The 144,179-nt window shown below is 36.6% G+C and overlaps 1 protein-coding gene across 1 annotated transcript; it reads right to left on the reverse strand.

Moving 5' to 3' along the window:
• Positions 1–30,649: 30,649 nt before the first annotated feature.
• LOC131156982 (26S proteasome regulatory subunit 4 homolog A-like) lies at positions 30,650–95,759 on the reverse strand. The gene is made up of 6 exons (XM_058110777.1): positions 95,145–95,759; positions 82,474–82,719; positions 58,274–58,443; positions 57,959–58,175; positions 57,707–57,847; positions 30,650–30,889 (listed from the first exon to the last, which is right to left on the reverse strand). The coding sequence occupies exons 1-6, from the start codon at positions 95,616–95,618 to the stop codon at positions 30,806–30,808; spliced, it is 1,332 nt and encodes a 443-aa protein (XP_057966760.1). The 5' UTR covers positions 95,619–95,759; the 3' UTR covers positions 30,650–30,805.
• Positions 95,760–144,179: the final 48,420 nt, after the last annotated feature.

Raw genomic sequence — 144,179 nt, forward strand, 5'->3', positions numbered from 1 at the left:
GGGATTAGGGTTTAGGGATTTAGGGTTTAGGTTTTAGAGTTTAGGGTTTAGGGTTTAGGTTTTAGGGTTTAATGTTTAGGGTTTAGGGTTTAGTTTTAGGGTTTAGAGTTTAGGTTTAGGGTTTAGTGTCTTGGGTTTAGGGTTTCAAGGTGTAAGGTTTAGGGTTTAGTGTTTAGGGTTTATGGTTTTGGGTTAAGGTGTAGGATTTAGGGTTTTGGGTTTAGAGTTTAGGCTTTAGGGTGTGAGGGTTTAGGGTTTAGGGTGTAGGGTTCAGGGTTTAGGGTGTTGTGTTTAGGGTTTAGGATTTTGGGTTAAGGTTTAGGGCTGAGGGTTTAGGGTTTAGGGTTTAAGATTTAGGGTTCAGGGTTTAGGGTCAGTCAAACTTTAAAGACTATAGGAAAATTAAGAGGGCATAACATCTTCGTTTGAACTCCGATTTGGACGACTTTTTTTTTAATTTTGGGGGTCGCAAAGAATATCTAAAGCGATGGTATGATTTGATTCTGGTTTTGGAATCGATTCGAGGTTATGGTTTAAGGTTTACCTTTTAGGGTTTTGGGTTTACGGTTTATGGTTTACGATTTAGGGTCTACGGTTTTACGGTTTAGCGTTTAGGGTACACAGTATAGGGTTTTGCATTTATGATTTAGGGTTTAAGGTTTAGGGTTTAGAGTTTAGGGTTTAAGGTTTAGGGTCTAGGGTTTAGTGTTTAGGGTTAATTGTTTAGGGTCGAGGGTTTAGGGCTGAGGGGTTAAGGTTTAGGAGTTAAAGTTTAGTGTTTAAGGTTTAGGGTCTAGGGTTTAGGGTTTGTTGTTTGGGATTTAGGGTTTAGGGTTTTGCGTTTAGGGTTAAGGGTTAAGGGTTTAGAGTTTGGGGTTTAGGGTTTATGGTTTAGGGTAACGGTCTAGGGTTTAGGGTTTAGGGTTTACGGTTTAGAGTTTAGCGTTTAGAGTTTAGGATTTAGCGTTTAGGGTATAGTCTTTGGGGTTAAGGTTTAGGCTTTAGGCTTTAGGGTTTAGGCTTTAGGGTTTAGGGTTTAGGATTTGGGATTAGGGCTTAGGGTTTAGGGCTTAGGGTTTAGGGTTTAGGGTTTAGGGTTTAGGGTTTAGCGTTTACGGTTTAGGGTTTGGGGTTGAGGGTTTAGGGTTTGGGGTTTAGGGTTTAGGGTTTAGGGTTTAGGGTTTAGGGTTTAGTGTTTAGTGTTTAGGTTTAGGGTTTAGGGTTTAGAGTTTAGTGTTTTAGGTTTAGGGTCTAGGGCTTAGGGTTTAGGGTTTTGGGATTAGGGCTTAGGGTTTAAGGTTTTGGGATTAGGGTTTAGGGTTTAGGGGTTTAGGGTTTACGGTTTAGGGTTTAGGGTTTAGGGTTTAGGTTTTATGATTTAGGGTTTAGGGTTTAGGGTAAGGGTTTAGGGTTTAGGGATTAGGGTTAGGGTTTAGGGTTTAGGGTTTAGTCTTTAGGGTTTAGGGCTTAGGGTTTGGGGTCTAGGGTTTAGGGTTTAGGGTTTAGGGTTTAGGGCAAGGGTTTAGGGTTTAGGGTTTAGGGTTTAGGGTTTAGGGCAAGGGTTTAGGGTTTAGGGTTTAGGGTTTAGGGTTTAGGGTTTAGGGTTTAGGGTTTAGGGTTTAGGGTTTTCGGTTTAGGGTTTAGGTTTTTGGGTTTAGGGTTTAGGGTTTAGGGTTTTGGGTTTAGTGTTTAAGGTTTAGGGCTTAGGGTTTATGGTTTAGGGTTTAGGGTTTAGGGTTTACGACTTAGTGTTTTGGGTTTAGGGTTTCAAGTTTTAGGGTTTAGGGTTTAGGGTTTAGGGTTTAGGGTTTATGGTTTATGATTAAGGTTTAGGGTTTAGGGTTTAGGGTTTAGGGTGTCAGGGTTTAGGGTTTAGGGTGTAGGGTTTAGTTTTTAGGGTGTAGGGTTTAGCGTTTAGGGTTTAGGGTTAAGGTTTAGGGTTGAGGGTTTAGGGTTTAGGGTTTAAGGTTAACGGTTTTGGGTTCACCATGTACGGTTTAGGATTTAGGGTTTATGGTGTAGTCTTTAGGGTTAAGGTTTAGGCTTTAGGCTTTAGGCTTTAGGATTTAGGGTTTAGGCTTTAGGGTTTAGGATTTAGGGTTTAGGATTTGGGGTTAGGGCTTAGGGTTTAGGGTTTTGTGTTTGCGGTTTAGGGTTTCGGGTTGAGGGTTAATGGTTTGGGGTTTAGGGTTTAGGGTTTAGGGTTTAGTGTTTAGTGTTTAGGTTTAGGGTCTAGGGTTTAGAGTTTAGTGTCTTAGGTTTTTGGTCTGGGTTTACGGTTTTGGGTTTATTGTTTTGTATTTAGGGTCTAGGGCTTAGGGTTTAGGGTTTAGAGATTAGGGTTTAGGGTTTTAGGGTTTACGGTTTAGGGTTTACGGTTTACGGTTTTGGGTTTACAGTTTAGGGTTTAGGTTTAATGATTTAGGATTTAGTGTTTGGGGTTTAGGGTTTAGGACAAGGGTTTAGGGTTTGGGGATTAGGGTTTAGGGTTTAGGGTTTAGGGCTTAGAATTTTGGGTCTAGGGTTTAGGGCAAGGGTTTAGGGTTTAGGGTTTAGGGTTAAGGGTTTAGGGCTTAGGGTTTTGGGTTTTGGGTTTTGGGTTTTTGGTTTAGGGTTTAGGGTTTTAGGTTTTGGGTTTAGGGTTTAGGGTTTAGTGTTTCGGTTTTAGGGTTAGGGTTTAGGGTTTAGAGTTTACAGTTTAGGGTTTAGGGTTTAGGGTTTAGGGTTTAGTGTTTTGGGTTTAGGGTTTCAAATATAGGGTTTAAGGTTTAGGGTTAAGGTTTAGGGTTTAGGGTTTAGGGTTTAGGGTTTAGGGTTTCGGGTTTAGGGTTTAGGGTTTGGGGTTTAGGGTTTAGGGTTTAGGGTTTAGGGTTTAGGGTTTAGGGTTTAAGGTTTAGGGTTTAGGGTTTAGGGTCCGTCAAAGTTTGAAGACAATGGGAAAATGAAGAGGGCATAACAACTTCGTTTGAACTCCGATTTAGACGATTTTTTTTTAATTTTGGGGTAGCAAAGAATATTTGAAGCGATGGTACGATTAGAGTCTTGTTTTGGAGTCTATTTGGGGTTATGGTTTAAGGTTTAGCTTTTAGGGTTTTAGGTTTAGGGTTTATGGTTTACGGTTTAGGGTCTACTGTTTTAGGGTTTAACGTGTAGGGTTTAGGGTTTAGAGTTTACAGTTTAGGGTTTAGGGTGTAGGGTTTAGTGTTTAGTGTTTAGGTTTAGGCTCTAGGGTTTAGAGTTTAGTGTTTTAGGTGTAGGGTCTAGGGTTTACGGTTTTTGCTTTATTGTTTTGTATTTAGGGTCTAGGGTTTAGGGCTTAGGGTTTAGGGTTTAGGGATTAGGGTTTAGGGGTTTAGGGTTTACGATTTAGGGTTTACGGTTTAGGGTTGACAATTTAGGGTTTAGGTTTTATGGTTTGAGGTTTTGGGTTTTGGGTTTAGGGCAATGGTTTAGGGTTTAGGGTTTAAGGTTTAGGGTTTAGGGTTTTGTGTTTAGGGTTTAGTGCTTAGGGTTTAGGGTTTAGGGTTTAGGGTTTAGGGCAAGGGTTTAGGGTTTAGGGTTTATGGTTTAGGGTTTAGGGTTTAGGGTTTAGGGTTTAGGGTTTAGGGTTTAGGGCTTAGGGTTTTGGGTTTTGGGTTTGGGGTTTTGGGTTTAGGGTTTAGGATTTTGGGTTTAGTGATTCGGGGTTTAGTGTTTAGGGTTTAGTGTTTAGGGTTTAGGGTTTAGTGTTTAGGGTTTATGGTTTAGGGTTTTGGGTTTAGGGTTTAGGTTTTGAGTTTAGGGTTTAGGGTCCGTCAAACTTTAAAGATTATAGGAAAATGAAGAGGGCATAACTTCTTCGTTTGAACTCCGATTTGGACGATTTTTTATTTTATTTTGGGGTAGCAGAAAATTTATGAAGTGATGGTACGATTGGTTTTTGGTTTTGGAGTCAGTTTGGGGTTATGGTTTAAGGTTTAGCTTTTAGGGTTTTAGTTTAGGGTTTATGGCTTATGGTTTAGGGTTTACGGTTTTAGGGTTTAGTGTTTAGGGTTCACAGTATAGGGTTTTGGATTTACGGTTTAGGCTTTAAGGTTTAGGGTTTAGAGTTTAGGTTTTAAGGTTTAGGGTTTCAGGTTTATTGTTTAGTGTCTAGGGTTTAGGGCTGAGGGTTTAAGGTTTAGGGTTTAAAGTTTAGGGTTTAAGGTTTAGGGTCTAGGATTTAGGGTTTGTTGTTTGGTATTTAGAGTTTACGGTTTAGGGTAAAGGGTTTAGGGTTTAGGGTTTAGGGATTATGGTTTAGGGTAAGCGTTTAGGGTTTAGGGTTTACGGTTTACAGTTTACCAGTTTAGGGTATATGATTTAGGGTTTAGGGTTTAGGATTTAGGATTTAAGGTATAGTCTTTAGGGTTAGGCTTTAGGCTTTAGTGCTTAGGCTTTTGGGTTTAGGGTTTAGGATTTAGGATTTAGGGTTAGGGTTTAGGGTTTATGGCTTAAGGTTTAGGATTTAGGGTTTAGTGATTAGCGTTTAGGGTTTCGAGTTAAGGGTTAAGGGTTTGGGGTTTGGGGTTTGGGGTTTAGTGTTTTGTATTTAGGGTTTAGAGTTTAGTGTTTAGGTTTAGGGTCCAGGGTTTAGAGTTTAGTGTTTTGGGTCTAGGGTCTAGGGTTTTGGGTTTTGGATTTATTGTTTTGTATTTAGGGTGTAGGGTTTAGGGCTTAGGGTTTAAGGTTTAAGGATTAGGGTTTAGGGGTTTACGGTTTACGGTTTAGGGTTTAGGTTTTAGGGTTAAGGGTTGGTTTAGGGCAAGGGTTTAGGGTTTAGTGTCTAGGGTTTTGGGTATAGGGTTTCAGGGTTTAAGGTTTAGGGTACCCCGAAATAAAAATAAAAAATCGTCCAAATCGGAGTTCAAAGGAAGACGTTATGCCCTCTTCATTTTCCTATAATCTTTAAAGTTTGACGGACCCTAAACCCTAAACCCTACCACCTAAACCTTAAACCCAAAGCCCTTACCCTAAACCCTAAACCCGAAACCCTTAACCCTAAACCCTAAACCCTAAACCGTGAACCTTAAATCCTAGACCCTAAATACTAAACAGTAAACCCTAAATCCTAAACCCTAGACCCTATAGCTTAGACACTAAACTCTAAACCCTAAACCTTAAACCCTAAACCCTAAACCCTAAATGCTAAGCCCTATACCGTGAACCCTGAACACTAAACCCAAAAACCATAAATCCTAAACCATAAACCTTAAACCCTAAACTTAAAACCCTAAAAGTTAAACTTTAAACTATAACCCTGAACCGCCTCCAAAACCAGAAACCAATTGTACCATCGTTGGAGATATTTTTTGCTACCCAAAAATAAAAAAAGCGCCCAAATCTGAGTTCAAACGATGACGTTATGCCCTCTTCATTTTTCTATAATCTTTACTGTTTGACAGGCCCTAAACCCTAAACCCTAGGCCTAAACCCTAAACCCTAAACCCTAAACCCTAAACCCTAAAACCTAAAGCCTAAAGCCTAAACCCTAAATCGTAAACCCTAAACCCTAAATCCCTAAACCCTAAACCCTAAACCCTAAACACTAAACCCTAGCCCTAAACCCTAAACCCTAAACCCTAGCCCTAAACCCTAAACCCTAAACCCTAAACCTAAACCCTAAACCCTAGCCCTAAATCGTAAACCCTAAACCCTAAACCCTAAACCCTAAACCCTAAACCCTAAACCCTAAACCCTAAACCTAAACCCTAAACCCTAAACCCTAAACCCAAAACCCCAAACCCTTAACCCTTAACCCAAAACCCTAAACCCTAAACCCTAAACCCTAAACCCTAAACCCTAAACAATAAAGCCAAAACCCAAAACTCGAGACCCTAAACCATAAACCCTAACTCTAAACCCTAAACCTTAAACCCTAAACCCTAAATGCTAAACCCTATACTATGAACCCTAAACACTAAACCATAACCCCGAACCGACTCCAAAATCGAAAACCAATCGTACCATCGCTTTAGATATTTTCTGCTAAACCAAAAAAAAAAAAAACGTCCAAATCGGAGTTCAAACGAAGACGTTTTGCCCTCTTTATTTTCCTGAAATCTTTAAAGTTTGATAGGCCCTAAACCCTAAACCCTATACCCTCAACCCTAAGCATAAGATCCGAAACCCTAAACCCTAAACCCTAAACTCTAAAACCCTAAACCCTAAACCCTAACCCTAAACCCTAAACCCTAAACCCGAAACTCTAAACCCTTAACCCCAAACCCTTAACCCTAAACCCTAAACTGTAAACCCAAAACCCTAGATCCTAAATACAAAACAATAAACCCAACACCCTAAACCATAGACCCTAAACCCTAAACCCTAAACCCTAAACCCCAAAACCTAAACACTAAACCCTAAACCCTAAACCCTAAAGCCTACACCCCAAAACCTTAACCCTTAACCCCAAACCCTAAACCCTAAACCCTAAACCCTAAACCCTAAACCCTAAACCCTAAACCCTAACCCTAAACCCTAAACCCTAAACCTTAAATCCTAAGCCCTAAAACCTAAGCCCTAAACGTTAACCCTAAAGAATATACCCTAAACCCTAAATCCTAAACCCTAAACCCTAAACCCTAAAACCTTAAACCCTAAACCCTAAACCCTAAACCCTAAACCCTAAACCTTAAACCCGAACCCTAAACCCTAAACCCTAAACCCTAAACCCTAAATCGTAAATCCAAAAACCTAAACCCTAAACCCTAATCCCTAAACCCTAAACCCTAAACCCTTACCCTAAACCATAAATCCTAACCCCTAAACCCTAAACCCTTAACCCTAAACCCTAAACCCTAAATACCAAACAACAAACCCTAAACCCTAGACCCTAAATCTTAAACCCTAAACTTTAAAACCTAAACCTTAAACCCTCAGCCCTAAACCCTAGACCCTAAACAATAAACCCTAAACCCTAGACCCTAAACCTTAAACCCTAAACCTTAAACCCTAAACCGTAAATGCTAAACCCTATTCTGTGAACCCTAAATGCTAAACCCTAAAATCGTAAACACTAAACCGTAAACCATAAACCTTAAACCCTAAACCTAAAACCCTAAAAACTAAACCTTAAACCATAACCCCGAACCGACTCCAAAAATCGGAAACCAATCGTACCATCGCTTCAGAAATTTTTTGCTACCCCAAAATATAAAAAAAAAATCGTCCAAATCGGAGTTCAAACGAAGACGTTATGCCCTCTTCATTTTCCTAAAATATTTATAGTTAGACGGACCATAAACCCTAAACCCTAAACCCTAAACCCTAAACCTTAACCCTAAACCCTAAACCATAAACCCTAAACCCTAAACCCTAAACCGTGACACCCTAAACCCTAAACCCTCCATCCATCATAAAATATGTTCATTTAGCACACATGGATATTTGCATTAAGCTCATACAAAGCATCCAATATATATGCAATAATAAGCACAATACAACAAAATGCATACTGGATGAGTTTTGAAAATATGTTGCTCCCCCTCAATTATGTAGCCAAAGAATTATATGTTCAATTAATTGTATTTGGAAAAACAAATATTTACAAGTATGAGGATGAGCTTATGAATTCCTTGAGTTTAATTCATCAATTGAAAATGATTTATCGTTTAAGTTCAACTATTTGTTTAGGATTATACATTACATAGCTTAAGATCAATTTCCTAAAACACAGTATTGTGTGATGGACAAAACATGCTATATTTAATATTTTTCATATTACAGCACACATATATGTTATATATAGCATTACGAATATAATGGCATTTTAAAAAAAAAAATTTCCATTTAAATGGGATTTTATTTAGACATGCTTATGACATTTGAATTAAGAATTAATAGGTCTATATAAGCATGCACTAGCCAGTATTATCACATATTAGACAATCATAATTATATGTATATATGTTAAGCTTAGATTGGATGTGATCACTAAAACTCAATATTGGCTAGATTTCCTTAGGGTTCTCAAAATGATAATAGTGTATATTAAGGTTTTGAATTTTAAGCATTATACACTATTTAGGCATTTAAACTATTTTAACCCTATGTATAACAATTTCTAAAATCTTATTAGTATATGAAATTTCCTTTGAGATGTACCTCATAAGACATCATGCTATTATCATAAAGGATTTATCGTGATTATACAAAGATTTAATACAATATATATATATATATATATATATCATACAAATCATGACATGAAATTAACACAAATGTCATATGATTCACAACAACAAATAAATCAATCACAAGATATATCATGTGAATCATACTATGAGTTATTTAATATATTAGAAGGAGAATAGATATACCTTTAATTTTTACTTTTTAATTGTTTAAGCTCGGAGTGGTGTCATCTTTCTTTCGATTGCTTATACCTCTTATGATTCCCAAAGGACCTTAGCACTCAAAGAATGAGCCTTACAAAGGCATTAGTGACTAAGGCACACAAAAAAAATATGCATGGCACATATATGATATGCATTAAAACACATGTCATGCAGATTGAATTCATTTTCAAATTTTGGGAAATTATGCATTTTTAAAATCATTTTTCAATGGGATATGATAACATTCACAAATACTTTCCAAATCCTCCGATCAATTGATTTTACAAAAATTATTTTCTAAATTTCAAACCATAAAATCTACACAATAAAATCAGGGAAGGATTTGCAAAACGCTGACCCTCAAAATTGGGATACACCGAAAAGTTGAGTTGTTGTGATCTTTAGCATAAGCTGTTAAGCCTTTTGCAATAAGGCTCTGATACCAATTGTTGGAATTGGTGTGATCCCAAAAGGAGGGGGGGTGAATTGGGTTTTAAAATTTTTTTGGCTAATTTAAACAATTCACCGATTCAGCACTGTATCATATCCCATTCAACATGTATACGTGTATGTAAAGCGAGTTTAACAATAAAAGCCAACATACACGTGTGCAGTATCTTATTTAAATTAAATGTGTGCATGAGAATAATTTTGACATTAAATAAACATTCATACACATGCTAAAATTAAAGTACAGGAATTTAAATAAGATAGAAAGAGTGACACCAGATTTTTTATCGAGGTTCGAGCAAACCAGCCTACATCCCCACGTTGGGCTTACCCCCAAGGATTCCACTATACTTGCTCACTTAACCGGTGAAGTAGAAGCCTTTTACATCCTCTCTTTACGGGGTGAGGAAAACTCCAGCTCAATTACAAGGCTGAGCTGAACTATTCTCACTTATGGGGCTGAGACTCCCCAGTTCAATTCCGGGCTGAACCAAACCGGTCTCATTTACGGGGCTGAGACTCCCTAGTTCAATTCACAGGCCGAACCCAACCGTTACATGAAAACCATTTTTGTACATGAAAATTCTTCGGGAATACAAGCAGAGATGTACACACTAAGCTCATACAAATACACACTCCAATGATGTGAAATAATGCTCAGGGGAGTAAAGGTGCTTGACTATATTTAAACCCTAATAAAAAAATTTTCTCCAAAAAGGTATTTCAATAATAATATAAAGGAACCTAGGGTTTTTCTCTTTTAATGATTTTGCACAAATGCAATGTGCATGAAAAATGTGTATTATGTTCTCCTACAAAGATTTATGCAAGTTAGAAATATTTGGAGAATCTAGGAGTTAAGCTCAATAAAATGTTTGTGCAATAAATAACTTTTCCCAAAATATATTTATCAAGGAAATAATCCGGGAGAACACCTAAGCAATATTCTCAGAAATGTTTTCAAATATTTGATGCCTAGTGAGAATATGTGCAAATGAAGTGCCCTAAATAAAATACTCTCCTCAAAGAAGATTTTGAAATAAATACATGAAAGAGAGTTGGAGACATTTGAATAAAAAATATTTGACCCCAAAAGAGTGATTTAAATAATAAAAAGCATTTTGGGAGAACTTTGATTAACCAAGGATTAGAGAGAAATTTAGAATTAATCAAAGTTGCTAATTTGGAGTAATGAAGGGGTATTTATAGAGTTTGTAAGAAATATGACCGTTGGGGACACAGAGGTCATTTTAGAAAAAGAGTAATGACGTTTAATTAAAATTAACCTCGTTTTAAAAAGTTAACCGCGGTAAAAATTCAGACCAACCCGAGAGCACCGGTCGGCCAGAAAACTTTTGGTCAATCGAAGTTCATATGGCTTGGTCGACCGGGCCAATTTTGAACTTCAGGGTTAGTCGACGAGGAAGGACGATTTTTCCAAATTAGCGCGGTTCGGCCGACCAAGGTGAAAACGAACTAACAGGTCGGTTGACCGGAAGAGGCGATTTTTCAAAACAGCAAGGTTTGGTCGACCGGGACATTTTGAACTGAGATGTTCGGTCGACTAGGTTGTTGGGGCATGTCCCGAGGACCCTCGGTCGACAAGAGCGTTTGAGTACATTTTGAGCTTGATCGACCAGGTAGTCAAACAGTTGACTCCCTAGGAGGTTCGATCGACCGGGGTCAAATGAACTACATAAGCTTGGTCGATCGAACTATGGTCAAACTGTTGACCTAGTCCGGTTCGGTCGACTGGGGAATTTTGTACATGGTAGTTTGGTCAATTGAATGTGCACATTTTGTGCATTTCGGTTCTATTTGAGCCAATGATCACCCTATTTCAAATGGCCAAGAATGGGTATGCATGAGTGAGTGTCCTAAGGTCATTTCTAGGTCCTTTTTGAAGACACCGAAAAAATCCGGTGTTGGTCGACTTTTTGTAAACTTCATTTTAGGCCCGATTTTGACCCTAAAGCTATTCCAAAAACTTTGTATGATTTTGGTCTATTTGGGAAAAAGGTTTTTGGTGAGATGTGTTGGTCCCTAGGGTCTATCAACGGTCGTTCTGAGCATTCAAACACATCATGCAGATGCATGCGATATTACAGACCAAAGATAAAAAATAAATGCATGTACAAATTAAAAATAAATGTCGTCTTTGTCTCTTCGCTCTTTTGACTTCATGGAATGCTTGATTGTATAGTCTTTAAGTCTTGCAAGCTTCCATTGTCGTTTCCTTATGTGTGTGTTAAATTAATGGACTTATTCACATGCTAAATACACACATAAGACACATGTGCTTTGTCAGCACCAAAACAGGGATCGAACTCAAAAAGTCAACAGAAGAGAACTTGGTCTATTACACAATAGGGAAGTGGTTTAGAAAGAATACAAGAGGAGAAAAGAAGAAAAATTAAAATTCTTGGGAAGTCAACTGAATCAGTTTTCCCAGTCGACTGACATGCCTCTGTGTGCTGAATTTCAATTTTCTTGGTCAATCAAGCGACTGACTTCTGAGATCCAGTCAACTAGATCATCGGGGTTTATAAATTATTTTTAATGTGAAACCCTAATTTTTGTCTTTCTAGTCAACTGGACTCTGCTCCTCCACTTACCCAAAACCTCCTTCTTCCATTCTATTGACTTTTTGGGTCATATCTCATTTTGATTATGACAAATACACAGTATCTTACCAGTGCATTGAGTATGTGAGCAGGTTCATCACTTAGCATGCACGGATAGTAAGGATAAAATGAAGTCATGAGGAGATGAACTTCAACATCACTTAGCATATGGCTAGGCAATACGAAGTGTAAAAGGAATGAAGACAAAGTTTGTCAATTGTAATTGCATTTAATTTTATTTGGTTTGTAATTTATTATGGCCTGTAATAATTACATCATGTATGATAGGTTTAAATGTGCAAAGACCATAGATTGACCATAGGGAGCCGAATGACATTAGGGAACCCTTCAGTCGACCGATGCCGGATTTTTTTGGTAGGCTAAAAAGACCTTAGATAGACCCTAGGTCCTTGCACTTACACTTAGGATAATCCTCATTATCACATATACTATCAAGAGAATAAATTGAATTAAAACAGGACTTAAGGTACAAAATGAATAGGGTTTCGGGCGATCGAATCTTGGTGTTCAAAAAACCTCAGTCGACTGAACCATTAACTAGTTAGTGTGTTGACCTGACTTTGGGCGACCGAACCAAAAGGACTCAACCGTCCTCAGTTAACCGAACATTTGCCCTTACTTTTTCCAACATCTCGGGTGCCCAAACTACACATTCAAAATACCCCTGGGCGACCGAATGTTCAAGTTCGGCAGATCAAACTTGAGACTGGGTGACCGAACCTCAAATAGAATGGAAAATTGCCTAGGTCAGCAAACCAAACCCTAATTCAGCCACACCGAACTTGAAAATGTCACTTTTTCTATTGTGTATGTTTGGGCGACCGAACCCAAGGTCGAAGCAATGGAACCTCTTGGGTAACTTAATTTAACCATGATAATTAGGGTTAAATTTTCAATTAAACTTTTTTTAAAATCCCTAATTTGTCCCCCAACAGTTACTTTTGGCCAAAAATTATATATAGCCCCTCATTTTTTTGATTAGTAAGGGATTAGCATATAAGATTAACAAAAATCCTCTCAAATTTTTTATACTTCCATTTGCCCATACTACACATTTTTAAGCCAAATTTCTTATACTCTCTCTTAAATTATTTGCTAAAATATTTTTAAGAGTGGAGATATTTATTTGCTTGTACTTCTCACTTGCAAATTAATTGCAAGTTGAAGGGGAGTTTGAGCTTTATTGTTGTGAGGAAAATCCTACACAAATTTTTATATACTCTCAAATTTCTATACTCATTTGAAAAATCTCCCTTGAGAGTTTGCTTGGTAATTTTCCCATATTTTTTTTTTTGATTGATTAGCATTGTTGGGGAAAATTATTTTAGCTTGTGAGTTTCTTGTATACAAATTGCAAGAACTGAAAGTTTGCATTCTTCCTTGATAAATCTTTTTGCAAACTATATCAATAACCTCTAGTGTGCTTTATCTGAAAAATATTATTAAGGTACTAGCTTAAGGTTGTTTAGATTTTGTGATTACTTATATTGTGAACAACATATTTTAGAATCAAAGACACTCACACGTATACACATTGATATATATCTTACTGTGAGTAGATACCCTATTTAGAAAAAATCTCACTTAAGCATTAATTCTCTATCATATGTAAGTGCATTGATTTTACTGTGCTTATTATTGGTACAATTCTATTTGTTGGAGAAGCATATATTTTGTACACAAATTGTATTGTGAATTGGTCGTATTCCAGGCGTGGCCCAAGGGGGCATTAATCCAGACGGAAGGATTGGTTGTAAAAGTTGAGGTCAGCTCTGCTTTAATTTGACCTAGCTGTAAACGGTACTGCTCCACCCGTTAAGTGAGCCTTAGTCGAATCCTCAGGCTTGCGAGCTGAGGTGGGGATGTAGGTAGTATTGGTCAAACCACGATAACATATCGTGTGTGCCCTATTTTATATTTCCAAAATTTATATTCCTACACATGTAAGTTATTGTGTGAATGTTGCCCATGATTTAATTTCTACATCTTATATTTATCTGCACATTTGGGTTTATGAGTATATAGACAGACCCTAGATTGAGTATTACTACTGTTGATTTGGACATACCTAGGAATAAATTTTAAATACCTAATTCACCCCTCCTTTTGGGAATACACCAATTCCAATGCATTCCTCTTGCTTCTAAAACCTAAAATCCTTCCATCAAATGAGTAAATATCATCTTCCCACATTCTCTCCTTTGAATTTATAAGGTTTTTGCCGAGATTCATTCATCAATATGCCACGAACCAAATGACCTGCAAATCGAGGTTCTACCTTCAGCCAACAAAAAGATGATAACCTTGATCAATGGCTTGTTACTCCTTAAGCAAGATTATTGGCACAGCTTTATTTGAGGATGATTTTCCAAATATTCTACCTATGTTTAGGGCAATTGGATGGAAAGACCTTGTGGTCTTTCAAGCAAAGGATCTATACCCTAATCTTGTTAATATTTTCTATGCCAACATGACTCAAAATCAAACGGGACTCACCACCAAAGTACGAGGCCATTGAATTTCGTTAACCCCTCAAACCTTGGCCCCCATTCTTCATATTAATCAAGGTGAGTTTGAGTGTCTTGCATTTTCACGCACTTGGATCATGGATCAAGGATTCACCCCAGAAGAATTTTTACCTTTAATTATGGTAGAAGCACTAGAAGAATTTAGTTCTCCTCCTAAGTATACTCAGCTGACCCTTTAAGCACAAATCCTTTAGAAAATCATTACATATAACATCACACCTCAGGTCAGATCGCATGATTATTTGTCATATGTGGACTGCTTCATCATGTGGTGTCTTTTGAAAGGAAAGAAGCTTGACATGTCCCGCCTGGTTTTGAAATGGATGTAGACAAGGTTGGAAGCACGAAGGGTTACTCTTCCATATGGAGGCATTCTCAATGCTTTGTTTTCTCATCTAAATATCATTAGTCCAATTGAGTTGTTCATCAAAAGAACTCGATATGATCTTTTCAACTCTACAACTCTAAAACAGATGGGCTATGCAAAGTATTAACAAGGTTGGTTTCTAAGAGGAAGAAGACCACCTAGACCAGCTCCTGAACAAGCTCCACCTCTTGAACAGGGGCCCGACCCACAGCTTGATGCATCTGCATGGTTTATGCCATTCCATCATCAGTTCACCACTTTCAGTAGTGATGTACGCTTAGGTTTTCAATCTCTCAAGGAAAGCCATTCCTCCCTTCAAACTAGTATTTCCTCCATTGATCAGAGACTTAGCCATTTGGAGCAATATTAGGCTATTTCCTCATGTTATCCTAGTGATAATGCTTCTGAAGAGGAATCTAAGGAAGAGAAAGATGAAGGAGATGATGAAGGATCTGATGATGATGATGCAGCTGCTGCTGATGCTTGATTGATTTTATTATTATGCTATGTATTTCAGTGCTCCATTAGTTGTTTTTTTTTTTTTTTTTTTGTCTCTCTTTCTATATGTATTCAATTTATCTATGTTTCAGATTGAATTTTAGTTTATTTTTTATATGTATCTCAAGTTGCACTATGTACACCTATGCTTTTCTATAAATATCATCTTGTGTATATGACTTTGTGTCTACCTTAGACTTTGATTGCTATTTATTTTCTCTTTTTGATTGATGTCAAAAGGGGGAGAAAAAATTGAGCAAAATAAGCATAAAGTTGCAATGTAACATTGAGATGATTAAAAGTGATATATGCTCAAATATGATGAAATTTTGATATATGAAATATGATGAATATAAGCTCTCGCAATATGAACTTACATAAAACTAAAAAAAATGATATTATTGAATGATTATTGTACTTTCAAAAAAATGTTAAAAATATGCTTATTGTAAGGGGGAGGCTTTTCAAGGTTCACTCATATTTTGCTCCTTATTTGTCATCATCAAAAAGGGCGAGATTGTTGGCCTAACATGGCTTACTAATCTTGTTTTGATGATAACAAATCAAAGGTTATTTAACATGTTTTTTTGTGAGTAAAAGTACTTCAAGAAACAGGTGTTTCAAGCTCAAGTTCAAGTATAATCAAAGCTTATTGCAAGACTTCATGTGAAAAGGAATATGAAAGCTCAATGAATATGAGAGCATGAATACCAAAAAGGAATTGATGAAAGCTTAGAGATTTGAAGCTCAAATACAAAAATGACTCAACAAATAATAAGCATGAAGACTCCAAAGCCTATAATGTGTTTAAAGTCTTAAAAGAGTCTCTATGTAAGTACTTCATTCAAATGATGATTTGATTGGGTTTGAAGCACATTAGGAAATTTATTGGCTTAGAAACCATGTTTTGAAAAATCCTGAAAAATTCTTTTCAAAAGTCTTAAAATATTTTGGGTAAAGAAAAAGAGCAAAATAAATTTGGAAATAAGTTTAAAAATCAGTTGTTGGTCTTTCCAGGCGATTGACAAGAACTTCCCAGGCGACTAACAAATAAAATACCTGATTTTGAAACAACCTGAGAGGACCTAGGTGACTAACTCGTGATTTTCTAGTCGACTGACTCCTATATTTAGAAATCTCTGTGTTTTAATGTTTCCAGGCGGCTGACTCCAACTTTCTCAGTCGACTCACTCTTCGAGATTTTAAATTTTAAACATAACAGGAACTTTCCAAATTTGACTTTTTGAATTCTAAACATTATGTAAACTTGGGAAAAACAAAATACTCTTGAATAAACATATATAAATATCTCCCCAAGGCTAAGAATTCAAAAACACCAAGCAAATATAGCATTTAAGCTCTCTTGTTCTCAAAACTCTCAAAGCTTTCTTGTGCAATCAAATTCTGAATTTCTTTACTAAGGTTTCCTGGGAATCTCTCACAAAATATCGAGCATACTCTGAATTCTTTCAATCAAGAAAGAAAGCTTACGGTGATATACATCTAAAGGCTTCAAACTCTTTAAATTATTATTTTGAATTGAAGTATATTTTAGTGCTGAATTATTGTACTAGTCTGCTCTTGTTGAGAGTGTCTCTGTACACCAAAACTTGTTCTTGTTTTGTAGACGGTTCAGGTTCTGGAATCGTTGTTGGACCAAGCATAGGGTATCATTTGGAGAGGTGTACTCTAGCCTATTGAAGGATAGATTGTAAGGTTGATCCTGCCCGTAAAGGAGTGGTTATAGTGGAATCCTTAGGTGGTGTTGCCTAAGGCAAGGACGTAGGCGGGAATAGCCAAACCTCATAAAAACTCTCGTCTCACTCTCTTTCCTAATCTCATTTAAATTTATGTTCATATTAATTGCGTGGTTGGATTTTAATTTTTTAGTTATACTAAGTGGACTGGATTATAAATAAACTAAAAATTAATTTGGCTTTGGGATTGCGGAAACCAAAAAGGGAGTACATTGGTTAATCAATACTAATTTCAGAAACCATAAGGGAGTACGTTGGTTGGTTAACACCCAAAACTCATTAATTGAAAGTTTAATTAAAATCTGAGTTTTTGGAAAAGTGTTGGAAGTTTGAATTATATTTCATATTGAGAAAATAGGTTCACCAATACAGGGCTCTTTATCAACGACATACATAAACTCTACCTTGAGTTACTAAAGTGCTAAAACTTTGAAAGCATTGCTGGGATTATTACTTATTGTGGATTATGTTATGATTGTGTTGGTTGGATTGTATTAAATTTTTTAAAGGAATATTCAACTTGATATATTCATTTATAAAGGTTTTAACTAAGTTAACTTTCCACTACACTAGTAATTGAAAAATAACTTTGCTTGTGTAGTGGCTGAACTTAAAATAAGTTAAAAAAGAATCAATCAAAGAAATTTTAAAATCCCAATTCACACCCCCTCTTGGGAATACACCTTTGTTTGCCTAACAAGGCTTTCACATCTTGTTTTTATGGTAACAAATAAAGGATGGTTTAACTAATTTGTGTTCAAGTGTGAGATTTCAGAAACTCTAAAATGACAAGTTCAAAAAGATCAAGAAAGAATGACCAAAGATTTCCAAGTGCTTAAAGTCATACTACAAAGTGATCAAGTGGAAGTTCAAGGAGACTCAAGATGTTTAAAGCAAATGAAGCTCAAAGAATGTTCAAGCTAAAGGAAAAAGAAAGGAAATTCATGAAGACTTCAAAGATCAAAAGAGTTTTAAAGTTTTAGTAAGCTTCATGTAAATACTTCAACTCTAAATATCATTTTGGATGAGATGAAGCTCATTAGTGTTTATCTTAGACTTAGATACCTTATTTTAAAATCCTGAAAAATGATTTTGTAAAGTAACAAAGAAAGAGAGTTAAGTATTTTTGAAAATTTATAGAAAAACAGGAAATTTGTCTGTTCAGGCGACTAAAGTCAAAGCTTAGGCTCCTGAAGAATTTCCTCAGGCGATTGAAGAATAAATTCAGGCGTCTGGAGATTTTCTCAAAAGATTCTGAAGAGGTAGTGTAGCCTTAGGTGACTGAAGTTGGACTTTAGGAGTCTTACCCTATTTTCAATGAGAAAAATAAAACAGTGCGATGAAGGCTCAAGTGACCAAACTTACAGTTCAGGCGACCGAATCTCAACAATGGCTATATTTTTTTTAATGTTTTAATTTCAAATTTAAATTTTTTGAACCCCAAAATTTCTAAAAACTTGGAAGACACACCAACTAATCTTGGGCAACACAAATAAGACTCTTTATAAGCCTATAAATCCATGGTCTATCAAATCAAATTAAAAAAAGACCAAGAATATAAAATCATATCTCAAAGCTCTCTTGCTCTTAAAGCTTTCTTGCCTACTTAATTTCTGCTAATCAACTAAGATTATTCTGAGTTTCTGATTTCTTCTTTGGGCAAAAGTTCTAAGTTCTTGAATCTTATCAAGAGAAGAATACCGGTGAAATAATTATTGAACTTCATACTTCATTCTTTTTTATATTTTTATTGAAGTATATTAGTGATTTCAAATTGTACTAACCAGCTCTATCTGAGAGCATTCTTTGTACACGCATATTTGATCTTCTTCTTGTAGTTTTCGATGGTTCAAGGTTGATTGGATCGTTGGACCAAGCGTGGGGTATCGCTTGGAGAGGGGGCTCTACCCTTAAGGAGGTTTGTAACGGTTTGTTCCGCCCGGACGTAGGCTGGGGATAAGCCGAACCTCATAAAAAATATCAGTCTCACTCTTAACCTTTCTCCTTATTTTCTGCATATATAAATTGTGTGGTGTGTATTCAAAGTACAGGAAGCCAAAACCGAGATTGAGAAGAATTTTGACTTAAGAAAGTATGTCAATCTTTTGCGGAAACCTTAAAGGGAGTACATTGATCATTTGCGGAAATCTTAGTTGAAAGAAAGCAAAAAAATTTCATTCATAACAGAACTTGAATCAAATTCACTCACACAGGGCTACAACCAAACTTTACTTTGAGTATTTGAAATCAACAAAGTGTCACAGCTTGTTTATTGTGTTGATTAGATTATTTGTTTGTTGTTTGCTTGTGTTGAGATTGAGTGTGGTTTGTGGATTGGTTAAATATCTAAGTATTATTGTGTGATTACTAAAAAGGTTGTGAATTCATAAAAAGTTTATAAAGAAAATTTTAATAGCCCAATTCACCACCCTCTTGGGACTACACCTTAACTTTCAATTGGTATTAGAGACGTGTTATAAAAAATCTTTAAAAGAAGTTATATAAAGATCAAGATGGCACATGTAGGAGTTGCTCCCTTTGGAGAGGGTTAATCCTCAATCAGACCACCAATCTTCCGTGGACTCAGTTCTTCATTTTGGAAACAATGAATGAGAATTTATCTTCAAACCATGGATTGGAATGCTTGGAAGGTTGTCACACATGGTGAATTAATTCCTACAAAACTAGTAGATGGAAAATAAGTTCCTAAGGAAGAAAAAGACATGACCAAAATTGACCATAAAATGTTACAAGTCAACTCTAGTGCTATAAATGCCTTATATTGAACTCTTGATATAAATGAGTTTAATCAGTTGATGGCTTGCAAAACGGAAAAGCAAATATGGGATAAACTTGAGGTAACCTATGAAGGTACTATTGATGTTAGAGACAATAGAATTGATATGTTGATTAGTGAATATGAAGCTTTTAGGATGAATCCGTACGAAACCATCACAAACATGTATACTAGGTTTACGCATATCATAAACTCCTTAAATGCTTTAGGGAAAACTTATTCCACTTATGAAATGATACGTAAAATCCTTAGAGGAATTCCACCCGTTTAGGAACCAAAAGCCATAGCCTTAACGGAAGGAAGAAATCTTAAAAACACCTCACTAGATGAACTCATAGGATCACTTCTCACTTATGTAATGGCTATGAAAGAAAGGAACCCTGAAAAAAAAAATAAGAAATCTATAGTTCTTAAAGCATATAAAGAAAGCTCAAGTGAAGAAGATGATGATACAAGTCAATTAGATGATGAAAAACTTGCATTTATCACTAAAAGACTTGGAAATTTCTTTAAAAGAAACAAGAAGTTCACTAGAAAGTTTAGAGGTGCAAAAATTGAGAAAGGAAAAACAGGTAAAAAGGAAAACAAGAATAAAAATGATCCTCCTACTTGTTATCATTGTAAAAAGGTTGGACATATTAAGCATGACTGTCCACAACTCAAGAAAGAAAATAAGAAGAAGAAGACCGCAATGAAAGTTACATGGGACGATACAAGCTCAAGAGAGTCGGAGAACAAATCAAGCAAACAAGAGATGGCTAACATGTGCTTCATGGCACACAATGCTGAGGTAAATTCTTACTACAACTCAGCTAAGGAATCAAGTGATGAATCATGTAATGATTCTTGTGAAAGTATGTCGTCATACAAAGAACTATAAGCTGAATTATTTGCTCTCCATAAAAGATTTATTAAAGTAACTAAAAGGAATATAGTTTTAAAAGAATAAAATGAAAATCTTAAAAATCAACTTGAAAGTTCTAAATCGGCTAAAAAAGAAAAAGATTCTCATATTGATGATCTAATGAAGAAATTAACAATATGTCTCAAGAGTTAGTAAAACTACAAGTAAATGATGAATGCAAGAAAGACCAAGAAATAAGTGAACCTAAAAGAAAAATTGAAGATAAAGATAAAATCATTTACAACTTTACTAGAGGTAAAGAGAATTTTGAAAAGATGGTTGGTCAATAAAGGATGATAAGTAATAAAGAAGGAATAGGCTACAATGGAATAAATAAATAAAAAAATTTATATTTAGGATATTTTGTAAAAGAGGCTAAATACTATGCAAGCACATCTTCTACAAATATACATGAAAATACCACTTGCCACTTGCGTAGAAATAAGGGACACATAAAGTTCAATTGTCCACTTAAAAAGAAATATGTCAAAATCAAGAATGAATGGAAAGTAAACACTAAAACTAGACATGACTTAAAAAGAATTAAGAAGGTTTGGGTTCCAAAAGTAACACCACAAATCCTTCCTTGTAGGTATGATTTAGGACTACTCCGTCAAAAGAAAAATGGTACTTGGACAGGGGGTGTTCAAGACACATGACAGGAGATAGAACAAAGTTCACGTCCCTAGTTCAAAAAGATGGAGGATATGTGACCTTCGGTGACAATGCCAAAGGTAAAATCGTCGATATATGTAAAATTGGTAAAGAACCCTCACTTACTATTGATGATGTTTTTCTAGTTGATGGACTAAAGCGTAATTTTTTAAGTATAAGTCAACTTAGTGACAAAGGTCATGACATAATCTTTAAGTAAGATAAATGTATAGTTCAAAATCCTAGAAATCATGAAATTATATTCACGGCCTATAGAGTAAACAATGTATATTGTATAAACCTTGAAAACTTAGTCTCTCAAGATGTAACATGTTTGGTTACCATAAATGAAATTAGTTGGCTTTGGCATAGAAGGCTAGGACATGCAAGCATGGACCTATATCAAACCTATCTAGAAACAACTTAGTTAAAGGTTTACCAAATAAAAAGTTCATTAAAGATAAAATTTGTGATGCTTGTAACCTTGGAAAACAAATCAAGACAAGTTTTAAAAAGAAGAAACATATATCAACTAGTAGACCCTTAGAATTTATACATTTGGATTTGTTTGGTCCTACTAGAACTCAAAGCTTAGGAGGTAAGCAATATGCCTTTGTAATAGTTGATGACTATTCTAGGTTTACTTAGGTATTGTTTTTAGCCTCCAAGGATGAATCTTGTAATGTGTCGATAAATCTATGCAAGAAACTTCAAAATGAAAAAGGATATAATGTTTCAAACATAAGAAGTGATCAAGGAAGAGAATTCAACAATAAATATGTTGATAAATTTTGTACTGAACATGGAATTAGTCATAATTTTTCAGCACCTAGAACTCCATAGAAAAATGGTGAAAGAAAGAATAGAACACTTCAAGAAATGGCAAGAACAATGTTAAATGAACATAAATTGCCAAAATATTTCTGGGCCGAAGCGATAAACACCGCATGATATGTAATAAACAAAGTTTCTATAAGGTCTAATTTGAATAAAACTCCCTATGAACTTTGGAAAGGAAGAAATCCTAACATCTCTTATTTTCATGTTTTTGGATATAATTGCTATGTATTGAATGATAAAGATGACTTACGCATATTTGATGCAAAAGCTGATGAAGGGATATTCCTACGATATTCATTAAAAAGTAAAGCCTATAGGATATACAATAAAATAACTCTTACAATCTTGGAATCAATTCATGTAACCTTTGATGAAGAGAGCCCATTCAATAAACCAATAAAAATTGAAGAAGTACAAGCTACTCAAAAACACGATGAGTTTATAGAAATAAAAGAAGAAGAAAATGAAGAAAAACCAAATTATGTTGTTGAAAATATTGAACTACCAAAAGAATGGAAATATATAAGAAATCACCCAAAAGATCAAATAATAAGAGAACCATCAAGAGGAATAACTACAGGATCCTATTTGAAAAATTTATGCAATCACTATGCCTTCTTATCTCAAGATGAACCAAAGAATGTAGAAGAAGCTTTAAGTGATGATTCATGGATAATTGACATGCAAGAAGAGTCGAATCAATTTGAAAGAAGCAAAGTATGTACATTAGTCCCCAAATGGGAAAATCATTCAATTATAGGAACTAAATGGGTATTTAGAAATAAAAATGATGAAAATGGAATTATAGTTACAAATAAAGTTAGACTTGTAGCTAAAGGATATAACCAAGAAGAAGGGATAGACTATGATGAAACATTTGCTCCCGTAGCTAGACTGGAAGCAATTAGGATGCTCTTAGCTTATGCATCTCATAAAGAATTTAAATTATATCAAATGGATATAAAGAGTGCATTTTTAAATGGTTATATTAATGAAGAAGTATATGTAGAACAAACACCGGGATTTGAAGATATACAAAAACCTAAATATGTGTACAAACTAAGGCCTTATATGGTTTGAAGCAAGCCCCAAGGGCTTGGTATGAAAGACTTAGTGGATTCCTACTAGATAAAGGGTTTTCTAGAGGTAAGGTTGATAGTACTTTGTTTATCAAATCTAAGAAAGATGACATGCTCATAATCCAAATTAATGTAAATGATATTATTTTTGGTGCAACAAATGATAATCTATATAAATAATTTGCTAAATGTGTGCAAGAAGAATTGAAATGAGCATGATGGGTGAGTTGAACTACTTCCTAGGATTACAAATCAAATTAGCTAAAAATGGAACCTTCATAAGTCAATCCAAATATATAAAAGATATGCTTAAGAAATTTGATATGGAAAGTAGTAAGCCCATAAGGACCCCCATGAGTACTTCAATAAGCCTCAATAAAGATGAAAAGGGGAAACTGGTAGATATGAAATTCTATAGAGGTGTGATAGGAAGTTTTCTATATTTAATAGCTATTAGGCCCGATATAATGTTTAGTGTTTGCATGTGTGCACGTTTTCAATCAGCACCCAAAGAATCACATCAAATAGCTGTAAAAAAGAATCCTAAGGTACTTGATAGGAACAATTGATTTAGGACATTAGTATTCTAAGGAAACCAGATTCGAAATGATTAGTTATTCGGATGTCAATTATGCAGGGTGTAAGATAGATAGAAAAAGTACAAGTGGGACTTGTCACTTTCTAGGACAATCTCTAGTGTCTTGATTTTCTAAGAAACTAAACTCCATAGCCTTATCCACAGCTGAAGCTGAGTATGTAGCAGTTGGGAGTTGTTGTGCACAAATATTATACATGAAAAAACAATTAAAGGATTATAATTTAGAATACTCTTCCATTCCAATTAAATGGGATAACACTAGTGCTATAAACATCTCTAAAAATCCTATATCACACTCAAGAACAAAACACATTGGCATAAGACACCACTTTCTAAGAGATTATGTTCAAAAATAAGATATCATACTTGAATTTATAAACACAAATGATCAATGGGCGAATATCTATACAAAACCTCTCTCTGAAGAAAGATTTATATCCATTAGAAGAGAACTTGGGTTGTTACATAGTAGAGAAGTGAGTTAGGAAGGCTTCAGGTTAAGAATAAAGAAAATTTCAGAAGTTTGAGGGCTTTAGGCGACTGAACTTGAAAGTTCAAGCACCTACACAGAGGCTCAGGAGCCTGACCCTCAGACCTCAGGTGACTAAGGTGCTACTACCTGTTGATATTCACCTTCAGAAAATCTTCAGGCAACTGAGCTTATTCTTCAAGCGCCTGAAGTCGCAGGTACTATATATATATATGATTACGCGCTTAAATTGCGTAATTAGGTGCTTTAATTCATGTATTGGGAATCCTATTTTTGTATTTAAATGCCTAATTACTCTCAATATTTTAACATTATGTTCTATTTATAATATTTGATTTTTATTAAGTAATTTATGAAATTTTGGTATTTTTTCTTGTAGGGCAACTATCGGAAGCCAAAAACCAACGTCACTTTTTAATCTGTGTGTAACTCTCTCATTCAACCTTCGATTCAGATGATTCAGGATGCCATAGAAAGATAAGAAAATTTTATACAATTTTCATGTTTTGCATTTTGTTAAATAATGGATGCATCAAGATCGAAATCAAACGTGAAATTAGCATACGCCGTTTTATGGATTATTTCGACAATTCTTCGTAATCTTGGCGTAACTTTCTCATCTGAGCTCCGATCGAACTGATTCAAAATTCCAGGAAAATCTAAAGAAATAGTTCTACATCTTTTATGTTTTAATCTTTAAGATTTACGAGCTATAAGAGGGTCGAAAGTGGGCTTGAAAGAGGAGGGCAGTTCGTGTACCTTTGCAAAAAAGAAAAAAAGAAAAAAAAGAATATGATGTGACTCGGCCATGTAGCCGAGTCATCTCAGAAGGGTGAGGCACTGGGTACATAGAAAGGAAAGACAAAAGAATGGAAAGACAAAAGAAAGGAAAGAAAAGCAAAGAAAGGAAAGGAATGAAAAAAGTCAAAGGGGAGGGTTTCTTGGGAGAGAGCCGTGTGCAACAAGAGAGGAGGGGGGGCAGTGTGCACTGGGACAGAGAGGGAGGCCGCATCTTACAGAAAAAAAAAAAAAAAAAATTTTTGATTTTTCTTAGGGAGACACACATGGGGAGGCCCAACACACAGAAAGTTTCTTGGGAGAAATTATTTTTTTGGGAGCTTTCTTGTGGTTTTCTTTTGGGGGTGCTGCGAAGATACACACACAGCCAGCAAAGGAGAGTTGGAAGCACATAACAATAATATCTTTTCAGAATCAGAAGGCGGCGAACAACGGCGGTGTTTGGGGTGTTCGTGACACGCGACAGCGGTGCGATGAGTGTTGATCTTTCCTGTACACTCCAAATGTTGATGCTGCATCTGGGGGAACTTTGATGTCAAAGACACCTGAGGGTGCTACTGCTCTTTTGGAAGAAATGGCCTCAAATAACTATCAATGGCCAACTGAAAGAACTATGGCTAAGAAAGTTGCTAGAATTCATGAATGGGAGCCATTTGCTGCACTTTCAGCTCAAGTCGCTTCTCTATCCCATCAAATTTCAGCTTTGACAACTCAGAGGATACCACAAGGTGCAGAATATGTGGCAGCTACAAGTAGGACAGATTCGAGTATTGGAGCGAGTCAAGAACAGGTTCAATACATCAATAATCGGAACTACAATTATCGTGGTGATCCTTTGCCACAATATTACCATTCAGGGCTTCAAAATCATGAGAATTTGTCTTATGGAAATACAAGGAATGTGCTGCAACCTCCTGTAGGATTTGAGAGTCATCAAGGTGAGAAGAATATGTCACTTGAGGATGCCATGATATCTTTTGTTGAGGATACAAAAGCAAGGTTTAAAAAGACAGATGCACGACTAGACAACATTGAGACTCATTGCAACAATATGGGAGCCACTATGAAGAACCTTGAAATGAAAATTGGGCAACTGGCCACGACTATAAATACCCAACAGAGAGGAACTTTTCCTAGCAACACAGAAGTGAATCCTAAGGAACAATGCAATGTCATCAAACATAGGAGTGGAAGAGAAATTGAGAAATCACCAGCAAAGGAAACCATGTCCACACCTACACCTGAAAAGAATGGCCGAAGCAAGAATAAAGGGGAAGAAGAGGAGATTGTGGATGACACACCAAGAGAGACGGACACGCTTCCAGTAACTTCACTTCCTGACAATCCTCCTATTCTCTTTACTCCACTTCCTTATCCTCAACGCTTTCAAAAGCAAAAATTAGATAAGCAATTTTCTAAATTTTTGGATATTTTTAAGAAAATTCACATAAATATTCCTTTTGCAGATGCCTTGGAACAAACGCCAAACTATGTCAAATTCCTGAAGGAGATCATTTCAAAGAAAAGAAGGTTGGAGGAGTTCGAAATAGTGAAGCTTACCGACGAGTGTAGTGCTATTCTTCAAAAGAAATTGCCTCAAATATTAAAAGATCCAGGGAGTTTTACTTTGCCTTGCACTATTGGAAATTTATTTTTTGATAAAGTTTTATGTGATCTTGGTGCTAGTATTAATCTTATGCCACTTTCTGTTTGCAGGAAATTGGGACTTGGAGAGATGAAACAAACAACCATTTCGTTGCAGCTAGCAGACCAATCCATCAAGTATCCACATGGAATCATAGAAGATGTATTGGTAAAAGTGGATAAATTTCTTTTTCCTGCTGATTTTGTGGTGTTAGATATGGAGGAAGACCAAGAAGTCCCGCTAATTCTTGGCCGACCATTCTTGGCCACTGGAAGGGCTTTAATTGATGTTCAAAAGGGTGAGTTAACATTGAGAGTGGATAAGGAAGAGGTTATGTTCAACATCTACCAAGACATGAGATTCTCAGAAGATCCAAGCACTTGTTTTCGAGTAGATGTCATTCAGCAAGGTGTAGAAAAAGTCTTTCAAAAAGATGTACAAGCTGATCACCTAGAACGATCCTTGCAGCAAATTACAACACAGCAGCGTCTAGGGAGGCTAGAACCTATGGTAGCAAAAATGGATTTTGTAATCTCTAAAGAAAAGATACAACAACCTATATCTCTAAAGTTGAAACAATTCCCTGAGCATCTTTGCTATGCATTCTCGGGTGATGCGTATGAAAATGCAAAAATCTACAAAGAGCAGAAGAAGAAGTGGCATGAATTATCAGGCAAGAACTCAGTAAGCTTTGTGCAAGTTGAGAGCAAATAAAATCTTTGAGAATTTAAGAACAATTGAGAGAGATTTTTAATGATGAATTGAATTCTTGGTAATTAAATCAATTTAACTTGGGTGTATTTATAGATGTAGAAAGGTATCTAGCTTGTTCCTATTGTTTACTTAGAGTAGGGTCCAAGATTTAAATAAGTTTGAGCCTCAAATAATTGAATATTTCAAAATATGTCCGTTATGTATTTTAAATTTTGCCGCGTGACAGTTGACTGTGAGGTCTCTGGTAGTCGCCTGTCAGTGTATTTTACATATAAAATGCACAAGCAATAAGGTGGCAGTCGCCTGTCAACAGGAGAGTCAGGCGCCTCTCACTAAACAACTGGGTTTTTAAATATGACCAGAAGGGTGACAGAAGACTGTTAAAACACAGTTAGTCGTCTCAAGTTTCACTGGCAGTCGCCTGTCAAGTTCTAGACAGTTGATTATCATGCTTCTGTCTGTTTATTTATAACCTTTTAACATGACAGTTGATTGTCCACGTGCAGTCAGTCGCCTATCAAGCAATTGTTTCTTGTTTTAAAATATTTTTGTTCTCTCTTTTCTTTGCTTATTTAATATTGGAATATCAATTTGTTTTTCTCTGAAAAATAAGTTCCAAGACTTAAAAACAAGGTTTCTAGGTCCCTTTGCCTAATGAGCTTCAAGATGAATAAACAACCAACCACAATAACTTTACCTCAGCTAACCAACAACTGAATTCAAAGTTTCAGCACTTGTCTGAATTTCAACTAAAAACTTAAACCATACAAATCATTAACAACCCAATAGACTTATTCAAAGTAATCCAAATTCGAACTCAATGTTCAACAGAATTTCCCAATAAATTTAGAGCATACACAGCAGTTTATAATTGTAGTATTTAAAATGATAAGAAAAGAAGATTGAACACCAAATTTTTTACAAGGTTGGGCTTACCGCCTACGTCCTTGCCCCAAACAACTTGCTGTGAGGATTTCCTTTACCCACTACATTCAATAGGTGGAGTATGCCTCTCTCCATTGAAAGGTGGAAACCCCTCTCTAACGAGAACACCCTTTCGCTAGGCAACAACTCTATCCCCGAGTCATCGAATTGCAAAATCGGTAATAACAATTTATTTGTACAAGGATAGCACTCTCACAACAGAGCATAATTGTACAATAAGAAGCACTATATACTCAAAATAACAATATGTAATTGAAGCTCACAGAGAATTCAAAGGGATTCTGATTGTAGTATAAGAATTTCAAAGAATCGAAATCAATATTCGTCTAGGGCTTTGAGAAAAACGCACAGTAGTTTTTTCAAAGTTTGAAGCAAGAGTACAGAATGTGTATGCGTGAGTATTAGTTGCCTTAATGCGAAAATAATGATCCTTATATAAATTAGGAAGAAATCTTACCGTTTTCCCAAGTTTGGAAATCATATCTTTCAATTTTTGAAAGAAATCAATGTTGTTAGAAAGTTTAAAACAAAGACTTTAATCGCCTGAACCATACGTTCAGTCACCTGAACTATTTAAAATTAGTGCTCCAGAACTAACAGTAGTCATTCAATCGTCTCAACTAAAGTTCTGATTTCTTCTACATTGGCAGTAGCAATTCAGTCGCATGAGCTTTAAACCTTAGTCGAAAGAACACCATGAAATTTTGTGTTTTTCATATTTTGTGTCTAAAACTTGTTTGTTCTTACTTTGAAAAGTATTTTGGACTTTATGAAAATATTTTTCAGATTCTTAATCAGGTCTATAAGTCTAGAATTAAATCCTAAGAGTTTCAGTCATAGAATTGAAGTTTAAATGTACTTGCATGAGACTTTAAGAAAAATTAAATACATTTAAATTCTAAGTCTTCATTATAACTTTAGCATCTTGCAAGCTCGATCAATGCTTCAGTAAACTTGTATTCTTCATGACTTGTAACTTTAAGTTTTACTTCATTCAGTCTTTATCAGGTTCAACCATTGTGCTTGTGAAAACTATGATTCCTAAAATTTATCTTGAACGCACAATTAATAACCTTAATTTGTTATCATCAAATTGAGATTAAGCTTTGTTAAGCCAAAAACTAACTCGAATGATGTCCAAATTAGTTGTCCTACTTATAGTATCAAGGAACAAAATTGTTATAAAAGCATGTTTTAAGAAGATTTTAGATAATGACAATTTGTTTGGCGATGAGTAAATTACACAGGAAATAATAATTTCCTTACACCATACATCATACTTCAATGTATTTATAACTTGTATCAGTCACTAAGGAATAAATCTTTAATTAATTTTTTTCATGAATTTTGTTGTTCATCACAATATATATACTGCAAGAAATTTTCATAAGAGATGTAAAATCTCATAATTTTTTGAAATTGGGTGACCTTCCACAATAAATTTCAACAAATAATGGGATTTCACATCATTTGCAAAAAATAGATTTAAGTTAGGTTTACCATAATGAATAAATTTTCCCTCCCCACTTCATTTTAAGGCATCCTATACTATCTATAAAAGTAAAGTATGAATAATATTGTGGATGAAAACACCCCTATCTTAATTATAAGACCAAACTTTTTTTCCCTAATTAGATTAAAGCTTTTGTTAAATATTTCTTTTAAATTGGTTTAGATTTGAACTTCAATTTTTTGTGCATGAATTTAATTAATTATTATTATATTATACCAGTTAAAAATTGAAAAGGTTAATCTGATAAATAAAAGATAGACTTTTTTTTTTTTCAAAATGAGTTGCAACATATTTTTATATATAATATAAATATAAATGAGTTCAATGGAATACTTTGAAATTATGAATTTCTCATAAATCAAGCAAATTATTTCAATACCCTAAGTTAAACAAGCGAAAATCCCTAACAAACTCACCCAACTTAATTTTATTTTTGGTGGGGGAGGGGAGGGGTGGGGGAAAAGATAAGAAAAAAATATATCTAGTAATGAATTTAAGTCCGAATGAAAAAAAGAACCTCATTTGGTGTGCTGCTTGGGTGGGTTTCAACGAGAATGCCACATCGGCAGGTGCAAAGTTGACTAAAAAGATCCTACTGCAAAGAAGATACAATGAAGAGATGCATCAAACATTTGTTATCTTTTTCTTTTTGAAGTCCTTTCACAGCTTTAGACGTCGTCATCAAAACAAACTAAAAATCACACAATTTATTTCTACTTGGATTTTTATAGATGTTCGACAAATGAAAAGGGTGCAAGTGTCATCCAAAGAAAATAGGCATTTTCACAAAAGTCAAGAGACATCAAATGTACTCTGCCCAGTATAATATCATATTCATATAATTCGTGTGCACATTCTTGCTGAATACATTAAATCCTCATCGCTCCTTTCCCCTCACTCAAAAAGCCTCTCCCTTGGAATACCTGTTCTCTTTCAACTTTTTGAGGTGTCCTGCTTATTTTAGAAAAAATACTTTCCATGAGCTCTTCGAATCCAAACCAATTCAATCCTCATTCCAGGTAATATATTTTGAATTCATGTTGCCTGGGCAAAAATAAAAAACTAGGGGAAAGAAAACCATGCAACATTTGTACTAAAAGAATGATCGGATTCCACCATCAGAGTTTAAACACAAACTAATCCATTTATGTTCAAAGAAAGTAATGCTAAGAGGAAAAATAGATGCATTTCAACCAAATACTAGGCAAAGCAAAACCAGCTGTTTTTTACATATAGAGTCCTTCTGGAACCCCTTCTTTCTTTTTAAACATCACCTTCTCCTTTGCTTTCTTGAAATCAGCATGTGTTACCTGAAGCATAATGCACTGCATTATTAAAAATAAAATAAAAAATAATAATGATTTTGTCAACCAATCTAGAAAATCCTATGAAATGACACAAATCAAGAAATGCCCTCCAATTGCGTACGTTAGCTAGAAGCACTCACCTAAAGCCAAAACAAAGAAAGCAGAACACTAGAATGAGGGTTAAAAGACAACCCTACAACAAATCAAACCAAAAAACATCATCCACCCATTAATGATTCTAGAATTCAACTTCAACCAAATACACCAAACCAGAGCAAATATAGCACATCTCTGAAGTATCTTCTTTCCCTCCTTCCTCACACCCAAAGCCTTTAAATTCAGAAGAAAAAAAAAATCATCTGAATTAGGGAATTTGCAATATTAGTTTGTTTCATTGGGTGTCTGGTGAATATGGCAAAGCTGATCGCTCTGAAAGTACTCAGTTTCTTCAGGAGTTGCTGAGGATTGTCAAGTTCCAGTGGAAGGTCTAGATTGGTCTTCTATTTCTTTGGGTTAAAGAGACCTTTTGAGGAGGAAAAGGTGAGGAAAGCAATGTTTGGGATGGATTGAAAAAAAAAAAAGCTCGAGGTTCTGATGAAACAAAAATTCCAGGGTTTTCCAATTGTGTTAGAATATTATTAAGGATGATTTATTGAGGATTTTTTTTTTTTTTTGGGTATTAATGGTTTGGTGGCAAGTATTGATTCAGCTTGTATAACCTTGGCATCTAAGAAAGCTATAATGAGGCAATTGATGTCCAGCCTGACAAGCATTTACACGATCTTTAGCAAGGCATTGGCCAATTGAATGAGTCAGGGTCTTGGGCAATACAAAAATTCTGAGATTGTTTTATGAGGGCAATCAGAGTTTAGATGCTGCCTTAGTAGCCAATGAAATTGTGGATAATGTTGAAAGTACTCAGGAAAGGGTTGTTTAAACCCCTGATTTTGAGATGGCTTATGATCAAGTTTCCTCAGATTTCTTGGTAAGGAGCTACCATGAAAAGGTTTGGGTATTGACGGAGAAGTGGATTTGAGGGCTTTCTCCTCAGCTGCTTTTGCAGTAATAACTGAGCTTTAATCTTGGTTTTTAGAGCATGTAGATGTGTTCGTCAAGGTGATCCATTATCTTTCTTTTTCACAATTGTGGCTCTTGTTTTGCGGAGGACGATCAGTTGTGGTGTAGATAGAAACACAGTGGAGGTTGTTAGGGTGAGGCCTATATCCAACAATGTTGTGCATCTTACTTAAAGCTTGCTAATGACACTTCCACTTTTATCCAATGATTTTTTGAATGTGCTTTCAAGTTTAGCATGTGCATATATGAGAATAGTAAAAATGATATTCTGATGGCTTCTATTATTCTCTTTTCAATTTTTTTGAAATTTAATAGATATTTCTTTTAATTATATATTTAAATTCACATGTTAATTTTTTCAATTTTCCAAGTTTTTATTGAAACTAACAACATAAAAAAAAATAAAAAATTCATCAGCAACCGCATTGTCATAACCTATTTCTTCAATGTACAGTAACAAAAACAACAGAAAACAAACAAAAACGATATCAAACAGCCTTTTAGGATTTTATAATAGGCTTTTTTATTCCCCAAGGATTGAAAGCCTATAAAAAGCTTGTATATACTAGTTTTAGCATTGAAATTAAGTTGCACAGGGCATTGGTTTTCCACCAAGTGGTAGTAGAACATACTCTAGTCTAGCATAGTTAAACAAGTGTTCTTTGACAAGGATTGTAACTCCAACTCAACGAATTTCAAACTTAAAACTTGTAGGTTTGGGTTTTTTATTTCAACTTAAGTCACCTTGTGCCACTGCAAATCTCCTAGCCCTAGATATCCTATCTCTGACATCCCCAAAAGTTCTTTTTAAAACATCATCGGAGTTCATAAGGGAATTCTCAAAAACAAATGAGTTTCTGGATTTCCTGACATGGTAGCTACAGGGCTGTTCCATGCAGGTCAGCGTACTTATCTCCTCTTCCCAGCTAAAGAAAAGACTAGGGACCTGCCTTCTCATAAATATCAGTGGACGAACACTCAAAAAATAACTGATCCCTGCTCTCCAAGTACGGATGGCGGAGCTGACAGTGAATTATGAGACCTCCACCAGGTTGCAATTCAGTCCAAAGTCCGCAATATGTTCCACATAGCAAGCCAGGAGATAAAAGCATGTCTTGGAAATTTTTTAACCACATAGCTTGGGACCATGAAACTTCAGGATTCTTAGTTCCAAGTAAATCCAAAGCACACTATGAAGTGAAATAGCCAGATGAAGTACAAGACCAAGTTATAATGTCCTCCTTTGCAGGAATTGGAACAAACTCAAACCAGACCGGAGTCAAACAATTACATGAAATTCTAGGAAGCACCAATACCAATACGCGACACGGATACAGCACGATATTAACAGAGATATGGAAATTTTGAAAAAGTAAAAATAAAAGATGGCAGGGATTCCTTAATTAATTAATAATATATATTCCATAATTAATTAACATTATATATATATTAGGCATGTTTTTCCTTAAGATGACAAAGATTGTAGTGATATTGAGTTAAAATGAAATATAAGCAACATTCATGCAAAATTATCAATTACACGTTTTACAAGTTAACACTTACACAATCATCAACCACATCCATATTATATAGTATTAGTCCAACAACTAAAAAAACCAACTCAAGGGCATGGCTGATGTTTGGCAATGAGCATGCCTCATCAAGGGGGAGTGGAAACCTACAATGGCTTTAGAGGGGAAGGGTGAATTTTGACGCCTGGTAGGTCCAACAGTGCTTGACAAGGATGGCACAGTGGTGCTAGGGCTCCAAAGTCCAACAACTCAATGTAAAGACCTTCTCGACTCTTAGTCTCTGGACTTTTTTTTTTTTTTAGGATTTTATTAATTGAATTAAAGTGGATGACAAAATGCAGCGTTTTGGTGCAAGAAGTGTCTTCGCTGTGTCAGAAAGTGTCTCAGCCTTACCCAAAAATAAAAAAACTAATTAAGTAATTTCCAACACATATCAGATACATGCCAAGGAGTGTCAGGCAGGTGTCAGCATCCGATCCATGTCAGACATGACATTTCAGGCTTCCAGAAGTGTCATTGTTTCCTAGATGAAATTCTTCTTGGCCAAGACCATAACCCACCTTTTATAAGAGCTGCAACCTCAGCATTTGAATGAAGGAAAAGTTTCAACGTAAATTTGGCCCACGATGCTCCATAAGATAGCAAAAAGGAGGCCGATTGTTCAAAAACAAGAGGATAAATCTATCATTCCCAATATTGTACGTGAATTTGAGGGAAGAAATCAAGCCCTAATTGCGACCTCTGCTTGAAGGCCAGAGATTCTGATCATCAATCCTCTAGAAGCAATGTCAGTTTCTACTTCGTTAACAACACGGTCCCATCATCACAGGTCTTCACACCATCTTTGACAGCATTACTAGAGTCCAATCTTATAAAAATTACTCCATTATGTCCATGCTTGCAGTTTTTTTTCTCCATCGTTAGGAATTCAAAATTCGAGGTCGAATTCTTTCTAATTGGGGGACAGTGATGCAGCAAGCAAGAGCTATTCTTATATAAATTTTATTGTACTATTTTTGGTGTATAATATTAGGATCATATCCTAAAGATTCTAGCATATTTTTATTTGGGAAATTAGTAAATTTAGTTTATTTAAGTCTCTAAAATTTGTTTGCTTATTCCTTGGTATTTGGTTCATGGAATAGTTACTCCTTGGAATAAGGAAGAATAGAGTGAAAATTTTGAGAATGTAGGTAATAGTTATTCCTTGTATGTTCCTTATTATTTCATTCAACATGTAATAAGGATGGAACAAACACTCCCATTAAGAAAAAATTGGGAATGGTTATTCCTTGTTTATTCCTTGCTATGTACCCATAAAAATCACATTGTTATTTGTTTTATGGTATCAACATAATTTTTTTTGTATAACTAGTTGTAAATAACCTAAGAATACACATTCAGCGAACCAAATGTAGGGTAAGCATTTAAAGCTGATGAAAGACTATGTACTAGTTTTACTAAGAGTGAATTGATTTAAGGGGCATTGGATACTGATCCTGTGTCACTGTTTTAGTTGTTCCCCTTTGTTATCTCCTGTACAAGATTTTCACTATAAAGCTGCCCCCCATTGCCAGTTTCCATTTTTTCCTGTCTTACCTTCAACTGCCAACCTTTTTCCCAGACCAGCCACTTAAAAAACAAAGAATTACTCTATTTCACAGCCTTATACCTTTTTTTGAAAACTAATTTCCCAAACCTAGTTACAAATGACTACAACTGATGTGGCAGTAATTTCTCATTCCCAAATCCCAAGGAATGATTGATTCTCGCAAAGCGTTCCCATGGACAATCTATTTTCTGGGACTAAATTGTCCCCCTCTATTCTGGCCTGTCAACCATAAATATGCCCTACTATATTACAGTATTACTGCACCCTATCATGGTGTTTTTAACATAAATTATTACAACTTGAGAATATGAAGTAGTAACAATAAAAAATGGTATCACTACTACTACTATTTGAATAATAATGTTATAATAATATTGCATCATATTAACTAAGTATTATATTGTACTGTATTATTAATTATATTTTGTTGGCTATTATTCTATAAAATGATATAATAATGTAATTTACCTTATAACATAATATTATCATGTACCATTATAATATCTGTAATAATATAAAAAATATATAAGCAATAATATTTTATGATATAATAATACAATATTGTAATACTAAAATAAATATCTTCATATATTATGAAAATAAGTTATTTAAGGTACGGTGTCAAATATGCGAGGGATCCTGCATCATTTTGGACGTAGGCTGGTAAAGACGTTAGTTCAGGAAACTAGGATTAGATTAGCAACTTGGAATAAAGGGACTAAGTGGATACAATGATTAGAAGAAAAATTAATATAATTTGCCTTCAAGAAACTAAGTGGGTGGGGGAGAAAGCTAAAGAAATCGATAAATCAGGATTTAAACTTTGGTACACTGGAAAAGAAAAACATAATAATGGAGTAGGCATTATTATAGAAAAAAACTTAAAAGATAGCATTGTGGATGTAACTAGAGTAAGGGATAGAATTATAAAAATTGAAATGGTATTAGGACAAGAGATAATAAATATCATTAGTGCTTATGCTCCTCAAGTTGGCTTAGCAGAAAATTTTAAGAGACAATTTTGGGAAGATATGGATAGTATTATACAAGACATACTAGGGACTGAGAAAATATTTATAAGAGGAGATCTGAATGGACACGTTGGAAGAGATAAAAAAAATTATGAGAGGATACATAGAGGATATGGATATGGAGACAAAAATGAGTCTGGGAAGATAATCTTAGACTCTACTATGTCATATGATTTTAGTATAATGAATACTTACTTTAAGAAAAGAGAATAACACTTAATAACCTTTAAAAGTGGACAAAATAGAAGTCAAATAGATTTTTTTTTTTAACTAGGAGGGTAGATCGTTTATCATGCAAGGATTGTAAAGTTATTCCAGGTGAAAGCATAACCACACAACATAGAGTCTTAGTGTTAGATATATATATATTAAAAAATGGAAGAAAAAGGAAAAACTAAACCAGTGTAGGCGAACTAGATGGTGGAACCTAAAAGGAGAAAATATAATAAAATTTAAAGATAAAATGATCAAAGATGGAGATTGGACCTTAGAGGATTGGATAGATACAAATACTCTTTTGAATAGATTAGCTAGCTCTACTAAAAAGATAGCAAAAGAGATTTTAGGTGAATCAAGGGGATGATTTTCGAATAGCAAAGAGAGTTGGTGGTGGGATAAAGATGTACAAAAAATCACAAAGACAAAGAATTTGGTATAAAACGTGGCAAAAATGTAGAAACAAAGATAACTTTGAAAAATATAAAGAGACAAGAAAAGATGCAAAAAGGATCGTTAGTGAAGCTAAATATAGATCATTTAATAGTTTGTATGATAAATTAGGTACAAAAGAAAGGGAAATAGATATATTTAAACTTGCTAAAGCTAGAGAAAGGAAGAGCAAGGATTTAGGAAATGTAAAATGTATAAAAAGTGAGGATGATATTGTCTTGGTTAAGGACGAAGATATTAAAGAAAGATGGCGAAGTTACTTTAGTAAGTTGTTTAACGAAAACCAAATAGAAGGCTTAAACTTAGAATTTTCAAATGAGGAAAAAACTAAAAATATAAGATTTATTCGCAAAAATTAGAGTTAACAAAGTTAAGTTTACACTAAAAAAGATGAAAAATGGGAAAGTTATGGGGTCAGATAACATCCCAATTGAAGTTTGGAAATGCTTGGGTGATAACGAAATTATATGGTTAACTAATTTATTTAATACAATTGTAAAAACTAAGAAAATGTCAGATGAATGGAGGAAAAGCACTTTAATACCTATATACAAAAATAAAGGAGATATTCAAAATTGTAATAACTATCGTGGAATTAAACTTATGAGTCATACGATGAAACTATGGGAAAGGGTAGTTGAACAAAGATTAAGGTTAGAAACGAAGATCTCAGAAAATCAATTTGGTTTTATACCTGGTAGATCTACCACAGTAGTTATTTATCTTTTAAGAAGATTAATGGAAAAGTTTAGGGAAAAGAAGAGGGACTTGCATATGATATTTATTGACCTTGAGAAAGCATATGATATATGATACCTAGGGAAGTTCTATGATGGGTTTTAGAAAAAAAGGGTGTATGTTGTAAGTATACCGATGTCATTAAGGATATGTACGATAGAGAAATGACTAGTGTAAGGACTATAGATGAAGAAACTAGAGAATTTCCAATTGCCATAGGTGTACATCAAGGATCTGCTTTGAGTCCTTATCCTTTTTCCTTTAGTGATGGACCAATTGACTAAGAGTATTCAAAAGGAGGTTCCCTGGTGTATGTTGTTTGCAAATGATATTGTATTAATTGACGAAACTAAGGACAAAATAGAGACTAAGTTAGAATTATGGAGAGAAGCTTTGGAATCTATAGGCTTTAGGATAAGTAGAAATAAAACAAAATATATGAAATGTAATTTTAGTAATGATAGGAGGAATATTGGAGACAAAGTTAAACTTGATGATGAAAAAATAAATAGCACTTGTAGATTTCGATACCTTGGATCTATTATGCAAGCTGAAGGAGAAATTGAAGATGATGTAATGCATAGAGTTAAAGCAGGTTGGTTAAAATGGAGAAGTGCTTCAAGTGTGCTATGTGATCGTAGAATACCCTTAAAATTGAAAGGGAAGTTTTATAGGACAGCTATAAGACCAGCTATGCTATATGGATCGGAATGTGGGGCGACAAAGAAACATAATATCCAAAAAGTAAAAGTTGCCGAGTTGAGAATGCTTAAATAGATGAGTAATATAACATTGAAAGATAAATTAAGGAATGAACATATTCGTGGTAAGTTAGGTGTAGCTCCTATAGAAGATAAGATAAGGGAGGGATGACTCAGATGGTATGGACACTTGCAACGTAGGCCTTATAGTGCACCTGTGAGGAAAAGTGACTTAATTACTGTGGGGGCAGTAGAAGGGGTAGAGGTAGACCTAAAATAACTTGGAAGGAGATAGTGAGTAAGGATTTAATATCCTTGAATCTATCAAAAGAAATGGTCCATGATCGCATAAATTGGCGAAAAAGGATTCATATAGCTGACCCCACTTAGTGGGACTAAAGCTTGGTTTTTTTATTGTTGTTGTTGTTGTTGTTGGTATTTTGGTAATGATATTGAAAAGCCTAGCAGAATTCCATATTGAACCAAACACAAACATGAGCATCCTGTGTACACATACAAAAGAATAGGCTTTTAGGAGGGGCATCTTAGATCCTACAAACCAAACAACACCTAACAGGCTTCTCCCTGCACCAATACTCAGTGCCAAAAGAGAATCAGTATCCCCTTTTCCTACAAGGAAAAATACGCACTGCCAAAAATCTTCCAGCCTTTCAGAATCCGTCACCACACTCCCATAATAAACGCCTCCCCAACTTCCTTATTGGTCTACACATTCCTCAAGACACCAAGCCTCACTATAGTATATCAACTGGTATTATTATTTTTCCATGCACATATTCTCTCTAAAAGATGTTCTGCCCTCAGCACGGTGTCAGCTTTCTGGTAGGTCATAGTGGAGACAGGTGCACTTCTCCCGAGTACCGACTAACCAAACTATCACCAAGTGTTTAGGAGCATGGAATTAGGATCTTAAATTTGGAATTGTATGGATTTGGACAAAATGTAATACAAAATTTTATTAAGTTGTATTCAAAATGACAAAAATCTAAATCCAACCCATGCGCCCAAACACAAGCTTGAGAAATTTGGGGATTTTATCTTTCTAGGGCAATCAATTTCTGGCTTTCAAGGGCTACATCTTCACTGCTAAATTTTAATACCAAATTATATGGTGCTTCTTCACTACAATAAGACCTCTTATTGTGGTCGGATGGAGTGAACAAATCCCAGCAATGTCTAGCTTGATTCAACAGAGAATGCTACAAGTAACCTCTACACATCACATGGGATGGAAGTTCAACCAAAAATTCCATTAATAAAGTGATAGAGCCATAGCATGAGAACATACGTTCTCAAAGTTTCCATGGAAAATTAATACCAATAGGATCGCAATTGTATTCCTTTGATGTCTAGTAAAAAGGCAGCAGAGCAATGCCCATAATTTGGACAGAAAATATAGGGCAAAAGCCTCAAGGCTTACATAATGTAGTAAAGCAAAATGGAAACATCCTAAACACTCCTTGCATGGTTACTTTTTAAGGGAAAATTGAACTGTTGAAATGCTCTAAAACTAGCCAAACAATGCAATAATTAAGCTAAAAAAATCTATTAATATGCAGGGAAAAAAATTATGAATCTACAAAAAAGAAAATGTCGTGAATGAACTCAGAATTGTACAGTAGAAATTAAACGCAACAATAATGAAGAACAAATATGGAATACACACGTAGTATATATGAAAGCAAGAACAACAACGCAAAGATTTACATGGTTCAGCAATGCCTACATCCACGGGAGCAATCGAAAAGGTTTTCACTATCAAAATGTCAAAGAATACAATACAATACAATTCACAATGATCTTCCACTCTCAGAATATATCCAAAAAAGGTATATTTATAAATACTTCGAAGGTTTCCCTCCAAACACCCAACCACATTAACGTTCACATTCTGCCCCGAGCCAAACTATCGTCTGTTTAGGCCAAATAGTCAACTGTTTCAGACAGAATGTAATTGTTTGAATTCTGGAGCCAAATAGTCGACTGTTTAGGCCAAATAGCCAACTTTTTTCCTGTTGCTCCTCAGCACATGTGATTTTCCACTATGTCTTCTTCCTTGTTTATGCAATCCATTAAGTATATGAGCAACAAAAACACATCAATCTCCACCTTGGCGAGTATACACCCCTTAGGAGAACATAAGAAACATAGCTCGTTGCACCACCTTGACCTTGAAACATTAGTTTGGGTCCGTCTCCCTTCTAGAACTTGGAGACATGAAGTAAGTCCAAGCAATGCTTGAACTTTTCAGTAATAACCGGTTTTGTAAAAATGTCTGCCGAGTTTTTAAAAATATGAACCTTATCCAGTACAAGTTCACCTGAAGTAATCAATTCCCAAACCCTGTGGAACCTTACATCAATATGCTTGGTTCAGGCATGGTACACTTGGTTCTTCACCAAGTAGATAGCGCTTTGACTGTCACAACGTAACACAATCCCACTTTGATGTATACCCAACTTCTTGACTAAATCGATAAGTCATAAGGCTTCCTTTGCAGCTTCAACAACTACCATGTATTCAAATTCAGTTGTAAACAATGCCACCAAGGATTGTACTATGGATCTCCAACATATAGGTCCTCCAATGAGGGTAAAGACATAACCCGTTGTAGACCTTTTGTCATCCATATCCCCTGCATAATCAGCATCAACAAACCCCACAACTGATGAACTATCATGTTGCTTGCCGAACAGTATGTCATAACAAGGAGTACTCCATAAGTATCTGAAAATCCATCTGACGACTTCCCGGTGTTGTCTACCCAGATTAGAGAGAAACTTACTCACCACTCACTACATGTGTCATGTTTGGTCTTGTACACACCATGATGTATATTAAACTCCCCTCGGCGCTAGCATAGGAGACCTTTGATATGTCCCCGATATCATCATCCGTACTTGAGCATTCAGCAATAGACAATTTAAAGTGACTCACTAGAGGTGTACATACCGGTTTAGCATCAGCCATGCTAAAACTTTCCAACACCTTTTCCACATAACCGCCCTAAGATAGCCACAACCTCCTTACAGTTCTACCTTGGCGAATCTCCATCCCAATTATCTTCTTGGCTGGACCAAGATCCTTCATGTCAAACTGTTTATGCAACAGTTGCTTTAACTGATTTACCTTAGTTAAATCCTTCGCAACTATTAACATATCATCGACATACAGCAATAAGAAAATAAGAGAACCATCATCAAGCTTATTCACATACACACAGCAATCATACTCACATCTTCTATAGCCTATCCTAATCATATAAGAATCAAATCTTTTGTACATTGCCTTGGAGACTGTTTCAGCTCGTAAAAAGACTTCTTTAACTTGCAAACTAAGTGATCTTGTCCTGGTTTGTTGAATCCCTCCCATTGTACCATATAAATCTGTTCCTCCAAGTCACCATGGAGAAATGTCATCTTCACATCCATTTGTTCCAAATACATATCATAATGAGCTACTAACCCCAACACTAACCTGATGGAAGTGTGTTGAACCACATATGAAAAGATTTCATCATAATCTATTCTCTTTTTCTGTGAGTACCCCTTTGCCACTAACCATGTCTTGAATTTCTCTCATTCCTTTTTAGAAATTGTTTCCTTCTTCCTATATACTCATTTGCAACCTATCGCTCTCTTCCCATTTGTAAGCTCCACCAACACCCAAGTTTGATTCTTATGCAGCGATTCCATTTTCTCAATCATAGCACCCATCCACCTACTTTTCTCCTGGCTGTACACTATCTCTTGAAAAGTAGTTGGATCATTGCAACTAATAATGAAAGCATAAGTTACTAACTCTTCAAATCCATACCTTGCATTGGTCTAATAGTGCGTCTGGATCTCCTTATAGGAATATTGTCGACTTGCTGGTTTCCTGAGCTAGAACTCCCTGCAATGCTTCACCATAGCTTTCTCATCGAAAAGTACATCCCTAATGATCACCACCTTGTTTGCCATTGGATCCACAACTTGAATCCCTTCATACCCTTTTGATATCCCAAAAAGATGCAGCGTCTAGACTTTGCGTCAAACTTCGATCTCTCCTCACTAGACACGTGAACATAGGTTGGACAATCGAATACCTTCAACCCGAAATAATCTACTACATTTCTCGTCTATACCTCTTTTGCCACTTTTCTCTTTAGTGATGCCCTTGGTGATCGATTTACTAAGAAACAAGTCATACTAACTGCCTCTACCCAGAAGTTCTTTGGTAGCCTTGCATTAAGCCTGAGACACCGAACTCTTTCAGCTAGAGTTCGGTTCATCCTTTCAGCCACACCATTTTGCTGAGGTGTTCGGCAAACAGTGAAATGTCTGTTAATGCCCTGCTGCTCACAAAACTCCATGAACCTAGAATCAGCGTACTCGGTCCCATTGTTTGACCTGAGGCATTTGATTCTCCTCCCAATCTGGTTTTCCACTTTAGCTTTCCACAACTTAAACTTGGAAAACATACCAGACTTGTGTCGCATGAAGCCCAGACTTTTCGTGAGTATTCGTTAACAAAACTCACAAAGTAAACATGTCCACTTCTTGATGCTACTCTAACTGGCCCCCAAACATCAGAATGTATATAATCAAGAATACCTTCCGTTTTGTGAACAGCTTATTTGAATTGTGCCCTATTTTGTTTCCTAAGAGCACAAAACTTGCAAAAATTCAACTTACAAGTTTTCATACCCTTCAAAAGTTTCCTCTTGCGAAGTTCTTTCATACCGTGTTCACCCATATGCCCAAGCCACATATGCCACAAAACGATTTCATCAAATTCAGAATCTATGGCTGCAGCTCCACCTACAAAAGTATAAATATTTCCATCTAACTTTTACCCTTTCATCACCGTCAGATTACCTTTACACACCTTCATAATCTCACTTTAGAATTTGTAATTGACTTCGTTACAATCCAAAGTGCCAAGTGAAATGAGACTCTTTCATAGGTCCGGTATGCGTCTTACATTACTCAAGGTTCACGATCAAACATTTTAATTCTAACACTTCTTATGCCAATGATTTTACAAGAGACGTCATTGCCTATAAAAACTGAACCTGAATTTACCAACCTGTAAGTGCTAAACCACTCTTTATTTAGAGTCATATGATAAGAACATGCTGAGTCTAGGATCCTGTTCCGTGCGGCGATCCAACCTCAACGAAACTGAAAGTAAATCACCATCACTGCAAACTGAATTTTCTTCTTAAACTACATTTGCTGATTTTGAAGTCCCTTCATGTTTTTTGGCATTTCCTTTCTTCCAATCCGGACACTCCGGTTTAATATGCTCCTTTTACCGCACTTATAACACCAAAGATCCTTTTTCTTCTTGGATTGAATTCTAGATTTTTGACTCAATCCATTTATGAATTTTCCTCTCCCACGATCATGGTTATCTTTCACCACAAGTCCTTCTCCGTGAGAATTTTCATCTCACACTTTCCTCCTTTGATGAAACCCTAACAATGCAATTGTCACCTCTTCCAAGTTTAGGGTCTCTTTTCCCCATGTAAAAGCGGTAACTAGGTTCTCATGTGTGCGAGTCGCTGGCAAGGAATTCAATAGCATCAACGCCTTATCATCCTCTTCAAATTTCATATCAACCCGCATTAAATCATTTATGATTTGATTAAATGCGTTGATGTGTTGGTTCAAGTTTGAACCATCCACCATCTTAAGCCAATAAAGACGCTCCTTAAGAAATAGTTTGTTAGTAAGAGATTTGAACATGTACCGGCTTTCAAGCTTTTGCCAAACAGCCGTAGGAGAATCTTCCTCCATGACATGATAAAGAACTTCATCAGCCAAACACAATCGTATTGTAGCAACAGCCCTTGCCTCTAATTCTTTCCAATTAGCCTCATCCATACCTTCCAGTTGAACACCATACAAGGCCTTCACCATCCCTTGCTACACAAGCAAATCTTTCACTTCCTCTACCACAAACTGAAGTTTCCGGTTCCATCAAATTTGACATTAAATTTCACAGATGAAGTGTCCGGTGCCATAACAACAACGCTCTGATACCAATTGTTGTGAATGAACTCGGAATTACACAACGGAAATTAAACGCAGCAATAATGAAGAACAAATATGGAACACACACAGTATATATGAAAGCAAGAACAACAACGCAAAGATTTACGTGGCTCGGCAATGCCTACATCCACGGGAGCAATCGGCAAAGGTTTTCACTATGAGAATGTCAAAGAACACAATACAATACAATTCATAATGATCTTCCACTCTCAGAATATACCTAGAATGGTATATTTATAAATACTTCGGAGGTTTCCCTCCAAACACCCAACCACAATAACGTTCACATTCAAAATTTGAAATCGGCCTCGCAGCCCCGAGCCAAACCGTCAACTGTTTGTTCCAAAATGTCGATTGTTTCATACAGAATGTAATTGTCTGAATTCTAGAGCCAAATAGTCGTCTGTTTGGGTCAAATAGTCGACTGTTTGCCTATTGCTCCTCGGCACATGTGATTTTCCACTATGCCTCCTTCCTTGTTTATGCAATCCATCAAGTATATGAGCCACAAAAACGCAATAAAAAATCTACAGCACAAATTGAAGTTTGGTACCCAGATAGGAGAATTTACACCAAAAACATTAGCAAATTCTTTATGACGCCAATGATAGAAAAAGAAGAAATTTCATCAATTGATTAAGAATTTACAAAAAGGAGAATAAGACATATCACTATAGAAAATCTGGGACAAACCAGAATCAAAATATAAAAACAGCAAAAGAAAGAAAAAGGAAGCAAACAAAAACCACATCCCATAATCAAGCCATCAAATGGCCCCAATCTTGCTGAACATCCAAAAAGCTCATTGATATAGGGGTAGCATCAAGAATCTGCAGCCATGGGGGAGATAAGAAGAAATTGAAGAGAGGATTAAGGGGGAAGAGGAGATACAATGGAGAAACTCACATACACTTCAATTCAAATTCAACATCAACTACCTACGACATGGCTTTCACACACTATTTATAAGAAGGCCTCTAAGACATGAAATTACACATATACCCTTAACATTACATGAAACTACAAACAAACCCCTAATTGCACAAATATTATAAACAATCCCCAAATACACATAATCATATACGAATTAATACTAAACACACAACAAACTACTAACTAAACCCAACAATCATCGATCCAATTTCTTAAGTATTTTCCAACAGGGATCTTCCCAAGGCCAAAGACCTATTTATTCTAACAACTGATTGCAGAGTTGATCATTCGGACCTTTCAATTCATAAATGTGGATCTCGGACCTATGAATGGGGATATTCCCGAAACTCACAAAGAAAAAAGGAAGTGAGTTAGACAAGAAGAGAATCAACTTGGACCAAAAAAAAGTGACTTGGAATGCTAGAGGATTAGAAAAAATTCGGCCTCAAATTTTGGAATGCTAGAGGATCAAAATTAAGAAGCAAACTTGGACTCTTTAAAAGTCAGTGCTTGAGTGATACAAGAAACCATGTTCCATTGCCAGCATCATAAACCTGAACTGAGAATTGGCATCAATGAACTCATTACGGTTGCCAAACTCTACAATAAGAATGTTTGAAAGCCTTTGGATATCTACAAACATATTCACTGCCTTGCTCATAGTGTATTCAAGTTAAGTAACTTTGACATGATCAATAATCTCATTTCTTTGTTCTGGTGGGTTGGTAGAGCAGGCTTCACTATGATTTCTTTCCATTATAGTGGAAGACATATGTGTTCTCATGTCCTTGAGTCACACCCAAATCATCCAACCAAGAAGAACCAAGGAGTACATGGTCAATATTTATCACACCAAACATTATCAAAGTAAGCACCTATTTGGATAGGAACCAAACATCTTTCACAGACATATAAGGTAGTGTTATCAACAAAAGATATGTCATAAGGCTTTGGATGGGGTTCCATATGAAGTTGCATACGAATGAATCCATTTCTAGAAATCACATTCATAGGACATTTTCGATCAAAAATGAATTTGCATACTTTTTCCCCAAACTTAAGAAAGGTGTGGAATGGCTTAATAATATGCTCAGAGTATAAAAAAGCCATTCATTTTTCAAATAAACTGTCACCCTATTGCTGGATTAATTCATTTATACTGCAACTATATATCAACAAAAACCTTAAAACAATTTTCCTACAAGTCTTATTCCCAGTTTCTCAAAAACTATCTTCACTACACCTTTGATATTGATTGTCGAGCTAAAATGGAACAAATTCACAAGGTAAACTCACAAACACAGCGATGCAAACTGATTTGCTATTACTGGCAGTGACAAATCCACATTCCAAACGGCTGATGGTACACTAATTCTTCAATTTCTGGAATTTCTGTAAGTTATTGCGCTTACTTGCACAATATCAAGCCTGGAACCAAAATATCATGCTGCAAATCAAAATCTCAGGAGAAAACACCAATTTCTCATGGATGGAACCAATTTCTCATGATCTGAAAGTTGCAATAGATTCCAGTAAGTATTCTTACACGCATTGCTGGCGCGTGTTCAGCGATCATATTTGGGCAAAGGGAGATCAATGGAAGGGGGGAACAGTGGTGGTGGTGGTGTGATGAGAAAATTACAGGATGTTGGGGATTTTGAATGGCCGTCAATTGGTCAACCTACTGCCAGAAAATGGGGATTTTCTGGTGAGTGGACAGCACTGAAATTGTAGAGGAAGGGGCGTCGTGGTGTTTTGATGGTGTGGGTGGTGTTGCAGGATGGTCGCTGAAAAGTGATGTCCGAGATTTGGGCACACGACTGCAATTTTGAAATTTGTTCAGAAACTGTTTTTCGATTTATTTTTTTTTCAAAAAAAATCCGAAATTTCAAAACAGAGATGATGAGTTGAGAGACTAACAGAGAGGGAGAGATTAACGGAGAGAATGGAAGGGGGAAAGACAGGAGGATCAAATACAAAACAGAGTGAGAGAACAGAACAAGGGCAGAACAGAAAGTTAAAGGATAAGAAAAGAAAGAAACAGCAGCAGCAGAGTGGGTGAGAAGTTACAGAACAGAGGAGAGAAGGAAAGAAGAAGAGACAGAGTAGAAGAGTATGGTAGAAGAGAAGCAGGAAGGGGAAATGGGGTGATTGAAATGGAAGAACAGAGATCAATATTGAGCTCTGATAACAAATGATGCAGGGCAGCATCAATGGTCTGAAGCGATGGGAGAAATAAGAAGAAATTGAAGAGAGGAGTGTTGACTTTTTGAGTCCGATCCCTATTTTGATGCTGACAATGCACTAGTATCTTATGTGTGTACTTAACATGTGAACAGGTTTATATTTCATCACACACATGAAGGACTGAAAATGGAAGCCAATGAAGAACTTAAAGCTCATGCACACTTGGCGTATTCCATGGAGAAGTGAAGAGCAAAAAGAAAAGAAGACGTATGTTTTTACTTGTAATGCATTTAGTTTAGGTTTTAATTTGTAATAATGCATATCATGCATGATGGGATGAATGCTCAAACACAAGACCATAGTCTGACCTTAGGGAACCATAAATTTTCATGGAAAACCCTTCACTCAAAATGTCATACTCATACATATAGGGTTGAAAGTTTTAAGGTCAAAATTTAGGCAAAATATTAGGTTTTCAATGTCCCCGGTCAACCGACCCACACACGTTATAATCACCTCAGTCGACCGACCATAGTCTTTTGGCTTGTTCTATAAAAGCCTCGGTCGACCAGCCACTTTAGCCTTAGAATTCCTCAGTAGACCAAACCCACGAAGGATTGGAAATTGCCTATGGCCAGCCAACCGGCTCGCTCCTCAGTCGACCGAGCCCCTAAAGTAATTTGAATTTTTGCTCTAGGTCAGTCGACCGGCCTCTTGCTCAATCGGCCGATCCTATAGAAAATTCAAATTCTGACCTAGGCCAGTCGACCAACGCATTGCTCAGTCGATCGACCCTCTCAGGTTGCCCAATATTTTCAACACTAATCGTCATTAATTTTTTTCTAAAATGATGAGCGTGTCCGCAAACGGTCATATTTTTTAGAAGTCTATATATAGCCCATTCTAAAGCATAATTAGTAAGAGATTAGCTTAGAAATTCCCTAAAAATATTTTGAGCAATTATTTTTTGTACTCCCACGTATACAAGCATATCTTTCATTCTCTTTCATATACTTATTTGCAAAATCATCGTAGAAAGAGAGCATTAATTCTCATTCTTCATTTGCAAATTTATTGCACTTGAAGATTGATTGAATATACATTATTGTGGGTATTTCTCATATCATTCAAAAGCTTAATACTCTCACCCATTCTTTTATTGTTGAAAATCAATTTTTGAGAGTAAGCTTGAGTTCTTCCTATTATTTGATTGATAAATACTTTTTGGGAAAACTCTTTTACAGCTTGTGAATCTTTGCACATTCTATTGCAAGATTCAAAAAGCTTATTTTGTGCTTTATTGCAAAAATATTCTTGTGAAGCTAACCTCCATTATCTCCTACACTTTATTGCAGAAAAATATTTTTGGGGATACTATTTGAGTCTTTGATCCTTGAAATACATTTAGTGAACATTACATATTTAAATCAAAGATCATTTTCATTATCATCTCTCACATTATTTCATAAAATAATTTTTGAGAGATATCACATAAACTCTACCGAGCTTAAACTCCCATCATACAGAGTGCATTGGTTTTATTGTTGTACACATCTGCTTAGTTAAGAAGCATATGTTTGTACGAAAAATATTATCGTTTGTAACCACTTTGGCTCAACTTGGTAATTGAGCTAGGGAAACTCCGCCCTGTAAGGAGAAACCAGTTTGACTCAGTCTAGTAATTGAGCTGAGGAGACTCCGCCTCATAAGGAGAACTAGTTTGGTTCCGCTCAGAAAGTGAACTGAGGAGACTCCGTCTCATAAGGAGAACTAGTTGTGGCTCAGCCCTGTAATTAAGGCCCCATAAGGAAAACTGGTTGTGGCTCAGTCCTGTAATTGAGCAGGGGAGTCTCCGTAAGGAGAATTGTAAAAGGCATCACTCCGCCTGGTTAAGTGGGCAAATAGTGGAATCCTCTTGCTGATTAGCTTGAGACGGGGATGTAGGCTGGTTTGGCCGAACCTAAATAAAAATATTATGTCTCTCTTTCTCTTGGCTATTTATCTTTCCTACACATGTATGTTTATATTTGACTAAATGTGAATGATGTGCATGACTAACATATTTCCATATATTGTCATTTGAATTGGTAAGTGATTAGAGAGACCCTTGGTTGAATTATATTGGTTGTGGATGTTAAAATAGAGAAAATTTGACCTAGGAAGTTTAAAATTTCCAATTCAACCCCCCCCCCCCTTTTTTTTTTCTCTTGGGAATACACCATTCCTGTCAAGGAGAGGGAAGGGAGGAAAGAGGAGATACTAGGGGGAACTCACGTTCAAAACTCAATTCAAATTCAACATCAACTGCCTAACACATGGACACCCTTCTATTAAAAAGCCTCTAAGAAATGAAATTACACATATACCCTTAACACTAAATAAAACTACAAACAAACTCCAAAATTACACAAATATTACAAACAACCCCAAATGCACATAATCATATACTAATTAATACTACACACATAATAAACTACTAACTAAACCCAATAATCATCAATCCAATTCTTCTCAAGTACTCTCCAATAAAATTCTTCCCAAGGACTTGTTTTTCGTCCAACATCACTCACTCCTTTCAAATGCCCATAACCAACATGCCACAATGATGCCATGTGGTGAATCTTTTCCCAAATCAGCATACCATTCAACTTCTTCCCCAAAAAATAGATGCATTATATTCCAACCATGACCCCCACAACACTGCAAAAAACCAAATTTCCATGACCCAGCCACAGCCTTTCTCCTTTCAAAACTCACAAATGAAATAGCCAAAAAGTGCTCATTTGGTGCTTCCACCCAAAACACCAAATAACTTCTCCAAGCAAAATCACAATGCAGAAAGAGATGAGATGCTGTTTCCGAATCATTATAACAAAGCACACAAACATCTGGAGAAAGTGCCTTCAATGATCCCTAATCTGCAACATGTTTTTGGTATTGAATCTAGTAAGCATGACCAATCAGATAAAAGCCTTCATTTTTTTTTGGGGGGGGGGGGGGGGGAGGCTTTCACCTTCCAAATAATAGAAAAAAGAGGAAAAGAAGAAATAGAACAGACCAAGAACTCATAAATGAAAAACATGAACACTCCCTCAAAGGATCCAAGCACCAAGAACAAAAATCCATTCCCAAAGAACTATGACAATTATGCAACAAAATCAACAAGGAAGAAAGCTCATCCAACTCCCTATCAATAAGAGATCTCCTAAAATGAATATCCTAAGAAGCCAAAGGACTACCTGTATCAACAGCAAAATAAGAAATAACACTATTTTGCCCTAAATTCAAATGGAAGAGACGAGGAAAAGAGGTGGACAAAACAACACTCCCTAACCAAAGACCTTTCCAAAAATGGATCCAAGAACCCCTAACCATCACGAATTTAGTATGGGGAATAAGTCCGATGAGCATTTTTAATAAATGTGAGGACACCAAAACTAAGAACTTCCTCTTGTAAAGTCAACAAGCAAGGCCTTAAAATCCATGCAAAATGAGAAAATAGAATTGGATTGGTGGCAGCATACCACAGTTGGGATTTTATATATATGTGTGTGTGTGTATATTTTCAAGCTTTAAAAACAAGCAAAGTCATTGTTGGTGGCAGCATGACTTGTAATCCAGAAGCAAATGCTAGGTTAATAAACACACTCATCTTGCTGTCAAAAAAAATAAATAAACACTCATCAGATAGCAACACAAAAACCCATGCAGAAGAAAATGAAAATTAGGGGAAAAAGCAATAAAATCAAAGAAATTGAGAAGAGGAAGAAGGATGAACCAAAGCAATCCCGCTGGTGGTGAGAATGGGAAGATTAACAAATCATCCAAGAAAAAGAATGAAGAAGAGGCAGTAAATAATAATCAATTGGGGAATAAACTCAGATCAAAATAGCAATAAATTGACACAAACTACAGCCCCTCCTTGTTTCCAGAGTGTTGTCAGAATCCCAAATGGTTTTTGCTTTTAGAAGTGCGATGGGAGTCTGTGGGAAAGCTATGGATGTGCGCAGGAAAGGTTTTGACTTTCTAGGATGCCATGGTGGTTAATTTTGGAATTAAGGAAAAAGTTCAGGGAGTAGGTGTTTTTTTTTTTTTCATTAGTTTTCAGATGGAATAGCCACTCCATTCCAAACTTTCAGGCTGGAATCAAAGAAATACTCAAAAGGGGAATCCCGTTCCTGTACAAAATCAGACTCTGAACATTAGGATTGAGAATCACTCATGTCAATTACAATTCCTGTGGTTGATTCCAGGTATCCAAACACAACGCATATTTCTGATGACCTCTAGCTGCTTGGTCTCCCTCTGCACTGGGATCTATACATCTGATATAAACGACAGGGAACTGGCTGTTTTTTCAAGGATTGTTAGATTCTTGGTCTCCACAGATTGGAAAGAACAATTTCCAAAACATATTTCAATGTGTCCCTCAAGACTGCTCTCTGATCATACCCCCTTGATGGCAGATTGTGGGAGTTTTGCAAGGGGGAAATGTCCATTCACATTCAAGAACATGTGGCTCAAGGAAGAAGGGATGGACAAATTAATCCAAAGTCGATGGAACAGTTACAGGGGCGAGGCATTATGCAGCACCAAAAAATTGAAGCTGCTGAAGGAGGACATCATAAAATGGAACAGGGAGCTTGGTCGAGCAGAGATCAAGATAGCTGGCCAGTCAGAGGAAATAAAGGAGCTCAACTTGAAAGATGAGGCAGGAAACATAGATCTGGAAAGCAAAGAGCGAAAAGATGATCTCAAAGGAAAAGCAGAAGTGAATCTCATTGTACAGGATTGACATGACCCAAAGGAGCAAGTTTCATCCGCAGAATTTGCAACAATGGGGCAAGCTACAGTGAAGAAGAGTATGTCTCGACTTTCCAATGGAATAGTACATTTTTTTCAAAAGTCTTCATACAGAGGTTGTTCACGGGAAACATTCACTGGATGAATTGGCTTTTACCACTCTGAAGTGAGAGGATAAATCCTGACTGAAAATACCTTTCAAGAAAAGAGGGGCTCTGTATAGCAGGTACTGTCAGCTATCAACCAACTAGGAAGTTTCTACAAGTTGCTTTCAAAGGTGCTTGCCCTCAAATTAAGGAAAACTGAGAAATTTGTGTCAGAATCTCAGAATGGTTTTGTTCCTTGAGGAGAGATTCTGGATGCTGTTCTTCTGGCCAGTAAGTGCCTTGACTCCAAGATTAGGAGCACAGACCCAGGCTTAATCTGCAAGATGCTTTGAAAGAGGTTTGACCATGTAAATTGGGCTTTCATCCTGTACATGTTAAAAGAAGTTTGGCCTCAGATGCAAATGGAAATAGTGGATCAAATTTGGTATTTCAACCTTCCACTTGGCTATCATGATTAATGGCTCTCCCAAAGGTTTCTTTGCAAGTTTGACACATCTTACACAGGATATCCACTCCGACCTCGCCTTTTTATCCTTGTTATTTGGATGTCTCATTTGATGAGGTGAACAATGAAGGGAGGCTTTATCAGGGGTTTTTGAGGTGGGGGTCAGCAGAGGGCTAGATATGCAGGTGCTGCATCTTCTTTATGCTGATGAAAAAATTAATTTGGTGAAGACAAGGAGCAGTTGAGACTTCCTAGGTGTGTTTTCTTCCAGTTTGAATTCACCTCATAACTTAAAGTTAGAAAATGGAAAAGAAGTAGGCGGAAGATGTAAGGAAGCTAGATAGGTTGACCATTAACTCAGGCAGTAAGGCAGGCTGCCCCCCAATAATTTGTCTCTAGCTTCCTCTTGGTGCTCTTTTTTCAAACCAAGGGATCTTGAGAAAGCTTCTGTGGAGAGGTTTGAGAGAAGACTCAGGCAGTGGAACTGTAGAAGAAACAATATTTATTCGAGGGGAAAGACTCGACGCATAGAAAGCACTCTTTCCAGCCTTACCACTTATTTCATGACCCTTTTATTATCCCAGCAAGATTGGTAGAAGACTTTGACAGGACTCGAGATTTTTTATATGGAAACTGTCAATGCCAGATTTTGTCTGGTATGTCGACAAGGGTGGCCTAGTGCTCCCAAACAAGTAGAATAGGAGAAGGGTTGAATACGAAGTAAAACAAAATAACAAGAAGCCACCACTTTTTTTTTAACAACTGAAAGAGCAACAAATAAAAGGAGAAGAAAACCTATAAAAAACAGAGAGTGGATTTGAAAATTCTTTTTTGCATAGAGAAGGTATTTTTTTTTTATTAGAAAAAGAAGATATATTAAAGAAAAAAATTAATTACACTGAAAGGAGGATAAGAAAGCCTCCTAAGTAAAGCAAACAGGCACAAAAAATATTAAAATTACGCCAAAGCCCCTCTCTAACCTCTTTGTATATGTGAATAAAGCATTCCATGGAAAAAAAAACAAAAAATAAAAAACAAAAAACAAAGAATGAACGCAAAAAGAAGCCCTGAAAGCAACTCCATCCCAAAGGAAATGCGCAGAACTTAATTTACCATTGACAATCCTTGCATTCCTTTCAATCCACAATGTCCAGAAAATACCAAATGCTGCACATCACAAAATTTTTCCTTTCTTACTCCTCCCAAAGCCAGCCATTGTACCATAACATTTGGAAAATCTGGGCCATTGCAGGAATCACGAAAGTCTCCTCAAAGACCAAGAAAATAAAAACACAAAGTCGCCTACTTTGCAATATAGAAACAAAATGATCACTGGTCTCGCTGGCTTCCAAACACATAACACAACGGTACTAAATTTCAGCTTCAACTCAAATTTTGAGCTCCAGGAGTACAGAAATTTCGATTTCAATGTCAATTTCAATTTTGAATTGAGTCCACAAAAGAGCCTTGATCTTATAAGAAAACTTAGCCTTCCAAATAAATTTGTACAAGGGATAAGGAGATAGATTTGGCATTTTCAATAACTGAGCAAGAAAAGATTTATTGGAAAACGAACTAGAAGAGTCCCAATCCAAATCCTCAAATCACCATCCATTCTAGAACAAAAGAATTCAGCATATTCAACAACACCACCATATTCTCAAACTCTCTCTCATTAAGATTCCTAAAGAAATGAAAATCCTAAGAAAGGCACCCCCCCTCCAACACATAAAAAGCATTGATCAAAGCATTATGCAAGAAATACAATCTAGAAAGATAAGAAAACAAATATTCCAAAGGTGTCTCACCCACCTAAACATCTTCCCATAAATGAATATGATTCCCGTTTCCAATACGGTAATGGGTAAGAGGTAAGAAAAATTGAGCTATCTACGAAATAAATTTCCAAGGACTAGCATAAGAAACCATATCACCACCCCTAATATCTCACCCATTCCTATGCATACCATACTTGCTTTTTATAACCATATGCCATAAAGAGTCAACCCCAAGAGGAAATCTTCAAAGCCATTTAGCCACTAAGGAGATGTTTTTAGACACCAAATTCCCAACACCCAAACCCCCTTTTGACTTAGTCTTTGACTAACTATTCTAAGGGACCTTAGCCAATTAGCACTCCTATCGACACCTATTAAAGAACAATTATTTGTCTATGAGCCTTGTGCAATAAAGATGAATTATTTGTCTCAATTTTTTAGGCTTATTTAATATTTATTTATATTTTATTTAAAGTTTTGTTAATGAAATAAGCAATAGCAAAATTTTAAAAAAATTAAATTAGTTGATAATAATAAAAAATAAATATTAGCAATTTAAGAATAATAATGTTAATAGTAATAATAAATGAATTAATAATATTAATGTAATAATAATGATAATAATTAGTTAAAATCAATATTAAGAGATAAGGTAATAAATACTAACCAATAATAAAATGATAAAAACAGTAATATATATAATTCTTGGATAATAATCAAACAATTACAACAGTAGTAACCAATATTTACAAAATTTTAATAGTGCTAATAATAACAATAATATATTTATAATAATCATAAGGTAATAATAATATATTTACAACTGGCAATAATAATAGATTGGTGGTGATGATGATAGATACAACTTAATAAAAACAATAATTTTAATAATACTAATTATAATCAGCTAATTATACTAAAAATAATAATAATTTATAGTTGGACAGAATGGTAAATGTAACTATATAAAATAATATATATATATATATATATATATATATAATAAATATAGTCCTAATGTTGTTGTTGCTGTAGTAGTAGTAGTAGTAGTAGTAGTAGTAGTAGCAACAGCAGTCGCAGTAGAAGTAATAATAATATGATATACTTATGACAATAACAATGTCAGTTAAATACTAAATAAAATAGTAATATTTGCTCCTATAAGAAACATAAATTCAGTGCAAAAAGTTAACTTTCACCTAACTCATATGAACATTATTATATTTTTCATTTCTATACAACAGGAGCTCATCTCCCAGCCAATAACCCTTCCCAACCCTCCCAAGATTTGAACCTAAGAAACAACATGAAAGTTCCAAGCTTTAACCACTGGGATGTTCACTAGGGAGCAATATGAAAATTAATTATTAAGAGTTGACTATTGAAAAAAAATAATAATTATTAAACTTCATTCATCTCCATCCAACCTATAAAACAATAAAAATAATTCAATTCTAAAAAAATTCTTATTATATTGCATAAAATATTTTGCATACTTCCTTTTTTTTTTTTTTTAGGATTTTACTGTATACTTATATAGAGGGTGGGCCTTGGAAATATGGTAAGGGTGTCTGTTTGTGACTCAAGTCCAAGGAAACAGCATCTCTGCATAAAAGCAAGGGTAAGGACACATGCACTGATGACCCTCCCCTACCCCCACAAAGCGGGAAGCCTTGCGGCCCTGGGATGCTTTTTTTGTTTTTGTATATAAAGTATCTACTTGAACTGTACTTGCCTCTTTTGCCATCAATTTTTTCATGAAATTTAAAATTTTAGCATACGATAAGCTTGCATTTTGACTAGTTATTTTTTTAAAAGTTTTTGATAGAAAATGCATCTTGATATATTCAATAGAGTTCTTAATTCTACGATCACCTCAACTTACATTAGAGAGATTTGAGGCTCAGCAAGAATTTGTGTAACTCCTCAGCATAACACTCTCTGGGATATAAATTGAATATTTTTTATGTAATTTATTTGATTTAAACTCAGAAAATCCATATAAAATAATTGAAAACTCAATTTGAGTTTATTCCATGGTTTTAAATAAAGGCCGTGACCATTACGTAATGGCCGCTATGGCCGTTACGTAATCGCTACAGGACTGTTACACCAAAAAATTATTTTAACTTTTACTTTTTCTTCTCACTTTTTCCCTCTCTTTCATATATCATTCTTAATATACCTAGTGGCAAGAGGGGTAAAAGATTATAATGAGGATGACAATGATACAAAATTTAATATTTCTTTAAATACAAACAATAGATGCATTAATTAACAATTTGAAAATACTAACTTGTTAGGAAAATATTTTATTTTGATAATATTAGTAATGTGAGATTTATGTTCTATATTTCTCAACTTCAACCTTCTTTCTTTTCTAGCTATTTTATATTTGTATTATTCGTATGTCTTATGTTTCTAATAGATTAATGGTGTGTATAATGTATTTTGTTTTATGAATTAATATAGCACCCATAAGAATTTATCACAGATAAGAACAATGAGAAGTATAAATATGCAAACACACATAATGTTTCTATCAATGGTGGTTTAAAACAAATGCAAACTTATTGCCCTTACCAAATAACTTAGTTACTCGAACTAAAGGATCCAAAATACACTAAAACTCTTTCTAAGAAGGGCTAAAAGCTTAAAACATGCAAGTATGCTAATATGCACAGGTTGTGCGTGCTTCAAAAAAATTCACGGCCGTTACACCCGCTTCCCATTATGTAACATCCGCTACTCCCGCTTCCCATTACACCCGTTACCGTTATGTTACACTACCCACTACCGCGATTTAAAACCATGGTTTATTCTTAAGCCAGTTTTTCTGTTCAAATTTTGTACACTACCAATACATTTGAGTTATTCAAGATCTAGATCATTTTAATTTTATGCTTATATTTTATTATTTTGATGGAATTATAATAAATAAAATTTTACAATCTTGTATAAATTTTGGAAAATGCATAATGTTTAACTTCAGCATATCTTATTTCATGTGTTATTGTTATCATGTGTAAAATATTAAAATTTTAAATGAAGTTTTCAGCTATAGAAGCATATTTTATGCATGAGCAAGTGATGAGCACTATATTTCAATTTTTTTTTTCCAATGATATGTATGTCAAAGTGTGACCTTCATACGGCGCTCTCTCAATGCAAGCAACCCAGCCTCAGTGCAAATTGCTTTAATATCAGCTCCAGAAAACTCATCCTTTGTCATTACAAACTCTTCTAAGTTGACATCATCTGCCAGTGTCATCCTTGAAGTGTGTATCTACATTCCCAAATAGATGTGTCACGTCCTAATAGCATCTTTTATATGAATAAGATAAATGTATTCGAAATTAGACAACCGTGCACCCTTGCACATATTTTGCACAAGCACCTGGAAAATGCGCCTCCTTGTTTTAATGTCTGGAAGAGGAAATTCAATCTTCCTGTCTATTCGTCCAGGCCGAAGCAATGCAGGGTCAAGACTTTCAATTTTATTTGTTGCTAGAATCACTTTGACATCTCCTCTGGAATCAAAACCATCCAACTGGTTAAGCAATTCCAACATCGTCCTCTGAATCTCACGTTCACCACCTGAATGGGCATCATATCTGGGAAACACATTAAAAACAAAAATCACACCAGCAGAAAACCTATCTGGCAAAAAAACAAGTTGCAACAATCATAAATATTCAATAAAAACAAAAACCTTTTTGTTCCAACTGCATCAATCTCGTCGATAAAAACAATTGATGGTGAAAGATCATCTGCAACTCTAAAGAGTTCCCTGACTAATTTTGGGCCATCTCCCAAGTATTTCTGGATCAACTCACTTCCAACCACACGCAAAAAAGTTGCTGATGTCGAATTTGCCACAGCCTGTGGTAAAACATAAGACTGCATTTATGGAACTGACACAACACATTTATAACCCGAGCTCGTGCAAAATATGAAAAATATTACCAAATCAAGTCAACACACAGCAAAATTCAAGCATGATAGACTGTTTTGTTTAAAGAGTGCAGGAGTAAGTAAGCAATATATGTTGGATATTGTCAAACCGACACTAAAAATATCTAGCTAAGCAAAAATTATTAACCTACAACAGATATTTTCTAATCTTACACAACTGAAAAAAAACAAATAAAAACAAATAAAAACAAACTCAATTACACTCATAAAATGTTGATTAGATAATATGAGAGCGGAACACTATGTATCTAAGGATTTCAATATTATAAAGTCAACAATCAAAGCCACCATCAATTCAAGTCAGTCAACATAACTTGCACTTATAAAATTTTGATCAAATGGTATGAGGAAAAACAGAGTACATGAATCATTTCAAAATGTTCATCACCAAAGTCCAAATTTGACACAAAATATTGGAATTTCATCTCATTTGTATCAAAATTAATTATTAAACTTTAGTTGATATCAACCCAATAAAATAATAAAAATTACTAAAATTCAAACAAAATTTATTATCTTGTCTTTTGACAACTTTGTTAATTCTAGTGCCTACCTATGAAGGACTTCCTCTATTTGAACTCAACTTGCCCCACCAGAATGTTACCTTATTTGAACTCTTTTGTTAATTCTGCATTATGTACACAGCCAAGCCTCCACATTTAGAGATCTGTTTTGGTCATTTGAACCAGCAACTTACATGTTTGGATGTGGCATACTCACATTCAGTCAAAGCTCACACACATTTCATTTTTTGAAGAAGAAGATAAGAATCAATATGCGAAGGGGATACAGTTAAATGGAACAACGTAAAACAAGAGGATAATTAAAGGACATAATCAGACTTCTTCACACCCTCTAGCCTAGACCTAACATCTGCCACAATCTTATGAAAGATAGCCTCATAACCAGCAGTGGATGCTCAAAATTAGAGCTAACCACTGAAGCAGAGCCAACCAGTCCCACTGCACGTCTTCCAAAGAAACATGACGAAAAATGTCATTAGCCAACACCCAGAGTGACGCAAGGTAAATCACTCTACTGCAAAGCAAGTTTTTTTTTCCTTTTTTATAACAAAAGAAAGTATATTAGATAGAAATAATAGAAGGTACAAAGTGGGGACAAGGAGTTCACTGGACAAAAAAAGAAGAAAAAGAATATTAAAAGACTAGATCCCCAAATAAAACTAAACAAAATTAACCAAGAAACCCCCTTTTCAAACCCTTTCCATCATAATTTACTGAACTTTTCAAATTACCTGATTCCCTTTGACCCTTCACCTTTTGACTCTTGCCACCATCCAAATACACTTCATTTCCTCTAATATCACTCACCTTTAAATCTATTTTATCAAAAAGAATTTGAGCCTCTACATCCTCCTTTGAAACCACCTCCACTGGTATGGGCAATCCATCCCTACGCTCTAACTGATTCGTGAAGCCATCATTATCAAAAATAGAAACACCCTCAAGACCTTCCAACGGGGGCAGGTGAACATAGATAAATTCCCTAACTCATCGCATGAGTCAAACACGTACCCATATTGTTCCTGAATCTCATCCAACGACAACCCCCCAGCATAGTCAAAATCGCTATTATCATCAATATCTGAATCTGAAAAATCCCCCCAATTCTTCATCTCCTTACCTTTTCTAATCTCATTAGAACCTCCGACATTCTTCTCAACTTGAGGAACTTCCACAAAATATTGAACTCGCCCTTCGAGTCTCTCCACAGTACCTTTGCAGTTGACTCACCAGAATTTTCTCTCTTATCTTCGAATATCTCCTTCATTTCAGCACCCCCAACAAGCTGCCTTTCGACAAGCATAAACATTTCTAACTTCAAATTTACTAGTATAAGAATGACAATCAACATATTTCTCCCCCAACCCCGCTTCATTTTTACTCTTGTTGGCCTAACTAGGTTTTTCAATCTTGTTTTGATGATAACAAATGTAGATGGTTTAACATGTGTTGTTGAGTGATTCTATTTTAGGTAAATATATCTCGTCACTCACATTTGTCATGGATACAAGCTTGGAAATTAAAGACAAGTCAAGTGAAAGTTTCTTCGAGACATCAAGCATCAAAGGTAAAGCTTGAAGATAAAGAAGAACTCAATGAAAAGCTTGAAGTATCTTAAAGCTTAAAGATGAAAAGACCAAAGCATGGAGACTCAAAGTTTTCAAGAATAACAAAAAGTTTAGAAGTCCTCATGTAAGTACTTTAATATTTAAATATCTTTTGAAATATTGTTGGAGCTCTTTAGAGGATGTTATATGGACTTAGAGACCTTTTAAAAACCCTGGAAAATGGTTTTATGAAAGATCACAACATATGAGCGAAACTAAATTTGAAAAACCAAAAAGGAAAGAAAAAAACAGTTAATGGTCTGCCCAGCTGACTGACCAAAAAGACCTTGGTTCAGTCAACCGACTGACAGAAAAGAACAGAAATAATATTTGTCTAGCCGACTGACTCAGCAAAGGTAAAATCACCCAGTCGACTGACCAAAAATGAACTCTGTCTCGCCAGCCGACTGACCATTTCTTGAATTAATTTCTAAGAGACAGTAGGGTGTCAGCCTCCTGTCCAGCCGACTGACCCTGTGAATTTGTACTACCCAGTCACCTGTCCAGCCAACTAACTCCACGGGTTTTGAATTTTTAAACTCCAACGGGAAAATTTCAAAAATTGATTTTTCAAATAAGAACGTTGTAAAAACTTGGAGGACACTCCAAGTCACTTGGGGAACAAGGAAACTAAGCCTAGAATGCCTATAAAAACTTCCTTAATCTCAAGATTTCAAAGAGACAAGCAATTACACAGCACACTTGTATCAAATCTCTCAACCTCTTTCAAAGCTTTGAATTGCTCAAACTCTTGCTGAAGAGAGATCATCTGAATTGCTGTTGAAATACCAACCCAAGGTTCTCATATTCAATTTTCTCAAATCACAAAGGAACCCTTGGTGAATTCTACTCTTGAGCTTCAATTCTATTTCTTTGTGGTATTTAAAATATTGAAGTACCTAGAGCTGAAATTGTACTAATCTACTCTGTTTTGAGAGTGCTTTGTATGCAGTATTTTCTTTATATTTTGTGTAGTTCTTGAACGGTTCGAGGTGTTCAGATCGTTGGCTAGACCAGGGGATATTGCTTAGAGAGGCAGGCACTGGCCTAGTTAAGGAGTGACCGAACGAGGGGATATTGTTTGGAGAAGGCGGACTCTAGCCTTAACCAAGGAGTGTTGTAAAGGTTTGTTCCACCCGTCAAAGGAATAGGTTTAGTGAATACTTTAGTGGTTTTCCAAAGGCGAGGACGTAGACTGGGTATAAGCCGAACCTCGTAAAAATCTCCGTCTTACTCTCTCTTTCGCTTACTCTTTAAATTTCAATACACATTTAAATTGCGTGGATAGTTTAAATTTGAAAATCATATATACTACGTATATTTGGGAAACAAGTAAACTTAAAGTTTAATTTTGATTCGGGTTGCAGAAATCGAAAGAGAGTACGTTGGTTAAACCATATCTTGCGAAAACCATACGGGAGTACGTTGGTTAAACCATATCTTGCGAGTTTATTTGAATTTTGAATATTGGGAAGAGTGTGAATATTGTGTTGGATTTTATATTACATATCATATTAAGCAAATCAATTAATACAAGGCTTTACATCAGCAAACACAAATTATCATTCACTACAGGGCTTAATTCAAATTTATATCCAGGGCTAACAACAAAAGCTATATTATGATTGAATGGTTTAAAATTTGATATTTAGTAGTTTGTGTTTATATTTCAAAGAGCATTGAATCTTGCAAATTTCCATCAATCTAAATTGTGTTGCACGTAACTTGTGCTTGGCAAATCATTTGATTGCTTGTTTTTCAAATTGTGGATGATTGGCTTGGTTACTTGAATGATTGGTTTGGTTGCTTGGTTGTTTACATAGTTGTGTTGATTGATTGAATTAAAAGAACTAAGTTCTTGAGTGATTAAAGAATTAACAAACAAGTCAAGAATTAGTTCAAAGAAATAAAAGAATGCTAAGGATTCCCAAAAGGAATTAAAAGAATTTTTTATAATCCAATTCACCCCCCCCCCCCCTCTCTTGGGACTACACCTTACTTTTCAACTCTTTTTCATATCGCTTTCTAAAACATCTACAGGACTAAACGCAGTTCTATTGCTACATTCTTGAAATGAATCTGGTCTTCTAACATCCTGAAATTCCTCCAACCCATGGACAATTCAATACCCCTCCCTCCTCAGTCACTAGAGACTGAATAATCTTTTTATTAATTAGAGGCTAAACCACATTTCCATTGCCAGAAGATAAATTATTCTCCTTCCCAATACGTCTCTTATGGGAAGTCAGAGCACTCATTTGGTCTTGTCCATTATCCAGACAGACCAGACTCAAACAGTACATATCTTGGGCCCTTAATTTCTAAATTATGGATCTGTTTATCACTGAGACTTTTTTGTGGGAAGTACATAATAGGAAAGCCTTCCTTAGGATCCAATCTGCAGCCCATTTCTTTCTTTGGGCCCTTTCAAATAGTTGGCCTAATTTAGTTAAAAATGAGATACCACCTTTTTCAATTACCTAGGCCAAGCCTAAAATGAGAAGCATGCAACCCGGCCTAAAACTCTTCACTGCCTCCTCCCCAAAGCAATCCTAGCCGCCTCTCTAATCAACCCACCTCCATTGGAAACCCTAGCCGCCTCTCTGATTTTCACTTCTCCTTCAAAAACCCTATCTGCCTTCTTGCACCTGCCGATTGAAACCGGTTGATCTGCGATGGCCCTCGATTCATTCAGATGAAACTCATCTCCAAATTGATGAGACAGCTCTTGCTTCCTAACCTTCGGATCCTGCTTCACAAAATGTACATGGATGCCACAACCTTCCCCTACACGGATTTTACCTTCAAAACCACGTGACTCCACAATCTGTGTTGTGAAGAATCATCGTACACTCCCAGGTTTCTCACAAAAATCCTTTGCTAACTCGCAGAAAAAACTCGTGAAGTTTTGCCAACCATCGCCTCTCTCACCCTAAGTAATAAAGACTGAAAACCTCTTCCCTTTCCATCCCAACACTAACTCTAGAAACTTCCCTACATACATCCATTTAATCAACATCCAAACCTTCGAAATACCCAACTGAACAGATCGAAACCCATTTGCAATCGACTGAATGTGAAATATTGATCTCAACCACAAGCAAAGACGCGATTGCACCGACCTTATCTAGTCACAGATCAAAGGATTTACCTTCGATCTAGAGTGATTGCTTCAGCATCGGCTACCGCAAGAATTCCCATGGCATTGAACGCACAAAAGTGGGAGACAAGAAAGTTGCATGAGATAGAGAGAGAAACATCGCCTAAGGAAAAAAAAAAGATTGTTTGTGTTCCTCACAATGTGCTTGGCATACATTACAGATTGCAAGGGACAGTGGTGGATGCAAGGGAGTGCTGGAGGGGGCACCCCTCCCCTAATTACTGCATGATGCCTAAATCCCTTTCAATTAAAGGCACATCCACTGCCCACCCCCACACACACACACATATATATCTTCCATCATACATCTTCCTAGAAAAAAATAAAAGGAAAAAATTACTTAAATGATATGAAAGATATTAAATCTTTTAAATATGACCACTTGTTTTGTTTTGTTTTATTTTATATAAAAATATTTTTTTTATTTTAAAACTAAATGGCATGCATCTAAATTTCTTGTATCATAATTTTAAAATTGGTCACTGTATTTATTTTTATTATTGTATTTGAATTTTTTTGTATAAAAAAATAGATTATAGTAAGAACAGACTAACAATATCAAGTTAAAAGTAAATTCACAATTCGAAAATTCTTAAAATAAAAATTTTAGAGAATAAAAAGTGAGAAAAACATTTATTATAAAAATTTGTTAATTTTATTTCAAGTATTTCACTGGAAGGAGAAGCTTTGAGACATTAATTACAACATTAATAGCTTAATAGTTGTTAGTGTCTAGAGTTTTTAAAATGTGTCAGACATTTTTAAAATATGTTAAGGATTGGCAAAAGCAATAAAATTAGTAATATATCCTCTTCTTGCTACATTGACTCAATTTATTTTAATTATTCCTATTCCAAAAATAGTAATTGAGCGTGTTTTTTAAAATTAAAAAAAAAAAAAGTTAAGAATTTTATTAAAATTAAAATTACAATAATATAGAAGATGACTATCTTGTGAATTAATTTAGTATTGTCGAATTTCTAGGGAATAAATTAGGAAATTCTATTTTTTGAATAAAATCTGAAATTACTATTTCAGATTCTAGTAGTTTCAATTTCTTGTTTTCTAGCCCAGAGATCTACTGATTTTGTGGTGATTTGATTTTCTGATTTTGTGGTGATTTAATTTGCTGATTTTGTGGTGATCTGATTTGTTGATTTTGTGGCCTTCCTAATTTGGTGGTCTTCCTCTACTATTTATCTTGTAATTGTGTCTCTTGAAATTTAATAAGAATGGTTATTCTTCTTCTAAAAAATCCTTCATGGTATCAGAGCCTCGTGCTCTTTTTCTATTTTGTTCTTTCTTCTGATGCCATCATATAAGTTGGTGATGACCGGCGCCCAAAGAAATCCTACCGGCTCTTCCGGTACTTCTGAAACCATTCTGCCCAATCCCACTATTCCTCCCAAGCCTACATCTGCTGATTACTATTCCCAGAATTCAGCCATTTATCTCACGGTTACAAAACTCAATGGGCGTAAGAAACCATGGTGCGAGCATTGCAAAAAACCGTGGCATACGAAGGAGACGTGTTGGAAGCTTCATGGTAAACTAGAAAATTGGAAGCCAAAATCCAAACGAGACAGTGACGCCTACCAAGCCACTACTGAAGAGACTCGGGAGCCTTCTACCAACTCAAATGCAGTCCCTTTAACCAATGAACAATTAGAGCACCTGTACAAATTGTTTCAGTCTCCAAAACTGTCCTTAACTTCGTCTTGTTCTTTGGCACAGAAGGGTAACTCTCTTGCTACTGCGTTTTCAGGTATTATTCCTAATTTTGTTCATTCTTGGATAATTGATTCTAGCGCAACTGATGATATGACTGGTTGCTCCAAATTGTTCTCATCCAATAGTCCATGTGCAGGCAATAAAAAGGTCAAAATTGCAGATGTTTCATTCTCGGTAATTGCCGGGATAGGAACTATCAAACTCACTTTGTTGTTAACTCTCCATGATGTGCTCCACGTTCCAAATTTGTCTTGCAATTTGTTGTCCACCAGTAAATTTACCTCTAATCATCAATGTCAAGATAATGTCTACTTTTCTTATTGTGAGTTTCAGGAATTGACCACGGGGAGGATGATTGGCAGTGTTAAGGAAAAAGATGGACTCTATTATTTTGACGATGGACCTAACTCGAGTAGACAATGTTTACTTGCTTAAATTCTGTTTCTGTTTTCAAAGATAATGATATCATGTTATGGCATTATAGGTAAGGCCATCCTAGTTTTCAATATTTAAAATACTTGTTTCCCAATTTATTTCGAAATAAAAGTCCATCTTCTTTTCAATGTGAAGTTCGTCAGTTTGCTAAACATCATCGTGCATCCTTTTCTACCCAACCCTACAAACCAACTACACCATTTACTATGATTCATAGTGATATATGGGGCCCATGTAGAACGTCTACGTATTCTGGCAAAAAATGGTTTGTGACCTTTATTGATGATCACATGAGATTAAGTTGGGTTTATTTGATAAAGGTAAAATATGAAATGGAAACAATTTTCAAAAACTTTACACCATGGTACAAACACAATTTCAAAAAAATATTCAAATATTGCGGAGTGATAATGGTCGAGAATATTTCAAAAACATTTTGGGCCAATTTTTTCTTGAAAAAGGAATTGTTCATCAAAGCTCGTCTCAACACTCCGCAACAAAATGGTTTGGTTGAAAGAAAAAACAAACACTTATTGGAAGTAGCTCGGGCATTGCTTTTTACCAATTGGGTACCTAAATATCTTTGGGTTGAAGTCGTTCTTACTACTACATATCTCATAAATAAAACCCCTAATAAGGTTTTAAGCTTTGAAACACCTTTTAATGTTTTTCATAAGTTTTATCCAACAAATCAGTTGTCTTCTTCTTTACCACTAAAGATATTTGGTTGTACCGCTTTTGTTCATATTCATAGTCATAATCGAGGAAAACTTGAACCCCGAGCCACAAAATGTGTGTTTGTTGGTTATGCTCCCACTCAAAAGGGGTATAAATGTTTTGAACCCATTTCCAAAAAATGTTTGTTACCATGGATGTTACCTTCTTTGACTTACATCCCTTCTTTGCGCCTCATCTTCAGGGGGAGGAACCAAAACAAAGATTCGGCTGTGTTTCATGATTTTTCCCAAACTGAAGACTCGCAAAATGATCCTTCTCCAACTTTCATTATTTAACCTGAAAACCCAAGCTTTATTATACCAGGAGAAAGTGAGTTGAGCTTTTTAGATACATAAAAAGCAGGTCTTCCTACAATGTCATCTCATGATGTTCATGATCCTATAATGACTAACAAAGGAGAAATAGAAAAAAAAAAATAAAAAAAAAAAAACACCACAGCATTGGTACCATTTGACACTGTCTACTCACGACAGAGGACAACTCAAAAGAAAGGGTCTTCCAATCCTTTACACTTACACTATCCAGAATCTGTAAAGCCTCCAGGTAATGTCCTCATCGAGCCTTTACCTCATGTTCAGTCCATTTCATCTTCGAGTTCTGAGTACTCTAGTTCTGAACCCGAGTCTAGTTCCAATTCTAAGTTCGATGATTCTGAACTTCCCATTGTTGCCTGGAAGAGTGTAAGGTCTTGCACCCAACATCCATTGTCCAATTATGTGTCATATGAAAATCTCTCACCTGTTTTTCATGCTTTTACCTCACAATTATCTTGTATGGAGATTCCTAATACCGTGCAGGATGCTCTGAAAGTTCCGAGGTGGAAGGAGGCTGTCTTCAAGGAGATGAAAGCTCTTGAAAAAAATGGCATGTGGGAGTTAGTTGATACTAAGAGGAAAGACAACTGTAAGGTGCAAATGGTTGTTTACAGTCAAGTACAAATTTGATGGTTCTCTAGAACGGTATAAAGCTCGATTGGTCGCCAAGAGATACACTTAGACCTATGGCATTGATTACTTGGAGACATTTGCCCCAGTTGCAAAGCTAAACTCTGTAAGAGTTCTTTCATCACTTGCAACTAATCATGACTGGCCTCTGCAACAGTTGGGCGTAAAAAATGCATTTCTTACTGGAGACCTAGAGGAAGAAGTGTACATGGATGCACCTCCAAGATTTGGTGAAAAGTTTGGCACAAAGGTGTGTAAACTGAAGAAGTCCTTATATAGGTTAAAATAGTCACCAAGAGCCTAGTTTGAGAAATTCACTCAGTTTGTTAAAAGTCAAGGGTATACTCAAGGGCAAGGTGATCATACGATGTTTATAAGACATTCACAGGATGAAAAGATAGCGATACTGATTGTGTATTTAGACGATATAATTCTCACTGGTGATGACGTGCTTGAGATGAACCGTTGAAGACTTCCCCCTCATCAACATTTGAGATCAAGGACTTAGGATCTCTGAGGTATTTCCTTGGAATGGAGGTTGCTCGGTTGAAGAAAGGGATTGTTGTCTCTCAACGGAAGTATGCCCTTGACCTCCTTAAGGAGACTGGGATGAGTGGTTGTAGCCTTGTAGGCCAGCAGACACTCCAATAGATCCCACTTAGAAACTTGGAGATGACAAGGAAGGTGATCCAGTGAATACAACTTGGTATCAAAAGTTGGTGGGAGAGTTAATTTACTTATCACATACATAGCTCAATATTGCTTTTGTTGTGAGTTTGGTAAGCCAGTTTATGCATTCACCCAACGAGAAACATCTTGAAGCAATTTATTAGATTCTCAGATACTTGAAAATTACACCAAGGGTTCTAGAAAACCACACAACAGAACATAGAGGCATACACTAATGCAGATTGGGCAGGCTCAGTTATTGACAGGAGATCCACGTTAGGATGCTGTACTTATGTCTAGGGAAATATGGTCACAAGGCGAAGCAAGAAAAAGAATGTGGTTACAAGGAGCAGTGCCGAGGCAGAATATAGGGCTATGGCTAACTGAGTTTGTGAGATGCTATGGCTGAAGAGAATTCTTGAAGAGCTGCAGATGCCAGTGAACATGCCAATGAAGTTGTATTGTGACAACAAAGCTGCCAAAATCCAATACAACATGATCGCACGAAGCATGTAGAGATTGACAGACACTTCATAAAAGAGAAGATTGATAGTGGAGTTGTTTGCATGCCTTTTTTTCTTACTACTCAAAAAATAGCCAATATCTTCACCAAAGGACTTTTCAGACCTAGTTTTGAACTCTTTGTAAGCAAGTTGGGCATGATAGATATCTATGCTCCAACTTGAGAGGGGGGGGGTGTCAGATTTCTAGGGAATAAATTAGGAAATTCTATTTTTTGAATAAAATCTGAAATTACTATTTCAGATTTTAGTAGTTTCAGTTTCCTATTTTCTAGCCTAGAGATCTGCTGATTTGATTTGCTGATTTTGTGGTGATTTGATTTGCTGATTTTGTGGTGATTTGATATGCTGATTTTGTGGCCTTCCTAATTTGGTGGTCTTCATCTACTATTTATCTTGTAATCGTGCCTCTTGAAATTTAATAAGAATGGTTATTCTTCATCTAAAAAATCCTTCAAGTGTATATAGTAAGAAAGAAATTGTACAAAAGTTCGATATCGAGTCAATAATTGATGACTTTTGTATTACGAAAGAAGCTGCAAGTACAATTATAGGATCATTATTGAGTTAAATTATTTGTTTATATTTGATCTTTTGAATTTTTTTTGTATATGTCATGTTCATAGTGAAATTTTTTTTTTTTTTACCATTATTGAGATGTATTTACTCACAATTCTAATTAACAATTTTTGAAATTCTTGTATATGTAGATAATTTCGTTAAAAATTAATAAAGTCATAATAATTACAAGCATGTTAAAACAGTTCCTATAAGTTTTTTATACATATATTTTGCCCCCCCCCCCCCCCTAAATATAATTTCTGGATTCGCCACTAGCGAGGGAGACATATTGCTGTGATTATGTTTTCCAACACACAGTACCATGAACAACTACATATATAAAGACTTTCTCTAGAAGGATTTGATGAAAAATGTATCTTTACTTAGGTTGTGATATTAGTCCAAAAAATTTGATTGTAATCTAGTGCACTTACAAAGCTGTAGTCAAGTTACTGGTAAGGAATCACTTAGCCCAGAGGGAAACTCCAACTACTCCAAAGCAAGGTATTAGCACTAGCCACCCCTGAGAAAATTCTGCAGTTCCTGTCCAACCAGACACCAAATAACAGACATAATAGTGTATCACAACAAGGCTTCCTATCCTTCCCTTTTCCAAAGCCTCTAAATGTGATAATGCCAAAAACCTTCAAGGTGGAGGGACAAATTCAGTCTTCACCACATATACCAAACAATTTATTCCAGATCACCCAAGTAAAAGGGCAATGAAGAAAAAGATATGAGCAAGTCCCTCCACTTCTCAAACAAAGACCACAAAAATCTGGTGACACAGCCTTACAGACCTTCCCTTCTGAAGCACAGTATTAGTATTAATTCTATCAAGAACTGTAGTCCAAATAAAAGCTTTTATTTTTAAGGGATCTTCAGCTTTTTAGATCAAAGAATACAAACCAAAAGGATCTGCATTAGGGTTGCGAGTCAAATAGAAGAAAAAGATTCAAGAGAATCTTTTAAGGGCGTGCTGATTTTCTTTTGCTGTCTTTTATTTTTAGCGTTTTTCTTTTTTGTTTTTCGAGGGATTCCCAGTGTTCATTAAGGAGATGTCTTCTCTCCTAATTGTACATTCTTTCTCTATCTAATGAATTTCTTTTTCTATTAAAAGAAAAAAGATTAACAAGAGAATTCCCCATAGGGATCTAAACTCCACACCCCTTTATCACTACCCAAATGAGCATGAAAAGAATCAACCAAACTGGTTAAAAGAGCCAACTCATCAATCTTTTTTTCTTTAAGATTTCTCCCGAAATGGAAATTCCAATAGAAACAATCCCCTTGCAAAAGGGGGAAAAAGATAGGGGTATCATGAAGGACAGAGACTCGATAAAGACAAGTAAAGCAATGGCCAACGACATCTCCTCAACCCAAAAGTCCTCCCAAAAACAAATTCCATCCCTATTGCCCATCATATACTGGATTTTTGGTAAGAAATAATCATAAATCTGAGCTATAAAATTCCAAGGACTTGCATGAGTAATATTAATGGCAACTTTAGCATCCTACACATTCTGTAGTAGACCAAATTTATTGCAAATTACCTTATGCCAAAATAATTAGGTTCTAAAGGACAGCACCATAACCATTTCCCCCACCAAAGAAATGTTTTTGGACACCAAATTACCAAGACCCAAACCTCCCTCCCTTTTAGATCTACACACAGTCTCCCAACCTACAAGGTGATCTCTTTGACTCTCTTCCCCTCTCAACCATAAGAAATCCCTCATTTAATTTATCATGCCTTTGCTCCAATCTCACAGCAATTCTAAAAAGATAGAGATAATACAACAGAATGGACGATAGACATGCATGGATAATAGTACTCTGACCCCCTAAGGTGAAGAAAGCTCATTTCCACCCATCTAGTCTCCTAGCCACCCTCTAAAAAACAAGATCCCGGAAAGAATCGGGCATTAGGATTACCACCTAAGGGAACACCTAAAATAATCAGTTCAGTCAAAAAAGCACAACCCACAAGCCTAACAATAGGGTCAACATTAATGCCAAAGCCCACCAATCCACTCTTAGAAAAGTTAATCTTCAAACTGGAAGCTTTCTCAAACACCTGTAGGATAGCAAATTGGAGAAGCAACCCATGTTATCTGTGAGGAAGAGAAAAGTATCATCTGTGAACTAAAGATGTGAAACGATACAATCCTCATACCCTACCTTGATCACCTCTACCAACCCACTATCAACTTCTCTCTCAATCATCAACTCAAACCATCAACCGCAATAGTAAAAAGAAAAGGGGAAAGAGGATACCCCTGTTTTAGACCCCTGGATGCATAAAACCAAGACCTAGCTTCACCATTAACTAAGACAAAGAAGACCACAGAAGATAAGCATCCTCTAATCCATTTCGTCCACCTCTGACCGAAACCTTTTTTATCCACAACCTTGTCCGAGAAATTCCAGTTCACCCTATCATAAATGTTTTCAAAATCCAGTTTCAGCACTAAATCCTGCTTTTTCCTACGAACAGTATTCGACCACCTCATTAGCTATCAAGGCACTGAAAGCAGCATCAAGGATCTGTCCATCACCTATAAAAGCATCCTCCAGAACAGTAGTGAATATCTTAGATAACACCTTAGTGAAAATCTTATAAACACTCATGGCTAAGCTAATTGGTCTAAAGTCCTTGATTTTAACCACACAATCTTTTTTGGGCACTAGGGTAATAAAAGTAGAATTCATCCTCCTTCCTACCACTCCAATATCAAAAAATTCGAGAAAAAACTTGAGGAGGTCTCCCTTCAAAATATCCCAACAATCCTAAAAAACAAAGTCATAGTAAAGTCATCCAGCCCGAGGGCTTCTCTCTATCCATCTCAAAAATCGAGCTTTTAATCTCTTCTTCCTCAAAGGGTCTCTCTGGCCAGGTTGGATTATCAGCTGATATGGGACACGAATCCAGCCCCACGACCATAACTATCCTCTTTTCATCCTTTAAAAGAGATTACTATAAAAATCAGTAATCAGCCCCACAATACGAGCACGGTCTCTAATAACCTCCCCTCTATCATCCTCAAGCTCTTTAATAAAATTCTTTCTTCCCCTACCATTTGGCACCCTATGTAAGAGTTTGGAATTAGAATCCTCACTCCTGACCCAATTCATCCTTAATTTTTTCCTGCAGTTCATCTCTTCCCTTAAACAACTTGCTCAAACTCATTGAACAACTAGATACATCCTTTCACAATGTCTTCCAAGATGAGACCCTCCTCTACTAGTCTATCAATCACCCCTAATTACTCAAGAATATCCTTTTTTTTTCTAGAGCTAACTTCACCAAAGATCCCAATATTCCAAGTTTTCAACTTCTCTTTCAAACACTTTAATTTTTTCATAAAGCAAAAACCTTCCTAGCATATGGGTGCACTCCTCCCACCAACACTCCTAATCAAACTCCAAAAATCAGGATGAGAAAGCCACATGTTTTCAAATCAAAACGGAGTCGGGCCCCATTTAACAAGACTAGATTCAAGAATCAAGAGGGTCAACTCTAGGGAGCACTTCCTGAGTAAGAGTAGGAAAAGCATCTTCCCAATTAGTGGTAAACATATCAATCCTAGTAACTGGTGATCTAATGCCATTAGTGAACCAAGTAAAATGAGCATTTGAAAGAGAAATATCCTTTAATTCACAATCCCTAATAAAATGTCAAAACCCCTCATGCTTGAGGTAAATTTGGAGCCTCCCAATTTTTGATTCGCAAATCTAATGACATTAAAATCACCCCCAAACACCAATGAGGGGAACACATGCCACGAACTGCAGCTAGTTCATCCCACAAAATGCCTCTCAACCGTGGATCATTGGGACCATAAACTGAGGTAAACCACCACTCATCCATCTTAGCATTCTCATCTCGGCAACTTCTACTTTTTGAAAATGTTGTTTTTTTAGTCACCCAAGATTCTAATCTATATAGCATAGCTACTCATACAATCGTCCTATAGAACTTCCCTTTTAATTTTAAGGGTATTCTACGATCACACAGCACATTCGAAGAACTTCTCCATTTTACCCAACTTGCTTTAATTCTATGCATTATATCTTCTTTAATTTCTCCTTCAGCTTGCATGACCCAAGGTATCGAAATTTAGTAGTGCGATTGATTTCGTCACCATCAAGTTCAACCTTTTCTCCAAGATACCCCTACTATGACTAAAATTACATTTCAAAAATTCTATCTTATTTCTACTTATCCTAAAGCCTTTAGATTCTAAAGCTTCTCTCCATAATTCTAATTTAGATTCTACTCCACCCCTAGTTTCGTCAATCAAGACTATATCATTTGCAAATAACATATACCATGAAACCTCATTTTGGATACTCCTAGTAAGTTCGTCCATCACTAGAGCAAAAAGATAAGGGTTCAAAGCATATCCTTGATGTACACCTATTGTGATTGAAAATTCCCTAGTCTCTCCACCTATAGTCTTAACGCTAGTCATTACTCCATCATGCATATCATTAATGACATCAATGTACATACACCCTTTTTTTTCTAAAGCCACCATAGAACTTCCCTAGGTGTCCTATCATACATTTTCTAAAAGTCCATAAATACCATGAGCAAGTCCCTCTTCTTTTTCTTAAACTTTTCCATTAATCTTCTTAAAAGATATATAGCTTTTGTAGTAGATCTCCTAAAACCAAATTAATTTTTTGGGACCTTCATTTCTAGCTTTAATCTTCGTTCAACTACCCATCCATTGTATGACTTATACGTTTAATTCCACGAGAGTCATTACAATTTTGAAGATCTCCTTTATTTTTTTATATAGGTATGATTTTTTTCCCCTCCATTCATCTAGCATTTTCCTAATTTTTATAATTTTGTTAAATAAATCAATTAACTATATAATTTTGTTATCGCCTATGCACTTCCAAACTTAAATTGGGGTGTTATCCAGTCCTATAGCTTTTCCATTTTTCATCTTTTTTAATGCAAACTTAACTTCATTAAATCTAACTTTGTGAATAAATCTCATATTTTTGGCCTTTGCCTCATTCTAAATTTAAGTCTTCTACTTGGTTTTTATTAAATATCTTAGTCAAGTAACTTCATTTTTGTTTTATGTCTTCTTCCATAACCAAGACAATATCATCATCACTTTTTATACATTTTACATTACCTAAGTCTTTACTCTTTCTTTCTCTAACTTTAGCAAGTTTAAATATGTCTCTTTCCCCTTCTTTTGTATCTAATCTAGCATATAAATTATTAAATGGTCTATGTTTTTCTTCACTAATGGCCTCTTTTGCCTCTTTTCTTACCTCTTTTTACTTTCCAAAATTTTCCATGTTTCTACATTTTTGTCATGTTTATACCAAATTCTTTTTGTTTTTACAGATTGTTTGACATCTTGATCCCACAACCAACTTTCTTTACTATCCAGGAATCTTCCTCTTGATTCACCTAAAATCTCTTTTGCTATTTTTTTAATAAAGCTAGCTATCCTACTCCAATGAGTGTCTGTGTCTACACCATCCTCTATTGTCCAATCACATCTTTCATCATTTTATCTTAAAATTTTTATTATATTTTCTCACTTTAGGTTCCACCACCTAGTTCTCTTGCACTGATTTATATTTATCCTTTCACTTCAATTTTTTAATACATATTACATATATATAACACTAAAACTCTATGTTGTGTAGTTAAGCTTTCACTTGGGATACTTTTACAATCCTTATATCATAAACAATCGACCTTCCTAGTTAAGAAAAAAGATATTTAACTTTTATTTTGTCCACTTTTGAAGGTTATTAAGAGTTCTTTCCTTTTCTTAAAGCAAGCATTTATTGTAATAAAATCATATGACATGGCAAAGTCAAAAATCATATTCCAAGACTCATTTTTAACTCCAAATCCACATCCTCCATGTATCCTCTCATAACCTTTATTATCCCTTTCAATGTCCAATCAAATTTGCTCCTATGAGTAATTTCTCAATCCCTGATATCCCTAGTATAATACTGTCCATATCTTCCCAAAATTGTCTTTTAATGTTTTCTACTAAGCCTAGTTGAGAACATCCAATTTGCTAGCAAATTTGGTATCCAAAATAATTACAAAACCACCAAAGAAGCAATAGAAGCTAACACCACCCAGTTTTTGAATATAGGATCCCATATGCTCCTAACAAAAAAACCATCGAAAATCTCCAAATTGGATTCTTGAATCATAACAATATTTGGGACAGCCTTGACTATATGATGTAGGACAGGATTGGCGGACCTATGTCTTACGGCTTCAACCTTCACACAAACACATACACTCAAAACACTTTAATTTAAGAACTCAATTAACTAATCATAAACACAATAAATCAAGCTTCATTTCACATGTTGTTGAATTTTTAAATGGTGTATGATGATGTTCAGAAATAAGTCCCAAGAGTTCTTTCACAAAGGAATCAAGTTATAGGAAACAAAGATGATATTCAAAATTTCAAGAATTTAAGTTCTATTGTTAGCAAGCAATATTCCCACAATTCATTTTAAACTAGCAAGTATCAATATTGCAATCAATGGATTCAAATGTGGTATTCAAGTATAGAATTTCAAGCTTTCAAGCAAAGGCTTCAATATAAGCAAGGGTTTACAATATATAACAAGGATTCAAACACAAGTATTAAAATTACCAAGAGAATTGTTTGGATGACTTGACATTGTTCAACACAAGTCTTAGACCACGCCAGAAAATTCCTTGGAACAAGTTTTGAAACACCGAGACGAACACAGCAATGTAATGGAGGGGAAGTGGCCGTGTGGGGGGTATTTTGGGGTGGCTGTGTGGATGCATTGGAGGATATGGAGATGGAGTCGCTAGATAGAATAGTTGCCTCTCACCACCTGATCTCTGGGGAGAACGATGTAGCCTCACACTACACAATCACAAGGATTAGACAAAGCCAACAAGCTTCACAAAGGAAATTCCTTCAATATTTAATATATCAAAACTTGACTTCTTTACTTCTTACAATGAAGGGTGTATATATAGCTAGCATGGAAGGACAAGATTAGCTAGCATGGGAAACAATACATTAACTTCTCACATAAGCATGGGGAACAAGGCATGGGAAACTAAACATAATAAAAACTCACTAAATCCTAACACATTAAAGACTCACAACTTACTAAACATGCACATGCAAGCAAGTTGGCTTGCATGTTTACAAATTAAATACAAACACAAGTCAAAAGGAGGCCTAATCCATGTAGGGCCCAATGAAGCTATGTGGGGCCCACAAGACCGTGTGGGGCGCACATAGGTCTTGAATTGCATCTTGTTTCCATACTTCATGTGGGGTCTTCAAACACTAAAAAATATTCAAGCACCTAATAGTCTTGTAATAACATATCTAAGCAAATAATATAATATCCAAGTAATTACAAATCCAAAAAAAAGTCTTCCATCAAAAGTCTTCAAATCAAAGAATCTTCAAGATAATCCATGTGTTCCTGCAAAAGAGTTATGAACAATGGGGGACATCCAGAGGTTGTCCATGTGTCATCGCATCTGCAAAGGAGTGGACATCTGGAGGTCGTCCATGTGTCACAACATCTAAAAAAGAGATAGGGAAGGCATGCCGATCCCCATCATATCTCCTAGGCCCAAAAGAATTCTTCTCCGAAGAATTAAAAGCGGTGTATTGGAATACAACTCCAGGTTAAGACAAAGGAGGTCTTCTTTAAAATTCCAGCTCCTCTCGGGAAGTGGCTTACCTCTCCACTTGACCAAGAACTTCCGGCATGATCCTACTTGTGTGAACTTTAGCTTGTCATCCAAGATTGCATCAAGGTTCTTGGGCATGGGTAAGGGTAGAGGCAAAGGCAATTTCAGGTTCTTAAGTTCAAGAGTAGTTGGAAATGGAGTATGTCACCTACAAGGTTAGTTTTGGATAGCTCCACAAAAGATGATGCTTCAAGAAATGGGATTAGTTCCTCAGCACAAAAAACATTACTTATGCTAAAATCAACGGGAATATTAAGAATGTAAACATCAGAACCAGTTTTCTTTAAAATTTTGAAATATCCATCTTGTTAGCATGTAACTTTCTTACCTTTCCTACAGGAATCTGCTCGGGACAAATATGGATTATAACCATATCACCCTTTGAAAATTCTTTCAACCTACAATGTATGTCAGCAATAGATTTATAATGGTCATGATTCAAAATAATATTCATTCTTATTTTAGAGTGTAGATTGTGTATATGCTTTGCAAAAGCATCAGTCGTCTAGACTTAAGTGGTAGTGGAATAAGATCTATTTGCTTTCTAGGACTATATTCGGCAACAACCTTAAAAGGGCTAAGTATTGCGGTCCTATCCACTGAACTACTGAATGAAAAATTGATCACAGGAATGCATAAATCCCTAGCTACGATGTTTTCAACTACCAAACATCTCAATAGGTCCCTAAGGCTCCTATTCACTACTTCAACTTGCCAATCAGTCTACGGATGATAGGCACAAAAATACGAGCCTAACATAGTCCACAAGGCTTTCAAAAAGTAACCTATGAGCTATACATCTCTATTTGAAACAATGGTTTTGAGAAACCTATTCTCGATGACAATCTTGTTGGCTGCTCTATTATTGATGCATGTGATCAAAGTGTTATCTTTCTTGGGATTAGGGAAAGTAGGGCAGGCAAGTGGACCTAAACTCTTCTAAACAAAATCATGTTCCTTCAATTCATTCACTTGTTTCAGCTCCTCATGTTCTATCGGGTTCACTATATGATGTGGTAAATGAGGCAAAGATGAATAAGCAATAAGGGAGGTGACATGTTGATTGTCTCTCATGGGAGTTGACTCACTGGTGGCTCAGATAGGACATCCTTAAACTCAGAAGGTTGGGATGATACTTCTAGGGCTGTTTCTTTCTCAAGAAGGGGTATTTCAGTCTCTTTAGTAACAACCACATTCACTTCCTAGGTATCTTGACTTTCCTGCTCACACAGCTTTTTACTTATGGTGTTCAAGGATTCACCACTAGTTTCATTATTTTCCTTCTTCTTTTTCTAACATTTTGGCCCTAATGGATTCAAAATAATTCTTTTTCCATTACACCTAAATGAATAAGTGTTGGACCATCCATTATGTGAAACATCTAAATCATACAACCACGATTTGTCTAACAAAATATGGGCAACGTCCATGGGAAGGACATCACACCAAATCTTGTCCTCATAATCACCAATCTTAATGGGGACTAAACATCTGTGGTTAATGGGCATAGTGGTGGCATCAACCCAAGCTAACTTATATGGTTGTGGGTGTGGCTCAATTTTTAATCCTAACTTTTCTGACACTGATTTAAACACGACATTTATACAACTTTCATCATCTATGATCATCTTGCAACTTTAATTTATACACTTGATGTAAGTATGAAAAATAGAAGTGCGGCGCCAATCCTCCTAACTATTGGGACTGATCATAGTTTGTCTCAGCAAACTCAACCTGGCACTCTCATTTAGCTCACTTGACAACTCATCTATTGAGGTATCTTTCTTAGCATCAATCCTACGACCTAGATAAGGATTCCAAACTTGAGTAGACATCCTAGGGGTTCGGGAAGGATTCGGACAACACAAGGGAAGCCCTAGGAATGGTGTTTGGTCACACAAAGTAGGGTCAAGCCTAAACCTAACCTAAGTAGGTTCCAAATATCCAAAACTCAAAAGATAGGTGGGTTGTTCTAGTCAAAATCTTTGACTGTTTGGGCCAAATCGTCGACTGTTTTAGTCTGAAACTGAAATCCCGCGAGCTGTTAATGGATTTTCACCCATGAACACCCTTCGGTATTTGGGGCATAACTTTTTCTAGAGAACTCCAAATAGGGCGATCTTGGTATCAAAAAAAAGCTAAGAGAATTTCCCACAACTTGTGTGTTCAAACTTGTTGAAGATGGGAAGGTTTTGACGGTGAAAATTGCACATCAATGTTGCAGCAGAAAATTGAAGATGTTGGGACTTAGAGGGTTCACCTAATTCGACCTAAGCTCTAATACCAAGATGATGTAGGATGGGATTGGCCAACCTATGTCCTACGGTTTCAACCCTCACACAAGCATATGCACTCAAAACACTTTAATTTAAGAACTCAATTAACTAAACATAAACACAATAAATCAAGCTTCATTTCACATGTTGTTGAATTTTTAAATGGTGTATGATGCTATTCAGAAATAAGTCCCAAGAGTTCTTTCACAAAGGAATCAAGTTATATGCAACAAAGATGTTATTCAAAATTTCAAGAATTTAAGTTTAACTGTTAGCAAGCAATATTTCCATAATTGATTTTAAACTTCAAAGTATCAATATTGCAATCAATGGATTCAAATGTGGTATTCAAGTATGGAATTTCAGGCTTTCAAGCAAAGGCTTCAATATAAGCAAGGGTTTACAATATATAGCAAGGATTCAAACACAAGTACTGAAATTACCAAGAGAATTGTTTGGATGACTTGACGTTATTCAACACAAGTCTTAGACCATGCTAGAAAATTCCTTGGAACAAGCTTTGAAACACTGAGACAAACACAGCAATGTAAAGGAGGGGAAGTGGCCGTGTGGGGGGTATTTTGGTGTGGTCGTGTGGATGCGTTGGAGGATATGGAGATGGAGTTGCTGGATAGAATAGTGGTCTCCCACCACTTGATCTTTGGAGAGAACGGCGTAGCCTCACACTACACAATCACAAGGATTGGACAAAGCTAACAAGTTTCACAAAGGAAATTCCTTCAGTATTTAATATATCAAAACTTGACTTCTATACTTCTTACAATGAAGGGGGTATATATAGCTAGCATGGGGGGACAAGATTAGTTAGCATGGGAGACAATACATTAACTTCTTACATAAGCATGGGGAACAAGGCATGGGAAACTAAACATAATAAATACTTACTAAATCCTAACACATTAAAGACTCACAATTTACTAAACACACAACTTACTAAGCATGCACATGCAAATACAAACACAAGTCAAAAGGAGGCCTAATCCGTGTGGGATCCAATGGAGCTGTGGGCCCCACATGGGTCTTGAATTGCATCTTGCTTCCATACTTCACTTGGGGTCTTCAAATACTGAAAAGTCTTCAGGCACCTAATAGTCTTGTAATAACATATCCAAGCAAATAATATAATATCCAAGTAATTACAAATCCAAAATAAAAAGTCTTCCATCAAAAGTCTTCAAATCAAAGAGTCTTCAAATCAAAGAGTCTTCAAGATAATCCATGTGTTCCTGCAAAAGAGTTATGAACAATAGGGGACATCCGGAGGTCATCCATGTGTCATCGCATCTGTAAAGGAGTAGACATCTGGAGGTCGTCCATGTGTCACAACATATGAAAAAGAGATAGGTAAGGCATGCCAATCCCCATCACTATAATATCTTCAATCTGACAATGTTTATAAAGGCAGCCCAAACCCCAAACATTCCAGCTCAGAATCTTCATTTTACCACCTTACTACCCCTAACTTTCTTACCCTCCCCCCACTCCAAACCCATAATTTATATTTAAGGCTAATTTTTTATTCCTTTCCACTCTTTTTTTTTCCTTTTCTTTTTTCACTTTCATAGTATCGAGGGGAAGCAGCCGCCTCGACAGCCTGGCCTAATGGATCAGAGCACCCCCATTCATCTAAAAGGTCCTATGGGTCCCGGCTGTCCCTTTGACCCCCCAATGGATCAAGGATTAAAGACCCGTCCCTCCAACAGAATCTACACCTTTTTGGCATGGAAGATAATTTGTTTCAATAAGGTCAACCCCAAACATAGGTAAGAAACCTGTGCCAAAATTAATTAACTCATTATGAACTTTGAAAGCTATAGACCCAAAAATTAAGATCAGCAAAAGGATTGAAAGAAGAAAAACAGCAGAAAGAGTTTCCCAAAGGGATACCAACAACCAAAGCTTCATCAGAAAGATGAGGCAAGCCAGTGAAACATTGCCTGGATATTAGAGAAATTGATGAAATTGTTTATGGTTAAGTGATATGGGAATAGGGGATATGGGAATGATCACAAAACCTAACAAGGCCCTATATCCTAATGTTTTGTCCTCCATTTTAGGAATGGGGATTTTTTTTTTCACTTGTTATTACATTGCCTCTTCTCTCAAGTTCTTTGGTATAATTTGTTTAAGAGCGAAAATCTGGTGTGCCCTTCTTCTTTGGAGCATTTTTTGTTCTATTTATTTGGAGGTTTTGGTATGAGCAAAGAGGGGAAAGTTTTGTGGCAACGTACCATTTAGGCTATTATTTCGTGCATTTGGTAGGAAAAAAAAATGCTAAAAGAAATGTTTGTGGGACAAGCAACAAAAATTTTTACTGAAAGAATACAGTATAATCTGCAAACTACAATACCAAATTGTGCATTTAAATACAACAAAAGATTTAACTAACTTGATAAAATTACCATGGAACATCCAAACAACCACCCAAAAGAAAAGGTCACTATCGGGGACTAGTATGCCAAGCAAGGCCCCAACGAGACTAAGCTAGATCTAGTCCTAACCTCAACTAATATCCAACACTAAGTTGTAAAAATAAATAAATAAATAAACTAAAATGTACAATACATATAATGAACTCGACAAAATTATTGCACAAAAAGGAAAGAGCCCGTACATATAGAACAGAAGTTTCTGGGTACATTAGAAAAAATGGATACTTAAAAGTGCACTAAAAGCACAAAAAGGGGGGTGGAGCAAGGAGCAATCCATGCACTTGGGGAGTATGCATAAGCTAAAAAATTAATTGATGTCATATTTCACAAGGTCAGATATTGCCCATGGAAAATTTGTAGATATACGGTCAAAATATGCAGACATATGCATGAGTTCGCAACACTAAGCCCTCAGAGCAACATACACTTAAATCAATAAACTCACTAGACTACTGGGGCATGATCAAATTATAACCATCAACTAAATTTTACCATGGCATAGCAATGAACTGTGATATATAATTAACAACAGGGTAAGGACACAAATATTCACCTTGGCAAGCAAAGTCTTCCCTGTCCCAGGCTCCCCATAAAGTATGACTCCTTTAGGAGGTTTGATGCCAATATCTTCATATAATTCTGGATGAGTAAGAGGAAGCTCCACTGCTTCCTTAATTTCTTGGATCTGGGCATCCAACCCACCAATATCGGCATATGACTCAAGTGGAGCCTTCTCAACCTTCATCACCGATACCATTGGATCAACCTCATCTTGAAGAATCCCAACAACTGAAAGAACCTGAAGAAAGCATAAATAAGTAAATAACCAGTCAGATTCTCAACAGCACATAGCATATACATAAACAGGAAAAGACAAAAAAGAGGACATTTTTTAATGTATAACAAAAAATGACTACTTCACAAACCAAAATCATCTTCATCATCGTTGAGTCCTATGTAAACTATGAAGCAATCAAACTTGCCCTAAAGGTCAAAAAAAGATGACAAACTATAACTTGTAAGAAAAAAATACAAAACTCTTATCAAATGTAGTGAGTAGCAGATATAAATTTTTATTTGTTTTTCTGTAGCAGATGTGAATTTATAGAAATTGTCAGATTTTAGGGACTACATTTTTTGTCTGAATGTCTTACCCTTCTATAGGGTTTGCTATCATTATATAGAGGAAGTTTACATAGTGGGTTTACATGGTGGGTGCCGTATTTTCAGGCATATTTTCAGCACCTAAATGTTGCCAGGAATTCTGGAACATGCTGCCAGAATTTCTGGAACATGTTGCCAGAATTTCAGGCACATGTTCAATGCCAGCAGGCTGCCTAATTGCAGCATTATTTACAGCTACACTATAAATATAAAATAAACATAATAGAATACAAATTATTAACCATGTTTTCTCACACTCCCCCTAAAGCTGGCGAAAGGGTATTTTCCATTCCCAGCTTGGATACAATACTCTGGGACTACTTAACCCCTGCCTGGATATTTTGCAATTTGTTGGGATCGAACAATCTCCTCCGATTGTGTTGTAGCGGTTGTCTCTGCAACCTCCTACATCTTTCACGAACAATGATCTCATGGCAATTAAGGCCGATCACTTGAAACCACCAGCAATGAAGGCTGGTAAGAAATAAATTTCAGCAATGAAGGCTGATCTGAAAAATGACCGAAATCACTAGATAATATGATCCAAGATTGATAACTGAACCAATTTTCTGCCAACCGCATCCTCTTGCAGCCCCGGAAAGTTCACCCTGTATCCCATCTAGGAAGTTGGATGACGCAACAAAAGGCAACTTGATTGCTACATATCTGGCACATGATGTTGCAACTGCAGTGGTAGCTGCAGTGGCTGAAGATGCTGCAGTTGCAGCTGTTGAAGCTGCGGCGAATGCAGATGTTGCTGCTGCTGCTGCATTTTGGATACAGATGCTGGATAACTCCCAAATGCTGCAGGATATTTAGCCAGCAAGATTGAAGAATCAGGCAAAGCTGAAAACCCAGTTTGAATTCTATTCCCATCCCAAAATCCATAACTCCTCATGGGAATATTCTCAAGGCATAGATAATTGTTCCGGTCAATTCTTGAGGGAATGTAACTTCCCTCCACATTGTGATGGCCATTGAACTTAGAGTTAAAAGACTTGCCGATTGCCTTAGGCTGATGATGAACCACCTTATCATCAGTATCTTGGGAGCTAGCATTCGTTTTCTGCAAAGATGATGGGTGACTGAGAATCTGGCCAAACAGTTTTACATCACCATTCCGGCTTGGTTTCTCTGCATCAGACGAACTCTCTGCATTTGCCCTTGAATGGTCACCACTATGTTCTATGTTTTGGGACAGCAGCTGCAGCTCAGCTGCTGAACTCTGATCTTTCACACTGCTACACCTTTGAAGATAACCACAATCCTGTCCCAAATAACCAGATTGGAAATTCCCATCATCCTTCAGGGAGCCCTGAAATGCAGAAGACCCTGTGGCACCAAGGTCCTCCGTCACCTATTTCTTCACTGGCAAAGGGAATGGATAGCCCCCAAGAATATGCGAAGATTCAACATGGCTCACGGAAGGATGTTCTGATGTATGATGCTGATGGCTGTCTGCACTCGCAAATGGCATTTTACGCAGCTTTCCCCCCATCTCCTCAAAATCAAAAGTTGATGATGATGATGCTAAATCTTGGTTAATTCTCTCACAGTGAACAGTCACAGGATCATGTGACACTAAATTTTCAGTTAAAAGAGAATTGCCCTGCCGCAATGAGACAACAGGAGGCTTGTGGGTATGATCCAACACTGAAGAAACTATCAGCTGGCACTCTGGGTCAAAATTGAACCCACTAGAGCTTGATTTCACAGCCAGGTGAGAAGCATCTTCAGCTGCAACAAAATTTTGCAAGGGGCAATATAGGCCACTTTGGCCACTTGGGTCAGCATCACATTTTTTATTTTCATCTTGTCCATCATCCAAACTATTTTTCAGCAACAAAAATTTCTCACCCTTGGATTCATTTCCACCAAAGTTTCCCGAGGTCACAACTGTACCATGACTGTAGCCAACTGCAGAAGACCCATATGGACAAAAACCAGAGGGAATTCCAACTTGAGCTGACCTCCCTGGGTTAAGGCCTGGCTTGTATTGTGGAAGAGGGAATTTGGCTGCTTAGGGAACCCACCATGGCAAAAGAACTGGTGAATGGTTGGTGGCACATAAAATGGGGAGTAGTAGCTATAAGGGAAGAAGTTAGGAGGATAAGGATGCCTGAAAACAGGAACTGGCTGTGGAGATACAGCTAAAGAGCCCTGCAAAACTCCTGCTGGCTGAGTTGCAAGTAGAGTTGGACCTGATGTAGACGAAGCCATAGAATTGCCACCTTCAAAAGTAGGTAGTTGAGAAACATCTTGAGATTGAGACTCAGGTCCTTCAACTTGTACCGGCTGGTTGCCTAGCATCGGTGACACAAAACCATAACTATAGTCTGGGGCAGTTGGAACAACAGGGTACTGAGGGCCTTCTGGAGGCAACAGCATATCATTCTTCAGCTGATCATATTTTGAAGGTGCATTGGATGTTACACTGCCCTCCGAATACAATAGAGTAGCTTGCATTGCATGGTCAGGGGAGATGGCAGAGGATCAGGACAGACCTCTTCTTCACCAGTTGAGGATCTACTTTGATTGCTAATACAAGGTTCAGTAGCAGTTTCATCTCCTCCATGAAAAGATTCAGCAACAGCTGTTGAACTCTTCTCACCATCCAGTTCCAGGCCATTGACATTGTTTACCCCTCTTACAAAACTAGCATCAACACTTTAGACCTTCCAAAATCCAAAACTTCAAGAGGCAGCTATGACTGCAGAACTGAGCTTACAATATCCTAGGAGGAATAACTTAATCACAAAGAACAGGGCAGACCACAGAAAAGTACTGCAGGCATTTAATAAACAACCTGGCAGCAGCTACAGGCATTATGCTGGCAGCAACTGCAGGAAGAGTACAGCTGATAGCAGCCCATGGAACAGAGGAACAGCAACAGGCCAACAGAAGCATAATCAGCAAATCACCACGAAAACACGCAGCTTCCTACCAAGGATGCTGCACGACCTAACAAAGAGGAAGTGTGTCCCTAAACAACTCTCAAAACAACCAAATCAGATTTGAGGACTGTCAGTTTTTGGCTCCTTGTGCTAAAGCTCTCCACAGAACCCAGGAAGATAAAGATCAAAACAGCAAAAGACGTCCTGCTCTGCTTCTCCTCGGAGCAGAGCAGAGGATGAACAGAGGATAGGGAGAGAGACAGGTAGTAATAGGGGAAGCTAGGAAAAAATAGCAGTAGGCTCTGATACCATGTCAGATTTTAGGGACTACATTTTTGGTCTGAATGTCTTACCCTTCTATAGGGTTTGCTATCCTTATATAGAAGAAATTTATATAGTGGGTTTACATAGTGGGTGCGATATTTTCAGGCATATTTTCAGCACCTAAATGTTGCCAGAAATTCTGGAACATGCTGCCAGAATTTCTGGAACATGTTGCCAGAATTTCAGGCACATGTGCAGTGCCAGCATGCTGCCTAATTGCAGCATTATTTACAGCTACACTATAAATATAAAATAAACATAATAGAATACAAATTATTAATCACGTTTTCCCACAGAAACAAATCTTTTTTATAAGCACTGGTTTTTAATTTTAGTCAGTAGCAAATATAACTTTATAGGTAAGCTAACAAATAGAAAATAACTGACATCTTGACTTGAAACAAAACATATTTTAAAAAAGATGATTAAATATGAATTTATGACTTCCATAAATTGAAATAAAGGTACTGGGGGGCATGTTGACTAGAAATAAGACATCTTTAAAACAGAAAACTAAATCTATTGGCCATATGAAGTAACTCATTATGCATTTAGAAAGCATATTAGTACATTGCTCATAATTCTGTTCAGGTAGAAGGCATAGAAATAGACATTTTAAAATTTCAAAAAGGTTTCCATGCCCACATGAAGGTTTACACCCAAGGCAAAAGTCTTGCCTCTACCAAACCTCATATACCGGCAAACTGGAATCCTCACTAACTTGCATATCACTTTGCAATTATATTAATAGCAGATTTATGTTTCAGCTTCGCAGAATCAAAATGAATAGATTATTATTTTATTAAAAAAAATGTGATAGAAAAACAAATACCAACAAGGTCCAATATTGATTTTTTTTTTTTAATAGATAGTGCATTTAGGGAAAAATGCTCAATCAAGCATCTATTTTACACAAATAAAACAGTCCAATCACACATAAATAAAAGAATGTTCTGCTCAGTCAACAACAGAAGTTACAAACTTACAATAGATCACACAATTCACCTAATTCTATACAATAATGAAAGGAGGGGGTAAAGTTCCACATCTGCTTGGAGTTTCAACAATGATTTGCACGTTACAGAAACCAAAGGTATTAAATTCTGATTTCAGTAGGACTTTTAGCAGCAAGAAACCAGACACTAACAATTTGATGGAAATCTCAATTTGAAAAAACAGCGGAAATGAATATAAAAGATGAAAATTCTCCACAAACTTTTGAGTTCCTAAATTAGATTGTTTGCTCCATGACAAGTATATTTGTATTGGAAGAAGAAGTGCTTGCTGCTAAGTGTTAGGGAGTGACAATGTAATGGGGAAAAGGGGGAGAGAGATACTGCTATAATTGTATTCTTCAGGGATTTAGAATGAATATATGATTATATGTGTTAACGTTTGTATGGTTATTCTCTTGGATTTGAATAATACAAGTAGTCCTTTTCATTATGGTGTTTTGTTGCCTTGGATTGTGATATCCCTAATTATTATAGCCTTATTTCGTGTACTTGAATACATTGCTCGTGTGATATCATATTGTTCCTTATTTTTCTTGAGTATTGAGACTCACCTAGTGCTCATGCTTGCAAGCTTGAACGTGTGAGATTTGGCTAACTTGTCGAGGGAGAGCTCTCAACGAGTGCCACATGGCCCTTGCTTGAGTCCCATTTTGGGGGTCCGTGACAATTGGTATCAGAGCACAATGTGTGCGAGCACCATGAGTGGTAATATGAGAAACAAGTCGGGAAAAGTGGAGCGCATTGAGGCGCTTGAGACAAAACTTGTAACCTTGGAGACAACGTGCTGTGAACTCCAGGGTTGGTGGCAACATTGATAAAGGAGAAAAGCGTGCCAACAGAGTTTGAGGCGGCTGAAGAAAACCCCAGAGAAAATCTATATGGGGTATCAAAATTTGTAGAGAGACTTAAGGAACTTGAAAAATTCATTCCACGTGTGAAATCCCTAGAGAAAAGGCCAAGAGAGCTTGAGGCCTTCTAGAGGAGTATCGAGCAATTAAAAGCCTTTGAGAGTAGGCTGGAACATATTGAGGGCATATTGCCATCTCTTTCGTCCCAACGGGGAGAGCCAATAGAGCTTAAGGCCTCCTTACGGGAGCTAACGGATAATTTTGATTTCCTTGCAGAAGATGTTAAGGAATCCATTACTGCTTTGAAGGAAGATTTGAAGGAGATGGGCAATGTCCAAAGTGCTGTGGACCAGGTTCAAAGGGATTTACAAGAGAATAACCATACAAACGTTAACACATATAATCATATATTCATTCTAAATCCATGGAGAATACAATTATAGCACTATCTCTCTCCCCCTTTTCCCCATTACATTGTCACTCCCTAACATCCTCCCCCACTCATTTTATCGACGTCCTCATCGATGTGTTGTAGAAGGCCTTCTCACTCTGCTGATGTTGAACCTGATGTCGTTGTCTTCGAATTTTTAAAATCTTCAATCTTTTGTATGGCATGCTAAAGGTTTTCTGCCTTTTCTCAATTATTCTCCTCTTCCCCCAGCCCCATCCACTGAACCAGATATTGTTGTTGTTGACGACCTTCAGCATTGACGACTTAAAACTATGACAGTGAAAGTGAATGCAGTGGCACAGATAGCCCGAAGGCCGATTGTAGATCTGAGTGAGGGTTTTCAATTGAAGGTACCAGAACCTAAAAGTTTTGGGGGTATGCGAGATGCAAAGGAACTGGATAATATCTTCTTTGATATGGAGAACTACTTCATGTTCTCACGAGTGGAGCTAGAAGTGGACCGGGTAAATATGGCAACCGTATACCTGGTTGGGGATGCCAAATTGTGGTGGAGAACTAAATTGAATGATATTCAACACAATAAGTGCGTCATTAACACTTGGGAGGGGTTGAAACAGGCGTTGAAGTCCCAATTCTACCCGGAAAATGTGGAGTACATAACACGGTGCAAAGTAATGGAGTTGCAACAAACCAGCTCAATAATGAGTTATGTACGAGAATATCAAGGCCATGATTGATACAAGGGTCACGCATAATTTCATTGCTGATTCAGAAGCCCAACGGTTAGAATAACAAGTAGATAAGGATGTGGGGAAGTTAAAAGCAGTGAATTCTCAAGCGTTAACCACAGTGGGAGTGGCACCTAAAGTAGCCTGCCAAATGGGGTCGTGGTCTGGAACAATTGATTTCACCGTGGCACCCCTCGATGACTTTAATGTGGTATTGGGGATGGATTTTCTTAAAGTGACACGCTCAATGTCGATCCCCGCTGCGGATTGTCTTGTGATAATGGGAGATACACCTTGTACGGTCCCCACAGCCTACAACAATTTCGATGAGAGAAAGTTGCTTTCAGCCCTCCAATTCAAGAAGGGAGTAAAAAGAGGAGAACCTTCTTTTGTAGTTCTACTAGTAGTTTCAAAAAATGAAGAGAAAGGGGAATATCCAGTTGAAATTAAGGAAGTTTTAGAAGAGTTCAAAGAGGTAATCCCAAAACGGCTACCTAGGGTTTTACCACCTCGACGAAAAATTGATCACGAAATTGAGTTTTTGCTAGGGGTAAAACCGCCAGCACGTGCCCCTTATCGAATGGCGCCGCCTGAGTTAGCTAAACTTAGAAGGCAACTAAATGACCTAATTGCAGCAGGATTCATCCGCCCATCAAAAGCACATTTTGGTGCCCCAGTGTTATTCCAGAAGAAACAAAACGGCAGTTTGCGTTTGTGTGTGAATTATCGAGCTCTTAATAAGGTGACGGTTCGCAACAAGTATCCCATTCCACTGATTGCCGATATTTTTTACTAGTTAAGTGCAGCAAAATATTTCACTAAACTGGACTTGAGATCGGGATATCATCAAGTGCGCATTGTAGAGGGAGATGAACCTAAGACCACTTGTGTCACTTGGTATGGAGCATTTGAATTCCTTGTCATGCCTTTTGGGCTAACAAATGCACCGGCTACCTTTTGTTCTTTAATGAATCAGGTTTTTCAAGACTACCTCGATCAATTTGTGGTTGTTTACCTTGATGACATAACGGTTTTCAACGCATCCTTAGAAGAGCATAAAGATCACCTTTGGATGGTTTTACAAAAACTTCAAGAATATCAGTTATATGTAAAAGGGAGAAGTGTGCTTTCGCTCAAAAGCGTATTAAATTCTTGGGGCATATCATTGAAGAGGGCCAGATACGAATGGATTCAACAAAAATACAAACCATCAATGAATGGCGAGCACCTACATCCGTTAGAGAACTGTGATCCTTCTTGGGCTTAGCCAACTACTATCGAAAGTTTATAGAGGGGTACTCTAAAAGAGTTGTATCGTTAACAAATTTACTGAGGAAGGGGGCACCATGGGGGTGGTCAGAAGAGTGTCAATCAACATTTGTTGAATAAAACGAAAAGATTGTAGGAGATCCTGTGTTAATCCTTCCTGAAGTGACAAAGTCGTTTGAAGTACAAGAAGATGCTTCAGACTTTGCATTAGGGGGAGTTCTTTTGCAAGAAGGGCATCCAGTTGCTTTTGAAAATAGAAAATTAACGAGTGCCGAACGGAATTATACAGCGTAGGAAAAGGAGCTACTCGCGGTGGTACACTATCTTCGAGTGTGGAGGCACTATCTCTTGGGGTCCAAATTTATGGTAAAAACCGATAATGTGGCAGTTACTCACTTCTTGTCATAACCAGGACTAACTTCAACACAAGCCCGTTGGCAGGAGAAGCTAGCTAAATTTAATTTTGATTTTGAATACAAAGCAACGAAGACAAATGAAGTGGCTGATGCTTTAAGCAGAAAAACCAAATTGGCAGCATTGAAACTTATAAATCATTTATCAACTAGTAAGGTGGCGTTACCTTTGAAGAATCTTATCAGGGAACATTTAAGTACAAATCAGCAGGCGCAGACATTGAGCAAACTGATAGAACAAGGGAAGACACGACAATTCTGGGTAGAAGATAGACTGATAATGACTAAAGGCATGAGAGTCTATGTGCCCAAAGCTAGAAACTTGAGGAAAACCTTACTAAAAGAATGTCATGATACATTGTGGGCTGGTCATCCGAGATGGCGAAGAACTCATGCATTGATTACACAGGGGTACTATTGGCCGAATATGCAAGATGATGTGATGAGTTATACCAAAACTTGTTTGATCTGTCAACAAGACAAGGTAGAAAGAAAGAAGACCTCAGGTTTGTTGGAGCCATTGCTAGTTCCTGCCAGACCATGCGAGAGTGTCTCTTTGGACTTCATTTCCTCATTCCCGAAAGTAGAGGAGTATGACACAATTTTGGTGGTGATTGACCGGTTTTCAAAGTACGCAACTTTCATACCAATCTCGAAGCCATGTTCAGCAGAGAAGATAGCTCAGTTATTCTTCAAGCATGTGGTGAAATATTGGGGTGTTCCAGAAAACCTAATCAATGATAGGGATGTCAGATTCACTAGGGGATTTTGGGGTGAACTCTTTCGCTTGATGGGTTCAAACCTTAATCTGTCCACCAGCTACCACCCACAGACAGATGGTCAAACCGAACGTTTTAATGGGATGCTGGAAGAATACTTGCGACATTTTGTTAACTCAAATCAGAAAAATTGGGTTACTTTACTGGACACGGCACAATTCTGTTTTAACTCTATGAAATCTTCTGCGACTAATAAAAGCCCTTTTGAAATTGTAACAGGTCAACAACCGACTCTCCCACACACTCTAGATGGTCCATACAAAAGAAATTGCCCGAAAGCATACCAATTCACAAAGAATTGGTTGCGAAACATCGAAGTCACCCCAGCTTAGCTAGAAAAAGCATCGAAGCGCATGAAGAAATGGGTTGACAAAGGGAGACGATTACAACAATTTGAAACTGGAGATTTGGTTCTTGTAAAAGTGCCGCCAGAGACATTTCGATTTCTTCGCGGCAAAGGTAAAAGGCTTTTACGCCGTTACGAAGGTCCAATCAGAGTGATCAAGAAGGTAGGACATGCATCTTATCGGCTTGAACAACTAGAGTGGATGAAAAGCCACAGACAACCAGTCCATCCCGTGTTTCATGTAAGCAATTAAAGTCATTCCACACAGATGAAGCAGATCCGCACTGACAAAAGATAAGGAGATCAGCAATTTTCAGAAGGCAGCCTGTAAACAAAGATGTTCAAGAGATCATAGCAGACAGAGTCGTCAATGCCAAAGGTCGTCAACAACAACAATATCTGGTTTAGTGGATGAGGCTGGGGGAAGAAGAGAATAGTTGGGAAAAGGCAGAAAACCTTCAGCATGCCATACAAAATATTGAAGATTTCAAAATTCGAAGACAACGACATCAGCTTCAACATCAGTAGAGTGAGAAGGCCTTCTACAACACATCGACGAGGACGTCGATAAAATGAGTGGGGAAGGAGGTTAGGGAGTGACAATGTAATGGGGAAAAGGGGGAGAGAGATACTGCTATAATTGCATTCTCCAGGGATTTAGAATGAATATATGATTATATGTGTTAACGTTTGCATGGTTATTCTCTTGGATTTGAATAATACAAGTAGTCCTTTTCATTATGGTGTTTTGTTGCCTTGGATTGTGATATCCCTGATTGTTATAGCCTTATTTCGTGTACTTGAATACATTGCTCGTGTGATATCATATTGTTCCTTGTTTTTCTTGAGTATTGAGACTCACCTGGTACTCGTGCTTGCAGGCTTGAACGTGTGAGATTTGGCTGACTTGTCGAGGGAGAGCTCTCAACGAGTGCCACACGGCCCTTACTTGAGTCCCATTTTGGGAGTCCGTGACACTAAGCATATAAATGACATCTATTTATTAAATAATAAAATGTAATACCCAGTGCACAAGCCTCTAGTCCAATTCCATCGGAGGTCTGAGGACAAAATGTACAGTCTTACCTCCATGCTTACAGGGACTGATTCTATGATTTGAACCTCTGACCTTCATATAAAACCCTTGCCATTGAGTCAAGGCTTATCCTTAATAATAATAAAATATTGAACAAACTTTATATCATATTTAAATAGAACCTATCTCAACATATGAAGTGAACAACTATTTATAACTAACAATTTGTATAGTAATTTGCTTCCTCAAATTCAAAAAGATACAGCACATCGACCACGCATTAATGTTTTAATTTGAACAACATTCAGAAAAACTTTATGTTTCATTAAGTCAATGAATGGGAAAAATAATATTAATAATAATACCATTCCAATGTAAAACTATCAACTTTGGAGCTATTCAATGGGTCTTATTACAAGACCAAAAGCACAAGCAAAATCTCATCCCTTCTCACTGTCATATCAAAGAAGGCCTCGACAACCAATAGATCGATAAACTTAGTTTATCAATATACAAAGCATTTGAACCCTATGTACAGTTTTCGTATTATAATCCATAACAGAATCCAGCTGCAAGGATAATAAAATTGTTGGAAAGTAGTTGAGTCGAGTCCTACAAAACAATTTAGTGTTAAACACTCACATTCATCAATTCTGGCCCAGCTAACCAAACGTTAAAGGGGTGGCAGATTGCAGGGTCGAGGGATGGATTTGCTACTATTATAAGTTCAGTAAAGATCTGCATTTCACTAAAATAGCATAGAAGGTCTTGAAGCAGGGAGACTCAAATAGCTGCCAACAATACAACAATAAGCATGCAAACACACAAACCAAAACATAGCTATGAGTGTGTCTGCAGGGTGTGTTGTGTTAACTTAACGCAGGCTGAAGACTTCACACCTTGTGAAGGTAGTGTGGCACTAGCTAAAACACTCTTACTTAACTAGTTAACCAAAGTATACCGCAGTTCACAACAAGAGCACATTCACCACAATTGAAAGAAAAGTAAGCGGAAACAATAAGCAATTCATGTAAGCAAATGACAAGCACACGATAAACATTGAAGCAATGTAATTTATTAACAACATTCATACACAACGTGTGTTAAGCTAGGGTGGAAAGTAAGCTAAACAAGCAAATGTTAGTGCATTGTACTAGATTAATGAACATTCACCCTCCCCTAAAAAGCTTTATATGTTATTTTAGTTGTGGCACTATGAAACATTAAAATGACCAAGGAGCCATACTCACATTTTACACTTAGGCATTGACACACTCAATTAACAAAACTTATGCTACTATTTATAATGGTAACCCCCATCACATGCATACAAGACAAACAATCACAGGTAAGCATGATGCCCTGCACAAGCTTGGCTTGTCACACGTGTGCATGCAATATGATTTTGATGTTTAAAGGCAATAGAAATTCTACCACATTTTTAATTGCACAATAATATTTAGTTATTACAAGAGTTCTCAAGCAGCTGACCCTACGGTATTTCCAAAAAAAAAAAACAAGATCACTAGTGATTATGTTCCTCTACAAGCTTTTTTAGTTGTGCTCTCTTTCTTTTGTTTAAGAAAATTTTATTCTGGTCTTCCACTCCTGTTTCAATATTCTCAGGGGGAAAGTTTTAAAAAAAAATCATGAATAATGTTCACAAATTATAAAACTGGATAGCATTACTGATCCTAGAGTGAAGTTCACACTTATTTTCTACATTCGAATTTCAGTAATGTACAGTTTGGTAATGTGTTTATCAACCACCTATAAATTCATCCCTATGAATGTCCAGCAAAATACTTTATCCCTGATTTGCTAGGCACGTAACACAGACTACCCAACATTTCATTCATCCAGTCCACAATAATTGATTCTTAGCTCCCATCTCAATTTCCTCAAAATTACATTACATACACCCCGCCTTACTCATAAACCTCATATTTCTAAGGTTCTCTCGAACAAAAGCACTCATGGAGGAAGAGAGAGAACCTTATTGTGCATGAGAATAGCGCAGCCAGGCTCCAACTGATCCTTATCAACAAATGACAATATTCCGACATAATACTCAGGCCCCACTGATGAAGAGACGATTGCGTGGTTCTCGTCGATGAGCTCCTCCAAATTGCCGACGCTCATAGGCGAGCCTCGCAGATCATCGACCTTCGAGCGGTCCTCCTCAGCCCGCTCCTCCTGAGGCTTGAGCCGCTCCTGGCTGGCCACATACTCTTCTTCCATGAGAAGGTAGTCCTTGATGCGCTCGAGCTTGAGGAGGCGAAGCTTGCATTTGCTCACCGGCGTCACCACGGGCAGGCGGGCCGCCGCCTCAGGGCCCTTCTGCTTCCGCTGCTTACGGCCGATGCGGGCAGGCGGCACAGCCGGTTCGTACTTCTTGTCTTTCTTGTCAGGGTCGTGCTTGCGGTCGCCGGAGTGGCGGTTCAGGCCGCCCGGAGTTCCCTGTCCCATTGCAATGGAGCTACGATTACGGAGGAATATGACACGAGATGGACCTCAAAGCTTCAGAAGGACCACAAATGATAAATGCAAAGGAATGGAAGGTTTGAGGGGGCAAAAAAAAATAAAAGAGGGATTTGGTTATCCAATTTTTTTGGCAAAATCTAAGTCATCCAAGTTTTAAAATTTCAAATACCTCTAGAGAAATTTCACTAATTCCAAAAAATTTTCCTCAAATTTGACAAAAAGTTACAATTTTTTTCTTATATTTTATAAAAATATACTTTTAAAGGAATTCTGTAACTTTTTTGAAACCTGAGGAATGTCTTATTTTTTAGCAAATTTCAAGGAAGATAGTATTTTTTGCCCTTTAGATTTGGACAATACCATAAGAAACTCAATAGATATTAAGGAGATTAGACAAAATATTGTCTTAACATCTTAATTAGAGGCCTTCAGCTTCCGGTCTATATCCTTGTCAAACATTCAAACTAAATAGAAAGAAATGAGAAGTTGTAGCCAAATGTAGAGTCCTAAACGAACCCTAACTCCTTATTCTATTGTTTCGGTACCCAATGGGGATTTCATTCAAAAATTAGATCCAAGAAGGGAACCATGTAACAATAAGCTCCAATCTATTACATTGTAGAATCCTCAAAATCCTCAAAAAGTAGTGATATTAGTGTTTATTTGAGTGTCATTTACTTTGATTATATTGAAAATAGTTGAAGTTTTGGATTAGCAAAATAAGAGTATAAAATAAGGAGCTTGAAAACCACAATGCAAAAGTTAGTTTAAAAAAAAGTTTTTTTGTTCATGGTTAACATGTTGTTAGGGGTGACAAACAAATCTTCTGTTCATGGTTAACATGTAATTAGGTAAAAAATGGAGAAACATTCCTCTTGGATATTTAAGGAATGGTTGAGGAGTTGTGCCCTACCAATATAACAACAATTTATTGGAAAATGACATAGAGGGATTTAAATGAGGGTTTGAAAGCATTGAAGGGAATTTAAAATGAGAAGGATGTACTAAGAATGGTTGAAAATGTTCTTGAAAATAGGTACATAGATTTGTATATGGAGCAAGATACATATATGGGCCAAAGTGCATGTGGTGACCAAGTTAAGGAACTTGTTCATAAAGAAAAGTAGTTCCATGAAATTGAAAATGTTGAGGAACCAATTTATAAAGATAGTGACATTTATGAAAGTCATTATGATGTAAATAATGGTGAGAATTTGTATGAGGTAACATGTGCTAGAAAAAAAAAGAAGTGAATAAAGGAAGGCTTGCATGTGCAGTGGTGTTAGCGTGGTTGTTACTGAATTAAAGTCAAATTATGCTACCTCAAATTACCTTTATAGTGTATTTGACTTTTAATTTAATTGGGCCAACAAAGTTTCCTTAGTTTAATGTTGATGTAGACATGGAAACACCCCAAATCAAGGTTTAGATCATTTGACGAGTTTAAGGAGGCTATCATTCAAAACTCTCACAATTTAGATTTTTAGTAAGATTTGAGAGAAACTAGAAGACAAAGGTGAAAATCATTTCCAAACAAGGTGTCCATGGAATCTGTGAGCATCGTACATAAGAGATTAGTGCGCATAATGCAAATTAAGGAAATGAACAATACCCATCCATAGCTTTTTGAAAGAAATCCAAATAAAGTTTACATTAGCTAGAATGACAAAGAGGTATTTTGAGGATTTTAGGGTTGACCTAAAATGGTCAAGGGCAAGTTTACAAGAGAAGGTGAGACATGACTACGATATACATATGCTTGCAACCAAGGCAAAGAGTGCTAAAAACATAGCTATTAAAATGATTGAAAGGGAGTGATAAGGATCAATATGCATTGCTCAATGAGTATTGTGGAGAGATGCAAAATACAAATCCAAGGAGCACAATAATTATAAAGTTGGATAATTCTACATTTCACAGGATGTATGTGTGGCTTGATGTTTACAAGAGGTGTAACGACCCAAAAAAATTATACCATTTTTTTTCTTACCTATTTACTCTGATACCCCTAAATTATTTGCTATAACCTCTCAGATCCCAAATGAGCACTGAGGAAACCCTGCTCATATTACATACCTAAGCAGTGGAAAACATAAAAACATATATCCATATTTACAATACCAGAATCCAATTTTTCCCCAAAACAAAATTACATAGTTGCACATCATCACACTATCATATATCCCAAAACTCTTGGTTACTACCCAAAAATACAACCATCTATTAAAATTTACCCTACAAATAAAGTAGTGTACTCGCCCTCTCTATCTGCGAGCCTGATCCGCTCGCCTAACTAGATCAACTAAAAAATATTAAATCACTAGGATGAGGCAACGCTCAGTAAGAGGAAATATGTTATTACTAGTGTGTGACAGCTAAGCTTACAAACATATTATACTAACAAATAACTAAAACTAAATTTAGCTGGCAAAACATCTCGTATAACTTAAAAATACAATTAACATCTCTAAGTACGATTTATTCATAATTCTGGTAATATGGAATATCTACTGCTATTTTGTAAATCTATATACATAAAAGCAACTGTGATAATACCCTAGAAAACTGTATATCATGATTTAACCTTTACCCCTCCTCAGGCCGGCCTTGACACAAACTTCGTGGCATGGTAGCTGGTAAATTGCACACCACCAATCCTTAGCCCGACCTTTACACAAACTCCATGGTACAGTAGCTAGAAAACTGATCTAAAATTGCAACGGTACCATGCTCTCCTGATAACTGATCTAATTCATCAGGGTCTAATACTGCAAATATGTATTATCTTGCTATTTCATCATGATTTCAAAATAACCATAACACTATAAGTCTGATCTGAAATATTGAAATATTTGATTGAAATAACTGTAATATCTAATTGAAATATCTAACTAAAATAATTGTAATATCTAACTGAATAATCTGTAATGTTTGAGTGTTATGGTTTTGGAAATCATGAAATTCTGTAAATGCTGTAAAATATCTGTCTATAAATTATCTGTCCATATATATATACACACTGTAATTTATAATTCTGTAAAATCTGATAATACATATTTCTGTGCATAAATTCTAATAAGTCATGGTATTATAAAAAACTGTATAAACTTTATACTGAACAAATATTTACTCAGGTCACACAACTAATAAAACACATGCTCTGAGATCCATAAAACTATATAATCAATATTATACACCTTGTTAAACAAATTCCATATTTTACTAATAAAATTCATGAATTTCCTAGCATAGCATATTTCCCTTACCTATCTGGTTAGGACGCTCGCCTCCAACTCTACCCTCATGGCGTACCAATCTCAAAATCCTGCGATAATTTATACAAATTCCTCGATGAATCACTAAATTTCCCCAGAAAATTATCCACTCTTATTTCCTGAACCTGCCTATTCACAATTTCTTAAACTTTAATATACCTGGGCTTCTGGAAAAATATATGTTGGGCTTCTCAACCCATGCCTGCAGGGTCCTAAAAATACCCTAACTAAACCTGACAAAATGGATAAAAATATGTTAATCCAAACCGCATCGAACTCGTTTTAACTGACTTGTAATTATCCATTTGCTAAACGAGTCGAATATGGTTTTTCATTTTCATATCCGCCCCCTTAGCGGGTCGGGTCGGGTTTATTCGGTGGATATCCGCCAACCCGTTTACAAAATTAACCCAGGAAAGCCCAACAGGCTACAGCCCAAACCCTTTAACCCAGCCAGCCCAGTAAGCCCACTGCCCAAATGCCCACACGGCCCACTACCCACATGCCCCGCTCAGCTCTTCAACCCTTCCCACTCCCAAGTCACTCATCTGAATCTTTTGATTCTTCTTTCATTCTCTGCGTTCTCACTTCCCAGTTCCTATTCACTTTCGTTTAGGGTTTCATACTTCAATTTTTCAACGCCATAGTCGATTGCCGCTCATCGCTCGCTCGTGAAGCCTTGTGAGTTTGACAACCCTCGCCTTGTGGTGTTGCCGTACTTTCGCCAGTTCGCTGCTTGCCCATCGCTCTCTCTCTTAAGACGCTCGTCATCTGATTCTTCTCTCATTCTCTGCATTCTCACTTCTCATTGACTTTCATTTAGGGTTTCGCTTTCGTCGTCGTCGACTGCCGCCCATCACTCACTTGTTGCTTCAGCTTCACGAACCACGGAACCAGGTTCAATTCTCTCTCTTTTGGGGAAATTTGTCTTCTGAGTTCTGACTTTTGAATCGTTTGTTGGTTTTTTATTTTTTGATTTTTCTTTTTCTGTTTTTTAATTTTAATTTTTGATTTTGTTTCTGTAATTTTTGACAATAATACCAATCAGCCCATAAAAATTTGTCTTAAGTTGTATTTGAGGTAGTTGATTTCAAGCTTTGTACTTAGATGGTATTCAATATAATTTCACACTAAAAATATAATTCTACAACTTATTTGAAGAAAAGCAAATATGTGGGGAGAAAATTCAATCGTTGTTAAGAGTATAAGTTTTGAACTTATGATTTTAATTGTTGTGAATTTGAAAAAAAAAAAAGTCAGTGCAATTTGAGATATGTAATTTGAGCATTGCTTGGCTACTTTGTTGGTAGAGCAAGAGATAATGAGTTAGTTTTTAAGAATTGAGGTTACCTTTCATTCAATTAATGTCTATTTTAAGGATATAAAATCATGATATAAGAAATTGATAGTTTAAAAAAATTAAAAGATGTTATCATAGTAATGTAAATAAGAATGCATCATAAAATTGAATAGAGAATGATAATATCCTATTTTTAATATGGAAAATTGGGAATGTCTATTTTGAGAGATTCCTCAGATTTGAAAATAGATGTGTGTAAAGAAATTCGCATGCTTTAAGAACAATTGTAATGTTTATATTTTAGAGAGACTCACACGAGTCGCACGGTTCGAGTTTCTATTTTGAGTTGGATTGAGACTAATTTATTATGTTTTAATGCTTACAATTTTACTTACATGAATCATGAGTTGTTAATTAGTATAAACGATTGAATGATTGATATAATTATTAGAAAAGTTAATACACAAACTAATCGCAAGTTGTCGTATACAACTAAAATTATTATGACACAATATAAATTATTAATAAAATTATATTTGAGAATGGAGGATTATCCGCCCATCTGCCATGAATTATCCGACCCGAAGCTGTCTAATCCGCCACTTAAACGAGTTGAATATGGATTAAAATTTCTTCACCCGATAATCCGCCTTATCTGCCACGGATTATCCAACCTGATCCGCTTTGTCAAGTCTAACCCTAACCATGAAAATATAACACCCTAATTTTATTCCACAAAACACCAGTATATACCCTCACAACATAAAATCCAAGCTCAGATAAAACTGGTAATACTGGAAATACCTAAAAATCCACTTACCCGGATTTTGGGATGGTTCCTAAACTTCCCAAATCAAATTTATGCTCCAGTTAGGTTGTAGAGAATCTCCCTAGGATCACCGTGGTGGCTTCTAATCGTCGAATTAGGGAGAATCGGAGCCAAGATCGTAGGGAGAACGCAGAGAATTCGAAATCTAGAGCGATAAAGGAAAGGGAGATTGGAATTTTCATCAAAAATCATCGTTTTGCATATTTATAGGTGACTGGCCACGTGGCCTTGTCGACGAGCCACGTCACCTCGTCGACAAGTCTAGAAGGGAGTTCATTGATGAACACCTAACCCTCATCGACGAGTTTCAGGCCTCGAAATCAGCCCTCTCGGTAAGTTCTCATCGACGAGACACATGTCCATGTCTACGAGCACTCTGTGTTCGTCGACAAGGTCCTGTAAGTCCCCTTTTGAAATTTTCCTTTTTCTCTCTTTTCTTTTATTATTTAATTACTATAATTTTCAGGTCTCTACATTCTCCCCTCCTTATAAAATTTCTTCCTCGAAATTTGCTATCTGTAATGAACACTATCTATTGAGGAAAACGGGCTACATATTAATTACCCTCACTAATAGCGGAGGAATACCGTGGTTAGATAATGTCATGCCATGAACCCGGAAATGGGCCTCATGGCATGATTTAGTAACCTAACCTGTCCTTGTATCATACAATAGTCCGTGATACTATATAATATAAGGATCCGACCCCATAGGGTTCATATATACCCTATCCATCATCAGATACACAGTATATACGTAGCAAAAAACTCAACCTAGTATATATTCATAAAACCATACCAGAATCTATACAGCATCAGGATCTAGTCCCATAATACAAAACATAATCCTTGGACATAACCCAAAACGACCACCCAACCAAAGTACAGTACTTACACAAATACTAGACAGCTAACCAATAACCACACTCTCGAAAATCTAGGACAACAGTGTCAGCTACTCGAAGGACCTGAAAAATATTTGTATAATAAGGGTGAGACACCTCTTAGTAAGGGAGAAACAAGTTATATCAGTGTGTGGCACATGAGCATTATTTCAACAGTAAAACATAAACATTTCATAATTCCAGTATTTTCACAAAACAGTTCCACTATACATCTCACAAATCATCTTGGTCTAGTGTCGTCACACTCTTCGGCCTAAGCCGGCTGCACGACACGGTGCCCTCGGTAGCCTAGCATAGCCTACGTCCCACAATGTTCAACCGGTGCAAACATGGTACAAACTCATACCCTTCGGTGACCAACTAGAATCATAGGTGGTATTGCACACCCTCGGCCTCAAGCTGGATATTGCCGCCTACGGTATTATTTTGGCACGCCTCATATCTCAGCCCTCAGTTGTTAACTGGCACGCTTCGATTGTTCTAAGCCTTTGGTTTTATCCCGACTCGGCATTTTTACAAAATCTAGAACAATTTGGAACTCACGTTTCTATATCTCATTTCAAATACTCACAACCTACGTTAGTTAACCGGCATGCTTTTTCACAAACATACCATTCAAAATATATAAGCTCATTCCACACTTATTTAGGTATACAAACAATATTATATAAGGTATTCCAAAAATACAATTTAAGATAATCAAAGGTATGGTCATCTCTGTATTATAGTTTAACCAAATACATAGTTTTCCAACAGAGACGGAAAATGATACCCGAAACCCCCAATTTTCTTAAAATCTATAAACCCAAAAATCTCGTAATTTCACCTTATAGATTTTTCCAAATAAGTAACCAAAACATCCATATAATCGTAAAGCATAGTTTTACCGATTCAAATTACAAAAATAACTGATATAAACAGAAATTCCTTACCTTTCCTCGAAAACCAAAACACAAACTATACGGCTCCTAAACAGCAAACCGAGTTCCCAAAACCTAAAAATTGAAAAACACAACTTCAATATAATCCTACCTACAACAAATATACCAAACCAAAAATGAAATTGAACCCTTACATCGATTTTGGGAGAAAATCCGAAAATCCTCGAGAAATTCTGATTCGCTATAAATGTAAAGATTCTTCTCCTAATCCATGTGGTAACGCCGGATCGTTGATTCAGGCAACAGACGACCCGAAACCCTAGAGAGAGAAAGAGTGGTTCAAATTCTAGAGAGAGAGAAAGATAGAGAGTTTTGGTTTCTTAGCAATGAAGTAATGAGAAATGATATTTATAGACCCCTTGACCCGGTTAGCCTCGTCGACGAGGCGGCATCCTTGTCGACGAGCATAAAAAGGGAGTTCGTCGACAACAGAGTGACCTCGTCGATGAGCCTGAGATTTTAGAATTTCCAAAATCTCTCGGCATCCTCTCGTCGATGAACCTCTAAATTTCATCGCCGAGCTGTCAAAGGGACTTCGTCGACGAGAGAAGGAGCCTCGTCAACGAGACCTGTTGATTTTCCCTTTTTAAATTTCCTTCCATTTTCTTATTTACTTAATTCAAAATTCTTGGGTTGGGTTCTTACAACCTCCCCTCCTTACAAAAATTTCATCCTTGAAATTTTTAATCTTTCATTCATTAACTCACCAATATAACCAAAATGCATACCCGACTCTAGGAAAAGCCTAAGGCCACCCAAATAGCAGCCTTGTCCCAAATTTATAACATACCCTCACTTATGGCAAAGGAATATCGTGGTTACATACACAGTGTCTCGGGAGTTCACAATATCACAACACCCTCCTAGAGACTAACCACACATTAATACTCTAAATAGATACATCAAATACTTACCTAAACTGATCCTGTAACCATTACTCCTTAGAATAGCTGTGGATATTTCTGGCATATTTCCATCTCCAATTCCCAAAAAGCCTTATCAACCACGTGATTCCGCCACAACACTTTCACTAACGGTATCTCCTTGGTACGCAACTTTTGAACTTTCTGGTCCAGAATCTGAACGGGTATCTCCTCATACGCCAAAGCATCCCCAATCTCTAAGGATTCGTAACTAATCACATGTGACGGATCCGAGACGTACCTCCTCAACATAGATACATGGAACACATCGTGGATCCGAGAGAGCACTGGGGGTAGTGCAATTCTGTAGGCTACCGGACCCACTCGTTTAAGTACCTTGAATGGTCCAATATACCTCGGGCTCAGTTTGCCCTTCTTCCTGAACCTCATCACCCATTTCATCGGAGCAATTCTCAAGAATATCTTACCCCCTACCTCTAATTCTAATTCATGACGGCAAACATCCGCGTAACTCTTCTGCCGACTCTGAGCCGATTAAATTCTATCCTTGATCAATCTGATCTTCTTAGAAGCCTATCGTACGAGTTTAGGGCCCAATATCTGTCATTCATCAACCTCATCCCAGTATAGAGGAGACCGACACCTCCAACCATATAATGCCTTGAACGATGCCATCCCAATACTAGCTTGGAAGCTATTGTTATAGGCAAATTCCACTAACAGTAGAAACTTAATCCAACTACCGCCGAAATCTAACACGCATGCCCGTAACATATCCTCCAAGATCTGTATTGTCTTTTCTGAATGTCCATCAGTCTAAGGGTGGAACGTTGTACTGAAAGTAAGCTTCATCCCCAGTGCTTCCTATAAGCTCTTCCAGAATCGAGAAGTGAACCTCAGGTCTCAATTTGAAACAATGGACACCGATACCCCATGCATTTTGACTATCTCTTGCACGTATAAATCTGCTAGCCTACTCAAGGAGTAGCTAACCTTCATAGGTACAAAGTGAGCAGATTTAGTTAACCTGTCCACGATTACCCACATTGCGTTCTGCTCATGAAGTTCTGGTGGTAACCCGGTGACAAAGTCCATGGAGATATGGTCCCATTTCCACTCCAGGATGCTCAATGGCTGCAACGGCCCTATCGGCCTCTGATGTTCAGCCTTTACCTCTTAACATGTCAAACATTGCTCCACAAATCGAGCAATCTCCCTTTTCATGCCACTCCACCGGAAAGATTCGCGCAAATCCCGATACATCTTCATGCTACCTGGATGTACCGTATACCAAGAACGATGCACCTCCTCTAGAATCATCCTCTTTATCCCCTTATCGTTTGGTACACATAGTATGTTTCCAAACCTCAATACACCTCCCTCAAAGATGTTAAAATCTACAGCCAGCCCCTACTGCACCTTCTCTACAACCTCAACTAACTCCTCATCATTAGCCTACGTGGCTTTAATCCTCTCTAATAATGTCAGCTGGATCACCAAGCTAGCAATGAAAGCCTGATGATTATCATCCACCAACTCCACGCCCAGCCCCTCTAGATCTCGTATGATATGATGCTGAACTATCACTGTAGATACTGTGGCATACTCTGACTTATGACTCAACGCATCTGCTACTACGTTAGCTTTCCCTAGATGATAGCTAATGGTGCAATCGTAGTCCTTGATCAGTTCTAGCGACCTCCTCTTGCTTATGTTTAACTTCTTCTGCATGAAAAAGTACTTGAGGCTCTTGTGGTCCATGAAGATCTCACACTATTCACTGTATAAGTAGTGTCTCCAGATCTTTAGCATATACACCATTGCCACTAACTCCAAATCGTGTGTGGGGTAATTCTTCTCGTACTTCTTGAGTTTTCGAGAAGCATAAGCAATTACTTTCCTTTGTTGCATCAGCACACATCCTAAACCCTTTCTGCAATGCATCGCTATAAATCACAAAACCACCATTGCCAGATGGGATGGTTAAAACCGGAGTAGTGACCAGTCCAGTTGGTGTTTCAACTCTTGGAAACTCTACTCGCACTCGTTGGTCCAATCAAATTTCACATCCTTCCTCGTCAACCATATTAGAGGGCCAAACAACATAAAGAATCCCTCCACGAACCGCCGAAAATACCCAGGCAGTCCTAGGAAACTCCAAACATCCTACACGCTCTTCGATTTCACCTAGTCAACCACTTCTTCAATCTTACATGGATCAACTAAGATACCACCACCCGACATGACATGGCCTAGAAATGCGACCAGCTAACCAGAACTCACATTTTTTCAACTTGGCATATAACTTCTTTTCCCGTAGTACCTGAAGCACCAACCTCAGATGGTTTTCGTGCTCTTCCAAACTCTTAGAATGTACCATAATATCGTTGATGAATACCACGATGAACTGATTCAGGTACTCATGGAAAACCCTATTCATTAGGTCCATAAATACTGTCGGAGCATTAGTCAACCCAAAAGGCATAACCAGAAACTCGTAGTGACCATATCTGGTTCGGAAAGCAGTCTTCGCAACATCCTCAATCCTAACTCTCACCTGATGATACCTTGACCGTAGATCGATCTTCGAAAAGACCTACATTCCCTGCAGCATGGTCAAAGAGATCATCTATATGAGGCAACGAGTATTAGTTCTTCACTGTCACCTTGTTGATCTTATAGTAATCAATGCACATTCGCATTGACCCGTCCTTCTTCCTCACAAACAATATTGGAACACTGCAGGGTGAAACACTAGGTCAAATAAACCCCTTATCCAGTAGTTCCTGCAACTGCTCCTTCAACTCTCTAAGTTCAATTGGAGCTATTCTATATAGAGCTTTAGAAATCGGTGCCTTTCTTGGCAGCAATTCAATAGTGAACTCCACCTTACGATCAGGAGGTAAACTGGGTAAGTCTTCTGGGAATACATCTGAAAATTCGTTAACCACTCAGATATCTTAGAGCTTCAGATCATTTCTAGGTGGTTCCTTTATATAAGTTAGGTACCCCTGACATCCATCCAAGAGTAACTTTCTTATCTACATAGCTGACAAAATCTGTGGTGTCGAAAGCACACATAATCCCATAAACTCATATTCCTGCTCCTCGGGAGGTCTGAACACCTCCACTTTTCTATGACAGTCAATCACAGCAAAACTAGAGGATAACCAATCAATCCTTAATAAAACATCAAACACATACATGTTGTATACTACCAAATTCACCAGTAGCGACCTTCCCTGAATTACCACTAGGCAGTTCTCTACCATCTTCCTACAGATCAGCACACTCCCAAATGGTGTAGCCACAGACAATCCCTCATCCATAACTTGGGTTTTAGCCCCACACAGTTTCATAAAATTTGCAGAGTAAGCGAGTACACCCTTGCCTGAGCTTTGTTTCCTCAAGGCACCTGGTTCTGACTCGATGTAAACGTACGAGTCATTTGTGTACGACAGTCTCGAGCTTTGTGGCCTATTTTGCCATAGTTATAACAATTACCCCAAACGGCCGACATTCACCATCATGCCATTTGTAGCACCTGGCACAATGCTCATGAGATTGGTCCCCCTATGGACCCCACAATTTCGTACTCTGACGATTACCTGAACCGTAGTTCCTCTTCTTCCACCACCCCTGACAGGAACCAGTCTATAAACTAGAAGGTACTGCCCTCTTCTTCTAATCCTGTGCCACCTCATCCTCCCAAAGACCCACCTCAACTACGATGACTTTATCCACCAAAATAGAAAACTCTCGAATTTGCAGCATTCCCACCAGCCTATGGATGTCCTTTCTCAGGATCTTCTCGAACCTCCAAACCTTTTGTACTCGTTCGAGATTAGACATGGTGCAAAGCGTGACAGCTCGATGTATCTAGCTACATAACTCTGCACTGTCAGGGTTCCCTGTGTCAGACTTAAGAACTTGTCTGCCTTTGCGTCACAGACGGAAGTCGGGAAGTATCTCTCGAAGAACACCTCCTTAAAACGGCCCCCCACGTCATCCCTGATGAATCAGTTCTCTGCTCTTCAAGTAGACTCACTGCCAACCACCACCTATCAGCTTCTTCTGCCAGCTGAAACGTGGCATAGAGAACTTTCTGCTCGTTGGTGCAATGCAGAACTTTTAGTATCTTTTCTGTCTTTTGCACCCAGTTCTCTGCTACAATCGGGTCAGACCCTCCAGTAAATATCAAAGGATGCATGCGAGTGAACTTCTCAATGGTGTAACCAGCAGCCGTAGGTGGATGCTCCCATCCCCTAACACTTTGCCTGATCTTTTGCACAATATGCCTGGTTAAGCCATAAGGCATGGAAGGTGATCCTTCACTTGTAGTTGCCTCTGAGCTACTATCCCAATTGCTATCCTTGGGCTCCATTCTGAAAATAGTATAGGAATAGATTGACATTCCTATATCATAGCACAGTTAGAACAATCATTCCAGAATAATCATGTTAAACTCTAGACTCTCAGATCTAGGTCTGCCCTACCACAAAAACACGAAACCATCAATGGTTTGTCATGATTTTACGGAAATCATCATTCCAAAAAAAACATAGAACACCGCCAATGAATCCCTGTCCAGCTACAAGACAACCCTCAACCTACTCTACCCATTCCCTACATTCTATACTCTAGTATATGCACAAAATCAAGCCTAATCGAGTCTACAATACCTAACAACCTGGTTAGCTCTGATACCAAGTTGTCAAGCACTGAACCCGAAAATGGGCCCCAGAGTGTGATTTAGTAACCTAACATGTCCTTGTATCATACAGTATTTTATGATACTATATAATATAAGGGTCTGACCCCGTAGGGTTCACGTATACCCTATCCATCATCATATACACAGTATATACGCAATAGAAAACTCAATCTAATATGTATTCATAAAACCATACTAGAGTCTATACAACATCAGGATCTAGTCCCATAATACAAAACATAATCCTCGGGTATCTACATAACGCAAAATGACAACTCGACCATAGTACAGTACTTACAAAAATACTAGATAGCTAACCAACAACCACGCTCCCAAAAAGTTAGGACGCTAGTGTCGGCTACTTGAAGGACTTGAAAAATATTTGTATAGTAGAGGTGGCACACCTCTCAGTAAGGGAGAAACATGTTATATCAGTGTGTGGCACATGAGTGTTATTCCAACAGTAAAGCATAAATATTTCACAATTCCAGTATTTTCACAAAACAGTTCCAGTATACATCTTAAAAAACATCTCGGTCTAGTGTTGTCACACTCTTCGGCCTAAGCCAGTCGCACGACATGGCGCCCTCGGTAACCTGGCATAGCCTAAGCCCCATAGTGTTCAATCGGTGCAAACATGGTGCAAACTCATACCCTTCGGTGACCAATCAAAATCATAGGTGGTATTGCACACCCTCAGCCTCAAACTGGATATCGCCGCCTGCAGTATTATTCCCGCACGCCTCATATCTCAGCCTTCGGTTGTTAACCGGCATGCTTCGATTGTCCTAGGCCTTCAGTTTTATCCCGGCTCGGCATTTTCACGAAACCTAGAACAATTTGCAACTCACGTTCCTATATCTCATTTCAAATACTCACAGCCTATGGTAGTTAACCGACACACTTTTCACAAAACATATCATTCATAGCCTACGATAATTAACTGGCATGCTTTTCAAAGGTACGATCATCTCTATATTATAGTTTATCCAAATACATAGTTTTCCAACAGAGACGGAGATGATACCCAAAACCCCCAATTTTTCCAAAAACTGTAAACCCGAAAATCCCGTAATTTCACCTGATAGATTTTTCCAAATAAGTAACCAAAACATCCATATAATCGTAAGGCATAGTTTTACTGATTCAAATTACATAAATAACTGATATAAACAGAAACCCCTTACCTTTCCTCGAAAACAAAACACTAACTATACGGCTCCTAAACAATGATCTGAGTTCCCAAAACCTAAAAGTCGAAGAACACAACTTCAATATAATCCTACTTACTACAAATCTACCGAACCAAAAAAAAAATCGGACCCTTACCTTGATTTTGGGAGAAAACCCAAAAATCCTCGAACCAAAATTCCAATCCACTATAAATGTAGAGGTTCTCCTCCTAATCCACGTGGTAATGTCGGATCGTTGATTTGAGTAACAGATGACCTGAAACCCTAGAAAGAGAGAGAGTGGTTCGAGTTCTAGAGAGAGAGAGAGAGAGAGAGAGAGAGTTTTGGTTTCTTAGCAATGAAGTAATGAAAAATGATATTTATAGACCCCTTGACATGGTCAGCCTCGTCGACGAGACGACATCCTTGTCAATGAGCATAAGAATGGAGTTCATCGACGATGGAGTGGCCTCATCGATGAGCCTGAGATTTTAGAATTCCCAAAATCTCTCGACATCCTTTCGTTGACGAACCTATGAATTTCATTGCTGAGCTGTCAAAGGGAGTTTGTTTGCAAGAGAAGGAGCCTCGTTGACGAGCCCTGTTGATTTTCCCTTTTAATATTTCCTTCCCTTTTGTTATTTACTTAATTCAAAATTCTCAAGTTGGGTTCTTACACATAAGCAGTTCTGAGAGATTACAATTATACCCATAAAAGAAAATTTTCCCCCAAAACCAAAACACTAACTACCCTATAACCTAAAATACAACTATACATTCATCACTCTGTACTGAATAAAATAAAACTATCATTATCTAAACAGTACTGGTTCCTACTGTATCCCACTAAATAGGTTTGGGTATTATTGTTTGATTTCTTCTTCAAGCTCCCATGAAGCTTCCTCTATGGCATGATTCCTCCACAAGACTTTTACTAACTGAATTTTCTTGCTGCGCAACTTCTGTTCCTTCCTGTCTAGGATCTGTACTGGTGCTTCCTCATATGACAGTGACTCTCTAAGCTCTATCTCTACATAATTGATCACGTGGGATGGGTCTGGGATGTATTTCCTCAACATGGAAACATGAAATACGTCATGAATTATAGATAGAGCTGGTGGTAGAGCTAGTCTGTAGGCAACTGACCCCACTCTCTCAAGTATCTCAAATAGGCCAATGTACCTAGGGCTCAGCTTACCCTTCTTCCCAAATCTCATAACTCCTTTTAGTGGAGCTACCTTCAAAAATACCTAATCTCCCACATCAAACTCTAACTCCCAGCGGCGAGTATCTACATAACTTTTCTGCCAACTTTGAGCTGCACTAATTCTGTCTTTAATAAGCCGGATTTTATCATATGCCTGCTACACCAACTCTGGTCCCAATACTCACCTTTCTCCCACTTTATCCCAGTATAATGGAGAACGACCCTCCTACCATATAAAGCCTTATACGGTTCCATCCCAGTGTTGGCCTAATAGCTGTTATTATATGCAAAACCAGTGGCAGATACTGGGTCCAGCTACCCCCAAAATCCAGCACACAAACTCGTAGCATATCCTCAAGTATCTGAATCGTTCTCTCTGTCTGACCATCAGTCTAAGGATGAAAAGTTGTGCTAAATTCTAACTTTGACCCCATAGCCTCCTGAAAACTCGTCCAAAATCGTGAAGTCAATCGGAGGTCTCGGTCTGAGACTATAGATACTGGCACACCATGTGAGCACAGTATCTCCTGAATGTATAACTCTATCAGTCTGTCCATGGAATAGTTGACTTTGATAGGGATAAAGTGAGCAATCTTTGTCAGTCGATCTACGACCACCCATATAACGTTTTGTCCCTGTCGTGCTGGCGGTAGCCCTGTTACAAAATCCATAGAGACGTGATCCCATTTCCACTCAGGGATGAGAAGTGGCTGCAATTGCCCCATGGGTCTCTAGTGCTCAGCCTTTATTTGCTGGCATGTCAAGCACTGCTTTACGAATTCAATAATCTCCTTCTTCATGCCGCTCCACCAGAAGGATTCCCTTAGATCCCGATATATTTTAATACTACTTGGATGCACGGTGTATAGGGATCTGTAAGCTTCCTCCAAGATAATTCTTCTAATCTGAGCATATGAAGGAATGCATAATCTGGTACAAAATCACAAGGCTCCGTCATCTGATATACTGAACTCTTCCTCCTGCCCATCTTGCACTTTCTCTATCAATTCTGCTAGTTTCTGCTAGTTCTAGATCAGTTCTATAGGCAGCTTTAATCTTTTCTTACAATGTAAGCTATAACACCAAGTTGGTAATGAATTTTTGGTGATCACCCTCTACTATATCTACTCCAAGTCTCTCCAGATCCATCTGGATAGGGTGCTGAATCTCAACTGCTGACACCGTTGTTCCTATTGTTTTCCTACTGATTACGCATTAAAGATGCATAATTAGGCGTTTAAAGTCATGCATTGATGATTATAATTTTAATTAAATGCATAATTAAGTATAATATTTTAACATCGAACTCATTTGATAATCTTGAGATAAATAGCCAATTTTGTTCATAAATTTACGGCCATTCGTGTCTTATTATTGTAGGACAATTTTGGTCATTAAATATGTACGTGGTTCATGAGCATGAAGAGGGTCGTGTACATAAGGTGGAATCCAAATCAATACCATGAGCATCCGAGATTTTCATGGACATTTAAAGGATAGTTTTCGGAAGTCGAGGCCATGAACGCAAAGAGAGGTCATTTTCGACACTACTTTGTAATCTATGATTAACTCTCTCATCCAACCTTTGATTTAGATGATTCAAAATGCTATAAAAATCTAGGAGAACCCTCTACAACTTTCATGTTTTGGTTTTTAAGAAATACTAGTTGCATCAAGGTTGAAATCAGACGTGAAGTTACCATATGCTGTTTTTATGGACTATTTTGACATTACTTTGTAATATGGGCGTAACTTTCTCATCCAAGCTGCGATCGAGATAATTCAAAATATTATGGAAAGCTAAGAAAATTATCTACAATTTTTATGTTTGGATCTTTGAGAGTTACGAGTGGTATGAAGGTCAAAATCGGGCTTGTGCACTGAAGAAAAAGGAAGAATTAAGAAAAGAAAAGAAAATTTAAAAAATAAAAAAATGATTTGACTAGGCCATGTAGCCGGGTCCTCTTGGCATGCTGGTGTGAGGCGTTGGGTGCTGAAAGGTGCTTTTGGAGGGGCATTTTAATAAAAGAAAAGGAGGGCATGAAGGAAAAAAAAGAAAAGAAAAGCTAGGGTATAAGTAAAAAGGGGGTGGCGTGTTGAAGGTGGTTTGGCTGGTTCCTTAGAGTCCTCTGCACCGCAGCAAAAGGGAAAAGACAGCAATAGTTGTTGTGCTAAAGCTCCTCACGGCCATTCCTTTTCTCTCTTCTCCTCTCCTCTCTCTCTCCCTCTCTCATTCTCTCTCTTGTCTTTATTGTTATTTACTTATGTTATGTTAATGTCATTTTAAATTTTTTGTTGAAACTTGATGTATTATTTTAGTTTAATGTCATTTAAAAATACTTTGTTGGAATTTACTTTTTATTAATTTACTTTAATTTCATCTTCATTATCTTGTTGGGTTATATCTATTTTTAATTTTAGTTTATTTGAAGCTCTTAATTATTATTGTGTTTTAGCATGTTGTTTTCCATTTAAGTAGTTAAAATATTGAGTTTATTTTTGTTCAAATTTATTGTTGGGTTGATTTTAATTTCTGTTCGCATTATTGATTGGGTTATTGTCTTCATGTGAGATTGATGTTGGGATATGAGTTTTGTTTAAGTTAATTAGTGTGCGAAGTGTTTAGTTGAGTTAATTTCATTGTTGAGATTAGTACACCTTCACTTAAGGTTAATGTTGGAGTCTAGATTTTTTTAGGTTTAAGATAATTAGTGTGTTTGTTTATTTCATTGTAGTTCTTTACTTTAATGTTACTTTAATGCTTGTTTAAGTTTAGTAATTTTGCTAGAGTTATTTTTATTGAGAGTTTAGCTGTTTTCATTTAAAGTTAGTGTTGAAACTGAATGATTGGTCTGTTATTAGTGTGTTAATTAATGTGTTGAAATTAAATATGTGTTTAAGTTAATTGAGGTTTTTGCTTTGATTTTTTATTTGAATGTTTATTTAGTGAGTTGGCGATTGATTTTGTGTGTGTTAGGTTCATTGTTTAGATTTCTCTTATTTCAATTCTGTCATAAATATTTCAAAACCGCAAATATGGTGGCTGATGCACGAAGCAGGAAAATAGCAGGAGGATTGGTGTCAGCAGTGGAGATTCAACGTCCTATCCAGATGGATTTGGAGAGGTTAGGCGTGGAGCTGATAGAGGGTGATCACCAGGCATTTATTGCCAACCTGGTGTTACAGCCTACATTGCAAGAAAGGATTAAAGCCACCTAGAGAACTGATCCAGAACTAGCAGAGTTGATAAAAAAAGTGCAAGACGGACAGGAAGAAGAGTTCAGTATATCAGAAGACGGAGCCCTACGTTTTCATACCAGATTATGTGTTCCTGTAGATGCCTAAATCAGGAGAATTATCTTGGAGGAGGCACATAGGTCCCTATATACCGTGCATCCAGGTAGTACTAAAATGTGTCAGGATCTACGAGAATCCTTTTGATGGAGTGGCATGAATAAGGAGGTTGCTGAATTCGTAAAGTAGTGTTTGATGTGCCGGAAGGTAAAGGCATAGCACTAAACACCCGCGGGGTAGTTGCAGTCACTCTACATCCCTGAGTGGAAATGGGATCACATCTCTATGGATTTTGTAATAGGGCTACTGCCAACGTAGTAGGGACAAAATGCTATTTGGGTGGTCATAGATCGATTAATAAAGACTGCTCACTTCATCCCCATCAAAGTCAACTATTCTATGGACAGACTGGTAGAGTTATACATTCAAGAGATAGTGCACTTAGATGGTGTGCCAGTATCTATAGTCTCAGATCGAGACCCCCGATTTACTTCACGGTTTTGGAGAAGCTTTCAGGAGGCTATGGGGTCACAGTTAGCATTCAACACCGCCTTTCATCCTCAGACAGATGGGCAGATAGAGAGAACAATACAAATACTCGAGGATATGCTATGTGCATGTGTGTTAGATTTCGGGGGTGGTTGGGCCCAGTATTTGCCGATGGTCGAGTTTGTGTACAATAACAACTATCAGTCCAACATTGGGATGACACCGTATGAGGCTTTATATGGTAGGAGGTGTCATTCTCCATTATACTAGGATGAAGTGGGAGAAAGGCGAGTATTGGGACCAGAGTTGGTGCGGCAAGCGTACGATAAAGTCCAGCTTATTAAAGACAAAATTAGTGCAGCTCAGAGTTGGTAGAAAAGTTACGCAGATACTCGCCATTGAGGATTAGAGTTTGGCGTGGGAAATCAGGTATTTTTGAAGGTAGCTCGACTAAGAGGAGTTATGAGATTTGGGAAGAAGGGTAAACTGAGCCCTAAGTACATCAGCCCATTTGAGATACCTGAAAAAGTGGGGTTGGTTGCCTACAGGCTAACTCTACCACCAGCCCTATCTAGAATACATCACATATTTCATGTTTCCATGCTGATGAAATACATCCTAGACCCATCCCACGTGATTAGTTATGCAAAGATAGAGCTTGGAGATTCATTGGCGTATGAGGAAGCACCGGTACAGATCTTGAACAAGAAGGAACAGGAATTGTGTACCAAGAAAATTCAGTTAGTAAAAGTTCTGTGGAGTAATCATGCCATAGAGGAAGTTTTGTGGGAACTTGAAGAAGAAATCAGACAGAAATATCCACACCTATTTAGTGGGTCACAGTAGGAGTCATTACTGTTCAGATAACAATAGTTTTATTTTATTCAGTACTGAGTGATGAATGTATATTTTAGGTTATAGGTTAGTTAGTATTTTGGTTTTGGGGGGATTTTTCTTTTATGGGTATATTTGTAATCTCCCAGGACTGCTTATATAACCATGGTATTCCTCCGCCATAAGTGAGGGTAATTAATAAAATAAGCAGCCCATTTTTCTCAGTGGAAAATGTTTAATACAAATAGCAAATTTCGAGGACGAAATTTTATAATGAGGGGAGAATGTAGAGACTCGCAGAATTATAGTAAATAAATAATAAAAGAAATGAAAGAAATAGAAAAATTTTAAAGGGGACTTACAGGGTCTCGTCAACGAATGTAGGGCACTCGTCGACGAGTATTCTTCTTGGGCTCGTTAACATGGACACATGTCTCGTCGACGAGTACTTACTAAGGGGGTTGATTTTAGGGTTTGAAACTCGTTGATGAGGGTTAGGAGTTCGTCGACAAACTCTCTTCTTGGACTCATCGACGAGGTGTTTAGCTCATCGATGAGGCCATGTGGACAACACCCTATTTTTAGCCCAAAATTGATTTCAGTAGAGAAAAATTCATTTTTATCAGTTTCTCTCTCTCTACACAGTTTCTCTCCCTTTTCTCTAGATTTTCAGCTCCGATTCTCCCCGGTTCGATGATCAGAAGCTACCACGGTGATCTTGGAGAGATTCTCTATGACATAGCTCGAGCAGAAATTCGATTTGGGAAGTTTGGGAATCGTCCCAAAATCAGGGTAAGTGGATTTTTAGGTATTTCCAGTACTACTAGTTTTATCTAAGCTTAGATTTTGTGTTGTGGGGGTAGATACTGGTGTTTTGTAGAATAAAATTAGGGTGTTATATATTTTCAAGGTTAGGGTGTTTTTGGGACTCTGCAAGCATGGTTTAAGGACCCTAGTAGATATTTTTACAAGAACTTAGGCATATTATAATTTAGGAAATTATGAATAGGCAGGTTTAGGAAATATGAGTGAGATAATTTTCTGGCAAAATTCATTAATTTATTGAGGAATTTTTATAAATGTATTATTGTAGGACTTTGGGGACAGTACGCTGTGAGTGTGAGAAAAGAATTGGAAGCGAGCCTCCTAGCCAGTTAGGTAAGAGAAATATGCTATGCTAGGAATGTTAAAGTATTTATTAATAAATTATATGATTTCCAAATTAGTATTCAGTTCAGAAATTATTTGTATATCAGAAAATACAGTAGCGGTATATGAGATATTTATTTATATAGTTGTGTCGCATGAGTCAGTATTAGAACAGTATATAAAATATACAGTTTCCAGATTATTATGTTGTATCGTATCTAAATAGAAATATGTTTGACTCACTCGAAAAATGAACAGTTCGGAAGTTATCCCAAGCATAGGAGTTCAGTCATGTAATAATTAGCCCAAGGGCTAGATCGTCTCCTCAGGGAGTGCAGTTTAACTCCAAATTTTACGTAATTCCAATCAGAAAATAAGAAACAAAAATATCACTTAACACAGTTCAAATTTGGGTTTTTCTAGGATATTTGAGATTTTCTTTTGATGAATTAAAAGAACATGCAATTTAAAATCTAAATCCTAACACGACCTAATTTTAACAACGAGAAACGGAATACTTACGTTTAATAGCTAAGCAAGAATTGAATCCTACGTTGAACTTCAAACAAGGATTAAAGACGATAACTTTCCTACGTAGCTTAAGCGTGTAATAAAAAAAACTCAATCAAACTTAACTTCAACAAGAACGAACTTTTTACGCAATCAAGAACTAGAATAAAAATTGAAACTTTAACAACTAAACAATAAACGGAAATACAATAAAAAAATTCGAACGAAATTAATTTAAATAAAACCCAACAAAATTTAATTTCTAAAGAAAGACAACAAATTTAAATCATAAAGAAGATATTTTTTATTATTTTTGTATTCTATTCTTTTTTCTTCAAGAAACCAAATCAAACTTTAATCAATCAAAGGAAAAAAATAATTCAAGCAAAAATTAACTTCTAACAATAATATTAAATAAAAAGAGAAAGTAAATAAGTTGTCTTTAATAAAATAACCCAAAAAAATTCAAAGGTTAAACTTTAATTGAAATTCTATGAAAAAAAAAAAATAACAATACTCAATCATGTGTTTAAAAGAAAGAATAAGAGGAGAGAGAGAGAGAGAGAGAGCAAGTTGTCCCTTGAGTTTTGAAGCAGCAGCTGGTGGCTTCGTGGGGGTTGAAACAACAACAGTAGTAGCCGTGGATAGTAGGAGAAGGAGTTGCGGGTTTCAGGTTCTCTTCGATGGCAGCACATAGCAAGGGAAGAGCAAGGGAGGAGGAGCAGCAGCTCAGCAATGGTGGGCTTCTTGGCTGGCAGCACAGGTAGCAAGGGGGCAGCCTCTCGGCTGGTAGCAGCAGGAAGGGAGCATTGGATGCTTAGGCAGTGGCAAGGCAGCATCAAGGAGGTAGCACGAAGGGGTGGCAGCATAGGTGGCTATGCCTTGCAGCATTAGCAGCGGCAGTGGCAAGATTAAAGGAAGAGTAAACACAGAGGGAGAGAAGGGAAAGGGAAGAGAGGAAGCTAGAGTTAGAGAAAAGAGTGGAAGAGAAAGGAAGGCCGAGAGAAGGAAGAGGGAGACAAAAAGTTGGGAGCCGAGAGAGAGAAGGGAAGAGGAGAGGGAGGGAGGGAGCTGGAGAAGGAAGAAGGAGAAAATATATATATATATATATATATATATATATATAAGGTCCCCTTTTGGCAGCCCTACCCACGCACACGGAGAAGGACCCACTGCATGGTCGGGTCAAATCAACCCAAGTATATATATATTCTTTTTTTTTACTTCTTTTTTATTTTCTAGTGAACAAGCCCAATTTTGACCCTCCTAAGGTCCGTATCTCTCAAAGCTCGAAACACGAAAGTTATAGAGCACTCCCTTAGCTTTCCTCTGAATTTTGAATCATTTGATCAGAGCTCGAACGAGGAAGTTACACCCAAAATATGAAGTAGTGTCGATTTTTACTTCCAATAATTGCCCTACGATAAAAAAATACAAAAAATTCATAAATTACTGAATAAAACCCCAATGTTATAAATAGAACACACTGTTGAAATATTGAGAGTAATTAGGTATTTAATTAAAAATATATGCCTCAATGCATGAATTAAGACACCTAATTACGCAATTTAAGCGCATAATCACACCCCCCAACTAACGTTTTGTTAGTCTCTAGCAAATAACGTGAATGAATTCTAGGGTTGTATCCACAAATACTAATTCCAACAAACATGAAATAAATGCACATACGACACAAGAATACCATTTCACATATGGGAATATAACCAAATTTCACATAAACTCATTATATGCAATGCTTGCAACTCCGAAGTAAGTCATTCATGCAGGTCTCATCGTTATATAACATGAAGTTAACCAGCAATACAATTCATAGTTAATGTAGTCATATAAGTCTAACTATAAACAGGCGAAATCTTGAGGTATGTGTAATGTGTATGACTCATTACACTTAGGATACCAGTGGACGCCTATAGAATAGTCGTTTTGACTTGGCCTAACTAGTATACCCTCAAGAACACTAAAAAAGAATGGGTTCAATTGTAATATGTGAGGAGGAGTATCGCGATCAAACATCCCATATATTGTAAGGAATAAACACTAAATGTATGGAGTGGACTAGTTTGAAAAGAATCTAACCTATCTGTAAGGTGTCGGGTCCTTCATCTTAGCATCTTCTCACCTACTTGCCATATCCAACCAGGGCCACCCTAGATTAACTTATTCACAAACCAAGTGTGAATATCTTAAGCATTAAGTGGTTGAAGAGTCTTTATATGTGGAGAACAAGTGTCGTGTCTTTGACTTTGTGTGGAATTTATGTGGAGTAGGTATTAACCTTTCACTTCATTCATGTGCATTTCTATTTTTCTTATTCTTTCTTCTGCTCATTCTTCAATTTCTATCTTTTCATTGTTAATTAGGACAATCATTACACTTCTTCATTATCTTCATACCACCAATGGGAATTAAGCTCGAACAGTAGTTCATGAACTAAGTCTATCTCTAGGGGTGACTCAGCCTTCACATCTCGAGTAGGCTACAAAACCTAGGTTTCTATCTCCGCACTAGATGCCACATCTAGTCTAGCAAGTCAAAAACCATAGACTAGTATACAAAGAATCATCCAAAAGAAAAGAGAATTGAGTTCCATGAACTCTGATTTGATGTTAACACTTAAAAGGATGATAAATAGCCCAAGGATACCTCACAAGGTGTCATAATCGCCACGGGTGTTCTCTCAGTGCTCACAGGGAACCCTAAGTGCAATGAATCATATGAATATGTCTATTCAACCTCATGAGATACCATGTAAATACAAGAGTTTATATAAGCAAATTAACAAGAGTGTACTACTAATCAATTCTTCATGGAGTTACAAAGTCATATAAAGAGAGACTACACATAAATGACTTAAACGTGTAATTCTTAGGTTATATGCAAGTATGTGAAGGGTATACGTCAATGTTAATGCAAATTCTCACCCCCCAACTAAAGTGGAATATTGTCCTCATTGTGAAAGCATAGGGGAAATAGAAAAACTGTGCAGAGGTGAACAAACTAATAAAAAATCATTACCAACTAATGCAACTAAAAAAGAAAAGAGAAATGCAAATAAAGAAAACAAATAAAATAAAAAGAAAAAGAAAAGTAAAGAGAGAGAGGTCAGAAAACTCCCCTAGGGTCTTGCAGAAGCAAGACCTCTTCATTTGAGTCGAAGGGAGTCATGAAAGGTTTGAGTCGCTGTCCATTGACTGTGAAACTGTTGCCATACTTTAGGTCCACAATCCCACTGTGTCATGAGGATGAACATGTTTAATGATGTACGGGCCACCCCATCGGGACTTCAACTTCCCAGGAAACAGATGTAATGGGGAGTCATAAAAGAGAACTTGTTGATTCGAGGAAAGGTGCTTGTCTTTAATTTTCCTATCATGCAGCAACTTCATGCGTTCATTCACTAAGAAAGCATTGTCATAGGCTTCTCTCCTAGATTCTTCAAGCTCATATACCTGCAACTTTCTCAAACCTTTGGCATCATCAAGGGAAAAGTTAATCTATTTAATAGCCCATAAGGCACGATGTTGAATCTCAACAGGTAAATGTCATGCCTTACCATAAACTAACCTGTAGGGAGACATCCCAAAGTTTGTTTTGAATGCAATTCAGTAGGCCCAGAGTGCGTTAACCATCTTTTCTGACCAGTCTTTTCGATTAGGATGAACCGTTTTCTCTAATATGATCTTGATTTCTCTGTTGGCTAGCTCAGCCTGAACATTAGTTTGAGGATGATATGGAGCAGAGACTTTATGGGTAACTCCATATTTTTGCATTAATTTTTCAAATGGTTTATTACAAAAGTGCATTCTGCCATCACTAATGATTGCCTTGGGCATGCCAAAACATGCGAATAATTCCTTAAGAAATCGGATGACAACCCTGTGGTCATTTGTCCTACAAGGTATAGCTTCCACCCATTTTGAAACAAGATCCACAACAACTAGAATATAAGAATATCCAAAAGAATTTGGGAAGGTCCTATAAAGTCAATTCCCCAACTGTCAAAGATTTCAAGAGTCAAAATTGGAGACATAGACATTTCATTTTTTTGCTGTGATTTTCCCTAATTTCTGACATGCCTCACAAGTTTTATAAAAATTCTTAATATCTTTGAACATAGTAGGCTAGTAGAGTTCACTTTGCAAAATTTTTGAAATGGTTTTCTTTGCAGCAAAGTGACCACCACATGCTCTACTATGACAAAAATGCATCACAAAAGTGAATTCATCATCAGGCACACATTTACAAACCAACTGATCAAAGCAGTATTTAAATAGGTATGAATTGTCAAAATAGTAATGTCGTACCTCTGCAAGGAACTTACACTTATCCTGAGTTAACTAATGTTCTGGCATTTGATTGGTGACAAGGTAGTTCACAATATCTGCAAACCATGGAGTGTGTGACACTGCAAAAAGACGCTCATAAGGAAAATCATCATTTAAGGGAGAAGGAGATACAGACACATCAAGTAGCTGCAAACGAGAGAGATGGTCAACTACAACATTTTCCACGCCCTTTTCTATCTCGAATGGTGATGTCAAATTCTGAAGAAGTAGAATCCATCTGATCAACCTGGGTTTAGCATCTTTTTTTGCTAACAAATATTTCAAAGTAGAGTGATTAGTAAAAATAATGACAAGTGATCCAATGACATAAGAAAGAAAATTTTCTAAGGCAAATACAACAACTAACAATTCCTTCTCAGTGGTGGTATAACTTTTTTGAGCATCATTCAAAGTTCGACTCGCATAATAAATGACAGACAACTTGTTATCAATTCTTTGACCCAGAACGACACCAAAGGCGTGGTCACTAGAATTAGTCATGATTTCAAATGGCAAGTCCCTCTGAGGAGGTTGCATGATAGGTTCAATAGTTAAATGTTTCTTTAGCATTTCAAAAGCCTATTAACATTCATCAGTCCACGAGAATTCAGTCTCATTCTGTGATAAAGTACATAATGGTTTAGCAATACTACTAAAACCCTAAATGAAATGTCTATAGAAGCCGACATGACCAAGGAAGGAACAGATATACCTAACTGTCTTAGTGATAGGTAATTGGGAAATAAGCTCTACCTTGGCCCTGTCAACCTCTATACCACGCTCAGAAACCAAATGACCAGGCACTAAACCATTACTTACCATAAATTGACATTTTTCCCAATTGAAAAGCAAATTCTTTTCCTCACATCTTTTCAAAATAGCAGTCAAATTTTTCAAACAAATATCAAAGGACTTACCAAACACAAAAAATCATCCATGAAAATTTCACACATATCATCTAACATATCAAAGAAAATACTCATCATGCGACACTAGAAAGTAACAGGTGCATTACATAGACCGAATGACATTTTGCGAAAGGCGAAAGTACCGAAAGGACAAGTGAAGATAGTCCTCTCTTGATCCTCAGGGGCTACAACAATTTGATAATAACCACAAAATCCATCCAAGAAATAGTAAAAGGAATTACCGGCTACTTTTTCGAGTATCTGATCTAGGAAGGGTAATGGAAAGTGATCTTTTCGGCTAACCGAATTGAATTTACGATAATCAATGCACATTTTCCAACCCGTTACTTTCCTAGATGGGATCAACTCTCCATTAGCATTTTCAATGACAATTAAACTAGATTTTTTGGAACTACCTATGTCGGGCTTACCTATTTTCTATCGGAGATCGGATAGATGATGTCGGCGACTAATAATTTCAGCACTTCGTTCTTTACCACCTCCTTCATGGTTGGATTCAGCCTCCATTGCACATCACGAACTGGTTTAGCATCTCCTTCCAGGAAGATGTTGTGAGTACAAATCGAAGGGTCGATACCCTTGATATCTGCAATGGTCCATCCTATCGCTCCTCAATGCTTCCTTAGTGCCTGCAATAACTCAGTTTCTTGTTTAAGAGTAAGGTGAGAAGAAATTACCACAGGGAATGTGCCTTCTACTGGACCTAGGAAAACATAATTTACCTCTTCAGGCAATGGTTTCAGCTCAAGTGTTGGAATTTCTTCTTTTGATGACTTCATAATTTCAGGTAGGTCAATAACCTCAAACATTGGCTTACGCCAACTACTCGTGTAACTTGCATCCAACAAGTGAGGGGAACCATCTATCTCTAGAAACAGCCCCTCTAATTCTAGAAATTTATCATCAAATACCTCAAGCTGTTCAGAAGAGTCATTTTCAAACGCGCCATCAACATCAAGCACTGATAATAACTCTGAAATATCTAAATCATCTATGACATCAAATGCATGTGTTTCTGCGTCATCGCACCCACTTGACATCTTGTGAGCATTGAACACGTTCATTTCCAATGTCATATTTCCAAATGTGAGCTTAAGTACTCTGCTTTGACAATTAATCAAGGCATTAGAAGTAGCAAGGAATGGTCACCCAAGAATAATAAGGGCCTGATATATGGTGGAGATAGGCTGCTGCATATCCAAAACAACGAAGTCCACAGGGTAGTAAAATTTGTCAACTTGAACCAATACATCCTCAATAACACCTCATGGAGCTTTTATGGATCTATTTGCCAACTGTAGCATCATAGAAGTTTTCTTTAGCTCACATAAACCCAGCTGTTCATATATCAAATATGGGAGCAAGTTCACACTACTCCCTAAATCAAGTAAAGCTCTCTTGATACGAGATTCATCAATCATAATAGAAATAATGGGAGAACCAGGGTCTCTAAGTTTTTGAGGAGTCTGTCTCAATATCAACGCACTAACTTGCTCGATCAAGAAAGCTTTCTTCTTCACATTCAGTTTCGTTTTTACTGTGCATAGGTCTTTCAAAAATTTTGCATATGCAGGGACTTACTGTATAACATCCAGAAGTGGAATGTTGATCTTCACCTATTTGAAAATTTCTTGCATCTCAATGTGATACTTATTCTTCTAACCAGATGTCAACCTCCGAGGATAGGGTACCACAGGTTGATACTCTTTAACAGTCTTATCCTCTTTATTATTGACTTATTTGAATCTGAGCCCGCTTCATCAGATTTTTGTTTTCCCTTATCTGTCTTAGTTGCCACTTCAGGTTTTGGAGCAACTGTTAGTTGATCAACTGTCATTTCGGGTCGGGAAAATTATTTTCTACTCCTTAAAGTAATGACGACCTTAGCTGACTCAAAAGCATCCCCTGAAACATTATGCACCAGTTGCTATTGCTGTCGATATACCTAAGGATTAGGCTAAGGCTGTGCTGGAAATTTCCCTTTTTCTAAAGCATTCACATGTATACTCAACTTATTAATAGTGTTGCGTAGCTCATTCATGGTCTAATTATTGTTCTGTATAAATTGCTGAAGAGTGTTCGCTATCTGTGCCATGCCATCATCAGAAGGTTTCTTTGACAAAATAGGAGCTAAAGTCGGTTGGAATCCTGGTGGTGCATAGCTCTGAGAGATTTGCTGTGATTGATACTGCAACTGCTGAGGAGGGGCTGCAGCTGGATGATATAGTGGTTGCGGAGGTAGTGCACAAGATTAAGGAACTTGATGACATTGTGAGGATGATGGAACAAAATGATCATTCCTCCATGAAAGGTTCTAGTGATTTCTCCATCCAAGATTATAAGTGTTCGAGAATGGATGATTTTGAGATTTGTTGATCCAATCGCTGATTGCACTCGATCAGGTCTACTCTCTTGCCATACTGGTAGTAATGGACAATCCTGAATTCTATGGCCTGAGGTCTCACAGATAGAGCATTCCTCCACCGATTTCGCATCTTTCACTTTCTCTAATTCCATAACCTCTAGTTTCTTAGACAACGCAGCAACAAGAGCCTACAGAATAGTTTCCTCTTTGATCTCGTATCTACCTCCACCACTGATCGCTCTGAGAGGTTGTATTGTCATTGATGTCCGGTCATATCATGTGTTCCATTGTTGGGCACTTTTAGTTAAATAGTCAAAGAATGATAAAGTCTCATCCGGTTCCTTGTTGAAGAACTCCTTGTTGCACATAGTCTGCACAAACTATTTACATTTAGGGGTAAGTGCAGTATAAAAATAATTCACTAACCTCCACGATTCAAATCCGTGGTGTGGACATATATTCATTAGGTCTTTGAATCTCTTTAGGCAAGTTTGGAACATCTCATCACCTCTCTGCATAAACTAACTGATCTGCTCTTACAAGTACTGAGTTCTCTAAAAAGGAAAGAACTCATGTAAGAACTCACGCTGCATTTCACCCCAACTAGTAATAGAGTTAGGTCATAGAGAATTAAACCAGATTTTGGCCTTATCTTTCAAAGAAAAAGGAAATAGGAGAAGTATGATATACTTATCAGTTCCGACCCTATTAATGAAAGTGGTACAGACCAACTCAAAATTTGTCAAGTGTTGGTATGGACTCTCAGAATCCATCTCGTGAAATTGGGGTATCACAGATAACATAACATGCTTAATTGTGAAGTTCGGTGCATCTTGTGGTAACACAATGCAGGAAGGTGTAGATGTGAGTGTGGGCTGTAGAAAATCCTGAAGTGTATATGGTGCAGGTGCAGCCATAACTTCCTCAAAGAATTGTTCAAACAGATTGCTCAAATCAATTTCAGAATCACTCGTAAAAGTAATAGGAGAATAATCAGATTCTATGCTCTTGTGTCAATACTAGTGCTAAGTGAAAGTTTAGACAGTCTATTCGAAATATCTCGGACCCATGGCATCAAACATCAATTCAAACAGTAGGAATTCACCAATACAACAGCAAACAAGCATGAACAAATTTTGTCAAAATTTTTAACTTTTTTAATTTTTTAAATTTTTTTACTTTTTATTTTTTTAATTAAAAATAAAAAATAATTGGAAAAACACAAATTTTGAAACTAAAGCTAGCACTCCCCGACAATGGCGCCAAAAACTTGTCTCACTCGAAAAATGAGCAGCTCGGAAGCTATCCCAATTATAGGAGTTTAGTCATGTAATAATTAACCCAAGGGCCAGATCGTCTCCTCAGGGAGTACAGTTTAATTCCAAATTTCACATAATTCCAATTAGAAAATAAAAAACAAAAAGCTCACTAAACACAGTTCAGATTTAGGTTTTTCTGGGATGTTTGAGATTTTCTTTTGATGAATTTAAAGAACATGCAATTTAAAATCTAAATCCTAACATGAACTAATTTTAACAATGAGAAACGGAATACCTACGTTTAATAGCTAAGCAAGAATCGAATCGTACGTTGAACTTCAGAAAAGGATTAAAAGCGATAACTTTCCTACGTAGCTTATGTGTGCTATAAAAAAAAATTCAATCAAACTTAACTTCAACAAGAACTAGCTTTTTATGCAATCAAGAACTAGAATAAAATTTAAAACTTTAACAACTAAACAATAAACGGAAATACAATAAAAAAAATTCGAAAGAACTTAATTTAAATAAAACCCAACAAAATTTAATTTCTAAAGAAAGACAACAAATTCAAATCATAAAGAAGATATTTTTTTTTTGTTTTTGTATTTTTTTTTCAAGAAACCAAATCAAACTTTAATCAATCAGAGGAAGAAAATAATTCAAGAAAAAATTAACTTCTAACAATAATATTAAATAAGAAGAGAAAGTAAATAAGTTGTCTTTAATAAAAATAACCCAACAAAATTCAAAGCTTAAACTTTAATTGAAATTCTATAAAAAAAAAATAACAATACTCAATCAAGTGTTTAAAAGAAAGAATAAAGAGAGAGAGAGAGAGAGAGAGAGAGAGAGAGAGAGAGAGAGAGAGAGAGAGAGAGAGAGCAAGTTATCCCTTGAGTGTTGAAGTAGCAGCAGGTGGCTTCGTGGGGGTTAAAACAGTAGCAGCAGCAGCAGCCATGTACAACAGGAGAAGGAGCTGCAGGTTTCAGGTTCTCTTGGATGGCAGCACACAACGAGGCAAGAGCAAGGGAGGAGCAGCAGCAGCTCGAGAATGATGGGTTCTTAGCTGGAAGCACAGGCAGCAAGGGGGTAGCCTCTCGGCTGGCAGCAGCAAGAAGGGAGCAGTGGAAGCTTGGGTGGTGGCAAGGCAGTAGCAAAGAACAACATGAAGGGGTGGCAGCATAGGTGGCTATGGCTTGTAGTAGTAGCAGCGGCTATGGCATAATTAAATGGAGAGTAAACCGAGAGGGAGAGAAGGGAAAGGGAATAAAGGAAGCTGAGTTAGAGAGAAAAGTGGAAGAGAAAGGAAAGCCGAGAGAAGGAAGAGGGAGAGAAGAAGTTGGGAGCCGAGAGAGAGAAGGGAAGAGGAGAGGGAGGGAGCTGGAGAAGGAAGAAGGAGAAAAAAAAAATATGTAAGGCCCCCTTTTGGCAGCCTAACCCATGCACACGGAGAAGGACCCAGCTGCATGACCAGGTCAAATCAAGCCAAAATATACATACATACATACATATATATATATATATATATATATATATATTTCTTCTTCTTTTCTTGTTTCTTCTTTTTTTCTTCTTTTTTGTTTCCCAGCAAACAAGCCTAGTTTTGACCCTCCTAAGGTCCATATCTTTTAAAGCTTAAAACACAAAAGTCGTAGAGCACTCCCTCAGCTTTCCTTTGAATTTTGAATCGTCTCGATTGAAGCTCAAACGAGGTAGTTACACCCAAAATACAAAGTAGTGTTGATTTTTGCTTCCAATAATTGCTTTGTGATAAAAAAATACCAAAAATTCATAAATTACTCAATAAAACCCAAATACTATAAATTGAATACACTATTGAAATATTGAGAGTATTTACATATTTAATTAAAAATATACGCCTCAATGCATGAATTAAGACACCTAATTACGCAATTTAAGCGCGTTATCAATTTTTACGAGACCTTATTAGATCATTATAGAAACAATACAGTTTTCTTATTGATACGATTTATAATATTATGCAGAGATATGATTTATTAGATTTTATAAGGGTATGAATTATAGTGTTTATACAAATAGATATTTTATAGCATATGTAGATTACCATGATTTTCCAAAATAATGAAACAATAACACTATGTCACTACAGTTTATACAACTAAGATAATATAGTATTTTCAGATCAGTTTCTGGTGTTATGGTTATTTTCCATAACACTAAGGTATTATAGTTTACACAGTACATATATTACAGTATATTCAGGATTAGCTTTCAGTGTTATGGTTATTTTGGAATCATGATGAAACAGCAAGATAATTATGTATATCAGTACTATTTAGTATCATACGCTCATGAATCAGTTCAATAAATAGTTAGTTAATAGAGCACGGTACCTTTGCTATTACAAGATCAAAGTGCAACCACACATCTTAGATAGAGTGTGGAAGGTTTCCATCAACCATGCTTAGAGGGATTGCAGACTCCCTAGAAGACTTGGTTAAGGTGACCGGTTTGATGAGTTAGTTACCAATGCATGTCTAGGAGAGGTTGCAAATTGGCAGAGCTGTGGGTTGGTAGAGTTATAGTTGACTTACCTGGTAGGCCAACCAGGATTAAGTCCCGCTTACGGGCCGCACAACCCTGTCATGAGGGGTTTAATCATGACGTATAATTTTTCAGGGTAAACATTTTAGTTATATATATGTATACATATTTACAGAATATTAGCAAATATAGTATGATACTAGAAGTATGAAAAGTAGAAAACTCATATATTACAGTTATACCTTAAACTATGATAGATGCAAGTTATGTTGTATATTGCTTTACCAGTTTATACAGTTTCAAATATTGTTAGTATAGTATTTATAAAACTTAGTTGCCACACACTAGTAATAGCATATTTCCTCTTACTGAGCGTTGTCTCATCCTAGTGATTTAATATTTTTCAGGTGATCCAGTTAGGCGAGCAGATTAGGCTCGTAGATAGAGGAGGCAAGTACACTGCCCTATTTGCTGGGTAAGGGTATACAGGAGATAGAGTTTTTGAGTAGATGATACTGAGATGATGTGTATATGTGTGTATGGTTGGGAGGAGTACTAAAATTCTGGTATTATATATATGGGTGGACAATTTGATGTTTTTTCGCTGCGTAGGTGTGTAATATGATCAGGTTTCCTCAGTGCTCACTTGGGGTCTGAGATGTTATAGCAGATATTATTAGGAGTATCAGAGTATATTATTTTGCAGTTTATTTTTGAGAAAAAAATGGTATGAAATTTTAGGTTGTTACACATTCTGTAAGGCACTTTAGATATTGGTGCCATCCCTGGAAGCAGATCAATTACAAAATCTATCTCTCGGTCTGGTGGTAAGCCAGGTAACTCTTCTGAATTTTTTTTTTGAAAATTCTCTAGCCTTATGTTGTTGAAACACTGTAGATCAAGTGGAGGGCACTCTCTTGATTGTACACACCCCAACAAACAAGTGAGAATGGATGAGAGAAGTAGGATTTCTCTTCAAGATTCTAATCAAACCCCTTCTATTCTATTCCAAGGAAATGGACAAAAGCTACTTGGTTTTTCCTCTCCTTACCCCCATTTGGATGTCCTCATATCTTTCCTGAAGAGTCTATTTATAGATCTCCATTGGGAGGGAGAACAAATGGTAATTGAATTTGAGAATTTTTAAATTCAAACTATCAACCACTAACTATCAACTACCACATTGCCTAACATGTGGCAACTCTAGGACACGCGGCATGCCCAAATCCATCAGCTAATTACTTGCAAAATAACTCAAAATTTTAAAAGTTTCACTAATTCAGTCGATGTAGAAGAAAAAAAGGGGCTAATTGACCACCCAAAAGTGACTGGTTGATAGCCTTATGCTGCCTACTATATCTTTGTGTTTTTATTTATTTTTTTATATTCTCACCTTGATCATTTTATTTTATTAGGTAAAAAATGACTATCAACAATCCTCACTTGATATATCCTTTTGCTTTTCTACTGAATTTTCAAGTGTTAGTTTTGGTATTTGTTTAAAATTATCCACGTTGTAATATAAGTGGTTATTTTTGTTCTTGCATGTTCAGTTCACATTCTCGTGATGAAAAATGTTATCTAGGGTTTGTATGGAGCGAATTCATAGTCTAATTTGTTATCTAGGGTCTGTATAGAGTGATTTCGTAGTCTAATTTGTGAAGAAATTGCAAAAGTTGCAAAAAATTTGCTTTATTTTAAAGAGGGACATGTAGACAATAGAACGACTTGCAGGCACTGTTGACCACCCCTCAAGAGTTAAAAAATGTAGTCATTAGGTCATAGGAGATGGTTTACTGGCCTCTGCAAGTGATTAATTAGCTTATCTAAAGGTCATATTTTTTTTTTTACCATTTTATCTAGACTTCCTTTATTTTTGTTTTTGTTTTTTTGTTTTTGTAAAGTTTATGAGTCTAAATACTCTTTGGAGTGTGTGGTTGAGTCTCTATACTAAATTTGTGATGTGGGTTCATGATTTTTCTATAAAAAACCGAAAGTCCGCCTTCTAAGGTGCTTTCAAAGGATTTCAAGTTTAAACTAAAATTTTCGAGTGAATTTTCATGTGTAGATTTCGAGCATTCTCAAAAGACCTCAAGTCCTTTAAGAATGATTTTTCAAGGTGGGTTTGTTGTTCTCCCACCAAAAAACCAAACTTTTTCAATATTTAAGGAAGTGAAATGATATTTTTCAAAGTAATCATTTATGAAGTGGCTTCAGGGTGGAAGAATGTTTCATTTTAAAAGTAAAACTTGGCATCATGGCTCTGCTTTTGTAGAGATTTCACTTAAAATTCAAAGTTTTAAAATAAAGTGGAGATCTTTCAATTAAAACTTCATGTGCTTTAAAGTATTTTTAAATGATTTATCAAAATATTTTCTAAACTAATCTTTGCAAACATTTTGATGAACTACACATGACTTGATTATTCTCAAAGGATATATATATGTGCAATCCATAAGTATAGAAGGCAAAAAATTTTCCTTTTCCACTCCTCTTCATTCTTCTCTCTCTCTCCCTCTCTCTCTCTTAATTTGCATGAATGTGTGTTTGTTTTGGAATCACATAGAGTAGTGGGGTCTCTATGAGGTTAATTCCTCTACATGGACCCTACGAAAGGTTTTTCAAAAAGAGGTTTCAAGTATAAGAAATTTTTACAAAAAATAAAAAAGTATGGAAGGCTACCGCAAGCGGTCGATCAACCTTTACAGGTGATCGACTAGCCACTGCTATAACCTCTCCACAGTGTTTTAAAATGACATTTAAAAAAAAAAAAAAGAAACTACTTTTTCGAAGGGAGACACACACACAAAAAAGGTAAGCATAGTAACAATTCTTAAAAAGGGTGTTATAGGGTATTAGTTCTTCGAGTTCCCTTAAAATATTGAAAAAATCACCTTGCCTATTCACAATGGTATTCCCAAACCTAAGTTTCTTTTCAAAAAAGGTTTTCCTTTATTTTGCCTTTTTAAAACTAAAATAAACTAACGAATCTATTTCCTAAAATAAAAAAGATTAATTAGATAACCAATGGATTAGTTATCTATACTTGCTTGATTTTCAAATGGTCACTAAATTTGTTGGCAACCAAACATGCCACCCGAGCCTAGTATCGATAGCTTTTGTGACTCCACTGGGGAATTGCAAGAGTCTCGTAGTAGGCTTGCCAAGGCTTGGGTCCTCAACTACCAAAGATAAAATTTATAAACCTAACTACTCCCAAGTTCAGTAGAATAACGAGTAAGTTGGGTATTGATCCACAGGGACTCTAGTGCAATTATTCACCACTTCCAATCTAATTTACTACCACTCTGTGTAAAAGGGTAAAAAGGAGAGATTTTTCAAAGGTTTTTCTAACAATTTGCTAAAAGCATGTATATTCTATATTATCACTACTCCTACAAAGCAAATCAATGATCATGAATCACTCCTAGACTATAGTTTGGCGCAAGTTATGTCTAGTCAACTATCCGTCTTAAGCTAACGGCTAAGTGAACCATTTGAGGGTATAGAGTAGTGAAGGTGCACCAACCATCCAGAGCATAGTTGGGAACTCGAGTATACTCTATCTCAACGATCACAAATTCACCCTGTACATGAACCGTAGCCTTATCCGTATAGTAGACTAGATCTTTAACTAGGCTATCCTATCCTGTAGGGTATCATCACTCTCAAAGATTATAACTTGCATGGTATTGAAATGAAAGCATGTAAAGGAAAGCAGTAAAGAAAACAGTAAATGAAAGCATGTAAAAGTGGCTTCAATTGCAAACTCAATAGTCTGTCACTAACAATCAAGAATACAACTGAAAACCCTAATCTACTCTACAACACAAGGAATGAGAAGGTTGTCACAGGCCTTCATGAATCCAAGCATGAACCAGAACAAGAATTGAAATCAAAAGTAGTAAATCTACTCTACTTGGTTCTCAATGGCTTTCTAGGTTTGTCACTAACCAAAAAGAGGCCAAAGAGGAACCTTGAGCACATAGACGGAACTTAATTTTATACCCATTAGGGTTTACAAGATTTGAAATTCAAAATAAGAAAGTTTGCAGCAAATCTTGCGCAAAAGATTGTCGCCATCGACCCAGTCGCACCCCTGTTCTCTCCTGGTTGCACCCTGGTCAAGGCTCCTGAGAAAGCTAGAATTCAAACTTCAGCATCTTCGAGTTGGTTGCGCCAATGGGTCTTGCTGGCCGATACTTGCAAGATCTTCGACTTCAGTTCTGCTTCAAGAACTCGACCTGGTTGCCCCTCATGGTCTCCCTGGTCGAGTTGTTGGTTGAGACGTGCCGAAAATCTTCTTCAATATGAACCTTGGAGTCTGTAGCTTGTGACTTGGTCGCCCTTTTGTTGCTTGTTGCACCACATGGTCGAACAAATTCTTCTTCTCTTTTGATGATTTAAGGCTTTAGGAGCATAGATGAACATCTGATTTAAGATTTATGCACTCCAAATATTCCTTTGGCTTCTCACATTGCCTAACTCCTTGGTTTTAACCTATTTTTTGTGAAACATGAACAAACCTTGCATAACTTCGAGCTATGATAACAAAGGGTTACCTACAAGATAAATAAGAATAAAAAAAGGTAAATAAAGGCCTAAAATAGTACGTTTTAGGAACACTTCACAAGACTCTACCTCATCTTTCGTGGGAAACATGATTGCATTTACCGTATGCAACAAGACTCTAAACCCCTAGGTGGCTCCAGTGGACGACTTATAGTCTCATAAGGGTTTCTAGGGCGATACCCACAAACACCAATGTCAGTGAACATGAATTAAGATAGCATGCAACACAATTATACCATTCCACATACAAGAATATAACTTAGTTACACTTAGGCTCTTTCATACATAACTCCATCATACACACAACTCTGCAACAAATCACTCATGCAAATCTCAACAATGTATAGCCATCAAGAATAATATAACTCATAGAAAATTGACAAACAATTACAATTCAGAGTTAATATGATCATATAAATTCAAGTAGAAATAGGCCAAATCACAAGTGTGAATTAAATGATTTGTCATACTTGGGATACCCTTGGTTAGAATGGTTGTCTTTGTTGACTCTATGAGTCCAATCCTGTTTTGATAATGACAAATCACTTAGTATTTGATTTGTGCATTGAGATTATGAACAGGAACAATATTTAGCATGCACAAAAGGCTAAAAAGTCATCAAAGCCATGATGATTAAAGTATATACATTTTGGCACAATCCATGGAACTAAAAGAGTTGAAGAATGAAGATGCAAGCGGCAAGTTCAAGATCGTCGTGGGAATGGGTATTTAGAACTGAATGTATTTACATATTTCATATGATTTAATTCGAAGCTCAAAATATACTCTAGATTGACCTTAGGACTAATGCATCTCATGAACATCTTTAGGGGATATTTATGGACTTAAAGATATTTTAACACCCATAAATATTTTATGAAAGAGCAAAGAAAGAGTGCAAAAGCATATTTTTGAAACTAAAAAGGAAAATCCAGAAAATGGTATGTTCAGAAGATCGAACTCCCCGCTCAGTCGCTTGAAGATTCAACTTCAGAAGACCAAAGTTTAAGCTTAATCGTCTGAAGAATTTCTTCAGAAGACCGAAGATTAAGTTTAGTCATCTAAAGAATTATTAGAGAAACACAAAAACAGGCAGAAGCACACCAAAAGACTGAACCCTGACTTCAGTCGTCTGAACCCACAACTTCAGAAGTCTGAACCCAAACTTCAGACGTCTGACCTTGTGTCCAAGTTAATTTTTTGAAACTCTAAGGAACTTCAGTTGCCTGAGCTTTAACCCTCAATTGTCTGAACCTGTGGGAAAGTTAAAAATTTAATCTTTAATGAGAGAACATGCGAGTTATTTTTTGATCCAACGGCTAGGACTCGTCCTAAAGGGAAGGTTACCTATATAATCAACATCTAAACCCTAGTGCCCTAGAAGAGAAAGAAATTTTGGGATACGATTGAGTTTCTTGAATGTTTAGTTCAACTTGGGAGAACATTGAACACACTACTGAAATTTTTTTTTTAGATTTCAAAGTTTATACGTCAAATCTGAGCTAAGGCTACATTGATGTTCAAAAGGCATTGTAGCAATTGTTGTGCATTCAACTTGTTATTGAGGTTTGGTAAATCAATTTGTTTGTGAATACTTATTTTCAAAGAGTTTTTCACCTCAACTCCTATTATTGAATATTATTAGAGAGATTGATCTTTAATGTGCATATACATATATAGATTGTTTTGACAAGATATAGATTGTTTTGACAAGATCACTACTTGAGAAAAGTTTTGCCATTTGTTCAATATTCTTTGATTCAAGTGTGTATTCATTTAAAGATTTGATATTTTCAATATTACAAAACCACTTGATTAAATATCCATAGAGTTCATAACTATATATTTTATTGTAGGATATTTTCTAAAAAAATATTATATTGGGTTTTGATCTTTGGAACACACATATATATATATATATATATATACATATTCATATACAAAGATCATATTGTGTTTTGGATATTTGGAATAAAACTTATTGATCTAGTTCTTTATAATATTCAAGACAAATTTTTTGATAAGATCACATTTGGTATTCGTGCATCTAAATAGTTGAACTAGAACCCTAAGTTCTCCAAAGCATTTACTTATATAATTATTTTGGGTGATTTGATTAAAGGGAAATTTGGTGAAGCATATCATTCATATAACGATTATATCGTTACATACATACTGAGCTTCAAGTTTTATCATATGGATACGTGTTAGGTTTTCCATTGTACTCACTAGCTTTGTTAGAAGTAACATTGAGTTGTTTTGCAGATTTGAAATTCTATATTGTAATCACGGTTCGGGTTGTGAGCCGGGTAAGGAGGAAGTTGTGCTTCTTGTAAGTAGCGGATGTAAGGGAAGCTCCATCTCGGTAAAAGGAGTAGGGATTTAGTGAAATCGTTGAGTGGGTTGCTCAAGGTGAGGACGTAGGCCAGGTTGGCTGAACCTCGTAAAAACTGTGTTTGCCTTCTCTCTTCCTTTATTCGTTTTAATTTTCGCAATGCATTTCATTACTTATCTTGCATGTGTGTATGTTGAATAACCCCTCATGCACTTAATAATTAATTGGATAAAATAATATTCATTGAGATAATAATTTGAATCAATTTCAAACTCTTGCAATTAATTTATGAAATATAGAAATAGGGATTGAGTTGTAAATAATAGTAAAGGTTTTTAAAATTACCCAATTCACCCCCCTCTTTGGATTACACCTAAATTAACATTTGGTATCAGAGAGGGTTTACATTGATTTAATTGTTCATTTGTAGAAAGATCACATGACACACATCGGTGTAACTCCATTCGGTGAGGAACACTCGTCCACTAGACCACCTATTTTCTGTGGTGTAAATTACACCTACTTGAAAAGAAGGATGAGTATATATCTTTTAAATGTGGATTGGAAAGTGTGGAAAATTGTTTCCAAGGGAAACCATGTCCCTATGAAAGTAGTTGATAAGGTTAATGTACCCAAAACTGAAGATGAGTATATTGAAGAGGACTGGAAATCTGTGCAAATAAATGCTACTGCAATGAATTTGTTATTCTGTGCACTAGATGTGAATGAGTTCAATAGGGTAATGGCATGTAACACTATTAAAGAGATTTGGGAAAAATTAGAAGTTACATACGAAGGTACTAAGAAAGTAAAAGATAATAGGATAGACATGATCACTAGTGAGTATGAGGCATTTAAAATCACTGCTGATGAATCTATTCAATCCATGTACACTAGATTCACACACATCATGAATTCTTTAAATGCTCTTGGTAAATCTTACCCTACTTATGAGTTGATCAGGAAAATACTCAGGGGACTACCTTTAGTTTGGGAAGCTAAAGCTACTGCAATAGCAGAAGGGAGAAATCTCAAGGAGATGTCTGTGGATGAACTAATTGGATCGCTCATCACCTATGAGCTTGCAATAAATGAGAGGAAGAATGAGCAAATTAAAGCAAAGAAAGCTACAACACTTAAGTCATTATCTCACTACTCTAGTGAGGGAAGTGATTCAGAATCGAATGAAAACATGGCACTCATCACTAAGATATTTGGAGAGTTTATAAGAAAGAACAAGAAATACACCAGAAAATTCAAAGGCTCAAAAACAGAAAAGGGAGAGTCAAGCAGAAGGAAGCAAAAAAGATGATCCTCCCATGTTTTATAACTGTAGAGAATTAAACACATCAAACTGGATTATCCCCAGTTGAAGAAAGTGTCTAAGAAGAAGAAGAAGAAGGCTCTAAAGGTGGGTTGGGACACTCACAGTACCATTAGTTTGGAATCTGAATCTGGTGATGATGAGATTTCGAATCTATGTCTGATGGCTCATGATGACCACGAGTTACAATCTTTTTGTTCTGCTTCATCTTACTATTCAAGTGATTCGGAAAATGAAAATAACATGCTTTCGTATGATGAATTGGATCAGGAATATTTGTATACCCTTAAAATGCTTGAGAAAATGAATAAGAAAAATTCTGGTTTGAAATTAAAATTGAAAGAATTTTCAAAGTTAGTTGAACATCAAAATGAATCTCATGCATCTTCCATGAAAGACAAGGATTTGAAAATTGAGGAGTTAGAAAAGAATTTGAAAGATAAATATAAGATTATTTGTAAATTTACAGAAGGTTAAAATAATTTTGAAAAACTCCTAAAAGCTCAAAGAAATTGCCTAGAGAAGGAAGGTCTTGGTTTTAATGGGAAGGAGAATCTAAAACAGAGACATCTTTACATGGGATATTTTGTAAGAGAGTCAAAATCGTGTGTTCCAACTAAAGACTATCATAGAAATATTACATGTTTTAAATGTAAGAGGTTGGGTCACATAAAATTTGACTGTCCTTTCAAAAATAAAGATGTCAAAATTGAGAAAGCCTAGAAAGTCAAAGGAGAATCTAGTACTAACCCCCATGGACCCAAGAAAATCTGGGTACCAAAAGTAGTTATCTGATTATGTCCTACATATGTGCTTGAGATTGTCCTTCTCGAAGGATAAGTGGTATATGGATAGCGGATGCTCACGACATATGATAGGAGATAAAGCTAAATTCGCATATATCATATCCAAAGATGAAGGATTCATTACATTTGAGGATAACTATAAAGGTAAAATCATTGGAGTTGGTAAGGTTGGTAAGGAACCTTCACTTGTCATTGATAATGTGTTATTAGTTGATGGATTGAAACATAACTTATTGAGTATAAGTCAACTATGTGATAAAGGTTATAAAGTCTCATTTGAACATGATAAATGCACTGTAGAGAAACAAAGTATGAACTTTAGTTCCTAGACCTAAGGATAAGACAATTATTGGAACAAAATGAATATATAAGAACAAGAAAGATGAACATGGGATAGTTATTAGAAATAAGGCAAGACTAGTAACCTAGGGATATAACCAGGAAGAAGGAATAGATTTTGAAGAAACCTTTGCACCTGTAGTTAGAATGGAATCCATTCGGATGCTTCTAGCCTATGCTGCTTTTAAGGATTTCAAGTTATATCAAATGGATGTCAAAAGCAAAAGCGCATCTTTAAATGGCTATATAAGTGAAGAGATACATGTAGAACAACCCTCAGGATTTGAAAACCATAAGAATCCATATCACGTTTATAGACTAACAAAAGCCTTGTACGGTTTAAAGCAAGCTCCTAGAGCTTGGTATGAGAGACTAAACGACTTTCTACTGGAAAATGGATTTATCAGAGGGAGGATAGACACAACACTTTTCATAAAGTATAAGGAAGATGACATTCTCCTAGTTCAAGTATACGTAGATGATATCATATTTGGAGCCATAAATAAAGACTTGTGCGATGAGTTTGCAAGCACGATGCAAAATGAATTTGAGATGAGCATGATGGGTGAACTAAATTTCTTCCTAGGACTTCAGATCAAACAAGTGAAACATGGAATATTTGTAAATCAATTGAAGTACATTAAAGATCTGCTCAAAAAATTTAATAAGGAAGATGGAAAAATACTCGGAACACTTATGAGCTCTTCTTTGAAATTAGACAAAGAGGAACAAGGTATACCCGTAGATGTCAAGCTCTATCGTGGAATGATCGGTAGCTTACTATATATATCTGACTGCCAAAAGACCTGACATAATGTTTAGCGTATGTTTGTGCGCAAGATTTCAAGCTGCACCGAAAGAGTCACATTTTTTAGGTGTCAAATGAATACTTAGATACCTGATAGGAACCGTGGAACTTGGGTTATGGTATCCTAAGTATACATCTTTTGAGATTATTAGCTATTCAGATGCTGATTTTGCTGGTAGCAAAGTGGATAGGAATAGCATGAGTGGTATATGTCATTTCTTAGGACATTCATTAGTCTCTTGGTTTTCCAAGAAACAGAATTCAGTAGTTCTTTCCACAGCTGAGGCTGAATACATAGCGAGGGGAAGTTGTTGTGCTCAAACACTATACATGAAGCAACAACTGATGGATTTTGGATTAAGCTATGACATAATTCCTATAAGATGCAATAAAACGAGTGCAATAAACATCTCAAAGAATCCTATATTACATTCATGAACTAAACATATAGAAATAAGATATCATTTTCTTCGTGATCATGTGCAAAAAGGAGATGTAACACTTGAGTATGTATGCACAGATGAACAATGGGTCGATATATTCACGAAACCACTTGCGAAGGAGAGGTTTATCCAAATTAGGCATGAATTAGGTCTGATGCATAGTCGAGAGGTTGCCTAGAGCTATATTAGATGACATAATTCAGGGGGAGCAACGACACTTAATATTCACAATTGGTTAAAAATTTCATATTCGACTCATTTGTTCCCAGTTGGTATCACATTTGTTGACATTTGGCATTAAACTCATATCATGATAAGAGCATATTGACTTACACCTCTTAATCCTCACGTAATATTTGAACTTTAGTGACTGTGTTTGCTTATCTATGTATATGACATTTTCCACAATGTGTATGTTCACATTGCAATTTATATTCAACAACACAAATTTCTGCATTAGAAAGGGGGAGAAGTAAATTGAAGTAACACAGGGAGACACATTTCACAGTAAAATTTTTAAAATCTGATGGTTGAATAAGTTCAAAACTTTAAGAATTAAAGGGGGAGAAGAATATAAGATTATGTCCACGCCTATTTTGTTGTACACCGTTTTGTTGATGTCAAAAGGTAGAGAAGAATATTCGTTTATAGAAAAAATGTATGGCAAAACTAATTGTGTATGAGCATATTTCATAATGCTGCATATTTTTTGTGCATTATTTAAGGGGCCTTGTTAGGCGTAACCCATTCTATATTTTTGCTCGTGTATTTGTCATCATAAAAAAGGGGGAGATTGCTGACTCTATGAGTCCAATCCTTTTTTGATAATGACAAATCACTTGGTATTTGATCTGTGCATTGAGATTGTGAAAAAGAACAATATTTAGCATGCACGGAAGGCTAGAAAGTCATGGAAGCCATGAAGATTAAAGTACGTACATTTTGGTACAATCCATGGAACTAAAAGAGTTGAAGAATGAAGATGCAAGCGGCAAGTTCAAAATGATCATGGGAATGGGTATATATAACTAAATGTATTTACATATTTCATATGATTTAATTCGAAGCTCAAAACATACCCTAGATTGACCTTAGGACTCATGCATCTTATTAACATCTTTAGGGGATATTTATGGACTTAGAGATATTTTAAAACCCTGAAAAATATTTTATAAAGGAGCAAAGAAAGAGTGCAAAAGCATATTTTTCAAACTAAAAAGGAAAATCCAGAAAATGGTTTGTTCAGAAGGCCGAACTCCTCGCTGAGTCGTCTGAAGATTCAACTTCAGAAGACCGAAGTTTAATCTTAGTCATCTGAAGAATTTCTTCAGAAGACCGAAGATTAAGTTCAGTCATCTGAAGAATTATTGGAGAAACACAAAAACAGGCAGAAGCACACCAGAAGACTGAACCCTAACTTCAGTCGTTTGAACCTGCAACTTCAGAAGTCTGAACCCAAACTTCAGATGTATGACCTTGTGTCCAAGTTAATTTTTTGAAACTCTAAGGAACTTCAGTCGCCCGAGCCTTAACCCTCAGTCGTTTGAACCCATGGGAAAGTTAAAAATTTAATCTTTAATGAGAGAACATGCGAGTTATTTTTTGATGCAACGATTAGGACTCATTCTAAAGGGAAGGTTACCTATATAATCAACATCTAAACCCTAGTGCCCTAGAAGAGAAAGAACTTTTGGCATACGATTGAGTGTCTTGAACATTTAGCTCAACTTGGGAGAACATTGAACACACTGCTGAAATTTTTGCTTGGGATTTCAAAATTTATACGTCAAATCTGAGCTAAGGCTACATTGATCTTCAAAAGGCATTCTAGCAATTGTTGTGCATTCAACTTGGTATTGAAGTTTGGTAAATCGATTTGTTTGTGAATACTTATTTTCAAAAATTTTTTCACCTCAACTCCTATTATTAAATATTATTAGAGAGATTGATCTTGAGTGTTCATATACAGATATAGATTATTTTGACAAGATCACTACTTGAGAAAAGTTTTGCCATTGGTTCAATATTCTTTGATTCAAGTGTGTATTCATTTAAAGATTCGATATTTTTAATATTACAAAACCACTTGATTAAATATCCATAGAGTTCATAACTATATATTTTATTGTGGGATATTTTCTAAAAAATATTGTATTGGGTTTTGATCTTTGGAACACATATTATATAATATACATATTCATATTCAAAGATCATATTGTGTTTTGGATATTTGGAATAAATTTATTGATCTAGATCTTTATAATATTCAAGACAAATTTTTTAATAAGATCACATTTGGTATTCGTGCATCTAGATAGTTGAACTAGAACCCTAAGTTCTCCAAAGCATTTACTTATATAATTATTTTGGGAGATTTGATTAAAGAGAAATTTGGTGAAGCACATCATTCATATAACGATTACATCGTTACATACATACTGAGCTTCATGTTTTATCATATGGATATGTGTTAGGTTTTCCATTGTACTCATTAGCTTTTTTAGAAGCAACATTCTGTTATTTTGCAGATTTGAAATTCTTTATTGTAATCACGGTTCAGGGTGTGAACCGGGTGAGGAGGAAGTTGTGCCTTTTGTAAGCAGCGGATGTAAGGGAAGCTCTATCCCGGTTAAAGGAGCAGGGATTTAGTGGAATCCTTGAGTGGGTTGCTCAAGGTGAGGATGTAGGCCAGGTTGGCTGAACCTCGTAAAAACTGTGTTTGCCTTCTCTCTTCGTTTACTCCTTTTAATTTTCGCAGCGCATTTCATTACTTATTTTGCATGTGTGTATGTTGAATAACCCCACACGCACTTAATAATTAATTAGATAAAATAATATTCATTGAGATAATAATTTGAATCAGTTTCAAACTCCTGCAATTAATTTGTTAAATATAAAAATAGAGATTGAGTGGTAAATAATAGTAAAGGTTTTTAAAAGTACCCAATTCACCCTCCCTCTTGGGATTACACCTAAATTAACAGTCTTGACTCAGCCTCACTGGCATACTCTAAAAAATACAAAAGAAGATAGGTTCACTCTCATATGTGAGGGAGAATTTCATGTTCAAACATCTCACATACTTGAAGAACTTGTGCTAAAAATGGAGTGAACTAGTCTAATAGGAATGAGATCCAACCTATTCATAAGGTGTCGGGTCCTTCACTTAAGTGCCTTCTCACCTACTTGCCTCATCCAACCAATACCACCCTAGAGTGACTAGTCCATAGACTAAGTGTGAGTACATCTTATGCATTAGACAACTGAAGAAGGTTCATACATGCTTGAACATATGCGCCGTGTCCTTAGCATGACGTTTTTGTATTTGGAGTAGGTATTCCAAGTATTTTTCATTTCTTTTTCTCTTCTGCTAATTCTTTTATGCATTTATCTTTCTATGGTCAATTAGGACAATTGTCACAACTTTTTGTTATCTTCATACTATTGAGAGGAAATTAAGTTCTCAAAGAAGTCCATGAAGTAAGTCTAACTCTAGGGATGACTTAATTTTCACGTCTTGAGTAGGTTACAAGACCTAGGTTTATATCTCCCTACTAGACATCACCTCTATGCTAGCAAATGCAAGTAAGGAGACTAGCATGTAAGAAATATTTAGAAAAGGAAAGTCGAGTTCCGTGAACTCAAAGTTTGACATCAAAAACTCAAGAAACAATGAAAGGCTCAGCAGTACCTCACAAGATGTCATAGTCACCACGTTTGTTCTCTTAGTGCTCTCAAGATACCCTAAGTATTACAAATCATATGAAAGTGTGCCCTAACCTTGTGAAGCACCATGTAAATACAATAATTTATACAAAATTATTAAAACAAATGAACCATTAGTTGACCTCATAGAAAAATAGTATTTTGGCTATATTATGTGAAATTGCACACAAGTAACTCACTAACGAACACAGCCATGCACTGATGGAACTAAGCATGTAACATCTAGATGATAGAGGAGTATGTAACAGCCATGACCTGTTGTGGTGCTCTCATGCTAGTCGCGCCTGGTCGCACCCCTCAGCTTACACAGGAAACCTTAACCAAGTCATGCCCAGCTCTGTGTTGGTCACGAACATGGTTGAACTTCTCAGCAATTGTCAAGTCTAGAAAAGTTCAATGACTCGATTTAGGTCGCACCAATGAAGATATGGTTGCACCCCTCGTCAAACTTCTCTATACTTTGGAAGCTCAGAGGATTTTCAAGGTGTTGACCAGGTCGCACTTGTGCGTGCTGGTCTCGCCCTAGTTACACCCCCAACTACCTAAAACCTATACTAAGGACTCTAAACCCTATCTACAGTACCCTACACAACTTAAGAACTTAAGGAAAAGAAAAATAAAAACACTCAAGTTGCCTCCTAGTAGCGTTAAGTTTACCGTCTTCAGCCAGACACAATGAACGCTCAAGTTGGGTATACAGAGTCATAAAGAAAAACCATATCGACAAGTCCCTCGGTGACTCCCTTGACACGTGACTTTAGGCGCTGATCATTGACTTTGAAAAGGGCATTAGTCATTGGATCCTTAATTTCAATCGCACCATGATGAAACACGCGGCTCACAACATAGGGGTCATGCCATCTAGAGCGCAGCTTGCCTGGAAATAGTTTCAATCTCGAGTTGAAAAGCCATACTTTTTGGTGAGGCTTGAAAGATTGCACGACGATGTGCTTGTCATGAAAGGCTTTCATCCTATCTTTATAGATCTTGACATTATCACACAAGACATTCTAGATCTCTTCCAACTCATTGAGTTGTAGGCGACGATGAGCACCTACAGTAACCATATCAAAATTGAACTTCTTAATGGCCCAATAAGCTCGGTGCTCTAACTCCACTGGGCAGTGACAAGACTTGCCATAGACCAACCGATATGGGGACATAATAATAGGGGTCTTGTAGGCTTTCCTAGTTGAGCATAGAGCATCATTTAGCCGAGATGACCAATCCTTTCTATCCGGTCTCACAGTTTTCTCAAGGATG

This window comes from Malania oleifera, chromosome 6 (genome assembly GCF_029873635.1).
Source record: "Malania oleifera isolate guangnan ecotype guangnan chromosome 6, ASM2987363v1, whole genome shotgun sequence".
Taxonomy (NCBI): Eukaryota; Viridiplantae; Streptophyta; class Magnoliopsida; order Santalales; family Ximeniaceae; genus Malania; species Malania oleifera.

Excerpts from the sequence above, each read along its gene's own strand:
- LOC131156982 (XM_058110777.1), bottom strand. The coding sequence starts at position 95,618 with ATGGGACAGGGAACTCCGGGCGGCCTGAACCGCCACTCCGGCGACCGC. Across the intron at positions 82,720-95,144 it reads CTATTCTCATGCACAATAAG|GTTCTTTCAGTTGTTGGGAT; the intron begins GTTCTCTCTCTT and ends TGCTTTCTTCAG. Across the intron at positions 30,890-57,706 it reads TGAGAGAGCGCCGTATGAAG|GTAACACATGCTGATTTCAA; the intron begins GTCACACTTTGA and ends ATTATGCTTCAG.